This window comes from Pseudophryne corroboree, chromosome 7 (assembly GCF_028390025.1).
Source record: "Pseudophryne corroboree isolate aPseCor3 chromosome 7, aPseCor3.hap2, whole genome shotgun sequence".
NCBI lineage: Eukaryota > Metazoa > Chordata > Amphibia > Anura > Myobatrachidae > Pseudophryne > Pseudophryne corroboree.
In genome coordinates, this window is record NC_086450.1 from 413,787,044 (window position 1) to 413,931,222 (window position 144,179).

General features: G+C 47.2%; 1 protein-coding gene and 1 pseudogene across 2 annotated transcripts; one reads left to right on the forward strand and one right to left on the reverse strand.

Annotated features, from left to right (window-relative positions):
* Nucleotides 1–5,990: 5,990 nt before the first annotated feature.
* On the forward strand, nt 5,991–90,151 carry LCMT1 (leucine carboxyl methyltransferase 1). 2 transcript variants are annotated; one of them, XM_063934742.1, is made up of 11 exons: nt 6,127–6,315; nt 7,648–7,739; nt 9,759–9,880; nt 22,327–22,403; nt 36,126–36,187; nt 38,747–38,849; nt 47,364–47,484; nt 48,514–48,615; nt 67,365–67,456; nt 88,341–88,438; nt 89,927–90,151. In XM_063934742.1, exons 1-11 carry the CDS (start codon nt 6,161–6,163, stop codon nt 89,947–89,949), a joined length of 1,047 nt encoding a protein of 348 aa, XP_063790812.1. In that variant the 5' UTR covers nt 6,127–6,160; the 3' UTR covers nt 89,950–90,151. The 2 variants fall into 2 exon arrangements, 1 of the variants encoding a protein (XP_063790812.1); XR_010182121.1 differs by lacking the exon at nt 67,365–67,456 and having other exon boundaries at nt 5,991–6,315.
* On the reverse strand, nt 58,284–58,356 carry LOC134946717 (U2 spliceosomal RNA; annotated as a pseudogene).
* Nucleotides 90,152–144,179: the final 54,028 nt, after the last annotated feature.

The window sequence follows — 144,179 nt, forward strand, 5'->3', positions numbered from 1 at the left end:
CAATAATTACCCAGACGGTATTGTGACCCTTGGAGAGAGGCAATTCAGTGACAAAGTCCATAGAGATATGGGTCCAAGGCCTCTTAGGAATGGACAGTGGATGCAACAACCCCGCAGGAGGCAAATGAAGAATTTTGTGCTGAGCACACTGAGGACATGAGTTGACATAACTTTGAATATCCTTCTTCATAGTGTCCCACCAGTAAGATCTTCGTAGAAACTCCCACATCTTTTGAACTCCAGGATGACCGGAAAACTTGGAAATATGAGCCCACTGCAACAACCTTGGTTGGAATTTAGCTGGCACAGACATTCTCCCAGGAGGAGGACCCAGAGCGGTGGGAGCTGCTGAAATAGAAACTGGACTGAGAATCAAAGCCTTTCCAACGGGGTTCTCCTCATCTGAAGCCGTCAAGGAGCGAGATAAAGCACCAGCTTTGGTGTTAAGCATCCCGGACCGGTACTTAATGACAAACCAGAATCGAGTGAAGAAGAGCGCTCATCTAGCTTGACGGGGATTCAAGCACTGGGCTGTCTTGAGATACAGCAAGTTCTGGTGGTCGGGATAAATCGTAATTAGGTGTTTACCACCTTCCAATAGATATCGCCATTCTTCCAGGGCAGATTTTATTGCCAAGAGTTCCTGATCTCCGATGGTGTAGTTTCGTTCAGCAGGAGAGAACTTGCGAGAATGGAAACCACATGGATGCAACTTCCCGTCAGAGGAGTACTGTGAGAGCACGGCACCGATGCCGACCGAGGAAGCATCGACCTCCAAGAAGAATGATTTTGAAAAATTTGGTTGCTGGAGTACCGGAGCGGACATAAAGGCTGCTTTCAACTGGGCGAACGCTGCTACAGCTTCAGAAGACCAGTGACTTGGTTCAGACCCCTTTTTGGTTAGAGCAGTAATAGGTGCCACAATGGTAGAGAATCCCTTTATGAATTTCCGGTAGTAATTAGCAAAACCCAGAAATCTTTGTACCGCTTTCAAAGAAAGAGGCTGAGTCCAGTCCTGAATAGCAGTGAGTTTTTATGGGTCCATGCGAAGCTCCGTACCTGAGATGACGTAACCAAGAAATGGAATTGAAGGAACCTCAAAGGTACATTTGGAGATCTTACCGTAGAGATGATTCCTTCGTAGACGAAGAAGTACCTCCTTGACCTGAATTCTGTGCTCCGTGAGATTTTTAGATAATATCAGAATGTCATCCAAGTATACCACTACACTTAGGTATAACATATCTCAGAAGATTTCATTCACAAAACCTTGGAAGACGGCAGGGGCATTACTGAGCCCAAACGGCATTACCAGATATTCGTAATGCCCATCTCTGGTATTGAAGGCCATCTTCCATTCGTCCCCCTGTCGAATACGAATCAAATTATAAGCTCCCCTTAAGTCGAGCTTCGTGAAGACATGGGCTCCGCGAACCCTATCAAATAGTTCCGTGATGAGCGGCAAAGGATATTTGTTCTTAATGGTGATCTCATTTAAGCAGCGGTAGTCAATGCATGGCCTTAACCCTCCGTCCTTCTTCTTCACAAAGAAGAAGCCGGCTCCCGCCTGTGACGAAGAGGGGCGAATGAATCCTTTCTGCAGATTAGACTTGATATAGTCCGACATGGCTTGGGTCTCGGGCAATGACAAAGGATAAATGCGCACCCGGGGTGGCATCTTCCCTGGGATGAGCTCAATGGGACAGTCCCAGGGTCTATGGGGTGGTAACTGATCGGCCACCTGTTCCGAAAACACGTCTGCGAACTCCCGATAGGCCTCCGGAATGAGCTCCTCATCCGACTTGGAAGATACACGGAGCGGGTAGACAGGAGTAAGACAATTAGAATGACAGAATGAACTCCAAGATATTATTTGTGACGACTTCCAGTCGACATGAGGGTTGTGTACCTTAAGCCAAGGAAGACCAAGAACCAGATCGTGAGGCATCTCTCGAATCACTAGGAACTCCAGATGTTCTTGATGTAGAACTCCAACCTGCAGTTTGATTGGCACTGTGCGACTTGATATAAGACCATTAGAAATTTGGGTACCATTGATGGCAGTCAGCGTAATAGGTCGTTCGACGGATTGTAACTGTAAACCCAGTTTTTGAACGCAAGAAAGAGAAACAAAATTCCCTGCAGCCCCGGAGTCCAGCAGGGCCTTAACAGGTTTGGCTATAGACCCAGGAAACAAAGACACGGAGAGTAAACAGTCCACTGTCGGAGAAGGTTTAGATGTAACCCCTAACTCGACTCCTCCGGAACAAGCTAGGACTGCCCGTTTCCCGGACGGGACTTACAAAACTTGAGAAAGTGATCTGCAGCTCCACAGTAGAGGCAGAGTCTACCCTCACGACGGCGCTGTCGTTCTTCCGGGGACAGCCGAGATCGATTAATTTGCATAGGTTCGTCTGGACTTGGAGTGATCGTTTGCTTAGTCGGGAGAGACCGGAATCTGGATTGTTCAGTCCGACTACGTTCACCACCTCGTTCCTGCATACGAAGATCCACCTTTACACAGAGTGAGATCAACTCTTCTAAGGAATCTGGCAAGTCCCTAGTGATCAGTTTGTCCTTTAGACGGTCAGAGAGCCCATTCCAGAAAGCGGCCCGGAGAGCATCATTATTCCAGCACAGTTCCGAAGCTATGGTTTGGAAATTAATCACATACTGTCCCACTGAACGGGAGCCTTGTCGGACTCGGAGCAAATCTGAAGAAGCAGCGGTCGTTCTGCCGGGCTCATCGAAGATCCTACGGAATGACGTGATAAAGTTGGTGTAACTGGAAACCAACGGGTCAGATCGCTCCCATAATGGAGACACCCAATCCAACGCTGAACCTTCAAGCAAGGAAATAATGTATGCCACCTTGGACCGATCTGTGGGGAAGTTGTGTGAAAGAAGTTCAAAATGTACCTCGCATTGGTTGAGAAAACCACGGCAATTCTTTGGATTCCCGTTATAGCGAGAGGGAGTGGGGAGCTGGAGGCGTGACCTGGTTCCGGGCAAGGATTGAACATTACCAGGGACAACTACTGGAGCGGGTACTGGAGCTGGAGCCTGGACTACAGAAGCCAGAGAAGCCTGAATTTGATCCAGCCGACCAGATAACTCCTGGAGATACTGCATCACCTGGCTTTGTGCCGTCTCCTGACTTTGAACTCGGGAAACCAGATCCTGGATGGCGCTTGCCCCTGGGTTCCGATCACCCGGGTCCATGAGGCCTGAGTATACTGTCACTGACCTGGGTTGGGGATGTTGTGGACTCGGGGTGCTTCCGAAGGTCGGGAAAAGGAACCACAGGTAGGACGGAGCAGGGATGGTCGGATATAGGATTTCCTCATACAAGACTCTAACAGTTAGGTTTGGTAAAAGAATGCTGAGGAACTTTATTAAGGGAAGGGAGCAATACAGCGGCACATGAAAGAACGTGAACTTGTAGGCAATGTCAAAAAGTTACTGAAGAATTCATGAGCAATGATGAAGGACACTGAAGAATTTGTGAGCGATGTTTAAAGACACTGATGAATGAAGAACTTGTGAGCAATGGTAAATGACACTGAAGAATTGTGAGCAATGTTTAAAGACACTGATGAATGAAGAACTTGTGAGCGATGGTGAATGACACTGAAGAATTGGTGAGCGGTGTTTAAAGACACTGATGAATGAAGAACTTGTGAGCGATGGTAAATGACACTGAAGAATTGGTGAGCGGTGTTTAAGGACACTGATGAATGAAGAACTTGTGAGCGATGATAAATGACACTGAACGCTGGAAGCACTAAGGTTGGTTTGGCCCGCAGGCCTTGCTGAATCCAGGGAGCGCTGGCAACTGCACTGCAGAGGAACACACTGGTTGCTCGGATCACTGGAGACTGTGCTGCAGGAAGGCACCCTGAATGCTAAGTGCACAGGAGTATAGCTGCTGGAAAACACACTGCGTACGGGAGCTCTGGCATCCACTTCAGAAAAGAGACGATACTCAGGCACCGAGGCTCTGCCCGGCGTCTGACTTTGAATCTCCCGCCTCCGCTGGATTGGCGGAACAGTCTGATGACGTCACCTGCTCCCCGCCCACGTGATGCCGGGGGTCATGGCGGCGCCCCTGCCCCGGAGAACCGCCGGGAGCCGCGCCAGCCAGACGCCGGAGCCCGTGGACCACCGAAGGCGGAGGCTGCAACACAGACCAGCAAGCACGCAGCGGTAAGCGCGGCGAACACCGCCTCTGGCATGTGACACCTATTTGCCATCTAAGAGGTGTTATTATTGCTGCCCAGGGCGCCCCCCCCTGCGCCCTGCACCCATACAGTGACCGGAGTGTGTGAGGTGATGTGGAGCAATGACGCACAGCTGCAGTGCTGTGCGTTACCTCTGTGAAGCTGAAGGCTTCTGCCGCCTGAGACATCTTCTTGCTTCTGTTCTTCTGGCTCTGTGAGGAGAACGGCGGCGTGGCTCCGGGGGTGGACGCCCAGGACGAACCTGTGTTCACCCCCTCTGAAGCTAATGGTGTCCAGTAGCCGAGGAAGCAGATCCTATCAGTTAAGTAGGTCTGCCCCTCTCTCCTCAGTCCCTCGATGCAGGGAGCCTGTTGCCAGCAGTGCTCCCTGTGAAAAAAGAAAAATCCAAACAAAAATGCTTTCTGTAGCAAAGAACTCAAGAGAGCTCCCTGCAGTGCTCCCTTCATCCTCTGGGCACAGTGTAAAACTGAGGTCTGGAGGAGGGACATAGAGGGAGGAGCCAGTGCACACCCAGAATCCAAAGCTTTCTTAAAGTGCCCTATCTCCTGCGGAGCCCGTCTATTCCCCATAGTCCTTACGGAGTCCCCAGCATCCTCTAGGACGTTAGAGAAATATAGATGGCTGTGAACCATCGTGATGCGGGACAATAAACAGAGCACCTCCACTCACTGTACAATGTATGGATATCACGACGGTCAGGTGAATCGGACAGGTTTAATAGCCAATCCAAGCGGGCCAGACCTTTGCCTAGCTGGTTTCAGGCTGTGACCGATTACAGTTCTGGTCCAAACACTGAACACTAATCGCTCAACCAGTCAACTGGTTTGCTGAATTATTGTGCAGAGTATAGCAGCTTGCGGCAGCGTGGCTCAAATGTGGTAACAGAACTACAAGTGCCAGCAGTCCCTGCTACTTGCTGGGGATTGTAGCTCATCATGAACCACACCGCCTGCCCTGGTATGCTGTGGATATAATCATTGAAAACCACGCCCATGTCAAGTGAGAGTGTCAACCTGTCCTTCAAAAATCTGTTAATCCCATAATGTGTTGTTTCTGGGACGGCCTATTATTCCGCAGCACATTCTGTGGGTGAAATTCAATTGTTTGAAAAGTCGGTTGGGTCTCTGTTTTTTCCTATTAGACAGGAAAAAACAGACACCCAACTGACTTTTCAAACAATTGAAGACCGCCTTGTATGTCTGCTTTCAGTAGTTACAGCATATGGGGGGTCATTCCGACCCGATCGCTTGATGCAGTTTCTCGCAGCGCAGCGATCGGGTCGGAACTGCGCATGCGCCGCAGTGTGCCGGCGCATGCCAGCCGTTGTTGCCTAGCAATCGCCTCTGAGGCAGAGGCGGTCGCTAGGCGGGAGGGGGCTGGACGGCGGCGCGGTCCGGCCAACGCAGGCGTGGCCGGACCGTTGGGGGGGGGCGGGCCACGGCGTCTGCGCGACGTCACAGCTAAAGCTGCGCTGGTCGGGAGCTACTCTTGAAGTGCAAAACACCTCTGCATGGGGGGGGGCGGCACTGACATGTGGGGAGGGATAGCCCTGTGCTGGGGGTCCCCCCGCGTGTCAGTGTGGATGATCATAGCTGTGCTAAATTTAGCACAGCTACGATCAACTCGGAATGACCCCCATAACCTCTTCTTAGGTGCTGTAAGGGCGGAAGTTCTCTCCTGCCCTCTCGTTATGTCACTTCCAGATCCTGATCACGAAGGTAAGATAGACACAACCATAAATCTTCATCTCCACAGCTGTTTCCCAAATTAAATATGGCCGCCGCAGTCGCAGACCTCCAGTGGCTCACTTCCTGGCCGCTACTCCTCACACAACCAATAGGACTCTGTGCTCTGACGAGAAAGGCGTGAGGTCTGAGTGCCAGCCAATCACAGCGCCTGGAACCACCGTCAGGGAGCCAATGGAGTGTCAGCTTCGAAACGTCAGCAGGCTGCGGGGGTTCGATCGCGACAGGCAGCGGACTGGCAAAATGTCCCGTGCAAGCGGGCAGGAGGACTCCGACACGGCGGACGAGGCCGTGAGGGGGACCTGCGATGATGCCTCTATTTGTAAGAGGTGTGTTGAGGCCGTGGCCCGGATCTGGCCAACCATTGGGGGGTGGAGGTGTTGGTGTTTAATAATGCTATAGATAGATACGTCATACACACTTATTAATATTCACCCCTTTAGTCATAAGATGAAGGTAATATAAGTAAGCAATGATACATTGTTCCTATTAGATTGTTGTTAATATGAGTTTGGTGTATTAGGTCTACATTCACAATGACGATATTTAGAATGTCAACAATCAAAATGTTGACACTAAAATGCCGACGTGTTCTTAATACAGGCGTTCGGAATGTCGGCATGTTTGGAATCTCTGTACATGTAGTTAGAGTTGGATCAAGGACCGTGGTCAGACAGAGACACTGCACCTGCCATAGAGCTTGTATGCATTTAGATGGTGCGACTGATAGTGACTTCTGGGTATTGCAGGGTGAATGGACGGTAGATGCTAAATCCTAGTGGGCTAAGGGACCTGTGACGTCGTGGGGCGGAGCAAGGACGACAGGATACTACTTTCAGTATCCACGCCACCAACTATTACCTTTAGTAATCAGGTGGCAAGCGGAACGAGCCATCGTGCCCGAAGCGTGGTGAGCGTCCATTTCTGGACCCTTTGCCGAACTTGCTCCTCCCCTTCTCTTGCGTGTCACGTGGGTCAAATGTCCCTTAGCCCACTAGGAAATAGACACAACCGTTAACGGACGTTCAATGTGGGCTTCTTAGTCCTTAAAGATTCGTTCACATGCCAATACGCCGTACTGCGTTTGCCTGTACATGTGACTCAGAGTAAGCCCATGATGTCGACATGAGAATGTTGGCATGGGTGTTATCTTGACTCTGTGGGGTCTATTCATGAAGCAGTGAAAAGAGTGGAGAAGTGAGCCTGTGGAGAAGTTGCCCATGGCAACCAATCAGCTGCTCCGTACAATTGTATAGTATATAAATGTTACTTCAATGCTGATTGGTTGCCATGGGCAACTTCTCCACTGGATCATTTCTCCACACTTCATGAATAGACCCCTGGATCTTTAATGTGTGTATCCCTAGCCCAAAGTATAATGCAAATGTTGACACTTCATATGTTGGTATTCTGTCAGCGTTGATATTTTGAGCGTGTCGACTGCATCCCATGGTTATGTCACATGCTGTAATCCATGGGTCTTCAACCTGCGGCCCTCCAGCTGCTGTGAAACTACACATCCAAGCGGGCCCTGCCTCAGTTTTAGCGTGCCTTAACAGGAAAACTGTGGCAGAGCATGCTGGGATGTGTAGTTCCACAGCAGCTCTAATCACTCCCCCCCCCCCCCCCCCCCTCCCCCTCCCCCTTTTATTTACTTGCAGGTTTGCCGTGAGTGTTGGGTACTGGAAAGATCCCTACATCCAGTATTTTGTGAGACAGGCCAGGGAACGCAAAGCTCCCGAGATCAACAGAGGTGAGTTACCGGCAATGCAGACATACATTCTAATGCTTGTTGCTTATGCATGGTGACATGGTCACATCATGCTTGTTGTATGTTCTGTCTTTGTCTGAGAAATACGTTTCTTCTTGTATGTACATCTGACCTATCCCGACATTGCTGGATGTACACTCTTCTGCAATTGGCCTAGATTTCCTATGCCAGTAACTTCATCCATACCCCCACAGCTCTCACTGTCACTTCAGTTTGGTTGTGGCCTTCATCTCGGCCCTACGTCCAGTAACTGACAACCTTGGGTACCAGGAAAATGGGCAGGAACCTTGCACAGTTCCATGTACTTTATAATGAATACTATTTGATATGGACGATTAGGCCTAAGCATTGATATGAATAGACTATCCGGCGTTTCTGTGAGTGTCGGTGGACCCTGGGTTTGCATGGAAGATTTGCTTCAGATTTTCACAGCTTTTGAGCTAGTGACATCCAGTATAACCTGCAACCAATGGCGGCTGATAGATCCATGTTACACTGAATCCACCAGTGCTGGGACAGAACCCGGCTCCTGGGATAAAGAAAAAAAAAATGTAAGTTAATAAATCAACCAAGCAGTGAAAAAACTAATAATCTTGTTTCCATGCTCTATGATTGCACATTCAATAGAGAATAGACCCATATTATGTATGACAGTGTTGTGGTGAATTATCAAATTACTTTTTGGGGTTGTACCAGTTGGGTCAGAGTAAGTATGGGAAGGACAGTGTAAATATTGATGGGCTCCATTTTCCTTTGTGTGTCTGTGGTTTGCCGATGTGAATGGTGTATAGGAGGCCTGCAACATCAGATGTCGTCCATGTCATGCACCCTCCGCCAGTTTACCAAAAAACCGCCAGTGTGAATGAAAGGCTCGGGGGACCAGCAGTAGGAGACAGAAGCGTTCATTATCATATTTGGACTTTGTGATGCTTTAAAATGATTCCAGCGTCCAATCAGAAGCTCACTGAATATATATTTTGGGCAATCTATAGTGATGGTTCGCAGGCATTAAATACCTGGGTCATGAATGGTTACCTCTTCCTTGTGCCCTGCAGATCCTATCATGTCATTCTAATTGTACAAACTGTAGCTTATTTATATTACATCAGGACGAATTTATTGCCCGCCCTCCACATTTAGGGGGCAATTCATTTCCACGAGATAGCCATGATTTGCCATTCCGGAACTGCCCATCTTGTCATCCATTTTGACAGTTTAGCCTTGCATCCCACAGAGGTGCACAGAAAAACTTGCAGTGTCGTGGATACGGTAACTAGCTGATGGTGCACGGTGAGTTTCGCAGTGATACTCAGCGGTAAATTGGCGGCAACTGAATTCCCCCCCAAAGAACACACACTTTGGCAATCCCATCAGTTACATTTTGAAGCAGGAGGAAATAAGCTTTTTTGTATATTTGAGCTTTATAACGGTAATTAGTATAGAAAGTATTGCCACTGCTATTAATGCCATTATAAAGTAATGATACTCTACTGTCTTACATGTGGCAGTGCGTTACCTTTCTAAGCCAGTGTTTCCCAACTCCAGTTCTCAAGGTCCCCCAACAGGGCATGTTTTCCATATCTTCTTATTGGGGCACAGGTGTATTCATTACTCTCTTAAATATTTTAAAAGAGCAACGCATGGTGCAAATGATTTTCTCTTGTGATTCTGAGGAGATCTGGAAAAGATGCACTGTTAGGGGTTCCTGAGGACTGGAGTTGGGAAACACTGCTCTAAGCCTCAGTGATTCTCAGTGGTTGCTTATAATATAACATCCATTTATGCTTTATCATTTCCAATCCCATCTAAAATCACTGAGCCACCAAACTGTTGTGGCATGGGCAACAGAAGTTGTTGAAGTGCTTTTCATTATGTTTTATGTGGTTATTATAACTAGGGTGTAATTTGCCAGCAGCAGTGAGCATGACAGTGGTGTCGGGATCCTCTTTCCCGCTTACTAACCTTAGAGGTGTGTTCTCCCCCTTTTTCTCTGTGTGTTAGGTTACTACGCCCGGGTACAGGGAGTCAATCAGCTTCTCTATGCCTTCCTCAAGAGGACAGAGTGCAATTGTCAGATTATCAACCTCGGGGCTGGGCTGGACACTGCTTTCTGGAGATTAAAGGTATGTTCTTGAATACGTCTTAAATATTGTATTTACAGCTCAGTATTAAAAGAGAAAGCATGCTTTATCCAGGTAAATGCACCTGTCAGGGAGACTTCCTTATTAAGAGCTCATTTATCAGTGGAAGTCTAGGAGTTCCTGTAAGAGCAGGCTACAGTTGTCATATGTGTGTATACATACATATACTGGCAGTGTTCTTAGTGTATAGCTGCTAATGGGGTGGTCGTCGGGATCCCGGCGCACAGTATACCGGCGCCGGAATCCCGACAGCCGGCATACCGACAGTTTATTTCCCTTGTGGGGGTCCACGACCCCCCTGGAGGGAGAATAAATCGCGTGACACATGTAGCGAGCCCACAAGGGGCTCATTTGCGCTCGTCACGCTGTCGGTATGCCGGCGGTCGGGCTTCCGGCGCCGGTATGCTGGTTGCCGGGAGCCCGGCCGCCGGCATACCATACCACACCCCTGCTAATGACCTTCTAGGGAAACATGTCTTTGGTAGTTATGGGTCACATTTGGTAATTCTGTAAACCCTGCCGGGAGATGATCACACTTGTATACCCCTTTCACATCTGCAGTGCCGGATCCCACCCGGGAATTGGAAACGGGTCCTTCCCGGGTGGGATCCGACATTGGAGACTCTCCCTACCCCTTTCGCTGGCTGTCCGACCCGGCAATATGCCGGGTCGGTTCCCATAGCGGCGGGGTGGGAGGTGGAGGTGGCGCTGGGAGATGAGATCATCTCCTCCTCTCCTTATCTAGTAAACGGGTCCCGGGTAGCATCGACCCGGGAATCCGTTTATGCAGACACTGACCCGGTAGTCAACCCGTGAATAACACTGCTTATAACCCGGGTTGAATTACCGGGTCAGGCGATCCAGGAATTCGGAGTTGGCGCTTTCACACCGCACACTGACCCGGCAGTATGCCGGGACGATACCGGGTTATTTGTGCGGTGTGAAAGGGGTATTGTATTAATACACTCTTTATATGATTCTTAATCTCCTGCTGATTCATTTGTTCCCAACTTTGGTGTTGTAGTCGGTAGAGGAACCGCAGCCAATCAGTCAGAATGCTCACAGCAGCACAGATTATTTGAGGTTATGAGAGCTGCAGTATTCAGGCAGGGATTTGTCCATGTGTGATTGTGTTAGTGAGCACATGGAGGCATTATAGGATGTGAGTAGGAGAACGGAGGCAGCAGGAAGCCAGAGGCTGAGGGGTATATTTATTAAAGTGCCGGTTTATAGAAGTAGAGATGTTGCCCCTAGCAACCAGATTCCAGCTATTATTTTCTAGGTAAATAAGTAGAATCTGGTTGCTTGCTATGCGAAACATCTCCATCTCTATAGACCCGCACTATAGTAAATATACCCCTGAGAGTTATATAGTAGAAAGAACAGGGTATCTAGCAGTACAGAGTATATAAGGAGATGAGTGATGTGTTAATGAGACACAATGACATGTGATGGGCATTATATGGTATGATGAGGGGAATGGAAGCTACAGAGTATAACAAGAGAGGAGTACGGAAAGGACTGCACGTTGCAGTGACATGATGTGAAGGAGGGTAATGAGGCAGCAAGAAGCTACAGACTGAGCGTTATATAGTGGAAAGAGCAGGGTCCTCCAACAGCACAGCGTAGGGATGCAAGGCTCCAGGGGAATTTATAGCTTGCCCCACTGGTAGGGAGTTGTGAAGAGACATGCGCTCAAGACATCTGGATATGTGAGGGTATAACTTCTGATGTTTTTACCACCCAAAAAATTATTATGATTTTTTTTTCTTGCATTATCCTCTAATGTTCTCATTACATCACCCCTCCCCAATTTCTTTGGCCACTTGCATTGTGTTACTGGAGATTAACATTGATCGCCAGGAGGAAGAGAAACTGGGGAGTAGACAGTGGAGAGTTGCAGAAAACTCCTATCATTTCCCTATGTGGTTTATTGCATGAGAAGCGTTAGGGGAAGGCCTGCCTAACCAACATTAACGCCTGTGTCCTGTAATGGTCCCTGCTGTCTGCCACTTGTGTAGCCTATGTGTCTGATAGTAAAGGATACATCTTCAGTCAGCAGCAGTGTCATTTCACGGTGGAACATCTCTACCCTTATGTGTATATATGTATGTGTGTATGTATGTATATATATATATATATATATATATATATATATATATATATATATATATATATATATATATATATATATATATATATGTAGAGATGTTCCACCGTGAAATGACACTGCTGCTGACTGAAGATGTATCCTTTACTATCAGACACATAGGCTACACAAGTGGCAGACAGCAGGGACCATTACAGGACACAGGCGTTAATGTTGGTTAGGCAGGCCTTCCCCTAACGCTTCTCATGCAATAAACCACATAGGGAAATGATAGGAGTTTTCTGCAACTCTCCACTGTCTACTCCCCAGTTTCTCTACCTCCTGGCGAACACACACACACACACACACACACACACACACACACACACACACACACACACACACACACACACACACACACACACACACACACACACACACACACACACACACACATTAAAAGAAAAAAAAAAAAATACTCACCAGCCCCACTCCTGCTTCCGGACTGTTACCCTCCGCCTGGCCGTCCGCTCCTCAGAACTATGGGAGATAACATGACATCTCTCCCATAGCACCGCACAGCTGCACACACACTGCCAGAGCCGGAAGCCGGAGTTCAGGAGTGAGCTCCTGCATCCGGCTGTTGCCGAGGGGAAGAAGCCGGGCATCTGCTAGTAACAAAATCTCAGCGGGCGCCTTGCATCTCCCTTGGTTAGGTGAGCCTGGCCGGGCCGGATCAAGTGGCTCTGCGGGCCTTATACGGCCCGCTGGCCTGAGGTTCCCCACCCCTGTCCTAGTGGATGCTGGGGACTCCGTAAGGACCATGGGGAATAGACGGGCTCCGCAGGAGACATGGGCACTATAAAGAAACTTTACAATGGGTGTGCACTGGCTCCTCCCTCTATGCCCCTCCTCCAGACCTCAGTTTGATACTGTGCCCAGAGGAGACTGGGTGCACTACAGGGAGCTCTCCTGAGTTTCTCTGAAAGTAAGAATTTTGTTAGGTTTTTTATTTTCAGGGAGCCTTGCTGGCAACAGGCTCCCTGCATCGTGGGACTGAGGAGAGAGAAGCAGACCTACTTAAATGCTAGGCTCTGCTTCTTAGGCTACTGGACACCATTCGCTCCAGAGGGAGTCGGAACGCAGGTCTTCCCTCGCCGTTCGTCCCGACCCCGCGCCGCCGTCCTCCTCACAGAGCCGGAAGATAGAAGCCGGGTGAGTATAAGAAGATAGAAGACTTCAGAGGCGGCAGAAGACTTCAGATCTTCGCTGAGGTAACGCTGCGCGCCATTGCTCCCACACACAACACACAAGGCAGGCACTGATGGGTGCAGGGCGCAGGGGGGGCGCCCTGGGCATCAATTTTAAACCTCTAGGACTGGCCAGACATTATATATAGGCTCTGAGGGCTGTATATAGAAAACCCCCGCCAGTTTTTAAAGAAATCGAGCGGGACCAAAGCCCGCCGCTGAGGGGGCGGAGCTTGATCCCTTAGCACTAACCAGCGCCATTTTCTGCACAGCACACCGCTGAGAAGCTGGCTCCCCGGACTCTCCCCTGCTGAACACTGTGACAGAGGGTTTTAAAGAAGGGGGGGGCACATAATTTGGCGCAGTTGATATATCATAAAAAGCGCTCTATAGATCTGGGATTTTTTTTCCAGGGTCATTGGCGCTGGGTGTGTGCTGGAATACTCTCTCTCTGTCTCTCCAAAGGGCCTTGTTGGGGAACTGTCTCCAGATTAGAGATTTCCCTGAGTGTGTGGGGTGTCGGTACGCGTGTGTCGGCATGTCTGAAGCGGAAGGCTCTTCTAGGGAGGAGGTCGAGCAAAGGAGTGTGGTGTCTCCGTCGGCAACGCCGACACCTGACTGGTTGGATATGTGGAATGTTTTAAATGCAAATGTGAATTTATTACACAAAAGGCTGGAAAAAGCGGAGTCCAGGGAATGTACATGGAGTCAAGCCCTGACTTTCACTATGTCGCAAGGACCGTCTGGGTCTCAAAAGCGCCCACTATCCCAAGTAGTAGACACTGATACCGACACGGATTCTGACTCCAGTGTCGACTACGATGATGCGAAGTTGCAGCCAAGGTTGGCAAAAAGTATTCATTATATGATTATTGCAATAAAAGATGTGTTGCATATCACTGATAACCCCTCTGTACCTGACACGAGGGTCCACATGTTTAAAGAAAAGAAGCCGGAGGTTACTTTTCCCCCTTCACATGAGCTAAACGAGTTGTTTGAAAGGGCTTGGGAAACTCCAGACAAAAAACTGCAGATTCCCAAAAGGATTCTTATGGCGTATCCTTTCCCGGCTAAGGACAGGATACGGTGGGAATCCTCCCCGAGGGTGGACAAAGCGTTGACACGCTTATCCAAGAAGGTAGCGCTGCCGTCTCAAGATACCGCAACACTCAAGGATCCTGCTGATCGCAGGCAGGAAACTACCTTGAAGTCAATTTACACACATACTGGTACGTTACTCAGACCGGCGATAGCGTCGGCTTGGGTTTGTAGCGCTGTTGCAGCTTGGACAGATACCTTATCTGCTGATATTGATACGCTGGATAAGGAAACCATTTTATTGATCCTGGGTCATATTAAGGATGCTGTCCTATATATGAGATGCTCAGAGAGACATTGGCCTACTGGGTTCCAGAGCCAACGCTATGGCAATTTCTGCTAGGCGAGCCCTATGGACCCGACAATGGACGTGTGATGCCGACTCGAAGAGGCATATGGAGGTTTTGCCTTACAAGGGTGAGGACTTATTTGGGGATGGTCTCACAGACCTGGTTTCCACAGCTACGGTAGGTAAATCAACTTTTTTGCCTTATGTTTCCTCACAGCCTAAGAAAACGCCTCATTATCAGATGCAGTCCTTTCGGTCGCATAAATCCAAGAGAGTACAGGGATCTTCCTTTCTTGCCAGAGGTAAGGGCAGGGGGAAAAAGCTGCCAGCTACAGCTAGTTCCCAGGAGCAGAAGTCCTCCCCGGCTTCTACAAAATCCACCGCATGACGCTGGGGCTCCGCTGAGGGAGTCCGCCCCAGTGGGGGCACGTCTTCGACTTTTCAGCCACGTCTGGATTCAATCACAGGTGGATTCCTGGGCAATAGACATTGTTTCCCAGGGTTACAAGCTGGAATTCGAAGAGGTGCCTCCTCGCCGGTTTTTCAAATCGGCCCTACCAGCTTCTTCCCCAGAGAGGGAAGTAGTTTTAAATGCAATTCAAAAATTGTGTCTTCAACAAGTGGTGGTCAAAGTTCCCCTGCTTCAACAGAGGACGGGGTACTACTCAACCCTGTTTGTGGCCCGAAACCGGACGGTTCGGTCAGACCCATTCTGAATTTAAAATCCTTAAACCTATACTTGAAAAGGTTCAAATTCAAGATGGAATCGTTCAGAGCGGTCATCGCCAGCCTGGAGGGGGGGGGGGATTATATGGTGTCCCTGGACATAATGGATGCATACCTTCATGTCCCCATATATCCTCCTCATCAGGCGTTCATGAGATTTGCTGTACAGGATTGTCATTACCAATTTCAGACGTTGCCGTTTGGGCTTACCACGGTCCCGAGGATTTTCACCAAGGTAATTGCGGAAATTATGGTGCTCCTGCGCAAGCAGGGAGTCACAATTATCCCGTACTTGGACGATCTCCTAATATAAGCGAGATCGAGAGAACAGTTGCTGAACAGCGTATCACTCTCCCTGAGGGTGTTGCAGCAGCACGGCTGGATTCTCAATCTACCAAAGTCACAGTTGGTTCCAACGACCCGTTTGCCTTTCTTAGGCATGATTCTGGATACGGAACAAAAAAGGGTTTTTCTCCCGATGGAAAAGGCCCAGGAACTCCAGAACGTGGTCAGGGACCTGTTAAAGCCAAAAAGGGTGTCGGTCCATCAATGCGCTCGAGTTCTGGGAAAGATGATGGCGTCTTACGAGGCCATTCCATTCGGCAGGTTCCATGCGAGGACCTTTTAGTGGGACCTTCTGGACAAGTGGTCCGGGTCACATCTACATATTCATCAGATGATCAGCCTGTCCCCCAGGGCCAGGGTATCTCTCTTGTGGTGGCTGCAGAGTGCTCACCTTCTAGAAGGTCGCAGGTTTGGCATTCAGGACTGGGTTCTGGTGACCACGGACGCGAGCCTCCGATAATGGGGAGCAGTCACACAGGGAAGAAACTTCTAGGGTCTGTGGTCAAGCCAGGAGGCTTGTCTACACATCAACGTACTGGAATCGAGGGCCATACACAACGGCCTACGTCAAGCGGAGAATTTTCTTCGCGGCCTACCGGTTTTGATTCAGTCGGACAGCGTCACGGCAGTGGCTCATGTAAACCGCCAAGGCAGCACAAGGAGCAGAGTGGCAATGGCGGAAGCCACCAGAATTCTTCGCTGGGCGGAAAATCATGTAAACGCTCTGACAGCAGTCTTCATTCCGGGAGTGGACAACTGGGAAGCAGACTACCTCAGCAGACACGATCTCCATCCAGGAGAGTGGGGACTTCATCAAGAAGTCTTTGCAGAAATTGTAAGTCAGTGGGGACTGCCTCAAATAGACATGATGGCGTCACGCCTCAACAAAAAGCTCCCGAGGTATTGTGCCAGGTCAAGGGACCCTCAGGCGGTAGCAGTGGACGCCCTGGTGACTCCGTGGGTGTTTCAGTCGGTCTATGTGTTCCCTCCTCTTCCTCTCCTCTTCAAAATATTGAAAATCATAAGACGAAAAGGAGTACAGACAATTCTCATTGTTCCAGATTGGCCTCGAAGGGCCTGGTATCCGGAGCTACAGGAAATGCTCACAGAAGATCCGTGGCCTCTTCCTCTCAGAGAGGACCTGTTGCAACAGGGGCCCTGTCTGTTCCAAGGCTTACCGCGGCTGCGTTTGACGGCATGGCGGTTGAACGCCGGATCCTAGCTGAAAAGGGCATTCCGGATGAGGTCATTCCTACTCTGATAAGGGCTAGGAAGGAGGTGACAGCGAAACATTATCACCGTATCTGGAGGAAGAATGTGTCTTGGTGTGAGACCAAGAATGCTCCTTCGAAAGAATTCCATCTGGGACGTTTTCTCCACTTCCTACAGACTGGAGTACAGATTTCGGCCCTGTCCATTTTCTTTCAGAAGGAATTGGCTTCTCTACCAGAAGTCCAGACTTTTGTGATGGGAGTGCTGCATATCCAGCCTCCTTTTGTGCCCCCAGTGGCACCATGGGACCTTAACGTGGTATTACAGTTCTTTAAGTCTCACTGGTTTGAGCCTCTTCAAACCGTGGAATTAAAGTATCTCACTTGGAAAGTGGTTCTGTTGTTGGCCTTTGCATCTGCCAGGCGGGTGTCCGAATTGGCGGCCTTGTCTCACAAGAGCCCCTATTTGACCTTCCATGTGGATAGAGCGGAGTTGACGACTCGTCCTCAATTTTTGCCTAAGGTGGTTTCTTCATTTCATATGAACCAACCTATTGTGGTGCCTGTGGCTACGAGTGACTTGGAGGATTCCAAGTCCCTGGATGTAGTCAGGGCCTAAAAAATCTATGTAGCCAGGACGGCTCGAGTTAGGAAAACAGAGGCACTGTTTGTCCTGTATGCAGCCAACAAAGTTGGCGCTCCTGCTTCGAAGCAGACTATTGCTCGCTGGATCTGTAACACGATTCAGCAGGCTCATTCTACGGCAGGATTGCCGTTAACAAATTCGGTAAAGGCCCATTCCACTAGGAAGGTGGCCTCTTCTTGGGCGGCTGTCCGAGGCGTCTCGGCTTTACAGCTTTGCCGAGCAGCTACCTGGTCAGGTTCAAACACTTTTGCAAAGTTCTATAAGTTGATACCCTGGCTGATGAGGACCTTGCGTTTGCTCAGTCGGTGCTGCAGAGTTGTCCGCACTTTCCCGCCCGGTCTGGAGCTTTGGTATAATCCCCATGGTCCTTACGGAGTCCCAGCATCCTCTAGGACGTAAGAGAAAATAAGATTTTAAACCTACCGGTAAATCTTTTTCTCCTAGTCCGTAGAGGATGCTGGGCGCCCGTCCCAGTGCGGACAACATTCTGCAAGACTTGTATATAGTTATTGCTTGCATAAGGGTTATGTTACAGTTTTGTTCAGTCTTTGACTGATGCTGTTCTGTTTCATACTGTTGACTGGTTCGTATATTCCAGGTTATATGGTGTGGGCTGGTGTGAATCTTGCCCTTTGATTAACAAAATCCTCTCCTCTGGGCTCAGTTTCTCTAACTGAGGTATGGAGGAGGGGCATAGAGGGAGGAGCCAGTGCACACCCTTTCTAAAGTTTCTTTATAGTGCCCATGTCTCCTGCGGAGCCCGTCTATTCCCCATGGTCCTTACGGAGTCCCCAGCATCCTCTACGGACTAAGAGAAAAAGATTTACCGGTAGGTTTAAAATCTTATTATCATCCTTTATTTATATGGCGCCACAAGGGATCAGCAGTGCCATATTACAGAGTACATAAACAAATAATCAAACAGGAAAACAGCAACTTACAGTTGATGACAGTATAGGACAAGTACAGGGTGAATAAACATAGTTACATCAGCAGATGACACTGGAATAAGTATCAGGTGGCAGAAGACTGCTGGATTTGGTGCAGTTGAAGATTATTAAAGTAAGAAAAAGGATAAGCACATGAGGGAAGAGGGCCCTGCTCGTGAGAGCTTACATTCTAAAAGTTACAATGTTTATGCTGTTCCAGCTACAGTGCAGTTCTTGTATTCCCACTACTGGGAGTATCCATCCGGATGCTAGGTCTGTTGTTGGTATATTGGTGCCTTATAGTGATTACTGGTGTGATGTCAGCACAGGAATATCATCATGGTTAGTCTCTGTGGGTTATGAAGTAGCCTCCCATAGGCAGTGCCGTAACTAGGCATTTTAGCGCTGTGTGCAAGAAACTGCATTGGTGCCCCCCCCCCATGCAAGATAGGGGCGGCACGCAAAAAATATATAGGGGCGTGGCTTCATGGGAAGGGGCGTGGCCACAAAAATAATAGCAATTCATACTACGGTGCATAGTAGTCTCCATTATTCAAAATACGCTGCACAGTAGCACCACTACACCAGGTAGAGCCCCTTTTATACATTACAGCAGACAGTCCCTCTTTTTACACATTACAGCAGACAGCGTCCCTTTTTTACACATTACGGCAGAGAGCGTCCCCGTTTTTACACATTACGGCAGATGGTGTCCCCCTTTATACACATTGCAGCAGCTAGCGTCCCCCTTTTTACACATTGCGGCAGCCAGTCCCCCTTTTTACACATTACGGCAGACGGTGTCCCCCTGAGAGAGAGAGAGAGAGAGAGATACTTACCATCTCCCCGCTGACAGGCTCCTCGTGCTGGCAGCTCCCTCTGTGCAGGCATCGGACAAGGAGGAGGAGGGAGGGGGACTGGAGCCGCAGCAGCGCTATGTCATTGGTAGTTAGCGCTGCTGCAGCAGTCCCCTCTCCTTCCGTATAGGCTGCCCGGCGCCGCTGTGAATGGTGGGATGGAGGAACCGAGTCCTCCCACTCCTCCGCTGCCCGGCGCTGCTCTCTCCTCCACAGCGCGGCAGCGGCGGCATGTAATGAGTCAGTTTGACTCATTACATGCCGCTGGCCGTGCGCCCTCAGGGCAGCTGCGCTGTGTGCCAGGCACACCTGGCACACGCGTAGTTACGGCCCTGCCCATAGGCCACAGACAGCTTTCTGCTACACAGCAATTATTTAATACAACAGCACTAGGTATAACTTTCACCATGTGACCTATAATGCTTTACTCCTCTGTGGCTCACAGAAATACCACCATACTCTATGCCACATTGCCCGTGCTGGGGAACTAGCTGTGGCAATGAGAGTTGGTGGTGTGAGCAAGCCACATGCCTGAGATATGGATGGGGGGGGGGGGGGGGGGGTGTAATGGGTAATATCTGTCCATCTCCTGCACACATGACGCAATGCCACAATGCCTAGCACCTAATCTGCAGCAAGGGGCCTTTGGATAAAGGTATTTTAGTGACTACCATCAGTATAAAACTTTCATATGCTGTTTATAAGTCTAAACTCTCCTTAAGGTAAATGTAAGTGAGACACATCAGCATTTCCTCTAGTTTGTTCCACCTGCTGCTCTGGAACATCTGGCACATAATTCTTTGCTTTATTTAGCATTGAATGGAAGTGAAAGTAAAATGTATTACACTAATCACGTGTCCTGCAGACTGGGAACTGCTGGTGAGGCTGTGCCTTAGTGTGTCACCACCAGAGGGCAGCAAACTACCACATCCCAGTCATGGCAACACCAATATACTGTTAATCAGCATTATTCCGCTGTCATTTACTCCATACGTAGTGTGTCATTGAGAGTTTGGTTGGGCTGGGAAGGGGAATCCTCCCCTGTCCTGACAACGCAACACTCCCTACGTACCATAATAACACCAGCTGCAATAAAAGTCCCCAGGTTTATGTGGCAACCCCGGCTTAGAATACCCTTGTGATGCATACTGTGGCATTTGAATACTCAGTGATCTGGGACCCCAGGCCCGGCGCTATAAGTGGAGGCTGTCACTTATTTCAGGAGAAGACCCCTGACCCACGGCTATCTTCCCGTACCATTAATAAACAGCAGCTTGGGGTTAATTGAAATCTGAGCAGCTGCTTTCAAGCATTAGACGGTTTAAAAGTGCCCTTGGCCTAAAATGATGGTAACATTGATGTATGCAACATGCAGTGGCTTTGTCATGTGTCCTATCTGCCAGCTGTCCCCATTTTCCACGGATGCTAACAGGCTTTAAAGGATGTTTTTGTTGTTGTTTTTTGTGCACTTGTAAACTTTGCACAAGTGCACTTTTTATGGCCCTGTTTGCACTTGTAAACCAGTACAGTACAGTACAAATTGTTTTAAACAAATATTTCTCAACCCCAACCCTACAGTTTTCCCCACAAGTCATGCTGTGGTGATGCCTGTTTGTGGAAGCAGGTGGGATAATTACTGACCCAACAAATTAGAAGAACTCACCTGTGCATGATTACAGAGAGCCACAAAACATAAACCTGTTGGGGGTACTTGGGACTAGAGTTGAGATCCCCTGTATTTGTAGTTAGTAGGCAGAAGTGGTTAGGATCGATACTTCGGCAGTCGGAATGCCGGTGGTCAGAATACTGACCGCAGCATCCAAAGTGTGAGAAGCCCAACAGAGGGAAGGTAAGTATACTTACCTTTCTCCAATGCTCCCTTTCCGCAGCCTAAACCCAACCCCCGCCTCCTGGTCTAACCCTTACTCTCCCTGGTGGTGCGTAATAAAAGTTTTGGTTGAAAAAGTACGAAAGTCCGGGATTCGCTACCCAGTGCGGAGCCGTCGTGTCATACAGCGCAAAAAGGATAGGTGTCTGAGGACACATCTCTATATACAAATGAAGATCATAGTTGCAAAGTATTCTTGGGTTCTACTGCAGCAACCTAAAAACACATTGGAGGTCATTCCGAGTTGTTCGCTCGCTAGCAGATTTTAGCAGCATTGCACACGCTAGGCCGCCGCCCTCTGGGAGTGTGTCTTAGCTTAGCAGAATAGCGAACCAATTAGCAGAATTGCGAATAGAAAATTCTTAGCAGTTTCTGAGTAGCTCCAGACCTACTCACAGATTGCGATCAGCTCAGGCCATTTCGTTCCTGGTTTGACGTCACAAACACGCCCTGCGTTCGGCCAGCCACTCCCCCGTTTCTCCAGACACTCCCGCGTTTTTTTCCTGGCACGCCCGCGTTTTTCCCGCACACTCCCAGAAAACGGCCCGTTTCCACCCAGAAACACCCACTTCCTGTCAATCACACTCCGATCACTTCAACGATGAAAATTCTTTGTTCGGACGTGAGTAAATCTACTAAGTTTTGTGCTAAAATACTTACCGCATGCGCGCTGCGTACCATGCGCATTTTTGCCTTAATCGCTCCGTTGCGAAAATCGGCAACGAGCGAACAACTCGGAATGACCCCCGTTGCCCAGAGGAGGGTTTCACAGCTCCACCTTCTGGCCGCACACTGTAATACAACAATCGGCAATACTACAGACACTATGCTGCCCCCCCCCCCTTTTTTTTTTTCTTTCCTCCAAACGTCTCAGAACAAATGGTATGTGAACAATGTCTGTCCTCTGCATGACTTGTCCTAAATATCTGGTAGAAGTGGAGCACTAGGTATATACAACAAATGGCATCAATAATTAATTGCGGTCACTAATGGCAGGCAATAATAGATTAACACTATACATCTCAGATGCTCCTCTCCTTCCAGGGCAGGACATTTTACAATTCATGTAACAATGTTTGTCATTTTGCCATTGTTGTTAGGATGAAAATATCCTCCCCAAGAAATACTTTGAAGTGGATTTCACTGCAATAGTTGGAAGAAAACTGTACAACATAAAGTAAGTACAGTAGGACCTCATTGGGTTTAGTGTATTGTCCTGGTGGTGGAAATTGCTGAAGGAGCCTGATATTTATTTGTTTAAATGCTCTCTTATCATCGCTGAGTACCTGATATGGCAACGTGGTATTGTAATCTGTAGATGTTTGAATTGACTTTTTTTTTTTTTTTTTTTACATCAATAGTTTTTATTGGAACAAAAAGAAAATAAGGGAATACTTTTGTCAAAAGGTGTACAGAAAGAAGAAAGAGGAAGGAAAAAGAAAAGAGGGGGGGGGGGGTGCAAGCATTTGAAACAAATATATACATTATTCCATTAGTGTATACAGAGTTATTGTACATTCACATATGACTGTATATACAATAGTATCAAAATGCAAACAATACATACAAACAAAAGGGGGTCATTCAATTTGAGAAGAAACAAACACTCTCTTGTTAAGACTGAATGGCATAGGATCAGATTGGGAAAATGTAGGGAAGTACTGAGTTCCTTCTCCTTCCTTGACGAAGTCGTGCCAAGGTGACCAAAGCACTAAGGGAGATGAGGGCGAGTACGAGTAAGGTAGATATGTTGTCTCCATGGTAAAATGGAACCGAGTTTTATGTATAACTTTAAGTAGAGAAGGAGGAGTTGGTTGTTTCCATAATTGTGGTATTGTAGCTCTTGCAGCTATAAGAATTTGTCCAAGAACATATTGGTTACTCGGTAAAATATTGTCAGGGAACAAATTCAATAATGCCATGGAGGGGGAGGGAGAGAGTGTTAAGTTCAGCACTTTTATTAATTAATTTATAAACGTCAGACCAGAAGTGACCAAGAACATTGCATGACCAGAATACTTGAAAAATGTGGCCTATTTCACCACATTGGCGCCAGCAATATTTAGAACAAGTGGGCCAAATAGTATGTAGTCTATCCGATCAGATATAGCCTATGGCGGAATTTTACATGCATCTCAGTGTGATTCAAACATCTGGAGATTTTAAAGGAAGAGGTAAATATTTCTCTTACGTCCTAGAGGATGCTGGGGACTCCGTAAGGACCATGGGTATAGACGGGCTCCGCAGGAGACATTGGCACTTTAAGAAAGACTTTAGGATTTGGGTGTGCACTGGCTCCTCCCTCTATGCCCCTCCTCCAGACCTCAGTTGATTACTGTGCCCAGAGGAGACTGGGTGCTTTTCAGAGGCTCTCATGAGTTTCTGACAGAAAGTATTTTGTTAGGTTTTTTATTTTCAGGGAGCCTGCTGGCAACAGACTCCCTGCATCGTGGGACTGAGGGGAGAGAAGCAGACCTACTTCTGTGAGTTGAAAGGCTCTGCTTCTTAGGCTACTGGACACCATTAGCTCCAGAGGGATCGGTACGCAGGTCTCATCCTCGCCGTCCGTCCCGGAGCCGCGCCGCCGTCCTCCTCACAGAGCTGAAGGTAGAGCCACGTGAGTATGAGAAGTTAGAAGACATCAGAGGCGGCAGAAGACTTCAATGTTCTTCACTGAGGTAACGCGCAGCACTGCAGCTGTGCGCCATTGCTCCCATTCACCTCACATACTGTGTCACTATAAGGGTGCAGGGCGCGGGTGGGTGCCCTGGGCAGCAAATAAACCTCTCCTGGCAAAAGATGGGTATATACAGCCGGCCACTGTATATACCTACGAGCCCCCGCCAAAGTTTTGTATTTTAGAGTGGGACAGAAGCCCGCCGCCTAGGGGGGCGGGGCTTCTCCCTCAGCACTCACCAGCGCCATTTTTTCTCCACAGCACCGCTGAGAGGAAGCTCCCCGGACTCTCCCCTGCTTAGATCACGGTGACCAGAAGGTTTTAAAGTAGAGGGGGGGCACATATTTGGCGAATTGAGTATAAAAGCGCTATCTGGGTAAACATAAATATTGTGTTTTTGTCCTGGGTTATTATAGCGCTGGGTGTGTGCTGGCATACTCTCTCTCTGTCTCTTCTAAGGGCCTTGTGGGGGGAACTGTCCTCAGATAAGAGGGTTCCCTGAGTGTGTGGTGTGTCGGTACGTGTGTGTCGACATGTCTGAGGTAGAAGGCTTTTCGAGGGAGGAGGAGGAGCAAATGAATGTGGTGTCGCCGTCGACGGCGCCGACACCTGACTGGATGGATATGTGGAATGTTTTAAGTGCCAATGTAAATTTATTGCACAAAAGATTGGATAAAGCTGAAGCTAGGGAACAGTCAGGGAGTCAACCCATGCCTGTACCTATGTCGCAGGGATCTTCGGGGTCCCAAAAGCGCCCACTATCCCAAATAGTTGACACGGATTCTGACTCCAGTGTCGATTATGATGATGCAAAATTACAGCCAAAGGTGGCTAAATGTATTCGATATATGATTATTGCAATCAAAGATGTTTTGCATATCATAGAGGAACCCCCTGTCCCTGACACGCGGGTACACATGTATAAGGGAAAGAAAACTGAGATAAATTTTCCCCCCTCACATGAGCTGAACGAGTTATGTGAAAAAGCTTGGGAATCTCCAGACAAGAAACTGCAGATTCCCAAAAGGATTCTTATGGCGTATCCTTTCCCGCCAACGGACAGGATACGGTGGGAATCATCCCCTAGGGTGGACAAAGCTTTGACACGCTTATCCAAAAAGGTAGCGCTGCCTTCCCAAGATACGGCTACCCTCAGGGATCCTGCTGATCGCAAGCAGGAGGTCACCCTGAAGTCCATTTATACACATTCAGGTACCTTACTCAGACCGGCTATTGCGTTGGCATGGGTGTGTAGTGCTGTAGCAGCATGGACAGATACCTTATCAGCGGAATTTGATACCCTGGATAAGGATACCATCCTATTGACCCTGTCTTATATATGAGAGATGCACAAAGAGACATTGGTCTATTGGGTTCGAGAATCAACGCTATGTCGATCTCGGCTAGAAGAGTCCTTTGGACCCGACAATGGACAGGTGATGCCGACTCAAAAAAGGCATATGGAGGTTTTACCTTACAAGGGTGAGGAATTGTTTGGGGAAGGTCTCTCGGACCTGGTATCCACTGCTACGGCAGGCAAATCTAATTTTTTACCTTGTATTCCCTCACAACCTAAAAAAGCACCGCATTATCAAATGCAGTCCTTTCGATCAAATAGAAACAAGAAAGGCCGTGGATCGTTCTTTCTTGCTAGAGGTAAGGGCAGAGGGAAAAAGCTGCACAACACAGCTAGTTCCCAGGAACAGAAGTCCTCCCCGTCCTCTGCAAAATCCACCGCATGACGCTGGGGCTCCACTAAGGGAGTCCGCCCCAGTGGGGGCACGTCTTTGAATTTTCAGCCACATCTGGGCCCACTCACAGGTGGATCCCTGGGCAATAGAAATTGTTTCCCTAGGTTACAAACTGGAATTCGAAGAGGTGCCTCCTCGCCGGTTTTTCAAATCGGTTCTGCCAACGTCTCCTCAAGAACGGGAGATAGTGTTAAATGCAATCGACAAATTGTATCTTCAACAGGTGGTGGTCGAGGTTCCCCTGCTTCAACAGGGCAGGGGATATTACTCAACCCTGTTTGTGGTCCTGAAACCGGACGGTTCGCTCAGACCCATTTTAAATTTAAAATCCCTGAACCTATACTTGAAAAGGTTCAAATTCAAGATGGAATCGCTCAGGGCAGTCATCGCCAGCCTGGAAGGGGGAAATTTTATGGTATCTCTGGACATAAAGGATGCATACCTTCATGTTCCCATATATCCACCTCATCAGGCGTACCTGAGATCTGCGGTACAGGATTGTCATTACCAATTTCAGACGTTGCCGTTTGGGCTTTCCACGGCCCGAGAATTTTCACCAAGGTAATGGCGGAAATGATGGTGCTCCTGCGCAAACAAGGTGTCACAATTATCCCGTACTTGGACGATCTCCTCATAAAAGCGAGATCAAGAGAACAATTACTGAACAGCGTGTCGCTTTCACTGAAGGTGTTACAGCAACACGGCTGGATTCTCAATATCCGAAGTCGCAGCTGGTTCCTACGACTCGTCTACCCTTCTTTGGCATGATTCTGGATACGGACCAGAAAAGGGTGTATCTGCCGATAGAAAAGGCTCAAGAACTCGTGACTTTGGTCAGGAACCTATTGAAGCCAAAACAGGTGTCAGTGCATCACTGCACGCGAGTCCTGGGAAAGATGGTGGCATCTTACGAGGCCATTCCATTCGGCAGGTTCCATGCGAGGACCTACTGGACAAATGGTCCAGTTCGCATCTACAAATGCATCGGTTGATCACCCTGTCCCCCAGGGCTAGGGTTTCTCTTCTGTGGTGGCTGCAGAGTGCTCACCTTCTAGAGGGCTGCAGATTCGACATTCAGGACTGGGTCCTGGTGACCACGGACGCGAGCCTCCGAGGTTGGGGTGCAGTCACACAAGGAAGGAACTTCCAGGGTCTTTGGTCAAGTCAGGAGACTTGTCTTCACATCAACGTCCTGGAGCTAAGGGCCATATTCAACGCCCTTCGTCAAGCGGAGACTTTGCTTCGCGACTTACCAGTTCTGATCCAGTCAGACAACATCACCACAGTAGCTCATGTAAACCGCCAGGGCGGCACAAAGAGCAGAGTGGCAATGGCGGAATCCACAAAAATTCTACGCTGGGCGGAAAACCATGTAAGCGCCCTATCAGCAGTGTTAATTCCGGGAGTGGACAACTGGGAAGCAGACTTCCTCAGCAGGCACGACCTGCATCCGGGAGAGTGGGGACTTCATGAGGAAGTCTTCACACAGATTGCAAGCCAGTGGGGCCTGCCCCAGATAGACATGATGGCGTCCTGCCTAAACAAAAAACTGCAAAGGTATTGCGCCAGGTCAAGAGACCCTCAGGCGGTAGCGGTGGACGCACTAGTGACACCGTGGGTGTTCCACTCAGTATATGTTTTTCCTCCTCTTCCTCTCATCCCAAAGGTGTTTAGAATAATAAGAAAAGGAGGAGTTCGGACAATTCTCATTGTTCCAGATTGGCCACGAAGGGCCTGGTACCCGGAATTGCAGGAGATGCTCACAGAAGATCCGTGGCCTCTTCCTCTAAGACAGGACCTGTTGCAACAGGGGCCCTGTCTGTTCCAAGACTTACCGTTTGACGGCATGGCGGTTGAACGCCGAATCCTAGCGGAAAAGGGCATTCCGGATGAGGTCATTCCTACTCTGATAAAGGCTAGGAAGGATGTGACAGCTAAACATTATCACCGTATATGGCGTAAATATGTTGCTTGGTGTGAGGCCAGGAATGCTCCTACGGAAGTATTCCATCTGGGCCGTTTCCTTCACTTTTTACAAACTGTAGTGTATTTGGGCCTAAAATTAGGCTCCATTATGGTTCAGATTTCGGCATTGTCCATTTTCTTTCAAAAAGAATTGGCTTCACTTCCAGAAATACAAACTTTTGTAAAGGGAGTTCTTCATATTCAGCCTCCTTTTGTACCTCCGGTGGCGCCTTGGGACCTTAACGTGGTTTTGAGTTTCCTTAAGTCGCACTGGTTTGAAACACTTCAGACAGTAGAGTTAAAATATCTCACTTGGAAGGTGGTCATGTTGTTGCCTTAGCTTCGGCTAGGCGAGTGTCAGAATTGGCGGCTTTGTCTCACAAAAGCCCCTATCTAGTTTTCCATATGGATAGGGCGGAATTGCGGACCCGTCCTCAATTCTTGCCTAAGGTGGTGTGATCCTTTCATATGAACCATCCTATTGTGGTGCCGGTGGCTACACGAGACTTGGAGGATTCCGAGTATCTGGATGTAGTCAGGGCTTTGAAAATTTACGTGGCCAGGACGGCCAAAGTCAGGAAAACTGAAGCGCTGTTTATCCTGTATGCAGCCAACAAGGTTGGCGCTCCTGCGTCAAAGCAGACTATTGCTCGCTGGATCTGTACCACGATTCAGCAGGCGCATACGACGGCTAGATTGCCGTTACCTGAATCAGTCAAGGCCCATTCCACTAGGAAAGTGGGCTCTTCTTGGGCGGCTGTGCCGAGCGGCTACTTGGTCAGGGGCAAACACGTTTGCGAAATTCTACAAATTTGATACCCTGGCTGAGGAGGACCTCCTGTTTGCTCAATCGGTGCTGCAGAGTCATCCGCACTCTCCCGCCCGTTTGAGAGCTTTGGTATAATCCCCATGGTCCTTACGGAGTCCCCAGCATCCTCTAGGACGTAAGAGAAAATAAGATTTTAAACCTACCGGTAAATCTTTTTCTCGTAGTCCGTAGAGGATGCTGGGCGCCCGTCCCAAGTGTGGACTACTTCTGCAAGACTTGTATATAGTTTTGCTTACATAAGGGTTATGTTATGGTTGCTTTCAGTTTCCGACTGAAGCTACAGTATGTTTAGTTTCATACTGTTAACTGGTTAGTTTATCACAAGTTATACGGTGTGATTGGTGTGGGCTGGTATGAATCTTGCCCTTGGTTTAACAAAAATCCTTTCCTTGTACTGTCCGTCTCCTCTGGGCACAGTTTCTCTAACTGAGGTCTGGAGGAGGGGCATAGAGGGAGGAGCCAGTGCACACCCAAATACTAAAGTCTTTCTTAAAGTGCCCATGTCTCCTGCGGAGCCCATCTATCCCCATGGTCCTTACGGAGTCCCCAGCATCCTCTACGGACTACGAGAAAAAGATTTACCGGTAGGTTTAAAATCTTATTTTTACTCCATTGTGCCACAGACAATGTAATTCCCAAATCTTCTTCCCACTTTTTGAATTGACATTTTAAAGTTACTATGTGTAGTGACAATTTTATAGAAATAGAGAAGTAGTTTAAAAGGCCTGCACACATAGGCAGCCATTTTGTGTCAAGGTTGAATATTCCTCAGAAAGCCACCTGTCCGATTACTAAGAGCTAGTGACATTGATGAGGCACAGTGGAGACAGCCATTTTGTGTAACGGTTGAATAGTCCTCAGAAAGCCACCTGTCCGAGCTAGTGACATTGCTGAGGTACAGTGCAGGCAGCCATTTTGTGGGCAGTACCATTCTTCATGAGAATTCAGACTATTTTTTTTTCTGTCTAAACGTTGAATAACGGTTTATAGTAAATGGACAGGCTAATTACTGATAACTTCCCTACCACAGAATCGCTGCCTCCACATTGTGTTGGTGAGAGGTACTCGTAGGAATGAGCATTAATAACTCCAGCACAGCTAATGTTGCAGACTGTGACATAACCAAATCACTTCACCTTTGTGACGCAGTCCCCTCTTGTTCGGTCATAACCTTCTTTCTCTTTCATCCACTAGGGGACACTGGAGCATTCCATTAGACATTAGGGGTGTGAAGCTTGCAACCGGAGGTGTGGCACAATCTAAAATTAGCATTGTCTGCACAGCCGGCTCCTCCCCCTTCACATCCCTCCTCCCTCAGTTTGAAAAATTGTGCCTAGGAGGTAACAGGCACTGAAGGGAGCTCCTGCTCCCATGAAGATTTATTTCTTTTATTTATTTATTTATTTTTATTTTATGCTTTTACTAACCCAATCCCTCCTAACCAAAGGGAGGGTGCAGGTTTCAGAAGACAGGATGGTAAATGCCCGATCCCACCTAAATAAAAGGGGGTGCAGGCTTTACCAGATGAAAAGGCTGCGTCCCCCTAATAAAAGGGGTACAAAGTCCAGGAGTGGAGACAATGATTCCGCCTGAAGGAGTCTGCATCTCCTTACCAGCGCCAACTGTGAGTATGAGGGTTTTTAACAGAGAGGCCCCACAGGAGGTTAGTGTATCCCCCCCTCCCCTCTTTCTCCCCATGCGATCAATGGAGCTGTTGTGGCTCCCTAAGGATGCTTTAGACATAGATTCAGCACTCAGGAGAGGCGCCGCTACGGGAGGGGTGAGAGAAGTCCCGTAGCGTGCGTCACCACGGGATGACTGAAGCGCCGCTGGGGAAATTAGAAAGGCGCAGCTATGGGACTTAGTGAGAGGTTCCGTAGCGTGCATTACCGGGGGAGACAGTGGCACCGCTACGGGACTTGGTGAACGGTCCCGTGGCGTGCATTGCCATTGAAGAAAGGCCGCGTAGGAAGACCTGGAGTGGCGCCGCTACGGGACTTAGTGAGACGGACCCGTAGCGCGCGCACCATAGAGGCTGCAATGTTCCGCGTGGTTGAGGAGAGCCTTCAGCCGCGTGTGGGTAAATGTTTCAGGACTCTGCAGTAACATAAGGGGTAGGCGCTCAGCAGGCATCAGCGTGCATCCCTATATTGTTTTTTAAAATAGAGTTTATTGTAGTGAGTATTGCTGGCCAGTACTTAGAATTATGATGTGACATGAATATTTCAGTGTCGGCCATTTTAATTATCCCTCCCTGGCGCCAATTACGGGGAAGGGTAGCCCTCCCCCCTTGTATAGCTATCAGAAGGGGTCTGGGACTGAGGATCGACAACAAAAAGGTCGACGCCAATTGGTCGACACACCTTAGGTCGACAGGAACAAGGTCGACAGGAACAAGGTCGACATGAGTTTTTTTGGTGTTTTCTTCGTAGAGTGACCGGGAGCTCCAATTAGTGCACCGCGTCCCCTCGCATGGCTCTCTTCGCTCGCCATGCTTCGGGAATGGTGCCTTCGCTCCGCTTCGCTCAGCACAGATTACCGTTCCAATTGTAGTCCACATGGATCGTTAAGTATGAAAAACTTCCAGAAAAGAAAAAAATTGTGAAAAAGTCATGTCGACCTTTTTCCATGTCGACCTTGTCCATGTCGACCTTTTGTCCATGTCGACCTAAGGTGTGTTGACCAATTGGCGTCGACCTAAGGTGTCGACCTTTTTGTTGTCGACCTGGAGTCCGGATACCATCAGAAGAGAAAAAGTTTCAGGTGTAGCAATAGCTCCCTCTGCTGGTGGAAACATATGTTCAGTAATGTGAGATATCCTGGACAAAATAAATTTACCATACCGTTTATATTTTCAAAGGACTTCTCTTCTAAAGATCCTGACGAAAATACAACGAAGCAAGCGGATCCCAACTCTCCCATCGTAGCTGAGTTACAGTTGAGGTTTGGGGGTTGTATGTCGGCTGGTGTTTCATTTTGTTTATTTATTTTTTATTTATTTTTATAAATATAATTTTGGCCTGTTCTGGTTTCTATATAAAAAAGGAGAACAGTATTTCAAGCCCGATCCGATAACTTTGCTTCCGTAATTTCTAACAGCCTTTCTCTTCCTAGTTTAAAGGGTGAAAGCGCCACGAAAGACCCTGGTAGGGAGTTTCAATGACAGGTCTAAAGCACAGACCTCCAAGGGGGCAGAGACCTGTTATGTTTGTACGAACTGTAACAAACCGCGGGTTGGCCAACTCCTGCTTAGACAAGGAAGCTCCACCCGGGAGCAGTGCTCTGTCTCTATCACCTTGTACATAAAATCTCCAATGAGATGCCGGACTCCCGCACGCAACAATTAGTGCTGCGGGATTCTCCAAGACGATTAAAGGAATTTTTCATCAGGTTAACAATGTGCAAGGCGGTTAAAAGGCCTATTCCTGTTGTAACGGGAAGTGGATGAGGCTCATTAACACACAAGGGTTTGTTGTTTGCATCTAAGCTAGACGCCGATTGTCCACACAGGACGCGGCAATCTCAGGTCTTGATTATTTCATCACAACAAGCTGAGATCCTAAAACTTTAAGGTATAATAGGAGACGAAGCCAGTAGATTCGGATGGTTCTAATCCCAAGAGCGCGTTCCGCTGCATTTCCCATTCCTAAATCCCTCCAGTCTTTAATGGAAGAGTCCTGGAACCACCCTGACAACCGTGTTCAATTTCAAAACAGAGTTTTTAGTAACTGATCCCCTCCTAAGGGTATAATGGATAAGTGGGAGATTCCGCCGATAGTGGATGTTTTCCCAGGAAGGTTGTCAAGGAAAACAATCTTACCGTTACCTAATGAAAGTTCACCCACCTTTTAAAAGTAAATTTTTGTAGCAGACGCAGCACAAAGACCTACGGTCGTCTGCGCTTGGGGTTAACAAGGCCATGGGAGCATGGTCTGGAAAGAAATTACTCAACTGGCGGGACACAATTGAAATTCAGCTTCATACTTGTGTCAAACCTATAGACATTACGCATCTCTACATCAACCATATCGGCTAGAGACTGACAATAGAGGGAGCAAATAGCTCAGTGGTCTAATGCCCAGTGCTACTGCACAGACCGACTGGAGTTCAAATCCCAGTGGGGCTCACTATAATTTTACCAAGGGGCGGTAGACTTCATCCCCTTTGAGGAGGTGAGGTTTTTCAATCCAGTGTTAGCCAGGAGGATTTCGCAAGCTACAGCGCCCACTGGTCTGCCTACTCCTTATACATGAGCCACTCCACAGTTTAGGAGAGGTTCTTGAGGACCAGCATGTAATTCCTTTGGCTCTCAGTCCTTACACGCCCCAGGAAGAGGTTTCGGTACACAAGTACGTGGGGGCAGAGATAGAGACCGCTCACAGGCAGCAGCCAGAAGAGCGGGATGGACCTGCTGACAAGAGATTATAAACGCTACTGCCAACAATTGGAACTTAGCTACGTTCGGAGGTCATTATTCCGGTGGCCGCCCCTCAGAAAGGAACGGTTTTGTTATTCCAATCCTTTTGTCGTGAAAAATGTGATCCGGACAGGCGGGCCGAGACTCGATTTAACCGTTTTAAACCGGTCTCTCAGTGTCTTCTAATTCAAGGTGGAATCAATCCAGTTGGTTATTGCAGGCTTGGAACATGCATATGTGCTTATCCCAATCTGGGCTCTTCAACAAGCTTACTTGAGGTTCACACTGCGGATGGATCGCTACCATTCCAGGGCCTTGCCGTTCGGTCTATCATCGACCCACAGTTTCTTTACGAAGATCATGGCATTCATGGTTGCAGAATCGGGACTGTTGAGAGTCACGATTAGTCCTTATCTAGGCGACCTGCAAATCAAGGCATCCTCTCGGGACCAGTTGGTCAGGGATGTTCAGACGTCTCATCCATTTCTCATTCCACATGGGGGGATTGTGATTTTACAGAGATCCAACCTCATGCCAATTCAATTCAGTTCCTCAGCCTCATCTTGGACACGGTACTATTGAAAGTATTCCTACCAAGGAACAAGGTCCTGGACCTACAGAGATTAGTGACTCAGGTACTAAGGTCACAAAAGGTTTCTCTACACCTCTGTGTGAAATTTCTCAGGAAGTTGGTGGCATCGTTCGAAGATCCCCAGTAAGGCAGTTTCATTCCCGACCATTACTGATGAACCTCATTGCTCAGGGAGCAAGGTCACACTGGCTTCTGCACAAAGAATCCGACTTCCACCACGAATACGCACCTTCTTAATTTGGTGGGCGTTGCACAGGAATCTCGCAGCAGGCTAGAGATTAGGCATTTGGGATTGAAGGGATCCTGCAACAGACATCAGTCTCAGAGGTTGGGATGTCGTCTGGGAGGAGCATTCGTTTCAGAACAGATGGACGCTACTGGAAAGCAGCCTACCCTTACACATTCTCGAACTCAGAGCAGTTTACAGGGCCCTTTTTCTTAGCCAAAGGCCCTGTCATGGGTCAACACATAAAGATGCAGTCGGACAATGTCACGACGACGGCAGACGTAATCAGTCATGGAGAAACGGAATGGCGTTAAAGGAAACCACAAAATATTTTGTTGTGGACAGAAAGGCGAAACGTCATCCTCTCGGCAGGGTTCATTCCAGGTGTGGAGAACTGGGATGCGGATTATTTCAGTCGCCAGGTCGTGCATCCATGGGAGTGATACCTCGTCCACGGAATTTCGACTTGGTGGTAAGATGGGGCCTACCTCAGGTCGACCCAATGGCATCTCGACAATACCATCAGCTGCCCAGATAGATGTCCAGGACAAGTGATCCAGCAGCTGAATGAGTGGCCGCATTAACATTTTCTTGGTGTTATAAAAAGGTTTCCAGTTTTTTTCACCTTTCCAACTCATACCCATGGATCTGAGTAGGGTTGACACGAGAGCGACTGTCGGTGATTCTAATCGCACCGGATTGGTCCCGCAGGAGTTAGTACTCAGACCTGCGTGGGTTACTAACGGAAGATCCGTGAAGGTCTCTTCTGAGAGGGGACCTGCTATATCAGGGACCGTTCCAACTCCCAAAAACAGGCTGTGGTTCCCGGCAAGGCTATTAAAATCGCGGATTTTAAGGAACAGAAGTATACCACGATCGTCCATTCCTACGATGATTACCGCTGGGTAGCCGGTCACAGCCATGTACTGCTACAGGATTTGGAAGGGGTACATGGCTTGGTGTCAAGAACGTGGGTGGAATTCGAAGCACTTCCACTTATCCAGACTTCTACTCTTCCTTCAGGCCGGTCTCGATTTAGGACTGAGGCAGGGCTCTCTGCATTCGGTTCTCGCCGTCCGATTTCAACAGCGATTAGCATCCTTGCAGAAGTCAAACCTTTTTACAGGGGGTTCTGCGGATAGCAGCCCCTTTTCCCTCTCCTACTACACCATGGGACTTGCATTCGGTGTTGGAGTTTTTGACATCACCTACTTTTGAACCGCTAGCAAAACCAGACCTGAAATATCTTTCTTGGTAGGTCACATTTTTGCTTGCCTTGGCTTCGGCCAGGGTTTTTTTTATGTTGCGTGCCTTAGTGTAAGAGCCCCGTTTGGACTTTTCAGGAGGATAGGGCAGAATTCCGTACAGGAGCAGAACTCCTGCCTAGGGTTGTTTTGGGGTTTTCACGTAAAACCAGCCGATTATGGTCCCATCCTTCCGGGGTCTTGCAGATGGGGACGTGTCCTTGGATGTTGTCCGAGCTTTACGGGTATACGTACAGGTTACGTCATCCTTCGGCAGGTCAGACCATTCGTTTGTTCTTCAGGCTGGACCTAAGAAGGGTTGGCCAGCATCTCAGCGGTCTTTGTCTTGATGGCTTGGACTTGCCATTCGGCATGTTTATAATTCCTGTAAAAAACAGGTCCGGGTTCAGTCGGGTACTCCTACCACCCGATTGGTGGATGCCTCGTGGGCGGTGGCCAGGGTGCTTCCACTGCTCAACTTTGCGGAGCAGCAACGTGGTCTTCAGCCCACGTGTTCGCGTGCTTTTGCAAGTTTGATACCTTTGAGTCCGGCGACTCTATGTTCGGACATTTGGTTTTGCAGACAACCGACAGCACTCCCTCCCTGGGGGTTAACTTTGGGACGTCCCCTAATGTCTAATGGAATGCTCCAGTGTCCCCTAGTGGATGAAAGAGAAAAGAGGATTTTGGTACTTACCGATAAATCCATTTCCCTGAATCCTCTAGGGGACACTGGACGCCCGCCTCTGTGCTGTTGGCCTGCTCGATTCAAAGTTCTTGGTAAAACGGTTTGTTCAAACAGCGTTGGCTTCTCGGTTAAGTTACTTGGCTGCTGTTTGTTAGGTTGTACGGTTCGGTTCCTCTCCATGTGCTCTAGCATCATGTCCTATTCTCTCAGTCAAATTTTCCAAACTGAGGGAGGAGGGATGTGAAGTGGGAGGGGCCGGCTGTGCAGACAATGCTAATTTTAGATTGTGCCACACCTCCGGTTGCAAGCTTCACACCCCTAATGTCTAATGGAATGCTCCAGTGTCCCCTAGAGGATTCAGAGAAATGGATTTATCGGTAAGTACCAAAATCCTCTTTTTATGGCAGTAATACTGCTGATATAGTTTAACATCTGCTTCCATTTTTATTGTAAGCTACATGCTTGTATTTAGTTTTTCTAGTTTAAAATTCAGTTTCTCATGTTTACCAGGTCCAAGCCTCCGTTGTCAAAGCCGATAATGGAATGTCACACCGGTGCGTCGCTGCTTACAGGTGAGTCCCTTCATTATATAATTTACCTTTCCTTCTGCAGCTCATGTGTACTGAATGGTAAGAGACGACAGTGGATGACAAGCCTGGAAACGTGGCTAGGAACCTAGACTTCCACTGGATCCAGCACTACCCTGATGCCTATATATCGGTCTCCATTTTGAAAATACTCCTTAGCAGCAGAATAACCAGACTTGTCCCATTTTGACCTGGCCTTCCTAAAGTTGCCCATACAAGCCTTGGTATTGCCAAAAGATGATGACCAATAGCCAATTAGGTTGTTATGGCGCATACAATTAGATGCAATGTAAGTTGGCCACAATGTATCTCTGTGCAGTCACCTTTCCACTACAAAACCAAATCCCTATTTACTCTAGAAGCAACCTGGCCATTTGGTCTGAGTGCCACACGGCTCAATATCACCTAGTTTGGCTGCGTTTATGGCCATCTCTGCCTGCTGTTCCTCTTCGTAAACAGTCCATCTCCTGAGCATGCTCTCTAGAGTTTCCTGGTGCCCAGTGAGTGAGCATGTCAACGAAGGGGAAAAGAAAAGGCTGCAGTGCACCTCTAGTGTTCCTTAAATATTTTATTGAAATGAATCCAGTGAACTTGAACATTTTATCTTTTGATATAAAACAGTAGATAGTAGGCTCAAAGTTGGTAGGAACAGATTCTTTGAATATACAAAGTAAACAAGTGATAGGGGAGTGAAAATAAGGGAATATTATAACCCCCCCCCCCCCAAAAAAAAAAATTAAAAAATAAATAAATAATAATAATCTTTTGTGTTGACCTTTTGACACTGCCAACCCTATGTTTTCTTCCTAAAAACTGTCGACCTTGATGATGTCTATATTCTGTATCACAACCGGCCCTTCGATCAGTTACCTTTTGACAATGAGATCTCCCACCTCCATCTTGGAAGTGTGACCACAGCCATATTACAAGCCAGAAAGGGAGCAAGAGCTTCTATTAAAAAGCACTTGGGTTGGAGAAGACCCTTGTAATGCTCACTGTATGGAGACACTAGTGTATTCCATGTTTAGCTGAGCTCCAGCTTTGCTGTTAAATTCCATTCTTATATTACTTGTTGTCACTTACCATTTCATAACCAAGATGATTATTACAGCTCGTTAAACTGCAACAGTTACAATTTATTTATCTTCCTAAATAGACACATCGTAAAATGATAGATCAAGGGGAAAGGTCTGCATTGCTGTAGAAAGCCTGCACTTTGTTCCGTCCGCTTACCCGCCTGTTGCCATACTGGGCTGTAAGTGCAGAAAGCCAGATCATGCTCTGCGTACAGCTGGACAACTCCTGTCTGTCCGTCATGTGTTTACCCAATAATAATTATTGTCCTTTATTTATAAAGCACTGACCTATTCCATGGTGCTGTACATTAAGGGCATCGGGGCACAAACAAATAACATAATGACATGAAACGCATGATACATAAAGTAGCGGAGTAAGACGTGAATTCACTGGTGGGGAAAGTATATGTGGCTGTTCTAGGACAGCAGCATTCTCAGTGGCAGTAATGATAAAATATAAGTATACTACGTATAACACTAATTCACAGCACAGAACAAATATATAAGCTGTGGCTAAACTAGTGACGCACGCATTAATGGATGGATTGCGGTCAGCGGCTTACATTTACCAACTGACAGCACATGGGTGCATACCCTGATCCCGTACTTTGCCATGCCTCCAGCCTTGTACTGATGTACCAGATTACAGTTTATCATAGGAACACACAGCTCATCTCCACACATGTACTGCCCACCACCACCTACTACCTTGGGAAGAGACCACACGCTGTGTATGTGTAACGGGAGCACAGGAGTTCAAAGGAGCTGAACTGAATGTTCTATTCTGCTGTGTTGGATCGTACTGGAGGCAGCAAGCCTGTTTTAACCTAGATTGTGTATTACAGCACTTTGCTGCCCGTAACCATTAAGGATAGGGGTGTGTGTGTGTGTGGGGAGGGGGGGTGGGGGGAGGGGGGAGGGTCTTCATCATTTTGTACAATTTAATGACAACTTTACAAGCAACGTCCTGCAGCCAAATACTGCTGCTTAAGATGACTTGTAAAGATCATGTGAATTTTGGCAGACCACCACTACATCAGGGCCTACTCCCTAAAAATACAACCCCCCCACCCCCACCCCCCCGCATCATTAGAATACTTTGGACTCTAATTGTGCATATTCAATCAATAGTGCCAGTTGCATTCATAACCTCTTGTGTTTGTTTCCTTCTTACTAGACTGTAAGCTGTCATGAGCAAGACCCTCTTCTTATGCCATGTTAATTCATATATGCCTTGGGTCTGTCTGTATCTTCATGCTTTGTTCATAACACGTACACAAATAATTGCTGCTTATCTTAAACGTAAGAAAACACGAACCTCTGCTATCTCATTGTAGAACACATCTGATCTTTACACCCGGGCAGATTCTATACTCAGAGTACATTATGTTGGCACGATCAGTGTAGCCAGGCTGTGCCCGGTTTCTCAAACGCTTGTGAAGATGTCACTGTCTGTCTCTGTCCATAGACGCTCACAGTATGGACTCCTCGCGATACTCCATCATCGGCGCGGATCTGAGAAACGTGAAAGACGTGGAGGAGAAACTGAAGAAATTTGGCATGGACCCACAGTAAGGTGTCTATTTGACTTAATATGTGTTTCATTCAACATGGTTCATTTCTGGGCACTGACTTTTACAGAACCTTTCATTCACCCCTACAAAACCTGTCGCTGGTAAATGAACATGCATGTAACTGATCAGTAGCGCATCCCGACTTCTCTTCATACATCCATTAAATAAATATGAAATACATTTGTTTCCTCTTTCTCCAACTCTACCCACTAATAGTCTCAATTAATGTACTGTTCCATCATGGTATCCGGTCCGCTTGGAAGAGGAGCGACACCGTGACCGAATATGATGATGTAGTAGTAGGACTTGGACTCGCCAGTGCTACGAACACACAGTTGACCTAGACTGACCTCCTAAGAATATATATACACAAAGAAGAAAAGCGCTGGTATATGGTAAAAATGTATCTTACTTTCTCTAACGTCCTAGTGGATGCTGGGGACTCCGAAAGGACCATGGGGAATAGCGGCTCCGCAGGAGACTGGGCACAAAAGTGAAAAGCTTTAGGACTACCTGGTGTGCACTGGCTCCTCCCCCTATGACCCTCCTCCAAGCCTCAGTTAGATTTTTGTGCCCGAACGAGACGGGTGCAGGCTAAGGGGCTCTCCTGAGCTGCTTAGTGTAAAAGTTTAAAGTAGGTTTTTTATTTTCAGTGAGACCTGCTGGCAACAGGCTCACTGCACCGAGGGACTAAGGGGAGAAGAAGCGAACTCACCTGCGTGCAGAGTGGATTGGGCTTCTTAGGCTACTGGACATTAGCTCCAGAGGGACGATCACAGGCCCAGCCATGGATGGGTCCCGGAGCCGCGCCGCCGGCCCCCTTACAGAGCAAGAAGAGTGAAGAGGTCCGGAAAATTGGCGGCAGAAGACGTCCTGGTCTTCAATAAGGTAGCGCACAGCACCGCAGCTGTGCGCCATTGCTCTCAGCACACTTCACACTCCGGTCACTGAAGGTGCAGGGCGCTGGGGGGGGCGCCCTGAGACGCAATAAAAAACCTTTTTTTGGCAAAAAATACATCACATATAGCTCCTGGGCTATATGGATGCATTTAACCCCTGCCAATTTTTCCATTAAAAAGCGGGAGAAAGGCCGCCGAGAAGGGGGCGGAGCCTATCTCCTCAGCACACTGGCGCCATTTTTTCCTCACAGCTCCGTTGGAGGAAGGCTCCCTGACTCTCCCCTGCAGTCCTGCACTACAGAAACAGGGTAAAACAAGAGAGGGGGGGCACTAAATTGGCATATTAATATATACAGCAGCTATATTAGGGAAAAACACTTATATAAGGTTATCCCTGTATATATATATATAGCGCTCTGGTGTGTGCTGGCAAACTCTCCCTCTGTCTCCCCAAAGGGCTAGTGGGGTCCTGTCCTCTATCAGAGCATTCCCTGTGTGTGTGCTGTGTGTCGGTACGCTGTGTCGACATGTATGAGGAGGAAAATGGTGTGGAGGCGGAGCAATTGCCTGTGTTAGTGATGTCACCCCCTAGGGAGTCGACACCTGACTGGATGGTCTTATGGAAAGAATTACGTGATAGTGTCGGCACTTTACAAAAGACTGTTGACGACATGAGACAGCCGGCAAATCAGTTAATACCTGTACAGGCGTCTCAAACACCGTCAGGGGCTATAAAACGCCCGTTACCTCAGGTCGATACAGACACGGACACTGACTCCAGTGTCGACGGTGAGGAAACAAACGTATTTTCCAGTAGGGCCACACGTTACATGATCACGGCAATGAAGGAGGTTTTGAACATTTCTGATACTACAAGTACCACAAAAAAGGGTATTATGTGGGGTGTGAAAAAACTACCCGTAGTTTTTCCTGAATCAGATGAATTAAATGAGGTGTGTGATGAAGCGTGGGTTTCCCCCGATAAAAAACTGCTAATTTCTAAAAAATTATTGGCATTATACCCTTTCCCGCCAGAGGTTAGGGCGCGTTGGGAAACACCCCCTAGAGTGGATAAGGCGCTCACACGCTTATCAAAACAAGTGGCGTTACCGTCTCCTGATACGGCCGCCCTCAAGGAACCAGCTGATAGGAAGCTGGAAAATATCCTAAAAAGTATATACACACATACTGGTATTATACTGCGACCAGCAATCGCCTCAGCCTGGATGTGCAGTGCTGGGGTGGCTTGGTCGGATTCCCTGACTGAAAATATTGATACCCTGGACAGGGACAATATATTATTGACTATAGAGCATTTAAAGGATGCATTTCTATATATGCGTGATGCACAGAGGGATATTTGCACTCTGGCATCAAGAGTAAGTACGATGTCCATTTCTGCCAGAAGAGGGTTATGGACGCGACAGTGGTCAGGTGATGCGGATTCCAAACGGCATATGGAAGTATTGCCGTATAAAGGGGAGGAGTTATTTGGGGTCGGTCTATCGGACCTGGTGGCCACGGCAACGGCTGGGAAATCCACCTTTTTACCCCAAGTCACCTCACAGCAGAAAAAGATACCGTCTTTTCAGGCTCAGTCCTTTCGTCCCCATAAGGGCAAGCGGGCAAAAGGCCACTCATATCTGCCCCGGGACAGAGGAAGGGGAAAAAGACTGAAGCAGACAGCCTCTTCCCACGAACAGAAGCCCTCCCCCGCTTCTGCCAAGTCCTCAGCATGACGCTGGGGCCTTACAAGCGGACTCAGGCACGGTGGGGGCCCGTCTCAAGAATTTCAGCGCGCAGTGGGCTCACTCGCAAGTGGACCCCTGGATCCTGCAGGTAGTATCTCAGGGGTACAAATTGGAATTCGAGACGTCTCCCCCTCGCCGGTTCCTGAAGTCTGCTTTACCAACGTCTCCCCCCGACAGGGAGGCGGTATTGGAAGCCATTCACAAGCTGTATTCCCAGCAAGTGATAATCAAGGTACCCCTCCTACAACAGGGAAAGGGGTATTATTCCACGCTGTTTGTGGTACCGAAGCCGGACGGCTCGGTGAGACCCATTTTAAATCTGAAATCCTTGAACACTTACATAAAAAGGTTCAAGTTCAAGATGGAGTCACTCAGAGCAGTGATAGCGAACCTGGAAGAAGGGGACTATATGGTGTCTCTGGACATCAAGGATGCTTACCTCCATGTCCCAATTTGCCCTTCTCACCAAGGGTACCTCAGGTTTGTGGTACAGAACTGTCACTATCAGTTTCAGACGCTGCCGTTTGGATTGTCCACGGCACCCCGGGTCTTTACCAAGGTAATGGCCGAAATGATGATTCTTCTTCGAAGAAAAGGCGTCTTAATTATCCCTTACTTGGACGATCTCCTGATAAGGGCAAGGTCCAGAGAACAGTTAGAGGTCGGAGTAGCACTATCTCAAGTAGTACTACGACAGCACGGATGGATTCTAAATATTCCAAAATCGCAGCTGATTCCGACGACACGTCTGCTGTTCCTAGGAATGATTCTGGACACAGTACAGAAAAAGGTGTTTCTCCCGGAAGAGAAAGCCAGGGAGTTATCCGACCTAGTCAGGAACCTCCTAAGACCAGGCCAAGTGTCAGTACATCAATGCACAAGGGTCCTGGGAAAGATGGTGGCTTCTTACGAAGCGATTCCATTCGGCAGATTCCACGCAAGAACTTTTCAGTGGGATCTGCTGGACAAATGGTCCGGATCGCATCTTCAAATGCATCAGCGGATAACCCTGTCTCCAAGGACAAGGGTGTCTCTCCTGTGGTGGTTACAGAGTGCTCATCTCCTAGAGGGCCGCAGATTCGGCATTCAGGATTGGGTCCTGGTGACCACGGATGCCAGCCTGAGGGGCTGGGGAGCAGTCACACAGGGAAGAAATTTCCAGGGCTTGTGGTCAAGCATGGAAACGTCACTTCACATAAATATCCTGGAACTCAGGGCCATTTACAATGCCCTAAGTCAGGCAAGACCTCTGCTTCAGGGTCAGCCGGTGTTGATCCAGTCGGACAACATCACGGCAGTCGCCCACGTAAACAGACAGGGCGGCACAAGAAGCAGGAGGGCAATGACGGAAGTGGCAAGGATTCTTCGCTGGGCGGAAAATCATGTGATAGCACTGTCAGCAGTGTTCATTCCGGGAGTGGACAACTGGGAAGCAGACTTCCTCAGCAGACACGATCTTCACCCGGGGGAGTGGGGACTTCACCCAGAAGTCTTCCACATGATTGTGAACCGTTGGGAAAAACCAAAGGTGGACATGATGGCGTCCCGCCTCAACAAAAAACTGGACAGATATTGCGCCAGGTCAAGGGACCCTCAGGCAATAGCTGTGGACGGTCTGGTAACACCGTGGGTGTACCAGTCAGTGTATGTGTTCCCTCCTCTTCCTCTCATACCAAAAGTACTGAGAATCATAAGAAGGAGAGGAGTAAAGACTATACTCGTGGCTCCGGATTGGCCAAGAAGGACTTGGTACCCGGAAATTCAAGAGATGCTCACGGAAGACCCGTGGCCTCTACCTCTAAGAAAGGACCTGCTCCAGCAGGGACCATGTCTGTTCCAAGACTTACCGCGGCTGCGTTTGACGGCATGGCGGTTGAACGCCGGATCCTGAAGGAAAAAGGCATTCCGGATGAAGTCATCCCTACCCTGATCAAAGCCAGGAAGGATGTGACCGTACAACATTATCACCGTATTTGGCGTAAATATGTTGCGTGGTGCGAGGCCAGGAAGGCCCCTACAGAGGAATTTCAACTGGGTCGATTCCTGCATTTCCTGCAAACAGGACTGTCTATGGGCCTAAAATTAGGGTCCATTAAGGTTCAAATTTCGGCCCTGTCAATATTCTTCCAAAAAGAACTAGCTTCTATTCCTAAAGTTCAGACGTTTGTCAAGGGAGTACTGCATATACAGCCTCCTTTTGTGCCTCCAGTGGCACCTTGGGATCTCAATGTAGTTTTGGGATTCCTAAAATCACATTGGTTTGAACCACTCACCACTGTGGACTTAAAATATCTCACATGGAAAGTGGTAATGCTGTTAGCCCTGGCTTCAGCCAGGCGTGTTTCAGAATTGGCGGCTTTATCCTTTAAAAGCCCTTACCTAATTTTTCATACGGACAGGGCAGAATTGAGGACTCGTCCTCAATTTCTCCCTAAGGTGGTTTCAGCATTTCACTTAAACCAGCCTATTGTGGTGCCTGCGGCTACTAGGGACTTGGAGGATTCCAAGTTGCTGGACGTAAGTCAGGGCCCTGAAAATATGTTTCCAGGACGGCTGGAGTCAGAAAATCTGACTCGCTGTTTATCCTGTATGCACCCAACAATCTGGGTGCTCCTGCTTCTAAGCAGACGATTGCTCGTTGGATTTGTAGTACAATTCAGCTTGCACATTCTGTGGCAGGCCTGCCACAGCCAAAATCTGTAAAAGCCCATTCCACACGGAAAGTGGGCTCATCTTGGGCGGCTGCCCGAGGGGTCTCGGCTTTACAACTTTGCCGAGCTGCTACTTGGTCAGGGGCAAACACGTTTGCTAAATTCTACAAATTTGATACCCTGGCTGAGGAGGACCTGGAGTTCTCTCATTCGGTGCTGCAGAGTCATCCGCACTCTCCCGCCCGTTTGGGAGCTTTGGTATAATCCCCATGGTCCTTTCGGAGTCCCCAGCATCCACTAGGACGTTAGAGAAAATAAGAATTTACTTACCGATAATTCTATTTCTCATAGTCCGTAGTGGATGCTGGGCGCCCATCCCAAGTGCGGATTGTCTGCATTACTTGTACATAGTTATTGTTACAAAAATCGGGTTATTGTTGTTGTGAGCCATCTTTTCAGAGGCTCCTTCTGTTATCATGCTGTTAACTGGGTTCAGATCACAAGTTGTACGGTGTGATTGGTGTGGCTGGTAAGAGTCTTACCCGGGATTCAAAATCCTTCCTTATTGTGTACGCTCGTCCGGGCACAGTATCCTAACTGAGGCTTGGAGGAGGGTCATGGGGGAGGAGCCAGTGCACACCAGGTAGTCCTAAAGCTTTTTACTTTTGTGCCCAGTCTCCTGCGGAGCCGCTATTCCCCATGGTCCTTTCGGAGTCCCCAGCATCCACTACGGACTATGAGAAATAGAATTATCGGTAAGTAAATTCTTATTTTTATTTTTCTCAAAAAGACATATTAGGGGATATTCAATTGTTTGAAAAGTCAGTTGGGTGTCTGTTTTTTCCTATCTAATAGACAGACAACCAACCGACTTTTCAAACATTTGAATTCCCCCCATTGTCTACAAAATTTATACAATAAAATATATAGGGAAAAGCATCAGCCGGCCGGCATTCCCTGTAATTATGCTTATAACACAATTAAAAAGATAAAAAATATATGTGAAAAATTATTCAGCAGTATGGATAACAATGTGCTATTCTGTTGTCAGAATGAATTACTACCAGATGTGAATTCAGTCCTGAATTAGTATTGAATATAATATGTAGCAATAATAAGCACTATAGGTAGCAATTTGTTTCCCACAATTGAGTGATTGGCAACAGTTCACAGGGTAATGTGGAAGTTAGGAGAATCATATATGGAAACAAAAAAGTATTTACCACTTTCATGGAATAGATTGTCACTCACTTTCCTTGCGGCCACTGGTGCTAATGTCTTTTGAGAATGGCCGTATCCAGAGGAATATTCGTTGTAAATGTTAGTATTCCACTCTCCACTATATCCCTTTGCGGAACAATGTTCACCGTTGCCAATAAATGGCTACATGCAGTAACTTGATGATTATCTACAAGCACCACCTCCTCCTAAGCAGAGAACGGGTGCCGGGTAATTTTGACTCGGCATAACCGTTCACACTGCACTGCAAACCGGGACGATCCCGGATTCAACCCTGGTCGAGACCTGGGATGAAATGCCGGGAAGCTCGTCCCGTGATATTGTTCCTGTACCCTTTCACACTGAGCACATTCCCGGGTTGATGCGCGTTCATGTGCAATAACACGGGAATTTTTTTGTTAGTCTGAAAGGGGTATTATTGGCAACGGTGAACATTGTTCCACAAAGGGATATAGGGGGTCATTCCAAGTTGATCGTAGCTGTGCTAAATTTAGCACAGCTGCGATCATTCACACTGACATGCGGGTGGACGCCCAGCACAGGGCTAGTGTCAGTGCCGCCCCCCCCCCCTCCGCAGAAGTGCAAAGGCACCCCCAATGGTCCGGCCACGCCTGCGTTGGCCGGACCTCTCCCCCCTAAACGGCGGCTTAATGCCGCCGTTCAGCCCCCTCCCACCCAGCGACCGCCTCTGTCTCAGAGGCAATCGCTAGGCACTGACGGCTGACAAATGCGCCGGCGCACTGCGGCACCGGTGCGTGCGCAGTTCCGACCTAATCACTGCGCTGCGACAAACTGCAGTGAGCGATCGGGTAGGATGACCCCCTTAGTGGAGAGTGTAATACTAACATTTACAACGAATATTCCTCTGGATACGGCCATTCTCAAAAGACATTAGCACCAGTGGCCGCGAGGAAAGTGAGTGACAATCTATTCCATGAAAGTGGTAAATACTTCTTTGTTTCCATATACGATTCTCCTAACTTCCACATTACCCTGTGAACTGTTGCCAATCACTCAATTGTGGGAAACAAATTGCTACCTATAGTGCTTATTATTGCTACATATTATATTCAATACTAATTCAGGACTGAAATCACATCTGGTAGTAATTCATTCTGACAACAGAATAGCACATTGTTATCCATACTGCTGAATAATTTTTACATATATTTTTTACATTTTTAATTGTGTTATAAGCATAATTACAGGGAATGCCGGCCGGCTGATGCTTTTCTCTATATATTCATTGTATAAATTTTGTAGACAATATGTGTTTTTGAGAAGAGTAAAAGTAAGATACATTTTTACCATATACCAGCGCCTTACATCTTTTGTGTGTGTGTGTATGTATCTATATATGTTGCCTGTTTGGGGGTGAGGGGTTACCATGAAATGATGTAGTTAGTGTTGCCCTGTAGGCCACTTTTATACAGTAACTAGTTACCAGCACATCAAAATGACGGAACAACATTAACAGTAATGTCAGTGGCGGCAGCAGTGCATGCCCGATGGAGCAACACTTGAATTACTCCATCGGGTGCTGTCTAGTGGTCGCCAGCACGCTAAACACTTTAATTCCCCCCATAGAGGTGAAGAGCATTGTTAGCCTTTTATTATATAGGATAAGTTACTCTCATATCTCTGGAATTCTCAGCCTTGTAAAGAGATCTTGAGTAAGATGTGTCGGAACATTCCTATCCTATCCCGTATGAGAGAGGCCATGAGTTCAAGTGCAGTCTCCTACACTCTGAATATGTTGCATATATTGCAGCTCGTTCCCTGCACTGTGTGCACTGCACATTAAATAACACTTAAACTAGAGTGCTAACTCTTCCCTTCTATTACATTTACTGTCTCTGCTTCTCCGGTTGTATTCATTTTATGTCCAAGAATGTCCCTGACATTCTGGGCATAGCAACTCGCTTCTCCCAGCTCGAGTGCGGAACTCTAAAGTCCTGTTTTTGTTTTCAGTCTGCCGACGCTTCTGGTGGCGGAGTGCGTGTTAGTATATATGACCACGGAGCAGTCAGCCGGCCTGTTGAAGTGGGCTTCCAGCACGTTCCCTACAGCCATGTTTATAACCTACGAACAGGTAGAAATGGAATTCTGTTGTGACCAGTCTGATAGGCACCTGTTTTGTCTTTATGTCTTTACAATGTAACATTAGTAGTCGACGGATATGTCTGTTCTCCTCCCACTGCCTCACTTTGGAAAATCAGAGGAAAGGAAGGGAGGAAATCTCGGAGGAAAGGAAGGGAGGAAATCTCGGAGGAAAGGGGGGTCCGGAGCTGAGCTTTTGGGAATTGGTAACAGATAGGTATCATAGGAAATTATAAGACTGCAATAATATTCGCCTGGGGTGGCCTTGGCGGAATAGGCACAGCTGTGGTAGCGGAAGTCCGTAGCAGACATACGTTTTCTGTTTAGCTGGTATTACACTGGAACAAACATATGACCTGTGCAGTTACTAGGCTATCGTTCTGCTAACTAACATGGAGTCCTGCGGCAAAGCCAGTTATGGGCTTATTTTAGTTTCCCCACTGGGCGCGCGGCTGTAAGCACTACACAAATCTATAGAATCACATCATGGACTTTAGATAAGAACATCATGGACGGCAGATAAGAACCACTTGGCCCATCTAGTCTGCCCTAAACACACGTATACTCCCACAACAGAGTTCATTTTTTATTGGGAGCCAATTAACCTACCAGTATATTTTTAGATAGGGAGGAAACCGGAGCACTCGGAGGAAACCCACGCAAGCACGGGGAGAATATACAAACTCCACACAGTTAGGGCCATGGTGGAAATCGAACCCATGACCTCAGTGCTGTGAGGCAGTAATGCTAACCCTTATACCATTCTTACAGAAGATAATTATAAACTTGAAAGATGTTGGAAAGGAATCTGGAAAGTCATCAGGTAGCAATACTAGGTCAGGTCATATTTACTTTTCATAAACTCCAGCCAGGCCGGATTTAATTTATTTGGCCGGAATAAAAAAAAGCACTTTACAAGTTTTTAAAGTATTTGCTGGGAACTGTCTGAGTTTAATTAGTCATTTTAAGAGGCAGTGATACGATAAGGATATGTCTCAACCTCTGTTCTCCTTCCCACCAGGTGAACATGGCAGATCGCTTTGGACAGATTATGATCGAGAACCTGCACAGGAGACAGTGTAACCTGCTCGGAGTAGAGGCCTGTCAGTCACTCCAGTCTCAGGTCAGCAGCCTTTCCCTGTTATCGCCAATGTGCTGCAATTGGGTCTCCTATCTTCTCTGCAGTATTGAATTAACGTCAGACCTTTATTTGTATTGATCCGTAGCGACACCTTACTTTCAGCTCCTGTATACATTATATGTAGTAGGCACTTTCGTCCAAGAACTAACATGTCTGCAGCCTTTTCTTAGCTAGCTGCTGGTAATGTATGTGTGTGTGTCTTGTTGGGTTGTGGGAACGGTGTTGTTGCCCCCAGTTGTCTCCACCTCGGCTTTGCCTCTTGATCAAGCAGAATGTCCAGGAATGATATGATTGAGGGACTGTGCACCTGCAGCATTCATCATGACATGCAAGTCTTGTGTCACGTGTGGATGTATTAGGCCAGCAGAATCTGATCCAGGTCCCCTTATATATATATATATATATATATATATATATATATATATATATATATATATATATATAATATCTATATATACATACATACATACATACATACATACATACATACATACATACATACATACATACATACAGTTGTGCTCATAAGTTTACATACCCTAGCAGAATTTGTGATTTTCTGCCCATTTGTCAGAGAATATGAATGATCACTCACAAACTTTTCTTTCACTCATGGTTAGTGGTTGGGTGAAGCCATTTATTGTCAAACAACTGTGTTTACTCTTTTTAAAGCATAATGACAACAGAAACTACCCAAATGACCCTGATCAAAAGTTTACATACCCTGGAGATTTTGGCCTGATAACATGCACACAAGTTGACACAAACGGGTTTGAATGGCTACTAAAGGTAACCATCCTCACCTGTGATCTGTTTGCTTGTAATCAGTGTGTGTGTATAGAAGGTCAGTGAGTTTCTGGACTCCTGAAAGACCCTTGCATCTTTCATCCAGTGCTTCACTGACTTGTCTGGATTCTGAGTCATGGGGAAAGCAAAAGAATTGTCAAAGGATCTGCAGGAAAAGGTAATTGAACTGTATAAAACAGGAAAGGGATATAAAAAGATATCCAAGCAATTGAGAATGCCAATCAGCAGTGTTCAAACTGTAATTAAGAAGTGGAAAATGAGGGATTCTGTGGAAACCGAATCACGGTCAGGTAGACCAACAAAAATTTCAGCCACAACTGCCAGGAAAATTGTTCGGGGATGCAAAGAAAAATCCACAAATAACTTCAGCTGAAATACAGGACTCTCTGAAAATAAGTGGTGTGGTTGTTTCAAGATGCACAATAAGGAGGCATTTGAATAAAAATGGGCTGCATGGTCGAGTTGCCAGAAGAAAGCCATTACTATGCAAATGCCACAAAGCATCCCGCTTACAATACTCCAAACAGCACAGAGACAAGCCTCAAAACTTCTGGAACAAAGTCATTTGGAGTGATGAGACCAAAATTTTACTTTTTGGCCACAACCATAAACGTTACATTTGGAGAGGAGTCAACAAGGCCTATGAAGAAAGGTACACCATTCCTACTGTGAAACACGGAGGTGGATCGCTGATGTTTTGGGGATGTGTGAGCTACAAAGGCACTGGAAACTTGGTCAGAATTGATGGCAAGATGAATGCAGCATGTTATCAGAAAATACTGGAGGAAAATTTGCACTCATCAGCCCGGAAGCTGCGCATGGGGCGTACTTGGACGTTCCAACATGACAATGATCCAAAACACAAGGCCAAGTCGACCTGTCATTGGCTACAGCAGAATAAAGTGAAGGTTCTGGAGTGGCCATCTCAGTCTCCTGACCTCAATATCATTGAGCCACTCTGGGGAGATCTCAAACGTGCAGTTCATGCAAGACAGCCCAAGAATTTACAGGAACTGGAGGCTTTTTGCCAAGGAGAATGGGCAGCTTTACCATCTGAGAAAATAAAGAGCCTCATCCACAACTACCACAAAAGACTTTAAGCTGTCATTGATGTTAAAGGGGGCAATACACAGTTTTAAGAACTGGGGTATGTAAACTTTTGATCAGGGTCATTTGGGTAGTTTCTGTTGTCATTATGATTTAAAAAGAGTAAACACAGTTGTTTGACAATAAATGGCTTCACCCAACCACTAACCATGAGTGAAAGAAAAGTTTGTGAATTATCATTCATATTCTCTGACAAATGGCCAGAAAATCACAAACTCTGCTAGGGTATGTAAACTTATGAGCACAACTGTGTGTGTATATGTATGTATGTATGTATGTATGTGTGTGTGTGTATGTATGTGTATGTATATGTATGTGTATGTATGTGTGTGTGTGTGTATATATATATATATATATATATATATATATATATATATATATTATATATTATATTATATTATATATTATATTATATTATATTATATATTATATTATATTATATTATATTTTATACCTAAAGAGCCTGATCCAGGTCTCCTCACTCTTCAGATATTGGCTGGGATGTAATGAAGTCAGAGTTTAGCGGCCATGCGGGATGCCGACTGAACTCAGACTTTTTTTCCTTTTTTTTTTTTAAAGGGGCAATCATTTACATGGCACAGTTTAGTCTTGTAAATGATTGCCTCTTTAAAAAACGTCCCAGACTTCTTCACGCCCCAGTATTTAATTGTAACAGGCTCTTGCTGCTGTGTTAGACAGGGATCAGGTGCTGTAAGGAAATATATATTTCTGCTGCGGGGTACACTGGGCTCCACAAGGATGAACATCTGGGTGTAGAGTAGGATCTTGATCCGAGGCACCAACAGGCTCAAAGCTTTGACTGTGTTCCTAAGATGCACAGCGCCACCTCCTCTATAACCCCGCCTCCGTGCACCGGAGCTCAGTTTGTAAGTTGGTGCCATGCAGTAAGCAGGCACTTAACAGGGGGTTAGCTTTATTTGAAGAAAAGAAGAATACTTTTACATACTTCAAGGGCTGCAGCGTGTAAAGTCACATAGACTTTCTTTGCTGCAGCTTCATCACCCCCAGCGGCGCTGTATACTCCCGCGCCCTGGTTGCCGGGTCACTGCAGCGGAGGCTCCGGTGTTTTTCCAGCGTCGTTTACACACACGCCGCTGTCCTCCAGGATCGCGTGGCCGCAGGTACGGAGGAGGTATGGGTTCTCTTTGGCCGCTCTGTACCGCGATCCGGCACGGCCGTGGGAGGCGGGCCGCGCGCGTGCGCTGTCGTGGACACTGTTATTGGGCAGCCGCTCCACTAGCCACCAGGGACATTGGGCACAGGTATGGGGTTTTTACTCTCTAAAAGCCCCGTTTTCAGAGCCCGCAGTGGGGATGCCAGCAGGGGAGAAGGCCTAACCTATAGCCCCTCCCCCAGCCCCAGGGCGCCATTTCTGTGAATGCTTCCTCCCTGGAGCTGCATATGTCTACCTCACTCCCTGTCCACAGCCATTACAAACGGAGCTGAGCTGTTCCTGGGACTGTTGGGGCAAATCCTCCTCTGTAAAGCCACCTGATCGCCAGTGCGGTACATTTTACAGGACACTTAAGTATTCTACTTGTCACTGGGACAGTGTTAGTTAAGAAAGAGTGCATACATTCAGGGTTGTGTGGTACAAACGCCCTGTGATATACATCCAGTATCTACTGTGCTTTGTTATATCTATTGTTGACACATATAGCATTACTGAGTATTACTTTGTATTGCTAGTCCAGTGCAGTTTTATGGTGCATCATTTCTGCATGGTACGCTTGTGACTATATATATATGTGTGTGCATGTAGCTGCTGCGTGGCTGCCTTATTGGGTATTGCACTCAGCGTGCTATTCCTATATTCCATAACCTGTGGGGGCTAAGTGTATCAGGTTTTCTGTATAATATAGGATTTTTTTCACAAGATATACTTCCTGTGTATTTTTACTTGTGATTTATAGTCACCCTATATATCTCTTGGATTCACGGTAATTGTGCTGCCACAGTCGCACTTCACGGGGGGGTTATTGCCAGGTATATCGCTGCTATGAATTGTACCAGGTTGCCCAATATTGTTCTTTCTATTATGTCAGCTACAAGAGGTAACGGAGCTGGGGCTTCTCCCACACTGCATGGTGATGATGCTGCAGACGTATTGGAGGAAAATTTGGCAGCAGAGAGTTCAGGTTCAGGGGGTTCCTTACCCCACAGTGGGTCTGTAGCACCGGGGGCAACAAATTACCCACATTGGGCTACCTTTTCCACGCTATTAAACACGCTTGTAACTAAATTGGCGCCCCCTGTAGGACCGCCTGTGCCATTGCAGCAGTTTATGGTCCCTGCTATTACTCCGCCATAGGCAGATCAAATCTCCACTCAGTTTACAGCATTTGAACCGGGCACTGACTAAATCTAAGTGTCACTCTCGCCCGCCTAAGACTAATTCGTCTTCTAAACGGGCCATTACCTCCTCCCAATCCACTGTTATCCCGGACACGTCCTCTGAGGAGGATGGTGCTTATACTGATCCCACAGACACTGACTCATATGTTTCTGATGGGGAAGGGAAGTCATTGGTGGATGTCCCTGATCTGATTGAGACAATTAGGCTCATTCTTCAGGTGTCTGATGAGCCTGAGGCTGTCTCTAAAAAGCTGGATAGGTTTAAACGTAAGAAGGTGGTTAAACAGGTTTTACCTCATTCTGAACACCTGGTTGACAAATGTCAGGAATCCTGGGAATATCCGGGGCCAAAATTCACACCTAATAAGAGATTGTTGGCTCGCTATCCTCTCTCTGCGGATGTAAGAATTGGGAAACTCCTCCGCCTGTAGATTCTCATGTGGAGGGCATGGTAGTTTCTTCTGCTCTGCCAGTAACTACAGTCACCTCTCTGAAGGAACCGACGGATAGACGTGTGGAGGGTTGTTTGAAAGCGATTTACACCCTAACGGGGGCTGTGCGTAGGCCAACCATTGCAGCAACATGGGCTGCTGAAGCTGTTGAGGTTTGGGCTCAGGAGCTTGAGGCGGATCTGCCTTCCAACGCATCTGAACATGCTTGACAATGTCTCTCTTATATTACCACGGCTTCTCTGTACCTTAAGGAGGCAGCCTCCGATGCCGGGGTGCTGCCGGCCAAGGCTGCTACTACGTCCATCTTGGCCAGACGTATCCTTTGGTTGAGATCGTGGTCGGTGGATATGGATTCCAAGAAAACCCTGGAGGTGCTTACTTTCAAGGGAGACATTCTCTTTGGAGAAGACCTCAATAAGATTGTGGCTGATCTGGCTACTGCTAAAAGAGCTTGCCTACCTAGTACGGCTCCTTCCGTACAGAAGGCTAAAAGTACTTTCCCTCGGCCCTTTCGTCCTCCAGGTAAAGCAAAAGGTCAGACGTAGCCAAAGTAAGCTCGTGCTTCCAGACCTGCCCAGACCGAAACGAGCCTGGGTTGCCCATCAGCCTGCTTCCAAAACTGACCAGCCTGCCGCATGACGGGGTGGGCATCCCTCTGGGGGATCCCAGGGTGGGGGCCGACTTCTAGGTTTTGCCCAGGAATGGTTGAAGACCACTTCCGATGCCTGGGTAAGGTTAAGTCGTCACTCGAGGTTACGCCGTATTCTTCAAGAATCGTCCCCCTCATCAATTTTGCCTGACAGATGTGCCTCTGGACCCGACAAAGGCAAACACTCTGCATTCGGTGCCTCTGGCTCAGAGATGCAAGGGGTACTATTCACTGCTGTTTCTAGTCCCGAAACCGAACGGGTCCTCACGGCCCATTCTCAATCTGAAGTCCTTAAACAAGCATGTGCGGGTCTCCAAGGTTCGCATGGAAACTCTGCGCTCTATTGTTCTGGCCTTGGAGCCTGGGGACTTTATGGTCTCCCTGGGCATACAGGATGCCTACCTGCATATTCCTATTGCAGTGTCTCATCCACAGTACCTGAGGTTTACGGTGGGCAACATTCATTACCAATTTCGGGCGTTACCTTTTGGTTTGACAACGGCTCCCCGAGTTTTCACCAAAGTTATGGCGGTCATGACGGCCACACTCCGCCGTCAGGATCCTACCGTACTTGGACGATTTGTTGATCCTGGCAAATTCACCAGAACGTCTCCTGTGTCATCTTGATCTGACAGTCCAGTGCATGAAAGCCCACGGGTGGTTAATCAACTGGAAGAAATCCTCCCTGGTTCCTGCTCGAAGCATGTTACATCTCGGAGCGTTATTGGACACCCACAACCAACGGTTGTTCTTGTCTCAGGAGAAAGTCCTGAAGCTTCAGGACAGGATTCGATGCTTCCTATCTCGTCCGCAAGTGTCGATACATTCGGCAATGCAAGTACTAGGTCTCATGGTGTCTGCTTTTGACATGGTGGAGTATGCTCAATTCCATTCTCGCCCTCTGCAGAAGTTAATTCTGACCAAGTGGGACGGCCTGCCTCACCGGATCAGATCTCACATGATCTCCTTGTCTCCGGAGGTCCACCTGTCACTGAGCTGGTGGCTTCAGGACCAACAATTGAGCAGGGGCCGTCCCTTCTGGATATCCAACTGGGTTCTTCTGACGACGGATGCCAGTCTGAGACACATGAGGTGTTGGAAAACACTCTCCTCCTTGGTCCACCGACCCTGAAGAGTCTCTACTCCCGATAAATATTCTGGAACTGCGGGCAGTGTTCAATGCGTTGACAATGGCCCAGCATCTAATACAGAACAGGCCTATTCAAGTACAATCGGACAACGCCACCACGGTGGCGTACATCAATCATCAAGGCGGCACTTGAAGCCGCATGGCAATGAGGGAAGTATCAAGGATTCTTCAGTGGGCAGAACGCCATCTGCCGGCCATATCCGCAGTGTTCATTCCGGGGGTCCTAAACTGGGAAGCGGACTTTCTCAATCGTCAGGACATACATGCCGGAGAATGGAGCCTCCATCCAGAGGTGTTTCAACTTCTCGTGGACAAGTGGGGCCTTCCAGATGTGGACCTGATGGCGTCACGACACAATCACAAGGTTCCGGTCTTCGGAGCAAGGACAAGGGATCCTCAAGCAGCGTTTGTGGATGCACTGTAAATTCCATGGAACTTTCGGCTGCCGTACGTGTTCCCTCCGGTGTCACTCCTGCCCAGAGTAATACGGAAGTTCAAGCAAGAAGGAGGAAACCTACTTCTGATCGCTCCAGCATGGCCCAGACGGCACTGGTTCTCCGATCTTCAGGGCCTCTCGCTAGATCGTCCCCTTCTACTTCCACAATGACCAGACATCCTTGTTCAGGGCCCTTGTGTTTACTGGGATTTGGCCCGTCTGGCTTTGATGGCATGGCTCATGAGGCTTCCGTCCTGAGGGCCAAGGGTTTTTCTGAGGCGGTCGTTCAAACTATGTTGAAGGCCCGTAAGCCGGCTTCTGCTCGGATTTACCATAGGGTCTGGAATGCTTACTTTACTTGGTGTGCGTCTCACAATCATGACATTTTCATGTTTAGCATGGCCAAACTGTTGGCCTTCCTGCAACAGGGCCTGGACTTAGGCCTGCGTCTGGCCTCCCTCAAGGTTCACATTTCTGCCTTGTCGGTTTGGTTTCAGAGAAAGATTGCTACCCTTCCGGATGTTCATACATTCACTCTGGGCGTGTTGCAGATTCAACCTCCTTATGTACCTCCTGTGGCCCCTTTGGGATCTTTCGGTGGTACTGGAGGCCTTGCAAGAGTATCCATTTGAACCTCTTGCCTCTGCTGACCTTAAGTGGCTCTCACTTAAGGTGCTGTTTTTGCTGGCTATTGCTTCATCCAGGAGGGTCTCGGACTTGGGTGCCTTATCCTGTAAGTCCCCCCCATTTGATTTTTCACCGTGACCGGGCGGTTCTTCGAACGCGCCCAAGTTATTTACCCAAGGTGGTGTCTTCCTTCCACCTTAACCAGGAGATTGTGCTTCCTGCCTTTAATTCTCCTGAGTTGTCTCCCAAAGAACGGTCTTTGGATGTGGTACGGGCTCTCCGTATCTATGTGAAGAGAACATCCTCCATTAGGAAATCTGATTCTCTGTTTGTACTGTTTGGTTTTCCACAAACGTGGCTGGCCTGCTTCCAAGCAGACCCTGGCCAGATGGATTAGAATGGTGATTGTACATGCTTATGTACAGGCTGGTTGTCCAGCTCCTGCTACCATCAAAGCCCATTCTACTCGGTCAGTTGGACCTTCTTGGGTGGCCCACTGTGGTGCGACCCTTGAACAATTGTGCAAGGCGGCTACGTGGTCCTCTAGGAACACGTTTATAAGGTTCTATGCCTTTGATACTTCCGCCTCCCAGGATGCTTCCTTTGGACGCCAGGTTCTTGTGCCCGCTACAGTGCGTCCCCTTCCATAAGGAACTGCTTTAGGACATCTCCGATGTTAATCCTTATGGAGCCCAGTGTACCCCGCAGCAGAAAAGGAGATTTATGGTAAGAACTTACCGTTGTTAAATCTCTTTCTGCGAGGTACACTAGGCTCCACAAGGCGCCCACCCTGACACACTTAGCGGCTATGCCATACCAACCCAAAGAAGCTGACACCCTCTCCCGTGGTGAGTGTGTGGTGTAATTGGCTACGAGCGATTGTCGTCTCTGGTACCTGCTACTGCATTGGGCTGGTTAACGAAACTGAGCACGGAGGCGGGGTTATAGAGGAGGCGGAGCTGTGCATCTTGGAAACAGTCAAAGCTTTGAGCCTGTTGGTGCCTCGGATCAAGATCCTACTCTACACCCAGATGTTAATCTTTGTGGAGCCCAGTGTACCTCGCAGAAAGAGATTTAACAACGGTAAGTTCTTACCATAAATCTCGTTTTTTCTGATTAACCACTGTGCTGGCTCACATAGACAGTACAGATTTTTTTTTTTTTTTTTTACCCTTGAAGCCCGAGGTGCGTGGCTTCATCACCCAGTGAACAGTGCAAAACCGTGCTGGGGGCATAGAAATTTGGACCCTCTCCAAAAGGAGAAGGGTCCCGTTGCTCCCCGTCCCCTCAGAGCCAAAAGGCATACCGAGGGGAAAAAGGAACTTCGGGTCCCACCTTGCCGAAGCGCTGAGGGACCCCTTAAAGGGGGCAAGGGTCTTCAGACTTCCCTCCACCTCATGGCTCAGGGCCGTCCCTCTCTTCCCAAGGTTTGCTGAATCTTCCCCCTGGGGAACAAAAAACCTTCAGCCTTGCCCAAAAGGAGAGGGCCTCGGCAACAAGGGGAGAGGGTGACCCATAAGGGTCTCAACCAAACCCCACGAAAACTTGACACACTCACAAAAAACATAAAGGTGTGTAGTGCCAGCACACGTAAAAAATAAACAAATAAATAAGCCCCATCCAGAAGTCCGGGGAAAAAGTAAAAATTAACCCTGCCCTAGCCAAAACGCCGGGGGAAAGGAAAATGTGTGGCAGACAGAAGTGGGGAAGTGCAATAGTGCCATACTCGTGCATGGTGGGGTGTACACCAGTGCGTTTTTAGGCTCTGCTTGCACCAGGGGCACATAGCACCTCGGGCTTCAGACTGCTCCCGACCTCCACCCAGACCAAGCCTCGACCCTGCTCAATGCCAGGGTACAGGACCAACCCTCGGCACAAGAGTAGATACTGAACTAGGCTGTTCTCCACAAGGGTCCTATTTCACCCCTCTAAAAGGACACCGGATACTAAGCCCACTCTCAACTAGGGCCAGTTCCTCCCCAGCATGGTACTCCACAAGGTGGTTCTCCTTTCCACACCAGGGGCCTCTCACGACCCCCGTGTAAGAACAGGTACCACACCAAGTGTTTCTCTTGAGCAGGTACTACACTTGATCTTAGCCAAAAGGCAGAGAAGTGATATAGACAGTACTGATTGGATGGCGACAAGGTAAGCGTTGTTTGTTGCTAGCAGGGCATTGTTACTGCATAGTATTACTGGTGTACAAAGTTCTATTTTAAATAAATGGAGAAGACTTTTTTTTTTTTCTCCCAGTACAGCTGCTACAGATTACTTTTTAGATATTGGGTTAGTTTTTTTTTTTTTTGTTTTTTTTTTTTTATTTAATTTTGTTTTCATATAATTTTTGATAAAAACTAATGGCCAGTGTAGAGGGCTCACATTGCATCGCCTAACTATGTAAATACCTTTTTACTTAAATAGCTTTTCCAACCCTGGCGGCTATCGTGATCCTTACAGCTAGTTCGTCTCGGCTGCAAAACTGGTCCAGAAAGCTTCCAACTATTTATCTGGATGCCTGCATACCCAGTCAGTCATTCAGTAACGCTACATCAGGGTAACTCACAACCAGAGGCGTCACTGGGTGTGGTGACACCCGGTGTGTACCCTTGCTATGCCAGTGCGCCGGAGGCACGCTCGTGTCAAAAAAGGGGGCGTGGTCTCACAGATTGTAACTTCGGGGGCCTGTCCAGCATCTCCGGAGATACTGGGCTGCCCCCGGAGACTGTCTGCAGCGCTGTCGGCTCCTCTGCTATGACAGGAGCCAGGTGCTGTAGCAAAATTTCACACTGCAGCACCTGGCTTCTGTCACTGCGGAGGAGCCCACAGATTGGTGTCACCCCCTTCTAGGCGTCAGACCCGGGTGCGGGCCGCACCCGCCTTGTGACGCCATTGCCCACAACCTCAATTCCAGGCTATGGCGTGTGGATTTGTCAGGACAGCATTGAATTAGCACCTGCTTGGATAGAGAAGAGTGACAGTTGGACTCCTCAGTACTGTAGCTGCACTGCTCACCTCCACCACAGTAATGATCACCTAATAACACACCAATGCCTTTCCAAACCTGTAATTCTTAATCCTTTATAGTGAGTGTAAAATAATCAACGTATTAGTGATCTCCATAAAAGAACTCAGCAGAGAAAATGTTTTTGCTCTGTTCGTTGAGCCATAAACTTAAAAACATCCATCCAGTTTGTAGGTTCAAAAGAAAAGAAAAAAATACAATAAATGGAGGTTTTTATTCCAAAGTCACACAAGTTGTTTTTTTTTTTTTTTTTTTTTATTCAGGCATTAAATCAGGTTTCAAGTGAGAACATCTTGGATACTTTCCATAAAATTAATTTTATTCCGTATTCACAAAATATATCAGAAAAAAAAATTATTTCAAAATATAAACTTTATTTCTTTATTCTAAAAGATAAGTAAGGGTAGCTGTCTTCAGTTGCTACGCGCTTCGCCGGACAGGGTCCGCTTCCTTAGGCAGTAGAAGTGATAGTGAGGCGCAGGGCTCTTAAGTTAGCTGGTGTATATTTGATATGACAGACTTGGCCACGATAATGGATATGTGGCTACAAGAAGACTGATATGTAATGAATGTGTGGTCTTCCAGCCTGTGCGCAAGTGTCATTCAGTTAATTCATTAATAGTTTAGTAATTGTTTAGCTACTATTGATTTAGCTGGCCTCCATTCCTACATGGTTTAGTTATGCTGTGTACAAAGGGTGGATCAATTAGCCGATGTAAAAACCTGTTTTATTCACTCTAATGTGTTTTGTTTTGATAAGGTATCAGCTGCCTTGTGTAACCCAGTGTCATTTATACCACATGGCTAAGGTGATGTTTGTACACTACTGATCTTACTAGTAAGTCATCACATGATTAGGGATGTCAATCCCAGGATTGGGATCGGTGGATTCCTGGATTTTGACCCCAATTACTGGCATTTGAATCCCGAACTTGGACCTCCAATCCCGGGATCTGTGGAATTAGTTTGCACTTGCGTGGTTTTGTTTTTATGCAGGGCAGCGCTGATCACTCAGCCCAGACACTGTGACATCAGAGAGGTAGAACTGCGCAGCCCCGCTCCAGCCTGCCTCTTCAGCCATGCCCACTGCAGTGCTGAGCACGACGTTGCGCATCAGAGAGTGTGGCACTCGCAGACTAGTGTCACACATGTCAGTGGCGCCTGTCCTGTAGGTCACGGCCAGACAGGAGCACAATGCGGTCTCATCACTGCTGCAAGTCTTGAAGGGGAGGAGCTGTCTGGGATTGGGGGGCTGTGCTCGCTCTCTGATTCCTGCTGCTGCCTGCCAGACTAATAAATAATAATCTAGTTGCCCAAATCAATCCCAGGAATCCCAGAATTGAAAGTCATTAATAACTCCAATGGGTTAGTGGGGGTGGTGGGTTGAAATTAGGGGGAGATCAAATAAAGCAGAAAATGTCACTTTACCAGCGCGTCTCTGATTCAGTGTGTCCTGCTTGGTTGCTAAAGAAATAAAGAAATAAATACATTCTAAAGGTTTGTGCTTTATATTGTTTTAGATTATATTTTTGTATACTGTAACCGAGAATGACTAGGGGGATGGAGTTGTGGTTTTGGGTTCATACTGGGTATGAATATAATAGAGAAACAATAAGTAATGTTTCTCTAACGTCCTAAGTGGATGCTGGGGACTCCGTAAGGACCATGGGGAATAGCGGCTCCGCAGGAGACTGGGCACAAAAGTAAAAGCTTTAGGACTACCTGGTGTGCACTGGCCCCTCCCCCTATGACCCTCCTCCAAGCCTCAGTTAGATTTTTGTGCCCGAACGAGAAGGGTGCACACTAGGTGGCTCTCCTGAGCTGCTTAGTGAAAAGTTTAGTTTTAGGTTTTTTATTTTCAGTGAGACCTGCTGGCAACAGGCTCACTGCACCGAGGGACTAAGGGGAGAAGAAGCGAACTCACCTGCGTGCAGAGTGGATTGGGCTTCTTAGGCTACTGGACATTAGCTCCAGAGGGACGATCACAGGCCCAGCCATGGATGGGTCCCAGAGCCGCGCCGCCGGCCCCCTTACAGAGCCAGAAGACTGAAGAGGTCCGGGAAATCGGCGGCAGAAGACGTCCTGTCTTCAATAAGGTAGCGCACAGCACCGCAGCTGTGCGCCATTGCTCTCAGCACACTTCACACTCCGGTCACTGAGGGTGCAGGGCGCTGGGGGGGGGCGCCCTGAGACGCAATAAAAACACCTTAGATGGCTAAAAATACATCACATATAGCTCCTGGGCTATATGGATGCATTTAACCCCTGCCAGTTTTTCCGTAAAAAAGCGGGAGAAAGGCCGCCGAGAAGGGGGCGGAGCCCATCTCCTCAGCACACAAGCGCCATTTTCCCTCACAGCTCCGTTGGAGGGAAGCTCCCTGACTCTCCCCTGCAGTCCTGCACTACAGAAACAGGGTAAAACAAGAGAGGGGGGGCACTAAATTTGGCAGATTAATAATACAGCAGCTATATAAGGGAAAAACACTTATATAAGGTTATCCCTGTATATATATATATATATATATATATATATATAGCGCTCTGGTGTGTGCTGGCAAACTCTCCCTCTGTCTCCCCAAAGGGCTAGTGGGGTCCTGTCCTCTATCAGAGCATTCCCTGTGTGTGTGCTGTGTGTCGGTACGTTGTGTCGACATGTATGAGGAGGAAAATGGTATGGAGGCGGAGCAATTGCCGGTAATAGTGATGTCACCCCCTAGGGAGTCGACACCTGACTGGATGGTCGTATGGAAGGAATTACGTGATAGCGTCAGCACTTTACAAAAGACTGTTGACGACATGAGACAGCCGGAAAAACAGTTAATACCTGTCCAGGCGTCTCAAACACCGTCAGGGGCTCTAAAGCGCCCGTTACCTCACATGGTCGACACAGACCCAGACACGGACACTGACTCCAGTGTCGACGGTGAGGAAACAAACGTATTTTCCAGTAGGGCCACACGTTACATGATCACGGCAATGAAGGAGGTTTTGAACATTTCTGATACTACAAGTACCACAAAAAAGGGTATTATGTGGGGTGTGAAAAAACTACCCGTAGTTTTTCTTGAATCAGATGAATTAAATGAGGTGTGTGATGAAGCGTGGGTTTCCTCCGATAAAAAACTGCTAATTTCTAAAAAATTATTGGCATTATACCCTTTCCCGCCAGAGGTTAGGGCGCGTTGGGAAACACCCCCTAGGGTAGATAAGGCGCTCACACGCTTATCAAAACAAGTGGCGTTACCGTCTCCGGATACGGCCGCCCTCAAGGAGCCAGCTGATAGAAAGCTGGAAAATATCCTAAAAAGTATATACACACATACTGGTGTTATACTGAGACCAGCAATCGCCTCAGCCTGGATGTGCAGTGCTGGGGTGGCTTGGTCGGATTCCCTGACTGAAAATATTGATACCCTGGACAGGGACAGTATATTATTGACTATAGAGCATTTAAAGGATGCATTTCTATATATGCGAGATGCACAGAGGGATATTTGCACTCTGGCATCAAGAGTAAGTGCGCTGTCCATTTCTGCCAGAAGAGGGTTATGGACGCGACAGTGGTCAGGTGATGCGGATTCCAAACGGCATATGGAAGTATTGCCGTATAAAGGGGAGGAGTTATTTGGGGTCGGTCTATCGGACCTGGTGGCCACGGCAACGGCTGGGAAATCCACCTTTTTACCCCAGGTCACCTCTCAGCAGAAAAAGACACCGTCTTTTCAGGCTCAATCCTTTCGTCCCCATAAGGGCAAGCGGGCAAAAGGCCACTCATATCTGCCCCGGGGCAGAGGAAGGGGAAAAAGACTGCAGCAGGCAGCCTCTTCCCAGGAACAGAAGCCCTCCCCCGCTTCTGCCAAGTCCTCAGCATGACGCTGGGGCCTTACAAGCGGACTCAGGTACGGTGGGGGGTCGTCTGAAGAATTTCAGCGCGCAGTGGGCTCACTCGCAAGTGGACCCCTGGATCCTGCAGGTAGTATCTCAGGGGTACAAATTGGAATTCGAGACGTCTCCCCCTCGCCGGTTCCTGAAGTCTGCTTTACCAACGTCTCCCTCCGACAGGGAGGCGGTATTGGAAGCCATTCACAAGCTGTATTCCCAGCAGGTGATAATCAAGGTACCCCTCCTACAACAGGGAAAGGGGTATTATTCCACGCTGTTTGTGGTACCGAAGCCGGACGGCTCGGTGAGACCTATTTTAAATCTGAAATCCTTGAACACTTACATACAAAGGTTCAAATTCAAGATGGAGTCACTCAGAGCAGTGATAGCGAACCTGGAAGAAGGGGACTATATGGTGTCTCTGGACATCAAGGATGCTTACCTCCATGTCCCAATTTGCCCTTCTCACCAAGGGTACCTCAGGTTTGTGGTACAGAACTGTCACTATCAGTTTCAGACGCTGCCGTTTGGATTGTCCACGGCACCCCGGGTCTTTACCAAGGTAATGGCCGAAATGATGATTCTTCTTCGAAGAAAAGGCGTCTTAATTTTCCCTTACTTGGACGATCTCCTGATAAGGGCAAGGTCCAGGGAACAGTTAGAGGTCGGAGTAGCACTATCTCAAGTCGTGCTACGACAGCACGGGTGGATTCTAAATATTCCAAAATCGCAGCTGATTCCGACGACGCGTCTGCTGTTCCTAGGGATGATTCTGGACACAGTCCAGAAAAAGGTGTTTCTCCCGGAGGAGAAAGCCAGGGAGTTATCCGAGCTAGTCAGGAACCTCCTAAAACCAGGCCAAGTGTCAGTGCATCAATGCACAAGGGTCCTGGGAAAAATGGTGGCTTCTTACGAAGCGATTCCATTCGGCAGATTCCACGCAAGAACTTTTCAGTGGGATCTGCTGGACAAATGGTCCGGATCGCATCTTCAGATGCATCAGCGGATAACCCTGTCTCCAAGGACAAGGGTGTCTCTCCTGTGGTGGTTGCAGAGTGCTCATCTTCTAGAGGGCCGCAGATTCGGCATTCAGGACTGGGTCCTGGTGACCACGGATGCCAGCCTGAGAGGCTGGGGAGCAGTCACACAGGGAAGAAATTTCCAGGGAGTGTGGTCAAGCCTGGAGACATCACTTCACGTAAATATCCTGGAGCTAAGAGCCATCTACAATGCTCTGAGCCTAGCAAGACCTCTGCTTCAAGGTCAGCCGGTGCTGATCCAGTCGGACAACATCACGGCAGTCGCCCACGTAAACAGACAGGGCGGCACAAGAAGCAGGAGGGCAATGACAGACGTTGCAAGGATTCTTCGCTGGGCAGAAAATCATGTGATAGCACTGTCAGCAGTGTTCATTCCGGGTGTGGACAACTGGGAGGCAGACTTCCTCAGCAGACACGACCTCCACCCGGGGGAGTGGGTACTTCACCCAGAAGTCTTCCACATGATTGTGAACCGTTGGGAAAAACCAAAGGTGGACATGATGGCGTCCCGCCTCAACAAAAAACTAGACAGATATTGCGCCAGGTCAAGGGACCCTCAGGCAATAGCTGTGGACGCTCTGGTAACACCATGGGTGTACCAGTCAGTGTATGTGTTCCCTCCTCTGCCTCTCATACCCAAGGTACTGAGGATCATAAGAAGGAGAGGAGTAAGGACTATACTCGTGGCTCCGGATTGGCCAAGAAGGACTTGGTACCCGGAACTTCAAGAGATGCTCACAGAGGACCCGTGGCCTCTACCTCTAAGAAAGGACCTGCTCCAGCAGGGACCCTGTCTCTTCCAAGACTTACCGCGGCTGCGTTTGACGGCATGGCGGTTGAACGCCGGATCCTGAAGGAAAAAGGCATTCCGGATGAAGTCATCCCTACCCTGATCAAAGCCAGGAAGGATGTAACCGTACAACATTATCACCGTATTTGGCGTAAATATGTTGCGTGGTGCGAGGCCAGGAAGGCCCCTACAGAGGAATTTCAACTGGGTCGTTTCCTGCATTTCCTACAAACAGGACTGTCTATGGGCCTAAAATTAGGGTCCATTAAGGTTCAGATTTCGGCCCTGTCGATTTTCTTCCAAAAAGAACTGGCTTCAGTTCCTGAAGTACAGACGTTTGTCAAGGGGGTACTGCATATACAACCTCCTTTTGTGCCTCCAGTGGCACCTTGGGATCTCAATGTAGTTTTGGGATTCCTAAAATCACATTGGTTTGAACCACTTTCCACTGTGGACTTAAAATATCTCACATGGAAGGTGGTAATGCTGTTAGCCCTGGCTTCAGCCAGGCGTGTCTCAGAATTGGCGGCTTTATCCTATAAAAGCCCTTACCTAATTTTTCATACGGACAGGGCAGAATTGAGAACTCGTCCTCAATTTCTCCCTAAGGTGGTTTCAGCATTTCACTTGAACCAGCCTATTGTGGTGCCTGCGGCTACTAGGGACTTGGAGGACTCCAAGTTGCTGGACGTAGTCAGGGCCCTGAAAATATGTTTCCAGGACGGCTGGAGTCAGAAAATCTGACTCGCTATTTATCCTGTATGCACCCAACAAGCTGGGTGCTCCTGCTTCTAAGCAGACTATTGCTCGCTGGATTTGTAGTACAATTCAGTTTGCACATTCTGTGGCAGGCCTGCCACAGCCAAAATCTGTAAATGCCCATTCCACAAGGAAGGTGGGCTCATCTTGGGCGGCTGCCCGAGGGGGTCTCGGCTTTACAACTTTGCCGAGCAGCTACTTGGTCAGGGGCAAACACGTTTGCTAAATTCTACAAATTTGATACCCTGGCTGAGGAGGACCTGGAGTTCTCTCATTCGGTGCTGCAGAGTCATCCGCACTCTCCCGCCCGTTTGGGAGCTTTGGTATAATCCACATGGTCCTTACGGAGTCCCCAGCATCCACTTAGGACGTTAGAGAAAATAAGAATTTACTTACCGATAATTCTATTTCTCATAGTCCGTAGTGGATGCTGGGCGCCCATCCCAAGTGCGGATTGTCTGCATTACTTGTACATAGTTATTGTTACAAAAATCGGGTTATTATTGATGTGAGCCATCTTTTCAGAGGCTCCTCTGTTATCATGCTGTTAACTGGGTTCAGATCACAGGTTGTACGGTGTGATTGGTGTGGCTGGTATGAGTCTTACCCGGGATTCAATATCCTTCCTTATTGTGTACGCTCGTCCGGGCACAGTATCCTAACTGAGGCTTGGAGGAGGGTCATAGGGGGAGGGGCCAGTGCACACCAGGTAGTCCTAAAGCTTTCACTTTTGTGCCCAGTCTCCTGCGGAGCCGCTATTCCCCATGGTCCTTACGGAGTCCCCAGCATCCACTACGGACTATGAGAAATAGAATTATCGGTAAGTAAATTCTTATTTTGTTGCTCAAATCAATGTATTGGTCCATTTAGGGTGCATGTATGAGAGAGGTAAATCTAGACTAGAACAAACACAAACATTGTAGGACCACCAGAGCAGAGAAGCCTTGCTGCGTTGGTGGCTTACCATATGTTTGCAAATGTATGTAATTGAAATCTCTGCATTACTGTTGTCATGTAGAATGTATGTCTCTGTTGCTGGTCCATTATGGTATGCTGGGGGGAATTTTTTTTTGTTTTTAATGGGAAATGTAAATATGTGCACATCATTTTTCCTATATTGCATATTTAGAGAACTGTACCTCTGTGTAACTGTAATGGTGGGTACACACTGATAGATATATCTGCAGATCAATTGATCTGCAGATATATATCTATGGACGGAACAGGCAGTGTGCTGTGCATACACACTGCCCGATCCGTCGGGGACCGACGTCATGAACTGGGCTGGCGTGTACACCCGCCCGCCCAGTTCAGCTGTCAATCACCACCGGCTGCCGCATCATGTGTACCGGCAGTCAGCCGGTCGCCGTACACACACAGCGATGCGCCAATATATCGGTAGATATATTGGCTGTCGGCTGTGCTGCAGGGCCGACGCGATTTGTCTGTTCATAGACATATCGCCCGTACACACTGGCCGACGGACCCACGATAGATCGGACGTTCAATAGCCAATATATCCGCCAGTGTTTATGGGCCTTAAATCACTGTGGCCAGCTGAGCACAACAATTAACATTTTGTAACGGAACGTCATTGCTGTGTTCTGTGTATTCACTGGGAGCTCTGGTTACAGAGGGAGCGGTTACTGTGTAACGGATGGGAGGCAGCGGACGCCTGGGACATGATGAAGGTGTACAGTAGTCTCCCCCAGGATGACGTGTCGCGGTGAGTAACACTGTGCTACCACTATCATTTCTGCAGTCCGCAATTTGTTAACAATTTCTGTGCACTTATTTCTGGGTAACTTCAATTGGGCAGTAAATTGCTGTCGGATTCCCAAATGTTACATAAAGAAAAGAAGACCATACTGCCAACCTTAACGTCCTTCTCTGGTGTTGAAGTCTACTCCCTCTTTCCCATCCTTCACTTGACCCCACCCCTTCCTCGTCCAGTCCCTCCCCACTGCTGTCTGCTCCCACCTTGCCACCATGGTCAACCTTTTTTCTCCAATAGTACTTTTTCCTCCTCTTTGAAACATGCCCTAGTCCATTCTTATGAAACCCTGCCTCGACCACTCCTGCCGCTCTGATTACCATCTCATTTCCCTCATCCATTAGTCCTCCAAGCTCCTTGAGCAGGCAGTATACAACCACCTCACGTCTTCTGACTCCACCTAAACCCACTCCAAACTGATGCCATCGAACTGCTCTCACCAAGGTCAATGAGGACCTCCTCCCACCAAGGTCAATGAGGACCTCCTCCCAGCTGAATTCAAAGGCCATCTCTCTACTCTTCTACTTTTTATGCACTGTTCAATACTACTGCCCACAAACTGTGCTTCCACCGCCTCTTACCTTTCCTGTTGGGATCCCTCAAAGTCCTGTTCCTGTCCCCTTCTCTTCTTCTTTTGGTTTCGAATACCACCTGTGTTGACCATACCCTAATTCACCTCTTCTCTACATCCATCCCCTCTGTCCTCTTCCTAGCCACCTCCTGTCGTTTTATCTCCTCCTAAATGTCATAGTGCTTCTTTAAACTTAGTATTTACGAAACTGGCCATTTCTTTTCCCATATCCAAGGTCCCCCTCTGCCTTGCTCTGATGTCTCCCTCTCCTCTGTTTGCCCTGAGATGTCTGGGTGTCATCCCTGACTCTGCCCTTTCCTTCTCCTCCCACATTGTCTATCTTCCAAACCTGCTGCTTTTAGCTCAACAAAATGTCCAGAATCTGTTGGTTTCTCACCCTTTAAAGCTATTAAAACTGTTAGTAACACACTAATAGGCTTTAGATTGTCATAATTTACTCCTTTCTCTGACGTCCTAGTGGATGCTGGGAACTCCGTAAGGACCATGGGGAATAGACGGGCTCCGCAGGAGACTGGGCACTCTAAAAGAAAGATTAGGTACTATCTGGTGTGCTGGCTCCTCCCTCTATGCCCCTCCTCCAGACCCCAGTTAGAATCTGTGCCCGGCCAGAGCTGGGTGCTCCTAGTGGGCTCTCCTGAGCTTGCTAGAAAGAAAGTATTTGTTAGGTTTTTTATTTTCAGTGAGATCTGCTGGCAACAGACTCACTGCTACGTGGGACTGAGGGGAGAGAAGCAAACCTACCTGCTTGCAGCTAGCTTGTGCTTCTTAGGCTACTGGAAACCATTAGCTCCAGAGGGTTCGAACACAGGGCCTGACCTCGATCGTCCGTTCCCGGAGCCGCGCCGCCGTCCCCCTTGCAGAGCCAGAAGACAGAAGAGAAGCGATGAAATCGGCGGCAGAAGACTCCTGTCTTCATTAAGGTAGCGCACAGCAGCGCAGCTGTGCGCCATTGCTCCCACAGCACACCACACACTCCGGTCACTGTAGGGTGCAGGGCGCTGGGGGGCGCCCTGGGCAGCAATAAAAATACCTTTGACATAAAAATACACATAATACAGTCTGTGACTGTATATGTGTAAAACCCTCGCCATTTTTAGTCAGAAACAGGACAGAAGCCCGCCGCTGAGGGTGCCGGGCCTTCTTCCTCAGCACACCAGCGCCATTTTCTCTTCACAGCTGCGCTGGAAGGAAGCTCCCCAGGCTCTCCCCTGCAGTATCCTGGTACACAAAGGGTGAAAAGAGAGGGGGGGGACACACACACATAAATTTAGGTGCAAAAATTGTATATACAGCAGCTACTGGGTAAACACTGAGTTGTAGTGTAATCCCTGGGTTATATAGCGCTGGGGTGTGTGCTGGCATACTCTCTCTCTGTCTCTCCAAAGGGCCTTGTGGGGGAACTGTCCTCAAATAGAGCATCCCCTGTGTGTGTGTGGTGTGTCGGTACGCGTGTGTCGACATGTCTGAGGTAAAAGGCTCCTCTAAGGAGATGATAGAGCGGATATGTGTGCGAGAGGGTGTCTCCGTCGACTGTTTGGATATGTGTCTCCGTCGACTGTTTGGATATGTGTAAGTGCTAAGGTGAATTTATTGCACAAATGGTTAGGGAACAGACAGGAAATCTACCCATGTCTGTCCCTATGTCACAGAGACCTTCAGAGTCTCACAATGCTCACTATCCAAAATAACAAACACTGGTATCGACACGGAGTTTAACTCCACTGTCGACTACGATAATACAAAGTTACAGCCAAGATGGCTAGAAGGTATTCAATATATTATTATTGAAATAAAAGATGATTTGCATATCACTGATGACTCATCTGTCCCTGACACGAGAGTACACATGTTTAAGGGGAAGAATGCTGAGGTAAATTTCCCTCCTCTCATGAGGAAAAAGAGCGGGAATCTCCAGACAAGAGACGGCAGCTTCCCACAAGAGAATTCTCAGGCTGTATCCTTTCCCCACTAGGGCCAGGATGTGTTGAGAATCTTCCCCTAGGGTGTCCTGTTTGCACAGACGGTAGCACTTGCTATTCTCAGGGATCCTGCAGATAGCGTGCACATTCTAGTATACTACCCAGACCGGCGATTGTGTCGGCATGGGTTTATAGCGCTGTGGCAGCGTGGACAGGTACCTTATCAGCAGAGATTGAGACCCTAGTAAATATATTAAAGATGCTGTCTTAAGTGATAGATATATAGTTATAAAGCATGCCCAAAGAGACATGAGTATACTGGGTCCTAGAGTCAAAGCTATGTCGATCTCTGCTTGACGTGTCCTGTAGAATATGCATTGGACAGATGATGCCGACTTAAGAGGCATTTGGAAGGCTGAGGATTGTGTGGAGAAGGGTTCTCGGGCCTGGTCTCCACAGCTATAGCTGGTAATTCTGCTAGTTTGCCTTATATTCCTGCACAGCCTAAGAAAGCACGACATTATTAAATGCAGCCTTTCGAATAAAGTAACAAGAAAGTCTGAGGTGCGTCCTTTCTTGTCAGAGCCGGGATCAACACAGCTAGTTCCCAGGAACAGAAGTCCTCCCCGGCCCCTACAAAAATCCACCTATGCCGCTGGGGCTCCACAGGCAGAGCTAGGCCCGGTGGGGACACGCCTTCGTAAGTTCAGCCACAAGTGGGTTCACTCCCTGTTAGGTCCCTGGGCAATAGATATTGTGTCTCAGGGATACAAGCTGGACTGTGAGAAGATGCCCCCTCACCGACGGCCCTGCGGGCTTCCCCCCAAGAGATGGAGCCAGTGTTAACTGCAATTCACAAATTGTATCTTTAACAGGTGGTGGTCAAGGGTCCCCTCCTTCAACAAGAGGGTGTTATTATTTGACCATGTTGTAATCCCGAAACCAGACGGTTCGGTCAGACCCATATTGAATTAAAAATCCCTGAACATATACCTGAGAAGGTTCAAGTTCAAGATGGAATCGCTAAGAGCGGTCAGGGCAAGCCTAAAAAGAGGGAGACTTTATCGTGAATCGGGTCATAAGGGATGCATACCTTCATGTCCCCATTTATCCACCTCATTAGGCGTACCTCAGAATTGCGGTACGGGATTGTCATAACCAAGGTAATGGCGGATATGATTGTGCTCCTGCGGAAGCAAGGTGTCACTATTATCACGTACTTGGACGATCTCCTCATACAAGCGAGATCAAGAGAGCAGTTGCTGAACAGCGTATCACTTTCTCTGGAAGTGTAACGGCAACACGGCTGAATTCTATATATTCCAAAGTCGCAGTTGGTTCCTACAGCTCATCTGCCTCTCCTAGGCACGATCCTAGACACAGACCAGAAAAGGGTTTATCTCCCGATAGAGAGAGCTCAGGAGCTCATGACACTGGTCAGGAATCTATTAAAACCAAAACAGGTGTCAGTGCATCACTGCACTCGAGTCCTGGGAAGGATGGTGGCATCATACGAGGCCATCCCCTTAGGCAGGTTCCATGCGAGGACCTTCCAATGGGACTTACTGGACAAGTGGTCCGGATCACCTCTTCAGATGCATCGGTTAATCACCCTATCCCCCAGGACCAGGGTGTCTCTCCTGTGGTGGCTGCAGAGTGCTCACCTTCTCGAGGGCCGCAGATTCGGCATTCAGGACTGGATCCTGGTGACCACGGATGCAAGCCTCCGAGGGTGGAGGGCAGTTACACAGGGAAGAAATTTCCAAGGTCTGTGGTCAAGTCAACAGACTTGCCTCCACATCAATATCCTGGAACTAAGGGCCATATACAACGCCCTAAGTCAAGCGGAGATCCTGCTTTGCGACCAACCGGTTCTGATCCAGTCAGACCGCAGGGGTTCATGTAAACCGCCAAGGCGGCACAAGGAGCAGGGTGGCGAGGGTAGAAGCCACCAGAATTCTTCGCTGGGCGGAGAATCAAGTAAGCGCACTGTCAGCAGTGTTCATTCCGGGAGTGGACAACTGGGAAGCAGACTTCCTCAGCAGGCACGACCTCCACCCGGGAAAGTGGGGACTTCATCAGGAAGTCTTCACGCAGTTTGCAAATTGATGGGAACTGCCTCAGGTGGACTAGATGGCGTCCCACCTCAATAAAAAGCTAACAAAGGTTTTACGCCGGGTCAAGGGACCCTCAGGTGATAGCTGTGGTCGCACTAGTAACACCGTGGGTGTTCCAGTTGGTCTATGTATTCCCTCCTCTTTCTCTCATACCCAAGGGCTGAGAATTGTAATAAAAGGAGGAGTGAGAACAATATTCTTTGCTCCGAATTGGCCAAGAAGGACTCGGTACCCGGAGCTGCAAGAAATGCTCTCAGAGGACTCAGGGCTTCTGCCTCTCAGACAGGACATGTTCCAAGACTTACCGCGGCTGCATTTGACGGCATGGCGGTTGAACGCCGGATCATAGCGGAAAAGGCCATTCCGGATGCAGTTATTCCTACGCTGATAAAGGCTAGGAAAGACGTGACAGCAAGACTTTTTCACTGCATATAGCGAAAATAGGTTGCTTGGTGTGAGGCCGGGAAGGCCCTACAGAGGAATTCCAGCGGGGTCGATTCCTGCACTTCCTACAGTCAGGAGTGACTATGGGCCTAAAATTAGGATCCATAAAGGTCAAGATTTCGGCCCTATCCATTTTCTCTCAAAAAGAACTGGCTTCACTGCCTGCAGTTCAGACGTTGTTCCGGGGGTGCTGCATATTCAGCCTCCTTTTGGGCCACCGGTGGCACCTTGGGATCTTAACGTTGTGTTGGATTTCCTGAAATCCCACTGGTTTGAGCCACTTAAGACCGTGGAGCTAAAATATCTCACGTGGAAAGTGGTCATGCTATTGGCCTTAGCTTCGGCTAGGCGTGTGTCAGAATTGGCGGTTTTGTCATGTAAAAGCCCTTATCTGATCTTCCATATGGACAGGGCAGAATTGAGGACTCGTCCCCTATTTCTCCCTAGGGTGGTATCATCGTTTCATTTGAACCAGCCTATTGTGGTGCCTGCGGCTACTAGGGACTTGGAGGATTCCAAGTTGCTGGACGTAGTCCGGGCTTTGAAAATTTATGTTTCCGGAACGGCGGGAGTCAGAAAGTCTGACTCGCTGTTTATTCTGTATGCAGCCAACAAGGTTGGCGCTACTGCTTCGAAGCAGACTATTGCTCGCTGGTTCACTCTGCGGCTGGATTGCCGCATCCAAAATGGTGAAAGCCCATTCCACAAGGAAGGTGGGGCTCTTCTTGGGCGGCTGCCCGAGGGGTCTCGGCTTTACAGCTTTGCCGAGCTGCTACTTGGTCGGGGTCAAACAAGTTTGCTAAGTTCTACAAGTTTGATACCGTGGCTGAGGAGGACCTTGAGTTTGCTCATGCGGTGCTGCAGAGTCATCCGCACTCTCCCGCCCGTTTGGGAGCTTTGGTATAATCCCCATGGTCCTTACGGAGTTCCCAGCATCCACTAGAACGTCAGAGAAAATAAGAATTTACTCACCGGTAATTCTATTTCTCGTAGTCCGTAGTGGATGCTGGGCGCCCGTCCCAAGTGCGGACTCTCTGCAATACATGTATATAGTTATTGCTTAACTAAAGGGTTATTGTTATGAGCCATCCGTTAAATGAGGCTCAGTTGTTGTTCATACTGTTAACTGGGTATAGTTATCACGAGTTGTACGGTGTGCTTGGTGTGGCTGGTATGAGTCTTACCCTGGATTCCAAATCCTTTCCTTGTAATGTCAGCTCTTCCGGGCACAGTTTCTCTAACTGCGGTCTGGAGGAGGAGCATAGAGGGTGGAGCCAGTGCACACCAGATATAGTACCTAATCTTTCTTTTAGAGTGCCCAGTCTCCTGCGGAGCCCGTCTATTCCCCATGGTCCTTACGGAGTTCCCAGCATCCACTACGGACTAAGAGAAATAGAATTACCGGTGAGTAAAATCTTATTTTCTGATCTATTTCTTCTCTTGTTGCTCTGCTGCCCCCCTCTGTCACTCACTCCACTGATTCAGAATCAAAAACAGATTACACACACTCACCTTTGTAGCCCTCAGTCTCACCACTCCTGTCTACATCTCCAGCCTCCATTTCCCTACATACTTCCTTCCTCTTCACTGTGCCATTAACTGCTGCCTCACCTCTTTTTCTGCTCACTGCTTGTCATTCTCACCATCTGGATTTCTCCCATGCCATCCTTAACCTCTGGATTGCCCTCCCACACTCAAACTTTCATCCGTTGTCCCAGCCTTCAAATGTGCCCTAAAGTTATTTTTTTTCTGTTTAACATACCACCCCTCCTCCTATGTCTCCATCCTCTTCTCCCTATTGTGTCCACCCATAACCTCTTTAGATTATAAGATCTTGAAGCAGGACCCTCTTCCCATTGTCTTCTCTACAAAATTGTCGTCGGACACTGTCATTATGCTTTTAAGTCCTGAAATTGTTTTAGTTTGTACTTGTGTAATTTGTCCTGTTACAATTGTGTGACACGTCAGAACCCTTATGGTGCCTTATAAGTAAAATATGAGAGGACTAGTTGATTACATTTTTGGGGTGAACATTTGGGTTTGTTGTAATTGTGTAAAATAATCTTGTTAACGTTTTGAAAGGTGTTTCATTTTCTATATGATATTCCAAATTTTAAAACTATGCACTTACAAGGGAAGACGTTAGTTTCCCGCTTCTCGGGATACCGACTCTGGAATCCTGGCGGTCGGAATCCCGACTGGGGCCCAGAATCCCCAGGGGGGTATGCTCCACCTCCAAGGAGGAATCGATTAGTGTGGCGAGTGAAGCTAGTCACCGTGCCCACGAGGTGACACGCTGTGGAATTCCGGCGTCGGTCTTATGACCGCCGGGATCCCGACCGTCTGAATCCCATACTGAATCCACTTACGTGGATGAAGGATTACTCAAAGCTATGTACATTTTTTTTTTCTTTTTTCAAATATATATTTTACTGAGGTTCAGAAAACACAACATTCAATATCAGGAGTATACATGGCCACCAACCTAATACAGGTTGAGTATCCCATATCCAAATATTCCGAAATACGGACTTTTTTGAGTGAGATAGTGAAACCTTTGTTTTTTGATGGTTCAATGTACACAAACTTTGTTTAATACACAAAGTAATTAAAAATATTGTATTAAATGACCTTCAGGCTGTGTGTATTAAGTGTATATGAAACATAAATGAATTGTGTGACTGTAGACACACTTTGTTTAATGCACAAAGTTATAAAAAATATTGGCTAAAATGACCTTCAGGCTGTGTGTATAAGGTGTATGTGTAACATAAATGCATTCTGTGCTTAGACTTATGTCCCATTACCATGATATCTCATTATGGTATGCAATTATTCCAAAATATGGAAAAATCCGATATCCAAAATACCTCTGGTCCCAAGCATTTTGGATAAGGGATACTCAACCTGTACAAAGATCTATAATGCGACAGGAACCTTCCAGACACGCAGGTGTCGAGGCCTAAAGTGAAACCTCACTTTTCCCACTTTCTAGTATACAAAAACAAAACTGTAGAAGACACAGGTTCCAAAAATGTGACAAAGTAATTCCAGAAAAATACTGTTCGTCATTTAAATGCAAAAACTAAAATATAAACAGTAGAAATAGAGTAACACACCAATACGCTCTCCCCAGTGGAAAGCGAAAAACTAATATCTAATAAACAAATCAAAAAAGAAAAAGAAGAACAATATATAAAAAACAATAAAGAAACATAGAAAAAATATAGTACCTGCCAGGGCAAAGGGACCGCCAACCCATCCATGGAGACATCATCAGAGCGAGAAAAAGCATGTAGACAACGGAGATGCGAAGAAGAGATGTGGAGGGGGAGAGGCGGAAAGGACAAAGGGGAGCTGCAGCAAGTGGTGTATCAGTCAGGAGAGGGAAGCAGGAAAGGTAGAGAGATTGGGAGAATTGTGTTGTCACGGGAGAGAGATGGGAGGGTCATCCGCCAGAAGTTGGTGGACGTACCATGTGGTATATTGAAAACTCTGCTTAATAGCCAATTTCGTCAGAGTGGGCAATTAGTTGATAAATCGACCCCAGCATTGAAATAAGGTAGGGGTCAGCGTCTCCTTATTTAGGGTCGTTTCTAGCCAGTCCATCGTGAATAGGAAGAGTAGTCTAGAGGTCGCTAGTGGCAGCGTAGGGGGGTGTCAGAAATCCACTGTTGAAGTATAGCCTTCCTGCCTACCGCCGAAAGAATCACAATCAACTTCGTGTCCTGAGAAGGAAGTTTGGGCTGATCCCGAGTATGGCCAAAAAGAGCCCAAGAAGCAGTGCATTGAAAGTGTAGACCCAACTCGGACGCGCCATATATTTGTAGCTCCGTCCAAAACCTTTGAATAAGGGGACAATGCCAAAAGCAATGCATAAGGTCAGCCACTGGCGCAGAGCATTTCGCCGAGTTAGATAGACCCATCAAATGGCTCCTCTTTGGGGAGATATAGGCTCTGTGTAGAATTTTATAGGACATTTCTTGATATAAACTAGCCGGGATGAGTTTAAGGGAAGTTGCAAAGCTGTACATCACGGTGTCTGGGGACATGGAGGGAATTTGAGAGGACCATGTTAGTACTTGGTTCAGGTCAGTTGCGGGGATGTGTTCTGTACGAATACGGGTATAGAGAGATGAGATGGAACATGTCCCGGAGCGCAGGAGGGTGTCCAGGCTATTAACAAAGTCGGACAAATGGAGATAAGAAAGGACCGAGTGTATGTAATGGGAGGCCTGAAAAAAATAGAACCCATGGCTAGGATCTATGTTCTATTTATTCAGTGCTTCCGCAAAAGTGAGTGGCTTTTTGCTAGGGCTAAGAAGATCACCGATACTTGTAATTCCTACAGCTTGCCAAATAGTAAAGGGATAAGAGGCCTGCCCACGTTGAAAACGCGGGTTCCCGACTAGGGGAAGAAATAAGGAGTAAGTGTATTGTAATTTTATGGATTTCCTAGATAGCCTCCACGCCAATGCCGTAGAGGTAAGGAGAATATTGTCCAGAGAGAGATGACAAGTCAGATTTGGACGTGTGCAGAACAGAGCTGAGAGAGAGGGGGGTACAGAGTCGGGAGTCAATCAGTGAGTCAGTGAAGACCGATGTATCATTGAGCCAGTCCATGGCGAAGCGAAGGAGGCAGGCCCTATTGTATTGCTCTATATCCGGTAGATTCAGCCCACCATTCTGTACCGTCTGAGACAATTTGAAGAAACTAATTCTGGGTCTCTCATTGGACCAGATAAATTTAGATATAGATGAGTTAAGGAGGGAAAGGTCAGATTTAGTTAGCATGATAGGCACCATCTGAAGGACATAGAGCAATTTGGGGAAGCTAGCCATCTTCACGAGATTACAGCAACCCATAAGGTTTAGAGGTAGATTTTGCCACAACGCTAATTCTGTCTGGAGTTTAGTGAGAATAGGGTGAACGTTGTCAGGGTAGAGACGAGTGGGGACTGAGGAAAGAAGGACCCCAAGATATGTGATGTGGGTAGTAGCCCACCGAAGCGGAAAAGGAGTGTCCCACCCTGTAGTAATATGGGGGAAAATAGCCAGAGCCTCCGATTTGTCAAAGTTAATTGAGAATCCAGCAAAAGAGGAAAAACGAGAAATAGCGTGTTGCAGTGCTGTAATGGATTGTTTTGGGTTGGAGGTGAAAAGAAGGTCATCCGCGAAAGCTATCAACTTGACCTCCCTATTACCAATCCTAATACCCCGAAAATCAGAAAGGTTGAGAATGTGACGTATGAACGGTTCTAGGGCCAGGTTAAAAAGGAGAGCGGAGAGAGGACATCCCTGTCTGGTCCCTCTTTCAAGGGTAAAGGGAGATGAGGAGGTGTTGTTTACCATCACCTGTGCAGTAGGGTCAGCGTAAATGGATTCTACCAAGCCACGGAATTTATCGCCAAACTGTTGATAAGACAAAACTCTAGCAAGATGGGGCCAGGCAATCTTATCAAAAGCCTTTTCCGCCTCCCCTAGAAAAGAGAGGTTGGCAGCCGGGTCATCAGGGCCTTTAGAGTACAGAGATCGATAAAAAGTCTCTAAATTCGGTGCAAATAACGGCAGGGTCAGTGCTCAGCGAGCCCGAGCTATTAATTGCGTTTACCCATGTATGGGATTTAGGGCCTTTGATCAGGTTGGCGAATAATTTGCCCGATTTGTTGCCCCATCTATGGAATTTGTTACGTTGATAATCATAAGACAGTTGGGCTCTTTCCGTGAGGAATGTATCGTAAATGAGTTTGGCTGAAAGATATGCCTCCTTGTGGGCGGGGGTGTCATGTTGGGTATATCTCCTGTATGCTGAGGTGAGTGTTGTGCTCAAGGACTGCAGTTGAGACGAGAACACCTTCCGTTTAGAATGAGTGTATGACCTCGGAGAACGGCTTTGGCCGCACCCCAGAAGATTTGCGAGTCCGAACTCTGATCTCCGTTATCTAAATTATAGTTGAGCCAAGACTGCTTCATATGGAGAAGGAAGTCATCGGAATGACGCAAGTAGGCGGGAAACCGCCATCGGGGTGAGCCACGGGGGGCAAATTTAGTTGAATATGGAGGGATACAGGGGCATGATCGGATATGACGATGTTGTCAATGGAGGTGTGGGTGACTTTGGGGAGGAGGTGAGTGGCAGTAAAGATATAGTCAATTCGAGAGTGAGAAGAATGGGGGTGAGAATAGAAAGAATAGTCTTTTTGAGTGGGGTGGAGTATCCGCCAGGGGTCTAAGAGATCCAACTGGGAACAGAAAGAGGATAAGAGTTGTGCAAGAATCGTAGTAGTGGAGGCACTTACCCTGGATCTGTCCATGGATGGGTCGACCACTAAATTGAAGTCTCCGCTAGCAATTAAGTTCTGGCTGCCCCAGGAAAGGAGGGTTGTTAGAAGATCTGCAAAGAAAGAATCGGGTGAGTTATTAGGTGCATATACATTGAGAAGGGTATAAACTGTATTATCAATACACACGTCTAACAATAGAAATCTACCCTCAGGGTCACAGAGTTTTCTGAGTAGAGTATATTGGAGATTGGAATGAAAAAGAATCGCTACCCCCCGAGACTTAGAGTGATATGGAGACTAGATGCATTCTCCTATCCAGGAGGCTCGCAGGGTATTTCTAGGATCGTCTAGCCAGTGGGTCTCTTGTAATAGTACTATGTGGGGGGACATGCGTTTTAGATGAGAAATCACTTTCTTCCTCTTAACCGGGTGATTAAGGCCCTCCACATTCCATGATACAATACGGAGTAACGTAGCATTCGAATCTCCGTCTACATAAGAGTGTGGGTGGGTGTCAGTAGACATGTCAACCCACCCCTACTGGGAAAAAGAACAGAAAAGGAGCGTGGAAAATAAAATAGGATCCCACCCTGTCCCAGCGAGCAAGGGGAGAACCCCCAATGGGGGGAAAGGGTCCCAGCCTAGGCAGATAAAACTAACAAAATAAACATACAATGAGGAAAACATCTATAAACAGCAAAAAGAACAGTTACGAGATCAGAGGTGTGAATCAATCACACTTCACTGAAACATTAGAACATTATGTGAGACCCGAATGCAGATTCGGGCAGCGGTGGGCTACTAACAGTCATATACAAACAGCAATCAGGTGTCGGGTATAACGAAGTGTAAATTGGCTTCCTCAGGATCCTCAAAGAAACGCGGTTTGCCATCTTCAAAAACCCTGAGGCGGGCGGGATAAAGCAGGGAGAACCTGATCTTCGCCTCAAAGAGGTGTGTGCATATGGGAGCAAACTCTCTGCGCTTCGTGGCTACCGATGCAGAAAAGTCCTGAAAGATGAGGAGGCGATCACCATTGATGGAGAGGCTGGAAGCTTTGCGGTAGTGGTCAAGGAGTCTCGCTTTATCTGCATAATTCAGGATACGCATGATGACCGGGCAAGGGCGTCCCGAGGAATTCTTCCTTTCAGGCCCTACTCTAGGGGCTCTTTCAATGACAAGAGGGACTCCTTTTAGATCCATGGATAGTTGCTTCGGAATATCCCCCGAGAGGAGGTCCGAGAGTTCACGACCTCTCACCGACTCTGGGATGCCTATAACCTGTAGATTATTACGTCTGCCGCGATTTTCGAGGTCATCTAGTTTCTCCGAAAGGTCAGCGATTTCCAGCTGTTTGGCGTGTAGAGAACGTTGGGCTTCCTCCAGATTATCTTCTAGGGTCGATATCCTCTGTTCCGCTTCATCAAGGCGAGTAGAATGTTGACTCAGCAAGGTCGAGGAAGACTCAATGGCTTCTTTAATGCCCGCCAACTTCTCATCCAGCAGTGGCCCTAGTACCGCTAGCAGGTCTTTATGTTTCATCTTCGGCTGCTTAAGAAGCGGTCGTGATTTATGGGAGCGTTGGGAGAGTGAGCGTGTGGTCGAGTGGTCAGATTCGGAGGAATCGCCACATGGAGTGTCTTCCCGAGATTGCTGAGTAGTGCCTGTGGACATCACGGGCAAAGGAATCAGGAACTTTTCCATGCAAGGAGGTTTGAGTAAAAATAAAGCAGCAAGGCACAGAGTCCGAGTAGTAAAGGGTGTAGCGGGTCTCGCATATTAAGTAGTGATCTTCAGTGGTATCTCATCTTGAGCATGATGTACAAGAGGTGGGGTGAAGTGGGGGGCGGAGGGGGGGCGTGTGAGCCTTGCGGTTTAGATGACTCCCAGGAGCCGGTGAGAAAGAGGGCCAGGTCCCAGTAGAAATGCAAGAAGAGGGTGGCAGCTAAGGGGGGCGGAGGTCCGGACAGAACCCTTCGCCCAGATGGCAGTGGGCCTTTAAGTGCTTAGCTACAGTGAGGTTAGAGTCAGGGTGCCAGGCACAATAGGAGGTTTGTAGCTTCCACCATATCACAGATAGCCGCGGAGGTCTGCGCGTGGGGGGGGAGTAATGATCCAGTCAGCAGAAGGCAGGGGAGAGTTCTTCACCGCACTGTGTTGCAGCTGTCGGGTCAGTGCAGCTCCCGTCTCCCTCTGTCCTAGTAGCTAGGTCCCCTGTAGCTGGGGTAATGCCAAAGTGGCCACCGGATGTCCAGGACCACCCTATGTGGGTCCAATATCAGGGCGCAGCGGGGTGGGTTGAGCAGGTCCGTTTGGTAGCAGCGTGGGGCGACCAGGGTTTTGGCGGGCCGGGAAGGCTCCCCTCTCTGTCGTGGTATAGGAGAAAGGGACAGGGTAGGGAGGAAGTAATGAGTCGGCTCCCACTGAGCAAGCGGGGGGGGGGGGGGGAAGGGGGTGCCGTAGGAGAGATGGCGGGGTAGATGCGTCTGGTCCGGTGTGGGGGTGTCCGCCTGGCTCCTCAGCCGGGTTATAGCTGTTCTAGGAGGGAGGCGTCTGCAATCTCCGCTCTGGAGGATGTCCCCCCAAAACGGCAGCGGTGAGGAGGGCGAGCAGGCCGTGGTTCCTCAGCAGCAGTGTGGTAAGTTTTTCAGCGGGCAGTAGGCAGCTCTGGTGTGCTGGCGTCAGCAAGGCAGCCTATCCCCAGCAGCGTCCTCCAGCAGCCAGCACTGTCTCTCCTCGGAGGGCCCGAGCCGCTGCAGCGATGACGGGCAGATCCGGGTGTAAGTCAGGTGGCGGCAGGGAGAGACGGCAGAGGTGGGGGGATGCGTGGTGTAGCTGTACCTCCCGTCCGGGTCCTCGGCGATCTGCACAGACATATGCCGCAGCAGGAGCAAGATAGAATATGGCCGCCGGGCTCCGTTGCAGGGAGCGAGGAGATGGTCCTTCCACCGGATCCCCCTGCGGGTGTGAGTGTTCGCGGGACTTGTGGGGCCGGCCGCAGGTCGCAGACAAGCCTATGAATGCCGGGGGAAGAGAGCAGGGTCTGAGCTCTGTTTCCTCCTCACTTCCGGAATCCTGACAGGTCCTCAGATAAATCGAGGCCCCGGCGTGAGGACGAGCAGCGGGCCGCAATCCGCGGGAGCCTCCACGGCGGTCCCCGATTCCGCGGCCACGGGTAATCAGCAGCAGGGGGGTTGGGAGGGTATGGGCAGTAGGGATATGGAGCAGGGAAAGCGGGATTGAGCAGGCTAGGAGGGTAAAAGGGTGGTGTAAAAGCAGGAGCTACTCAGAGCTGCGACTGCTCTCCTCCAGCGTTAGGCCACGCCCCAGCTATGTACATTTTAACTAGGGCATTGCAATATGAGAAATCTGATTCGGTCATGATGGATGTAAATCCCTACAGTCTTGAAGCGGTTAATTTCTGTAATCTCTCTGTGTGTGGTATACAAGATCTACATGCATTAGATCTACAGTTACGTAATGGACGAAAGTCGACGTTAAAAAAGGTTGATAGGTTCTAAAGGTTGACATGACAATGATGGACACAAAATGTTCAACATTATTATTTTTATTTTTGTAATTTTTTTTTCCGGTTAGTGTGGATAGTTTTTTTTCATCTGGTACCACCATGTGTTGAAACGCGTTCACCCCACACAGGCTCGCTTCTCTCGCCACGTTTCTGCCGCAGTGTCTCTCTCTGCTTCACTTGCCGCAAAGTTACCAAAGGCTATGATTTGTGACGTGGATAGTCAAGGATGGGAAAAGTCCAAAAATATGAAGAAAAGCCTCAAAAAACGTGTCAGCCATATGTGTGTTGACATTTGTCTTGTCAACCATACAATCCTATCAACCTTGTGTCCGTGTCGACCATATGGATTGACCTAATATGTGTCAACGTATAGTCTGGATCCCAATCTCTCCCTTGCTCCCCCCCCCCCCCCTCCCCTCAAAACACGCAAGAGCTCCTTTAGATGGAGATGGTAGTAAATCACAAAAGAAACACTTGAACGCTAGTTCCTAATATAACATATTAAAATTAGAACTTCACTTAAGGTGTGTACACGGTGAGATTCGGGATGTGCCCGATTCTCACTATGCGACAGGGACTGGGTTGGTATTACAAGAATTAGATGACTGCGCTTGCGATACTGGCTTTGTACGATTTTGGCTAAGTGTCAATTTTGACTATCTTTTCTACTAGATAGACTGTGCAGGCAAGTCAATTTTGACTATCTGGGCTTGCAATACCAACATCGCGGGACCGCGCATCGGGATCACAAGGTGACTTTCACCTTGTGATCTGCACTAACTTTCTTTGCGATTTTGACTACATAGAAAAATCTCGTCGTGCGTACACTCCTTTAGGCAGCTGCACTAAAAGCAAGACCTTCAATCTTGCTAGCAAAATACAAATGTTGATAAAGAAAATAGAGCACGTCCAGTGAGTCTAATATTAGTAAATATCAATATAGTTTATAAAATAGAAAGGGGATACCTAGATTGCGCTACAATTACAGGATTTTTTAAATTATTATTGTTAATTTGGCTTTTTACTATATTTATCGATAGGCTGCTACCCCCAAAATGGTACTTTTGCCAGCACGGACCATGGATTTTTTTTTTGTAGATAGGTTTTTATTTGGGAAACACTTTTATCTTTATAGGGGTTATAGTTTCCCTTTAAATACACTTTGGATATTTCTTATTTAATTTTTGTTTGATGTGAGTGTGACTGTTATTCCTTATCAAAACTGACCTGAGCGCACCCTATGGATCTGCTCTCAAAATAATACTTCTAAAAACATATAAAATGTGAACAATTTAATATCCAATAAAAATTTTTTTTAAAATGTTTTCACATATAATGCATGTGGCATCTCCATTACATATCCTAAATTTTACTCTTGTATATGCCCATAACCAGGTGGATTTGATACTAGCCTTATCACCCACCACGTTTCGTTGATCACAACTTCCTCAGAGGTGTCTTTGGGAGTAGAAAAAGGGTGTCTCGGTAACATCAAAAGCTAATTACATCAAGACCAGTTAAGAGACCTACAGTTTGAATGTTTTCAATAACTCCTCTTGATAGCATTGGTTTACACAAAGGTCTCCAATATACATAGAATGTTGACATAATTTGACATAATATATTGGTTTTACATTAGAACCCAAACAACATTCAGTTTATGATAAACTTGTTTTTTATACCTCGTATAGCCACATCTTTTACATGTTGCATATGAATACAGGTTTCTTACAGATGTAGGGGGTATCCTATTAGCATCAATGCAGCGGAATCCCCCTCTTCCTCCCCCCTCCCTGATGCTGGTATTTATTGCGGATTATGGTTCAGGCACCCAAAGCCTAATCCGCAATAAGCAGGCTGCTGGAGCCTCGATAACTCATGGGATCGGGGACTTAACCCCCGACCCCTTGTGTTTTTGCGTGATCGTGGGTCCGTTTTCCGTTTTCGGACGATACAAAAAAATGGATCCTAATTGGATACCGCGATAATAAACATCGGTCATTAATCGCAATATCCGCAGCCGAAAATGGATCGCGATTAATAGGATACCCCCTGTAATCTTTTATATCTAAATACAAAACCATAACTTTTTAGTGTTGGTTAATTATAGGGCTCACAATTCCCAGTGCCTTCAATTGGCAAACTAATTAATTAACAGATCACATAGAGTACTTACTTTTTCTTTCATTTGATTTACATTAAGTGGTTTTTATTCCCATGGTGACAAATATATTCTATTAAATAATAGTAACGTAGGATCACTATATAAATTGATATTAGACCCATACGTTTTACCTTACTATTAAGGTGTGGTGTTCTTTGTCTTTTATGGTTCCCCAAGTCAGAGAACGTTTTAAGGGATTTCCAAATAATTAACGTGATGTTTATTCAGATGATCAAAATTCCCTAGTGGGTAATAACTTCTATTATATTACCATAAAACAGTAATAGGTCTATGATTAACCTTCTTATCAACTTACTTACTGTTAGTGAAACTAGTCTTTAAAAGTCCCTTATGATTAGATCTATAGGCTGTACTCGGGTTAGTTTTGATAAGGAATAAATGTCAAAGTGTATTTAAAAGGAGACTACAACCCCTATAAAGATAAAGGCGCCTCCCAAAAAAATATATATGTATGTGTGTGTGTAATGTATGTATGTATGTATGTATGTATGTATGTATGTATATAAATAGGAATGTCCCACACTCTCACCCAACCTAAAGACAGCCGCTGGGGTGCCAGTCAAAGCCCCATCCCACTAGGGGATGGACCCATAGTACAGTGCAGAGTTTTCAATAGCCGTGGAAATGATAGCACTCTCCAGACAAAAAATGATGAAGTCAAAGTAATATCTTTACTCAAAAAAAGGGGCAAAACAAGTCAAAACACTTCCACAAATAATAGTAATCTCTCACCAACGTTTCGGTCCCAATTCAGGACCTTTCTCAAGGTGTCCAACAATCCAGCTGTGTCACAGAGTCAGAAATGTGCAATATACATGAAGTGGAATATATATATAAATAATATAATATAATATGGATGCAGCAGATAAATCTGCGCACTCTGAGGTAATTTGCTCCGTTGCCTTCCCAAATCAATGTGTAAACGTGCAAATGTCCAAAAGGAGCAGGCGGCACTCGGAGGCTTGCAAATAGAAGAAATTTATTCTATTTGCAAGTCTCCGAGTGCCGCCAGCTCCTTTTGGACATTTGCACATTATATATATATATATATATATATGCATGCATGTTGAGTATCTCTTGTACAAAATTCGAAATCACACATTTTTGGGGTCCCCTACTGACATAATGACACATATATATAGATATTATATTATATATCTACATAATATATCTATATATATATATATATATATATATATATATATATATATATATATATATATATATATATATATATACACATAATATATAACATATATGTTATTACCTCAGTTGGGGACCCATAAATGTGGGATTTTGGGTAAGGGATACTCAACGTGTGTGTGTGTGTGTGTGTGTGTGTGTGTGTGTGTGTGTGTGTGTGTATATATATATATATATATATATATATATATATATATATATATATATATATAGGCGTGAGAGTAATCCGCAGCACACGGTAATAAATGCAAACGAGAGATAGCAGAATAACTGCAACGTTTCGATATTTATTATATCGTCTTCAGGCACAACAACAATACAAACATACAACTAACCTTATATCCCGTCTCACCCACATGGCAGGGATCGCGTCCAGAAACAGGGGGGGGACGCACAGAAGTGACGTCATCACCACCCGTCCGTTGCTATGAATCCGAGCCAAACAATAACATTAAAAACAAGATAAAATCGGCTGATAGTTACAAACAGAAACATTCTATGGGAGTATAATAAGTAACATATCAAAATGAGATATACACAATGGCATATAACAAAATCCAATGAGCATTTTAAATACACGCAGATATGCCTGAAAACTCCTTCAAACCCTTGGGAGATAAGGTTTGTAAACGGTGAATCCACCGAGCCTCACATTTCAACAATTTAGAGGCACGATCGCCCCGTCTTAAATCTATTGGTATATGATCAATGATCATGTACCGTAATGTAGCCAAACTGTGCCCCGCCTGCATAAAATGACGGGCCACTGGTTGGTCACTATGGTTAGTAGTAATAGCTTGTCTAATCACATATCTATGAGTAGCCATACGTTCTCGTAGGGTGCGCTCAGTCTTCCCTACATAACTGAGTCCGCAAGGGCATGTGATAAGATACACAATAAAACGTGTAGTGCAAGATAACCGGTGTCTGATATAAAATTTCATATAGGTATGTATGTAGTATGGAGAGCGCTCAAATAAATGTCTCTTTACAGTATCTCTAGGATGTTCCTTCAATTTTGGTTTAGCCATGGAGAGATGTATATGTCTGAAAAAAACCCTCTCACCAAAAATCACCCAGACAACCGCGTCACTTGTTAGTCTGTAATTTCCAGATATTTATTAAAAATCTTTAAAAGTGTTGTTATATGTCTTATATGTTGTTATATGTCTCTTACATTAGTCTTAACAGTCGTGGGGATGCCTGTTTACCCACTGTGTTTAAGACCATCATCCAACGCGTTTCGTCTATCCAGACTTCCTCAGAAGTGTTTTGACATGTAAGAGCGATGTCCTAACTGTAGATTTGTAAAATTGGAAAAAATGTCCATAAAAGCACACCTAAAAATCTAAATATTAGTGTCCTAAACTTGATGAAAGGTCCATACATAGGATTTCCAGTTACCTTGTAGTTAACGTGCAGAAAACTCCAGAAAGTTCTTAAAAGACTTTTCTTATTTTGTTAGCTGTGTGCACACAGCAAAAAAATAAGCTGCAAAAATAAGAAAAGTTATACACAATAGACCGTGCATATTGATAGGTGGGAAAGGCGAGCTACTGTAGATATCCCTGATAACACCTTTTTGTGAAGCTGGTAAGACTTTAATTTAATTATTGCTGCACTAACATCACTGATAAGTGTCTGGCATCACTAAATGACTTCTTTTATATTGGCTGTGGATGCAACAACAAATAGTTGTGATCTATTATCACAGATGTAACAGTGATTACGAACTGGCTATTTGCACTCTGGCTGTAAACTATCAGATAATCATCCTCAACTCTGGACTATTTTTAGATTATCATCAGGTGGGAACCGCACTTTTATCCAGTTTTATGCAGGCATAGTTAGATACATTAATTACTGTGGCCACAGACATACAGTATAGACACTGTATTTGACGTACCACCTGTGAGTTTATCTATTGTACTGTACATCTATACCATAATTATTTGTTTTAATATGAAGTAAGATTATATATATATATTTATGATTGATATTTACTAAGGTCAGACTCGCTGGCAGCGCTTTATGGGGCAGATGTGTTAAGCCTGGAGAAGGGATAAAGAAGTGATAAGTGCAAGGTGATAATGCACCAGCTAATCAGCTCCTAACTGTCATTTTTTAAATCTGTAATGATTGGCTGGTGCGTTGTCACCTTGCACTTATCACTGCTTTATCACTTCTCCAGGTTAATACATCTGCCCCTATGTTCTTAATTTACGTTGAAATGGGAAACTTTGAAATCAATTTAAAACAAAACCTCAAGTTTTAAAAGAATATTTAGCAAGTAAATGTTCATTTAATACTCTGTCGATTCAGCCTTTAAACCATTATTTTCTATTACTTTTTCTAATTGTTCAACACAGGAGAATATGTAGGTGCTATACAATTGAATGATTGGTATAAGTAATACTATCTGGGCTATTTATGTGTGTGTTTTCATGTGGAAATGAGTTAGGTGACTATGAAATGACATGAGACAGTACTGTCCGCTAGTGATATTACTTTTATTGTTCCAGCACAGACTGTAGCGCTTTAATAATTGTTTCTGGCCCCACAGGATGGAAAAACTGGAATTCTTAGATGAGAAGGAGTTACTGGAGCAATTGCTTCTTCATTACTGTATCAGCTGGGGAAGTAAAGATGCACAGAAATTGGGTAAGAGCTTTGTGTGAGAGCGTCTTGGCTAATTGCCACTAACATTTCTTTGTGGGAACTTTGCATTAGGACTGTGAAGATGGTAACTCTTTAATCCATGGTCTCGCTCACTAATATAAAAGATACAAAAACAAATCTGTGTATCACTTTGTGTGTAGCCGTATAACTATACTTGTACTACACCTAGAGTAGAATGCCTTAAATATGACCACCAGTCACACAGAGGGAGGAGATGTATCAAATCTTGAAGAGAGATAAAGAGAAGACGTTGCCCATAGCAATTATCAGCTTCTGTCATTTAGCTAGACTTTGAAATGTGAAATGACAGTTATTGACGGGGAGTTGTCTCCTTCCCACGGGAGGAACCCAGATAAGGAGGCCATACACTGATATATCTCACTGGGGAGGTATGGGCAAATGTCTCCTCTCCATGAAGGAACTCGGATACCGTGAAAATACACTGTGATATATCTCACTGATGAGGACCTGGGAATTGTCTCCTCTCCAGGGGAGGAACACAGACATCGTGGCCATACACTGATATATCTCACTGGGGAGAAATGGACAAATGTCTCCTCCCATGGTGAGGAATTCAGATACAGTGGCTACACATTGTTCAGTATCTTACTGGGGAGGAACGGGAAATTGTCTTCTCCCCAGCAGAGGAACCCAGATACTGTGGGCATACACTGTTATATATTTCACTGATGAGAAACTGGGAATTTTCTCCTCTTCAGAGGTGGAACCCAGACATTGTGGCCACAGGTGAGATATGAGAATTGTCTCCTCCCCAAGGGAGGAACCCAGCTATAGTGGCCATACACTGATGTATCTCACTGGGGTGGAATGGGGAATTGTCTCTTCCCCACGGGAAGAACCCAGGTATCATGGCCATATACTGTGATAAATGTCATTGGGCAGGAATGGGAATGGTCTTTTCCCCAGGGGAGGAACCCAGATATCATGGCCATACACTGATGTATCTCACTGGGGAAGAATGGGGAATTGTCTCTTCCTCACGGTAAGAACCCAGATATCATGTGGCCATCACTGTGCGATATCTCTCTGCATGGCCATGATATCTGATTGTTCTTAGGCTGTCAGATAAATTGTCGGTTTGACAGTGTATGCCAAGCATTTGACCTTGATTGGTTTCTTGGGGGTAACTATTCCACTTTATCTTTTTCCAATGCTGGATATATCTCCCATAGAACAGAATATGTTTCTGAAGTGCGCATATACAGTATTAGCACAGAAAGATCTAGTTTGTTTGAAATGTCTTTGAGCCCCTATTAAACATCCGTGCTCCTGCTGCTGGCATTGCAAGGTGCTGCTGACCTACTAAGATAGGAAGGTGGATATTTAGGAGAAATGTCACCTCATCTGCCGCACTCATCTTACATAGACTCGGCAGTGTCGCCTGTACCCCGTTGTTTCATGCATGGTCAGGATGAAGGTGTTACCACAGTCTCGTTCTTTCCTTCCCAGGTCTGGCAGAAATAAAATTTTGACGACACTGAAAAGGGGGCACCAGTTGTGGTTCTTGCTGGAACAGCTCTGTTTATGACGTTGACTGATGAAGGGGAGAGACGTTTGGTTTCTTCCTATTTTGGGGACAAGAGAACAAGACGGTCTGACGTGATTGCACTGATGCCATCGGCCATGTGGGACACTCTGTTTGTACTGTTTTAAATAAATTTCAGTTCTTTGGGACGTTTTGTGCTCCTACATTAACGGGTTACATTTATTGTAACACACACACACACACACACAAACTCATGACTGCCTGTAAAGTGCAAATTAATTCACAGCTTCTTTGTGTCTGTATTACATTTTCTTTTTCGTCCACTAGGGGGCTCAGGAGAAGCTCAATGCTGTGTATAGGCTGGGCTGTGAGCGGGCTGGCACCAAAAGGGTTACTTTAAAGTACCCAGCAGGCCTTGCCGCCATTGTCCTCTATACCCTGCCCCTGTCCCCGAGCCCGCCAGTATTTTTTTGGTGCCAAGGCAGGAGCACGGCACCTCTCAACTAGGAGCTGTTTCTAAACAGCTAGATTACTTTTTTTTTTTCTTTTGATTAGTTAGCGCCGCAGCGCAAGAGAGCGGGATGCTGGCGCACTTAGCTCCCAGCATGCCCGCTCCAACACCCAGCGTCCATGGGCGGCAGCGTCGGTAACTGGGCCTGGGTCCTCTGCCGCGGGACAGCTAGGCAGCGCTACGCCTCCTCCCGCAGCCGTGTTCGGACTTGGAGGGTGAGTTGACCGGCACCCTGCGATCCCCTCCCGCTGAGCGGAGACAGTGGGAGGGCAGATGAGTGGGGGCCCAGGTGCACTGCGTCTTATTCCACTAGACCACCAGGGCAATAGCCGCAGGGCAGGTGGGCAAGGTCCCTGGGGTCCATCACCTGAGGGGGAGGGTGTCCAGCCTGTCACCCCTGCCCCACCTCTGGTGCTCACTGGTAGCTTTTCTCAGGGTCTGCTCCAGGGCTGTTCCTCCTCCCTCCTCTCTCAGTCCCTCCCAGAAAATGCTGAGAAGCCATTTTAACTCACATGCTGGCTGGAAGTTGCTGAGAGAGGAAGGTCTGGCCACATTCTCCCCTGTACCCCGCTCCAGTGGCCGGGTTCAGCCTTTTTCTCCTGCCTACTGGTATACCATAGGACAGTTGAGTATCTTGGCCCACTTTTTCCTGTTTTATTTCAAGCATTGTGTGGTTTAGTGTGTGTGGGTGTGCTACTATAGTACATGTGGTTGGCTTCACGTCCCTTACACGGAGCCTAGGTCTGCAGGGGTGCCCCACTGACCGGCCTAGCTTACTTACTGTGTAATTTACCTGTGTTTGTGTGCTTACTCATTGTCACCCTTGAATTGTATACAAGTGTGTCTCTGTTTCGTTTAAGAATGTCATCCAGAGGCAAAAAGCTTGCTACACCTGAGCCTCCCACTTGTCGTGTTGTGTGTTGCAATGTTCTCTCTTCACAGGAGTCTGAGGACCTGTGCACTGCATGAGCAGGAGCTCCACCATGCGCTGAACCTGCAACTGTCCTACAGGAACCGGCTTGGGCGACCGCCCTCACACAGGTTATGTCGCAACTGGTGGATCGTTTAGTTACGCCACAAGTTTCGCCACTGGATCCAGCACCTCCTGGTTCCTCTACAACAGGTCAGTCCTATCCGCTTCCTCCTCCCCAGGTTGAACCACCTTGGGTTCACACATTTGCTCAGTCGGTTCAGGGCCTTTCTCAGTCCTCAACCTCCATGCAACAACTTATGGATAGGTACAGACATCCCAGACAGGCTCATGCCTCTAGCGACACCGCTACACCTCTCTGACTGGGATTCAGAGTTAGAGTCCCCTCATTGAGATCAGGAGAGCGGGTCAGGGGGTTCTGATCTGGACACCTCTTCCGGTCTAGAAGACTCCCTTTCGGTGGCAGAGGAGGAAGCCCTGATCAAGCAAGTACATCTGGTCCTGGATATTGGACACGAGGATCCGGGTCCCACGTCCAAGACACCGGTTTTCAAAAAAACGTAGAAAGATTCCACACAATTTCCCTCCTCAGCACAATTGGAGGATATGGTGGAAGGAGCTTGGGCCAAATCAGATAAAGGGTACAGCTCTCCAAACAATATCAGTTATTCTACCCGTTTCCGTCTAAGGACAGGTCCAAGTGGGAGAGCCCCCACCCCCCCCCCCCCCCCACCCCACCAGTGGACGCACATGTGGCACGCCTGGTACGTTCATCAGTTCTGCCAATTCCAGATACCTCTTCTCTCAAAGATCCCATGGATCGTAAGTTAGACATGTTCCTCAAAACAGCTTGCACACATGCAGTTGCAATTACCAGGCCGGCGTTGGCCTCGACTTGGATAACTAAGGCTATAGCTTGTTGGACGGAACAACTGCACCAGGGTCTGGCGACTACTGTTAGTAGAAAACAGTTGTTGGTCCTGGTGGGGAATATTCAAAAGGCAAATCCCTAACTTGGTGAGGCAGCTCTGGATACAGCTATCCTTACGTCTTAAGGTTTCAGCTTCAGCGGTTGCGGTCAGACACTCCTTATGGCTCCGTACTTGGTGTTCCGGCGCATCCTCCAAGTCAGTTCTGGAAACTTTACCTTTTGCAGGAGATACCTTGTTCGGCAAGGAATTATATGACATTGTAACCTCACTAGCGATCACTAAAACTGCCTTCCTTCCGTCGGCAGCAGCCCCTAAACCAAAACCTTCCTTTCGCCCCTTTCATTTTAAAGCAAGGGCTAAGGGCCAGGCCTCCTCCCGTTAGCAGGCCCTGGCAAAAGGTTCCAAGTCTCGCACAAAACAGCCTTGGGCTACCAGACACCCAACCACCAAACCCGCCGACAATCCTGCGGCATGATGGGACGGGCCTCCCCCTTGAGGATCCCAGGGTGGGGGGCCTACTGCTGTCCTTTGCCCCACGATGGTTGGACATCACGATGGAAGCCTGGGTCAGGAAACTTGTCACTCATGGCTATGCCCTGACGTTTTGGCGCCGCCCTTCAAGGAGATTCTTCATGACTGGTCTCCCGGGGGATCCCGGAGAGGCAGCAGCGCTACAACAATCAGTTGGCTACCGTCTCGCCGCCAAGGTCATCGTTCCAGTACCAACGGAACATCAGGGACGAGGTTTTTACACTTCGCTCTTTTTGGTTCAGAAGCCGGACGCTTCGTATCGACCCACTCTCAACCACTAGAAGTTGAATATTTACCTACAGGTCCCCAAATTCTGCGTGTAATCTCTCAGAACTATAATCTTGGCTCTGGAACCTGGGGATTATATGGCATTCCTGGATATGCAGGATGCATATTTGCGTATTCCAATTCGTCCATGCCATCAGCGGTATCACCAGTTTGCAATCAAGGACAGTCATTACCAATTTCAAGCCTTGCCTTTTGGCCTATCCGCAGCTCCACGAGTCTTCACAAAAGCTATGGCAGTGATTGCTGCCCATCTCGGACGCACCGGAATACGGATACTACCCTACTTAGATGACCTGCTTCTGGGACAGTCCAGGAGACGCTCTCGGAACACATACACTCAGCAGTGGAGATTCTACAATCTCACGGCTGGAAATTAACTGGAAAAAATCATCCTTGATGCTCTTGCAGACGATCCTTCATTTAGGGGCGTTGTTAAATTCCAAAGTCCAGCGAGGGTTCCTGCCTCTGGACAAGATCCAGGTCATTCAGACCAGAATCCGAACACTTCTCCATCTGTGCACCGTATCGGTTCATGCTTGTATGTGAATTTTGGGTTCAATGGTGGCGGCGTTCTACATGGAGGAGCACACTCTGTTCCTCTCTCGCCTTCTGCAATTGGAGGTCCTTCGCAAATGAGACTGTTCTCCTCTCCACATTCGCTCACAGACCGTTGTCCTCACCCCAGAGGTTCGGCTATCATTGATGTGGTGGTTCCTACAAGCCAATCTCGACAAGGGATGACCCTTTTGGATTCAAGACTGGACCGTGATCACCACCGACGCCAGTCTTCAAGGGTGGGGAGGAGTTTCGGAGACTCACACGTTCCAAGGTCGCTGGACTACCTGAGAAAGCGAGCTCCCCATCAGTGTCTTGGAATTAAGAGCAATACTAAACACGTTACTTTCAGCTCAATCTCTCCTCTGCGGCTGGCCAGTCGGACAACACAACGGCAGTGGCATACATCAACCGCCAGGGCGGCACTCGAAGTCGAGGGGCCATGCAAGAGGTAACCAAGATTTTCCTGTGGGCCGGGCACAATCTTCCGGCACTGTCAGCGGTGTTCATTCCAGGGGTACTCCAACTGGGAAGCGGACTTCCTAAGTCGACAAGACGTTCACTAGGGAAAGTGGAAACTCCACCCGGCAGTGTTCGACCAGTTGGTGTCTCGGTTGGGAATGCCGTACATAGACCTCATGGCATCCCACCACAGCAGGCAGGTCCGCCGGTTCGTCTCTTGCACGAGAGATCCTCAAGCATTCCTGGTGGATGCCCTAACAGCCCATTGGTTGTTTCCCCTGGTGTATGCCTTTTCTCCGGTTTCCATGATTCTCAGACTCCTCTGGAAATTCAAGCAACAGGGAGGCATGCTGATCCTAGTGGTTCCAGATTGCCCACTTCGCCCATGGTATGCGGATCTTCTCAATCTGTCCATAGACACCCCGTGGCGTCTCCCAGTATGCCGGACCTTCTGTCACAGGGACCCTGTGTACATCCAGACCCCAGCCGCCTCGCTTTGACGGCGTGGCTATTGAGTCATCCATCCTAAGACAGAAGGGGTTTTCCAGGACGGTCATCAAAACAATGCTTAATGCCAGGAAAGCATTGTCTGCAGGCTCTATCACCGCATCTGTAAAGCATACTTTTCCTGCTGCACAACCCGTCACTTCAGCCAGTGGTCTTTTCGATTGCCTCGACTTTTGGCCTTTCTCCAGTCAGGTATAGATCTGGGACTCTGGTTGTCGTCCTTGAAGGTTCAGATCTCGGCACTCTCAAAAACAATTTGCGAGCATTCCAGACGTCAAAACTTTCCTTCAGGGAGTGCTTCATGTGCAGCCGCCATTTGTACTTCCAGTAGCTCCGTGGGACCTTTCCCTGGTCCTCAGGGCATTGCGTACGGCTCCCTTTAAACCCATGGACTCTGCTGATCTATGTTGGATCACGTGGAAGACCTTGTTCCTTTTGGCTATCTCTTCCGCACGCAGAGTTTCTGATCTCAGTGCCTTATCCTCGCGCTCGCCCTACCTAGTGTTTCACTCAGACATGGCAGTCCTTCTTACTCGGCCAGGTTTCCTTCCTAAAGTAGTGTCTCGATTCCATCTGAATCAAGAAATCGTGGTGCCGGCCTTAACAGCGGCTCCTCCTGAGGAGGCTTCCTTAGATGTAGTCTGCGCTCTTCACATCTATGTAGACAAAATCAAAGATGTATGACGCTCGGACTCTCTGTTTATGTTACTGGGTTCCCACAAACGTGGGGTGGCCGGCGTCCAAACAGACCTTGGCCAGATGGCTTCGGTTGACTATTCAACACGCCTATACGGCAGCGAACCTTCCCCCACCTCTGGGGGTCAAAGCTCATTCCACACGTGCTGTGGGTCCTTCCTGGGCGGCCTCTCGTGAGGCTTCGGCTGAGCAGCTTTGTAAAGCTGCTATGTTGTCCTCTGCCCAGACCTTCATTAAGTTCTGTGCATTCGACAACATTGCGTCACATGACACTGCCTTCAGGCGTAGGGTCCTGAGCACAGTCCAGGAGCGTCCCCTCCCTTTGGGGGGACAGCTTTGGGGCGTCCCAGCATTGAGCTTCTCCTGTGCCCCCTAGTGGACGAAAATTTAAAAAAAGTATTTGTCTTACCTTGGTAAATCCTTTTTTTTGAGTCTATAGGGGGCACAGGATGCCCACCCTGACGCACCTGTCCTGCGGACCTGAGTTCCTGTGTGGGCGGTGTGTGGCCAACCATCTTTGCAGTGTCTCTGTGTGTGTGTGGTGTTCTTTCTTCCTCTCCTTAAGCTCTTGCCTTGGGCTTGCTGCTAAAACTTACGAGGGTGGGGTATAGAGGCAAGGCCTGCTGGGTACTTTTAAGTAACCCTTTTGGTGCCAGCCTGTTCCCAGCCCAACCTATACCTAGCATTGAGCTTCTCCTGTGTCCCCTATGGACTCAAAGAAAAGGATTTACCAAGGTAAGACATAAATCCTCTTTTACCAGGATGGAGCAGTATTGCACCGTACAAGGCTGTAATTTCTGCAGTGTTTTTACACTTGGTGGATAAAGCTCCTGCCAAGAAAAAGGCCTTTAAAACTGACCATTCAAATTCCATTATTTTAACTAGTGTAATAAGTCTGGTCTGGTGCTGGCTTGAGGTGATATTTAAAGTGGAGCAGACATTTAAGACTCTTCTATTAAAGGGAAGGTGTACGTACAGGAGCTATACACAGTATTCACTCATTTGGCCTTTATATATTTTAATTCCAGTTTGATTGTATGAAAATATTCAATCTCCATTTTGACTTGGCAATGTAGGATATTGTTTTTTTTTTTTTTTGTATTTAACCTTTACTTTGCTGAGGTTTCACTCCTGTGCTGAGCCTGTTGTGGCAGTGTTTGGTCGTTTACTTTCAAGTATTGGTATCTGTCATTTGTTTGTGCCGTAACCACACAAACGATACCTTGTTTATTTTTAGGAGACTGGGTTTTTAAAAAAACACCACTGTGTGTACGTGTAATAGGGTCAGAGTTTGCAGGACGTGCGGGATGTCAGACGAGTATGGTTGTATTTTGAAAGCAGCAGTCCTTTACAAGGCAAAACTTGTAAATGTTTGCCACTTTAAAAATATGGCTATTCTTAATTGTCATCCCCCACACTGACATGGGAAAGATCAATTACCCAACTTCAACTTTCATTGAAATTGCGGGAAAGTGAATTTAAAAGTAAAATAAATATTTTGTGGTTCTTGTGTTGGCATCCGTTACCTTTCCAATATGCCAAAAAGACGGGTAAGTCATTTAGGTTTTTATAATAAGTTTTTTTATTTTATTTTTTGCTCTTTCTTCTTTTACTGTTTAGCGCTACTGTATGTTGAATGAAGTGCACAATTTGTGTAGTCAAACAAAAATAGGCAAGCTACTGCACTATTTAAAGGGTCCCCTGAGTTTAATCGAGCTAATATATAGGATACATCTGGGCATTATAACCTCAATCTCTATCGCTTTCTGTAAGGTAGGCTGCTGTTGTCTTGTGATCACCAAATAATAGGTTCTAAGGGGCACCATAATTTGAAAAAGATGACTCCCCTCTTTCAAATAAGGCTACCATTGAGTTAGTTGTAGCCAGGAATGGGGAGAGCCATGCCTCATTCCTGAACTTCTTGAATGCCTTATGTTTATGGGATAGGGTATTATTGCTTGGTGACAGGGCCAGACTAAGGCTGGTGGGGGCCTCCATTACTATAATTTCTGGCAAATACCCCTGAGCAACCTCCCCCCCCCCCCCCTTCCCCGCAGCACAGATACCCCCCCTCACCCTTACACGGACCTCCACAGAACAGCAACCTAGCCAGGGACAGCGTGCCAGAGCAGCAGACGTGGGCAGCTCAGAGTCTGTGTCTCGCAGGATTTTACTTCACTAGACTGACTGTAGACTGAGGAGCTCCTCGGCAGCTGCTGTTACTGAACAGCTGAGCCTTCAGAGGGAGACTACTCCACTTCAAACAGCAGTGTGTAGGGGCCCCTGGATGACTTCCCCTGTCGCCCCTCCCTTAATCCGGCCCTGCCTTCTGATCACCAGACAATAACCTGTAAGAGGCCACATTGTTTGAAAGAAGGGACTCTGCCATTTCAAGTAGAGTCCCACTATGGGGCATATTCATTTAGTGCCAGTTCTTTCGTTCAGGCGAAAAACTGCACTTTTCGGCTGTTTATAGGTAGAATTTACATTCGACTGGAGGAAAAAACCTTCACGAACGAAAACCACATGGATTGGCGATTTTGCCACAGATCTACGTGTTTTGGCAAATTTGCGGGTGTTTTCACTCCATTTTTGGGTCCATTTTTGCCCATGCCGATTCGTCCCAAAACCCCCCCCGAAAAAGGCATGGGCGAAAAGTGACTCCAAAATGGGTGAAAACGCCCGCAATTGAATACACTAATGTCAAATTAGTGCCGTTTTTTTCGGCTAGCTGAAGAAACCGGCACTAAATGAATACGCCCCCACAGTATGTCTGTGAGTGCCAGAATAGGGAGTGTCTCATTACCCTTAAGTATTTTTACAATACAGTTGAAGGGCACCAGCAAGCAATGTGATGACTTCTTACAACAATGCTATGATGTCATTTATGTGTCACGTCTTCCGCTGACCCCCAAACACCCCCATGTGCTTGGTTAAGTATTCATTTTACTTAGTTGCCCCTCTCCTCCAGTTGTGCCATATTTTATCCATTTCATTTTGATGCAATTGACAATTTGCTTTGAATATTCTTTGAAATTTATAATGAAACTTTTGCTTGGGAATACACTAACCAATTATGGACCTCTGGTTTATATAATTTTCTCTGACGTCCTAGTGGATGCTGGGAACTCCGTAAGGACCATGGGGAATAGACGGGCTCCGAAGGAGACTGGGCACTCTAAAAGAAAGATTAGGTACTATCTGGTGTGCACTGGCTCCTCCCTCTATGCCCCTCCACCAGACCTCAGTTAGATTTCTGTGCCCGGCCGAGCTGGATGCACACTAGGGGCTCTCCTGAGCTCCTAGAAAGAAAGTATATGTTAGGTTTTTTATTTTACAGTGAGACCTGCTGGCAACAGGCTCACTGCAACGAGGGACTAAGGGGAGAAGAAGCGAACCTACCTGCTTGCAGCTAGCTTGGGCTTCTTAGGCTACTGGACACCATTAGCTCCAGAGGGATCGACCGCAGGACCCGTCCTTGGTGTTCATTCCCGGAGCCGCGCTGCTGTCCCCCTTACAGAGCCAGAAGCATGAAGATGGTCCGGAAAATCGGCGGCAGAAGACTTCAGTCTTCACCAAGGTAGCGCACAGCACTGAAGCTGTGCGCCATTGCTCCTCATACACACTTCACACTCCGGTCACTGAGGGTGCAGGGCGCTGGGGGGGGGGCGCCCTGAGCAGCAATAAAAACACCTTGGCTGGCAAAATAATCACAATATATAGCCCCAGAGGCTATATATGTGATAATTACCCCTGCCAGAATCCATAAAAAAGCGGGAGAAAAGTCAGCGAAAAAGGGGCGGAGCTATCTCCCTCGGCACACTGGCGCCATTTTCTCTTCACAGTGTAGCTGGAAGACAGCTCCCCAGGCTCTCCCCTGTAGGTCTCAGGCTCAAAGGGTTAAAAAGAGAGGGGGGGCACTAAATTTAGGTGCAATATTGTTTATACAAGCAGCTATTGGGGAAAATTCACTCAGTGATAGTGTTTATCCCTACATTATATAGCGCTCTGGTGTGTGCTGGCATACTCTCTCTCTGTCTCCCCAAAGGGCTGTGTGGGGTCCTGTCCTCAGTCAGAGCATTCCCTGTGTGTGCGCGGTGTGTCGGTACGGCTGTGTCGACATGTTTGATGAGGAGGCTTATGTGGAGGCGGAGCAGATGCCGATAAATGGGATGTCGCCCCCTGGGGGCCGACACCAGAGTGGATGGATAGGTGGAAGGTATTAACCGACAGTGTCAACTCCTTACATAAAAGGCTGGATGACGTAACAGCTATGGGACAGCCGGCTTCTCAGCCCGCACCTGCCCAGGCGTCTCAAAGGCCATCAGGGGCTCAAAAACGCCCGCTCCCTCAGATGGCAGACACAGATGTCGACACGGAGTCTGACTCCAGTGTCGACGAGGTTGAGACATATACACAATCCACTAGGAACATCCGTTACATGATCCCGGCAAAAAAAAAAAAAAAAAATGTGTTACACATTTCTGACATTAACCCAAGTACCACTAAAAAAGGGTTTTATGTTTGGGGAGAAAAAGCAGGCAGTGTTTTGTTCCCCCATCAAATGAGTGAATGAAGTGTGAAAAAGCGTGGGTTCCCCCGATAAGAAACTGGTAATTTCTAAAAAGTTACTGATGGCGTATCTTTTCCCGCCAGAGGATAAGTTACGCTGGGAGATATCCCCTAGGGTGGATAAGGGGCTCACACGTTTGTCAAAAAAGGTGGCACTGCCGTCTTAGGATACGGCCACTTTGAAGGTACCTGCTGATAAAAAGCAGGAGGCTATCCTGAAGTCTGTATTTACACACTCAGGTACTAGACTGAGACCTGCAGATAGTGCTGCTGCAGCGTGGTCTGTAACCCTGTCAAACAGGGATACTATTTTGCGAACATAAGTCGTCGTCGCATATAGGAGGGATGCACAGAGGGATATTTTGCCGGCTGGCATCCAGAATTAATGCAATGGCCATTCTGTCTGGAGGGTATTAGAGACCCGACACTGGACAGGTGATGCTGACTTTAAAAGGCACATAGAGCCTTATAAGGGTGAGGAATTGTTTGGGGATGGTCTCTGGGACCTCGTATCCACAGCAACAGCTGGGAAGAAAAATTTTTACCTCAGGTTTCCTCACAGCCTAAGAAAGCACTGTATTATCAGGTACAGTCCTTTCGGCTTCAGAAAAGCAAGCGGATCAAAGGCGCTTCCTTTCTGCACAGTGACGAGGGAAGAGGGAAAAAGCTGCACCAGTCAGCCAGTTCCCAGAATCAAAATTCTTCCCCCGCTTCCTCTGAGTCCACCGCATGACGCGGGGGCTCCACAGGCGTAGCCAGGTACGGTGGGGGGCCGCCGCAAAAATTTCAGCGATCAGTGGGCTTGCTCACAGGTGGGATCCCTGGATCCTTCAAGTAGTATCTCAGGGGTACAGGCTGGAATTCGAGGCGTCTCCCCCCCGCCGTTTCCTCAAATCTGCCTTGCCGACAACTCCCTCAGGCAGGGAGGCTGTGCTAGAGGCAATTCACAAGCTGTATTCCCAGCAGGTGATAGTCAAGGTGCCCCTACTTCAACAAGGACGGGGTTACTATTCCACACTGTTTGTGGTACCGAAACCGGACGGTTCGGTGAGACCCATTTTAAATTTGAAGTCCTTGAACACATACATAAAAAAATTCAAGTTCAAGATGGAATCGCTCAGGGCGGTTATTGCAAGCCTGGAGGAGGGGGATTACATGGTATCCCTGGACATCAAGGATGCTTACCTACATGTCCCCATTTACCATCCTCACCAGGAGTACCTCAGATTTGTGGTACAGGATTGCCATTACCAATTCCAAACACTGCCGTTTGGACTGTCCACGGCACCGAGGGTCTTTACCAAGGTAATGGCAGAAATGATGATACTCCTTCGAAAAAAGGGAGTTTTTAATTATCCCGTATTTGGACGATCTCCTTATAAAGGCGAGGTCCATGGAGCAGTTGTTGGTCGGAGTAGCACTATCTCGGGAAGTGCTACAACAGCACGGATGGATTCTATACATTCCAAAGTCACAGCTGGTTCCTACCACACGCCTGCTGTTCCTGGGGATGGTTCTGGACACAGAACAGAAAAAAAAGTGTTTGTCCCGCAGGAGAAAGCCAAGGAGCTGTCATCTCTAGTCAGAGACCTCCTGAAACCAAAACAGGTATCGGTGCATCACTGCACATGAGTCCTGGGAAAAATGGTAGCTTCTTACGAAGCAAAATTCCATTCGGCAGGTTCCATGCAAGAACCTTTCAGTGGGACCTCTTGGACAAGTGGTCGGAATCGCATCTTCAGATGCATCGGCTGATAACCCTGTCTCCAAGGACCAGGGTATATGTACTGTGGTGGCTGCAGAGTGCTCATCTTCAAGAGGGCCGCAGATTCGGCATACAGGACTGGGTCCTGGTAACCACGGATGCCAGCCTTCGAGGCTGGGGGGCAGTCACACAGGGAAGAAATTTCCAAGGACTTTGGTCAAGTCAGGAGTCGTCCCTACACATAAATATTCTGGAACTGAGGGCCATTTACAATGCCCTAAGTCTGGCAAGGCCTCTGCTTCAAAACCAGCCGGTACTGATCCAATCAGACAACATCACGGCAGTCGCCCATGTAAACCGACAGGGCGGCACAAGAAGCAGGATGGTGATGGCAGAAGCCACAAGGATTCTCCGATGGGCGGAAAATCACGTCTTAGCACTGTCAGCAGTGTTCATTCCGGGAGTGGACAACTGGGAAGCAGACTTCCTCAGCAGACACGACCGACACCCGGGAGAGTGGGGACTTCATCCAGAAGTCTAACAACTGTTGGTAAACCGTTGGGAAAGGCCACAGGTGGACATGATGGCGTCCCGCCTAAACAAAAAACTAGATATTGCGCCAGGTCAAGGGACCCTCAGGCAATAGCTGTGGACGCTCTAGTGACACTGTGGGTGTACCAGTCGGTTTATGTATTCCCTCCTCTGCCTCTCATACCAAAGGTACTGAGAATAATAAGAATACGAGGAGTAAGAACGATACTCGTGGTTCCGGATGGGCCAAGAAGAGCTTGGTACCCAGAACTTCAAGAAATAATATCAGAGGACCCATGGCCTCTACCGCTCAGACAGGATCTGCTACAGCAGGGGCCCTGTCTGTTCCAAGACTTACCGCGGCTGCGTTGGACGGCATGGCGGTTGAATTCCGGATCCTAAAGCAAAAGGGCATTCCGGAGGAAGTCATTCCTACGCTGATAAAAGCCAGGAAAGAAGTAACCGCAAACCATTATCACCGTATTTGGCGAAAATATGTTGCGTGGTGTGAGGCCAGGAAGGCCCCAACAGAGGAATTTCAGCTGGGTCGTTTTCTGCACTTCCTACAGTCAGGAGTGACTATGGGCCTAAAATTGGGTTCCATTAAGGTCCAGATTTCGGCTCTGTCGATTTTCTTCCAGAAAGAACTGGCTTCACTGCCTGGAGTTCAGACATTTTGTAAAGGGAGTGCTACATATTCAGCCCCTTTTTTGTGCCTTCTGTGGCACCTTGGGATCTCAACGTGGTGTTGAGTTTCTTAAAATCACATTGGTTTGCGCCACTTAAAACTGTGGATTTGAAATATCTCACGTGGAAAGTGGTCATGTTATTGGCCTTGGCTTCGGCCAGGCGTGTGTCAGAATTGGCGGCTTTGTCATGTAAAAGCCCTTATCTGATTTTCCATATGGATAGGGCAGAATTGAGGACTCGTCCCCAGTTTCTCCCTAAGATGGTATCAGCTTTTCACTTGAACCAACCTATTGTAGTGCCTGCAGCTACTAGGGACTTGGAAGATTCCAAGTTACTGGACGTAGTCAGGGCCTTAAAAATTTATATTTCCAGGACGGCTGGAGTCAGGAAAACTGACTCGTTTTTTATCCTGTAGGCACCCAACAAAATAGGTGCTCCTGCTTCTAAGCAGACTATTGCTCGCTGAATTTGTAGCACAATTCAGCTGGAGCATTCTGCGGCTGGATTGCCGCATCCTAAATCAGTAACAGCCCATTCCACGAGGAAAGTGGGCTCATCTTGGGCGGCTGCCCGAGGGGTCTCGGCTTTACAACTTTGCCGAGCTGCAACTTGGTCAGGGGCAAACACGTTTGCTAAATTCTACAAATTTGATACCCTGGCTGAGGAGGACCTTGAGTTCTCTCATTCGGTGCTGCAGAGTCTTCCGCACTCTCCCGCCCGTTTGGGAGCTTTGGTATAATCCCCATGGTCCTTACGGCGTTCCCAGCATCCACTAGGACGTCAGAGAAAATAAGATTTTACTCACCGGTAAATCTATTTCTCGTAGTCCGTAGTGGATGCTGGGCGCCCATCCCAAGTGCGGATTGTCTGCAATACTTGTATATAGTTATTGCCTAACTAAAGGGTTATTGTTGAGCCATCTGTTGAGAGGCTCAGTTATATTTCATACTGTTAACTGGGTATAGTATCACGAGTTATACGGTGTGATTGGTGTGGCTGGTATGAGTCTTACCCGGGATTCAAAATCCTTCCTTATTGTGTCAGCTCTTCCGGGCACAGTATCCTAACTGAGGTCTGGAGGAGGGGCATAGAGGGAGGAGCCAGTGCACACCAGATAGTACCTAATCTTTCTTTTAGAGTGCCCAGTCTCCTGCGGAGCCCGTCTATTCCCCATGGTCCTTACGGAGTTCCCAGCATCCACTACGGACTACGAGAAATAGATTTACCGGTGAGTAAAATCTTATTTTTTTTTCTATTTGTGTCGAACAAACAGACTTTAACATACAATGTATATAATATGAACATTTGTGATATAACATAGGACAACATAAAATAACTTGAATCCGTAAACTACATAATGTCTGTTTAGCCAATATAGTAGAAATAAACAGTAATGATTAAACTATTGTTCCAGGCAATGTATTTTGAAGCCTTTAACCATAGTCCTTATATGAAATGTTAGACTTATTTTATTTATACCAGATGGTGGTATTTTAAAATACTTTTTAATGTAAGTAAATTGAGTGAGTAGTGACTTCAGGGCTCTTGTTATAACGAATGAAGGAAAGTGTGAATCCACAGACAGGGTATGGTAAAAATAGGTCCTACTAATAGCAAAAATTAGTGCTGTCGGGATATATCACAATCAGTGGAGGCAAGCGGGCTCATAGGGACCACAGACAACAAAGAGTAGTTTGTTTGGGACTGTGCTGTAATGAATACAGGCATACTGGAATCCTTAGAAAGCATGTAGGTAAAATAGGGATCACTGACAGTATATAGTAGTGCGGTCAGGACTGGAAAGCAGGAATACACATACTAGGGATAGCTTGGGAAAAATTGGGACCACTGACTGCAAAGAGAAGTGCAGTCAGGACTGCGCCATAATGAATGGAGACAAGAGGCACTCCATAGACAGAATATGAGAAATGTAGGGATCAGTGACGGTAAAGAGTAGCGAGATGAGGTTCCCATCAAACTGGATGGCAGCAGCACCGTTCTGTGGCCCATATACTCTCAGTAGCCCGAGTCGGACCAACTTTCTTTAAAGCCAAGCATATTCTACTGCCCCATGAGCCGCTGGTAAATGTTAAATATCAAATATGATTTATTGATTACATTGAGTTATCATAATGCTGTGCATTTACCATACGTTACAGTGGTCACTATTTTCTTCAGATGCAAATCCTCTGTTATGTTTGCTTAAGATGGAAACTCAGCTACAAGTAAGAGGAAGCTCAGCTGGGGCATTATGGAATGTGGCCAGTGTGGGACGAGTTCTGCGATTCAGCTAATCTGTGGACTCACAACAGACTTGTGAAAAGCAAGATGGGATCACATGCTAATTGAGCATGCAGTAAAGATCAGTTTCCAAAGTTCAATCAATTTATAACCAGCCAAAGGTGCAACTAAGGGGATGAACAGTTCCCCAGAAGTGCACAATTCACAGGTGCTCTGCCAAGTGCCAAGAAAGCCCTAGTCTAAAAGTTGCAAGTCAGAAATAAAAAAAGAAAACAGTATTTGATGGCATAAATTTGCAAATCTAAAAGCCCCCGTGCATCTGCACAATTTCCTGATCTCCCGACGCTGGGTGCAAAATCAGGAATGTTCAGCAAGTTTAAAGATCTCATTTCCCCAATCCTGGCCTGAAAATGTTTGGGATCGTCAAATCAGGGATCTTAAAGATGCAGAATTTCCCTATTTCCCAGATTGATCGCCAATTCCAATAGTGGGGACTTTAAGTAAGCCAACCAAAGCTGTCTAGGTGGTCATGTCAACTGAATAGTCCTAACCGCTCATAAGTAGGACAGAACCTGCGCGTGTGCACTGGCTCCGGCAGCAGGGAATTAATGTTGCTGCGACCTGAATAACCCCCATAGTGTACACTTCATTTTCCTGTAGGTGCACCACCATATAAAAAACTGTAACAGACCCTTTTCTCCATTCTTGATGAAAAGGGCTCACACAATGTATAGTATGTATGTGTGTGTATGTATATATATATATATATATATATATATATATATATATATATATATATATATATATATTTATTTATATGTGTATATAAACTGTGTGTAAATATAAATAATATGTGACAGAATGGACTGTCCAAGGTCCATCCTGACAACGTTGTAGTACAGAATTGAACCGTACGCTATTGTTCTTAAACAGGGCCAGGTGTGATGTTTTATTCTGGACCAGTCACTAGACACTAATAACAGCATGCTGGGAGCAGCTGGAGTCCCTCTGAGGTCACAAAGGACTATTAGGGGTTAAACCACTGAGTGACTGGCTATCTTCCCCCATCACCAAGGGATTATCTGCATCAAGATCCCATTGTTCTCTCCTAGGACTGAGTCAGACACTGGGGCATGAGAATAGCAGGGGGTATCTCTTTTACAGACCATCATTGAGCTCTACCAAGCAGGGAGTACCTTTCCCTAAAACCACACTTTGCAAGAGGGACTTTGGTGGTGGGAATTGGAACCTTTTTTAAAAAAAGGAATGCAAGAGAGCTCCTGGGTGTGTGTGATTTTGGCTTGTAAAAGCTACTAGTCTTGGAGTCTCGGCTCCTGCCAGTGTGCTGTGGATTTTGCCTGGGAGCACTGTGGCGACTGGATTACAAACTTTTCTCCGGAATTGCAAACTTGTTGGCTCTGCTGTACGAACACTCCTTCAAACTCCTGTGACCCTGCACAATTATACTGCGTCTAGACAAGAGCATGTGAGAAAGTGCTGGGAAGTCTGACGGTAAACTGGTGTTTATTGGGATCTGTTGTTCTGGGGTTAATTTCAAATGTGTTTTATCTTATAGCTGATTTAGAGAGCTTGTACTAAGTAAATCTCTAATAAATACATTGTTTTATCTTTACCTGTCTCCTGTCTGTGTCACCTGACCCAGAAGTCCCGGAGTACACTGAGTTTATGCTCTAAAACTCCAGGTCTTCACAATTGGTGGCAAGCAGTGGGGTCATGCAGTCCCGTCTAGGAGGAAGAGCAAATCCCAGTAGTGGGGACAAGAATAGGGAGAATGCAGAGACCAGAGGCAACTCATGAACCATTGGAGCGGTGAATGAAAGCACTAGTGGACAGAGCTACCTCTAGGGAGAGGGCAGGAGTAATACAAACCGTGCTGGGGGGTAAATATCTACCCGGGAAGACCAGCTAGACAGGCAGTTCAAGAAGAAGAAAGCCACAGCTAAGATACGGGGATGTGCCCAGATTTAAGGAAGGAGAGACTGACATTGATACTCATCTGCAGGTTTTTGAGAAACTGATGACAGTGCACTAGATTGAGGAGGAGTGGGTTTGTTATGTGGGACCCAACTTAACGGGCAAAGCTCAGCAAGCCTATCAAGCTTTAGCAAATGAGGATGTGGGAAACTACCAACTGGTAAAGAAAGCCCTGCTAGCAAAATTCCAAGTCACCCCCGAATCTTATCAAACAAAATTCCGAACTCTAAATCGTGGTGGGGATGACTCCCATGCTGAATTTGCCAGACAACTGAAGAGAGCATGTCCGCAGTGATGGGATGGATGACGTGTATCCTGAATGAAGTGGTGCTGGAACAATTATTAAATAAAATGGCACCAGAGGTTCGAGAGTGAATGGCTGATCGTAAACCTCCAAACCCAGAGTCAGCAGCCTGAAAGGATACATCACCTAGGCACTCACTAGTGCAACAGGCCTATCCCCGCAGATGTTACAGATGTGATCAGGACCTTATGTGGAAGCTCGTCCTGCCCCAGTTAATGTGGTCTACCAACCAGTGGGGGATTTGAAAGGGAATATACTCATCCTCATGCACCAGAGGTGATGGATGGTGTATATGTGGTGGACCTGGTAGTGGGGGAGGGATGCCAAACTCTTAGAAACATGAAAGGTCATTTGCAGTCTGGGTGGAAGACTAGGAGGTCCAGGATTTGAGAGATTCAGGAGCCTCCCTTACCCTCATAGAACCTAACCTTGTGTCGGTAGACAAGATCTTGGAGGACCAAAGGGTTAGAATCGCCACAGCAGGGAATCAAGTTTAGGATATCCCAGTAGCTTGAGTGCATCTGGACTGGGGGACAGACCATGGCCCTGTGGATGTAGGAGATCTTATTGACCTGCCAGCAAAAGTCATTCTGGGAAATGATCTAGGACAGGGACTTGTCACACATTTTGTTCAAGTGGGGACCAGGAGCCAAGCCCGGAGAATGACCCCCTCAACTGAGACACTCTGCATCTTCTTCCACCCTGGGACCCGCTCTCACTGAGACCCAACACACTACTGCTTCCGAACCCAATCCACAGGTGGTGAGTATTATGTTTATGAATAGGGGTACAGCAGTTGACCTGGGGGAGGTAGATAGGATGGAATTCAGAAAGCTACAGAAAACTGACCCCACCTTAGCCAAACTTCGAAGTGCAGCGAATTGTGGGTTATCTGACTCGGAGGGGTAGAATGGGTGAACGGGTTGTTGTATAGAATTTCCCCTCATAGTGATGATCTGGACCACAGCAGTGCCTTAAAGCAATTGGTGGTTCCCCAAAAGTATCGAGCAGTTGTTGACCTTAGCCCATGACATCCCAGCAGTCGGACACTTTGGGGTCAGGAAAACTCTTGCTCGAGTTTTGAGAAGTTTTTTTTGGCCCAAGGTATCCCATGACATGAATCATTATTGAGCCTCTTGTGATATCTGTCAGAGGTTAGGAGATCTACCACAAAGTGCCCCTCTACATCCTTTACCTATAATCGGGGAACCCTTTCCGCGGGTGGCCGTAGATATAATCGGCCCTCTTAAGATTCCTAGTCATACAGGAAAAAGATATATTCTGTCTCTCATAGACTTTGCAACTCGATATCCCGAGGCTGCAGCATTCTCATCTATAGATGCTGAGCATGTAGCTCAGGCCGTGAGTGACATATTTAGTAGAATGGGCTATCCCCAAGAGATTGTAACGGATCAGGGGGCCTAATTTTAGGGGGAATTGTTAGACATTATGGGAGAAATGGGGAATACATCCCTTAAGGAGTACCCCCTATCACACACAGACTAATGGATTAGGTGAGAGGTTTAATAGAACCCTCAAACACCTGTGGCCGGCTTATGTGCAATCAGAGGGGAGGGACTGGGAAAATGCACTGCAGCAGCTCCTGGTTGCATATAGGGAAGTGCTACAAGACACTACTGGGTTTTCCCCCTTTCAATTGTTGTATGGCCGCAGGGTCGGGACCACTGGATCTAGTCCGTGAAAGCTGGGAAAGCGGTTTTATTGATCATGGTCAACCCATCCTGCAGTATGTAGCACAGATGCTGGAAAGGATGGCGAGGTTAATTGCCTTAACACAAACAAATCTCCAAGGGGCACAGGCCCGCCAATCTGAATGCCAGACTTGGGGAATTACACGAGGGTCAGAAAGTAATGGTGCTTATTCGTGTACATAAGAAAAAATTGCAGGCTACCTGGGATGGCCCTTACACTGTGGTAAAACAGTCAGGTCCAGTGAATTACATTGTTGCCCTGGATAAGGTTGGCCGACAAGTCAGGACTTTCCATAGTAATCATCTCAAAGCTTATGTGAAAAGAAATGTAGCAGAAATGGTAGTATGTTGTCCCCACATAGAGGCCTCTGAGTTAGACCCCTTACCTGATTTGTTAGAGGAATGCAAGAAGGGGCAAAGGATTGAAGGCAGTCCAGTATGAGGAAAAACTTAGTGTTGCTAAACGTCAGGACGTGGGGGAGGTGTTAATGGCCCAGGCTTTGCAATTTACATGTATTCCAGGGACCTCCACCCTCACTCAGCATGTGGTAGATACAGGGAAGGTCAAGCCCATCCGGCAAAAACCATACCAAGTCACGCCTGAGGTAGCAGACAGCCTCAAAAGGAAGATTGATGAGATGCTGGAGTTAGGGGTTATTGTGAAGTCCAATAGTCCATAGGCAGCCGGGGTAGTCTTAGTACCCAAGAAGGATGGGACCACCAGGTTCTGCATGAATTACTGATGTTTGAATGAGGTGACTGTCACAGATGCTTATTCCATGCCCTGGGTGGAAGGGTTGTTGGAGAGATTAGGGGGAGTCACCTATGTAACCACTCTAGATCTTAGCAAAGTATACTGGCAGGTCCCCTTAAATCCCGAGGCCAAAGAAAAATCTGTGTTTACCACTCCATTTGGGCTTTATCATTTTTTGGCTATGGCCTTTGGCATGACGAATGCCCCGGCCACTTTTCAAAGAGCTATAGATGTAATGCTGGAAGGGTGTCAGGATTTTGCACAAGCATACCTAGATGACATAGCTATATTTAGTTCTTGCTGGGAAGACCATCTTCTACATGTGGCAGAGGTCCTCAGGCGTATTCAGCAGGGTGGGTTAACCACCTGTCCTGATAAATGCCAAATATGAATGGCTGAGGTGCAATATCTGGGTCACCGAGTGGGAGGGGGTCAGATTCAACTAGAGCCAGCTAAAGTGGAAGCCATTATAAACTGGCCAAGACCTTCCTCTCAAACAAGTAAGAGCATTTTTTGGACTAGCTGGCTACTATAGGAGGTTCGTTCCCCAATACAGCACATTTGCCAAACCTTTGACCTGACCAAAAAGAAATATGCTAGGCAGGTTGCATGGTCCCCTAAGTGTGAGAGTGCATTTGTGGTCCTGAAAGGTGCCCTCTCCAGTGCCCCAATACTAGCTGCACCTGACTTCTCCAAGAAGTTAATTGTTCAAACTGATGCCTCTGGTTGTGGTTTGGGAGCTGTGTTAAGCCAAGTGGGAGAGGATGGCCGTGACCACCCTGTGGTATATTTGTCCTGTAAACTGGTGGATCGGGAAGTGGCTTATGCCACCATTGAAAAAGAATGCCCTGCCATTGTGTGGGCTTTGAAAAAGTTACAACCGTACCTTTTACGGACGAGAATTTACGTTCTCACAAAAAAGGGCGTGAGCACACCAACGCCGATGGCTTATCTAGGAGAGAAGAAGGAAACAGCATCACACCTGGTAAAGGTCACACGGCTGGTCCCGGAAAAGGACCCAACCCTGCTCCCTTGATTTAAGAAGAGGGAGGTATGTGACAGAATGGACTATCCAAGGTCCATTCTGACAACGTTGTAGTACAGAATTGAACCGTCCGCTATTGTTCTTAAACAGGGCCAGGTGTGATGTTTTATTCTGGACCAGTCACTAGACACTAATAACAGGAAGCTGGGAGCAGCTGGAGCCCCTCTGAGGTCACAAATGTCTATAAGGGGTTAAAACAGGGAGTGACTGGCTATCTTCCACCATCACCAAGGGATTTATTGCATCAAGATCCCATTGTTCTCCCCCAGGACTGCGTCAGACACTGGGGCATGAGAACAGCAGGGGGTATCTCTGCATGACTCATCTCTTTTACAGACCGTCATTTAGCTCTACCAAGCAGGGAGTACCTTTCCCTAAAACCACACTTTGCAGGAGGGACTTTGGTGGTGGGAATTGGAACCTTTTTTAAAAATAGGAATGCAAGAGAGCTCCAGGGTGTGTGTGGTTTTTGCTTCTAAAAGCTACTAGTCTTGGAGTCTCAGCTCCTGCCAGTATGCTGAGGATTTTGCCTGGGAGCAGTGTGGCTACTGGATTACAAACTTTTCTCCGGATTTGCAGACTTCTTGGCTCTGCTGTACGAACACTCCTTCAAACTCCCATGACCATGCACAATTATATTGCATGTGAGAAAGTGCTGGGAAGTCTGATGGTAAACTGGTGTTTATTGGGACCTGTTGTTCTGGTGTTAATTACAAATGTGTTTATCTTATAGCCGATTTAGAGCGCTTGTACTAAGTAAATCTGTAATAAATACATTGTTTTATCTTTATCTGTCTCCTGTCTGTGTGACCTGACCCAGAAGTCCTGGAGTACACTCTGACTTTATGCTCTAAAACTCCAGATCTTCACAATATCATACCTCCCAACTGTCCCGATTTTCGCGGGACAGTCCCGTTTTTTTTTCTGGACTGTACCGCTGTCCCACCCGTGTGCCACAGTGTCCCGCGGTGGGGGGGGGGGGGGGCAGTCGGGAGGCACCTATAGTTGCAGTGAATAGACAATGTGCGCATGCGCACAGCGTCTATTCAGTGCAGGCAGGAGGAGAGGGGGCATGCCAGCGGCTCACAGAGCGCTGGGCATGCCCCCTCAGTGATGAAAACGGGCGTGGCTCGCGACCGCGGTCCTCCTGTGAAGCCACGCCCATTTTCATAGGCCACCCCCCTTTTTGGGAGAGCGCGCGTGTGTCCCTCTTTGCCAAAGGATAAAGTTGGGAAGTATGCAATATATATAGCAAACAAATACATAAGGTGTTGGAGATGCACCATGGGACTGTAGGAAAATACATTTTTTTATTAAATTGTTGCTTTTAATAAAATTATTTTAAATACAAAAATAATAATAAAAATTTGAAGCACTCCTGTTTTCCCAATGCCAACACTGGATGGCAGACTTGGCAGAAGTCATTTACTGACCAGTGCTAACAATAGAACAGCTACAGTAGGAAAGGCAAGGGACTTTGCTCTCCTCTCCCTTATTAGGTACAATTAACACAGAAATATTAAGGAAACTATATTTGAATAAGGACATAGAGAAAGGAGGGAACATTTCTGCACTTTGTTGGGTTTATATACCGAATCCTTAAGTGAAAAATGTGCAATTCAATATTATGAAAGCGTTTGAAACAACTGAATGTTTTCAAAACAGACAACTATAATGACAGCCAATAGGATGGCAAGATCTGACATGACCTGAACACATTAGCACCTCCTTCCCCCGGCCGCCTCTCCTCCCCCCTTCCCCACCACCCTCCCTCACCACCACAAGTATGCATGTCTGAACTTAATCTAGCAGAGAATACACGGCTCTATACCTAAATTGATAATGTAATTATTGTCCCATAATTGTCTCATTCAAAATTAAAGACATGAAACAAGGATCACTTTATTTTGATTGCTTATGAAGAGTTCTTCTATAAGAATGTAATCCTCATACTATAAGGAAGTGGATGAATTCTCTTAACACTTTATTTAATTAAAATGATGTACTCCTGTGTCGTCTTTTTGCCATCTATGTCATTTAACAATATATATTATTTATATGCATGCAGAGAGGACAGTAAAACAGGGCAAATGTATTTGTACAAAATTACTATACAAAAATATGTCTGAATGAATGTCTCAAAAATGACATAAGCTTATAAAGGAAACCATTTTGTGTATAGGTGTGCACACATACAAGTGCAGCCATTTTTTATATAAGTGTACTCATACACGTGATAAAAGCAGCCATTTTCTGTTTAAGTGTATACATACAAAAAATACACAAGATAAAGGCAGCCATTTTGTGTATAGGTGTATACATATACACACACGATGAAGGCAGCCATTTTGTTATAGTGTACATGTAGGTAAGACAAAAGCAGCCATTTTGTTGGCAGAATCTGTTTTCATGAGACTGCAGCCTATACATTGACTTTATCAGCATAGATGTAACATTTATAATTTGCATACTATAAAAGTATACAGAGCAGCTGATTGGTTGCCATGGGCAACTTCTCCACTGGCTGACTTCTCCACTCTTATCACTGCTTAGTACATCTCCCCCTAAACCTTTTAGATTGTGTTGAAAATTCCCATCTAACATATGTCCAACCAGCAGCCTAATTACAGTATTATGCTCCCTAGAATGTTTTACATTTTACTGCACGTCCTATAGGCTGGGATATTATCATTTTTGTAGTTTTAATTTGAGCTCTCACTGATTGTCAGAGTTCTTATTGGAGAGCAGAAGGCGGCTGCACCTTTTAGTCCTGCCGAAATTCTCAGGCATTCACAATGATCTTGCGTCAACATTGGATGTTGTAACGTTCAATTTCCCTGAGAGGGGAGATCTCGTGCCACACTTGACTTGTGTTTGTTGTTCATATCACAGCAGGACTTCTCCATTCCAGCCGTGACCTTGGATTGAAGGAGCTGGCACCATACAGCCGGCAAACATCTAAAGTGCCTCTTTTCCAAAATAAAACAGAGATGACAAGTAGTAACTGGTAGAATGTAATTGCCTAATCGCATATTGGCAGCACTTACTAATGCAGAAAGGGCAGCATTTAAACTACTTGAATGAGTTAGTTTGCAAATAACCACCTTCCTTTTTCTGCGAAAGCACTTAGCCCGTGAGTAAAGATTGAAGTCAATTTCATCAGCTCTCCTGTGGATTGCTGATGTAATGTAGATATGTGACCTGGTGGCAGCAACTGTGACACTAGTACGTGCAAAACATAGTTATGGAGAACTGTCTGCTCCTCTGGTCTCTTACACCCTGAGCTCGCACTGGTACTCAAGCCACTGTTCTCTCTCTCTCTCTGGGGCCCATTTATCAAAAAATATTTCCCCGAAACACATCTTTGAGGGCTAGTCTCAAATACACCTGAGTGTATACCTGCTGCGATCCCTCCATTCCCACTGGGTTTCTATGGGGGATGCGATGCTGCCAGATTTATCAATTTCTGAAATGCAGAGCATCCAGGAGATTGACCTCCCAGAGCCAGATTAAGGCCCGGGACACTTCAAACAATGCGGCCCCTAATAAAGAGGCAGGCAGGCGAATTAGATAGATGATATATGCACAATTGGCCGCACGCCATTAAAACAAGATACCGCTGCCCAGGTGCCTTCTACATCCACTCAGCGATGGACAAAATACACGCAAACTCGGAATGGCAGCACTCACGGGACTTGTACTGTGGTAATAATCAGGCGACTGGCATCTTCTAGCTGGAAGGTGCCAGTCGCCTGATTATTATTACCACAGTACAAGTCCCGTGAGTGCTGCCTTTCCGAGTTTGCATATATTTGGATATATATATATATATATATATATATATAATAGTATATCTACACACACACATATAATATATCTATGTATATGTGCTTTTTTTTGGCACTTTATACAGGCACTTTTTGCACAAGGCATTATGGCACTTTAGATGACTGTTCCCCTGATGATGGATTAGACCGAAAATGGCTGTTTGGGAGGTCAACTGTGTTTCTCTGTGCTTCTTCACGATGAGTATATGCTGAGCCTTGTATCTTTGTTTATTCATGCATAAGGAGTAAATACTAAATTTGGATAAATCTACAGTGTGCTGGTCCTGTCTATGCTAGTGACTTTATATATAATATATATTCCCATGGGTCCCACACTCTCATAAATCTTCTTGAACAGCCCTCTGGGTACTCCCAATGGATCCACTAGGATGGTCCACTGAATATACACAATTCAACCGTTAGGTCAGAGGGTGCACTCTCCAGAAATGGTCAATTACAGTAGATTCAAATCCGCATCAGTTTATTCATAGTAGCCTCATAATATCTCAATGTTTCGAGTCAGAATATGAATCTTCATCAGGAAAAGTCTTATACCATTTCAACATTCGTAGTAAATCAAATACAAATCATTGGAATAAAATACAGCCTCTAAACACAGAAAAAAAACACATGAGTGAATATGACTAAGCCTGCCAGGCCACCATAGAGCATAAAATCAGAGCAACAAAACACCTCCACCAATCCAGTGCACTACAATAGCATCACCTCAATATGTGGTAAATACCAACATATACAAATCACACAGTCTCGTGTCCAATAGATGTACAGACTAATATTAGAATAAAACGGGACACGAACCGGTCTGCCAGCATGCTGCTAGAGAAAACATGCAAGCAACTGCTTTTCAATATAGTACTGCAATAGAGAAACCTGTGATACAAACAACCTTTAAAGAAGGAATTACTCACTGTAATAGGTATATCCAAAGGCAACGTGACATATGTTATACCCAGGGCTTAAAGTGGTCCTGGAGAGATGGTGGAACTCATTTACCCAGCATCCCCCTTCACATTAAGCGGAGCCAGGGCCAGTGCTAGGGTTTTTGGCACCCCTCCTGCAAACTATAAATTAGTGTCCTACTTCCCATACTTTATAAAGGGACATTGATCTCACAAAGAAGCAACTTGGTCACATAATAGTACTTTCAATTCAAATTACACAACACAGTAGCACAATCTTATTTGCATTACACCACATAGTAATGCCCCTTATTCAGGTTACATCACTCAGTAGTGCCCTTTATGCACATTGCACTACACAGTGGTACCCTCTATACATGTTATGCCACACAGTAGTGTACCTTATATACAGTACCCACAGTAGTGCCCCTTATACACAATTCCCACAGTAGTAGTGCCCCTTACACATAATGACCACAGTAGTGCCACTTATACACATAATGGCCACTTATACACAAAATGCCCACAGAAGTTGTGCCACTTATATACAGAATGCCCACAGTAGTAGTGCCGCTTATATACAGAATTCCCACAGGAGTAGTGCCTCTTATACATCATGCCCACAATAATAGTGCTTATACCTATTTCTGCCTCTGTCACTCCAGCAGCTCACCGCCTGTGTCCCTCCAGCAGCTCCATGCCCTGCATTCCTCCAGCAGTTTCTCCACTTCTATTTTCGCTTCAGCCCCCTCTCATCTTGTATTCAAGATGCACAGAGCCTGCTCCTCCTCATGGCTTCTCTTCACTTAAGCAGCAGTGATAGCATGACATCACATACGCCAGGACGGAAAAGGAAGCTACTGGGCCGTGAGGAAGGGATGAATGCTGTCCAACAGACACAAGGTGTCTGAGTACCAGGAGGGGTGGCTGTAGATGGAAGAGGACCATGGAGCCACCAGGACCTGAGGAAGGAGGAGGTGACTGCAGCTCATCAGCAACACATCTATTGATGTAGGTGATGGGGCAGGTTTTTCTGTTGGAATTACTGTGCAGGGAAATGGAGGTGGTGGAACTAGTTCCCCCTACCATTAGAGGTGGTGGAACTCCGTTCCCCCTCGTACCCCCTCACTTTAACCCCTGGTTATACCCAGTGTAGCATCAGATACTCAAGGGCACACTGTAAATAGCCAAAAGGTCTAGTGAGTATTACTTACATCCAACATAGATGATCACACAGCCCAATGAAGTCATACTCAACGCAACACTATGTGACACGAGCCATTCTGGCAGCATGGGTGAAACAAACGACCTGCTATTTATAAGGCAGAGGACAGGAAGTGCTGGTTGCCCCGGAAGTACAACCAAACCACACCAGTATTAGTGATAAACAACTCCATATGATCAATAAGTTTCTCTTATTCACACTGGGTAACAAGGACAGACCACCCCAGATACACATCCTACAGCATACTGCAAGCAGGCATCTATTACCGGCAGCACACATACCTAGCGATGCGACCGGGAAAGGTCCTGCGTTCCACGGGTCCCTGTACAGGAAGTGGCCGCCATGTGCGGCCTGACGGGATCCTAAGCGGAGGTCCATGCGTGTCACCCATATCCAATCACCCTCTGGGTGCGTTCCAATTCGGATTATTCACTATAGAAACTATGTGTACTGCACTTCCGTGCGTTCCACCTGAGCCCACCAGGACGCATACTGCGTACCAACATAAGTCAAAAACATGTTACAACCACACTGTGCCACAAGGTGCGCAACAATGTACTGATATGCTCCAGGTGACCTAGCAGGAGAAAAACAAACCCACCTCACAAAGTAGTGGTACCAATAGGCACCGTGTACATTAAAACACATACATGATCATACATACAGAAAATACAAATATATACATACACATATACTCATAGGTATAAAATCTCGGTGTACATATAACAAACCACTTCATTTTTAAATTAAATATACATGATACTCACACTAGCAAGTTACCCCCGGTGCACATACCTCTCACGGCATTATAATAGATAAATGCCAGTGTTAACCAGGCTTTATACTCAATTAGAGAAAAATATTTAGACTATTGTACTCATTCATTCCCCTCGGGGAAACTGTGTCCTATTTGTGGATCCAGAAGCTCTCCCTCTGTTTCGACATGATTGTATCCTCGCCCCCTAATGCAGAAGATGGAACCCAATCGATGAGTTTACATTTCAATGAAGCAACCTGGTGCTTAGAATTCAAGAAATGGCGTGCCACTGGTTTGTCCATTTCCCCAGTAAGTAAGGCTGAGTGTATAGACGTTCTGTGGTTAGCCATACGATCTCAGAATGGGCGTGTGGTGAACCCTACATAGTATAAACCACATGGGCATACCAATATATACACTACAAAGTCTAAACGACAGTGTAGATGATAGGAGATCTTCATTTTTTTACCCGTGTGGGGATGTGCAAAGTAAGGACCGGTAATCATTGCTCGACATGTGGTGCAGCCTCCACACGAGAAACTACCCGGGTTGGACTTCATTAATTGTATATGGTCCATGCTCGTACCAGGTTTTAATGTGGGTCGTATAAGGAGCTGCTTTAAATTAGGTCCCCTCCTGTACTCCATCATTGGTGGGCCCATCTTTGTGAAAGGTAACCCTGGGTTGGATGCTAAAATGGGCCAATGCCTATTGATAGTTTTGCGGACAATACTAGAACAGTTGTCAAATTTAGTGGTAAACAACATACGGTTTGCAGCTTTATTGACCTCGATGTTTCCTCCCGGGAATATCTTTTTTGCCTTAATGAGGCAGCGATCCAGGGTACTGGTAGTATACCCTCATTGGAGGAACCTCTCCTGGATCTCTTTCAATTGACTATCTCTCATGTGGTCATCCGAGTTAATTCTCATAACCCGTAGATATTGAGTTACCGGAAGGTTTTCCTTCAAGGAAGGTGTAAAATAACATTCCTATCTGTAGGTTTACGAAAGAGAGCAGTCACCAGTTGATTAGCTTGAATCAAAATGAATACATCAAGGAAACTTATTTCTGATGCAGATACAGTGTATGTAAACCTAATCGGACTGTACAAATTGTTGAGTTCAGTTACCATGGACTTAAACTCGTCTTCTAACACATTCCATAGGAGGATTACATCGTCAATGAATTGTCTAAAAAAACCAATGTGATGCCCATATTTCGGAAAAATGAATGAGTTCTCATACTGTGTCATATACAGATTTGCATAAGCAGGGGCCAAATTTGACCCCATCGCCGTCCCTGATGACTGCATATAGAACGTATCCTTATATTTGAAATGGTTACATTTAAGGTCTAATTCTGCTAATTCCAAAATATATTCAGTGGGCACAGGTAAGGTAGTGGATTGTTGAAGAACTTCACGTAAGACCTCCAAACCTTCAAAATGGGGAATTACGGTATATAGCGAGCATGCATCCATTGTTGCCAACAATGTACACCCGTCAAGACCAGTAACCCACCCAGTTGCTTAAAAAAAATTGCCCGTATCACTAATGTAACTACCACTTCGCACCACAAATGGTTGAAGAATGCTATCGAGGAAGACAGCTAATGGCTGCAACAGGGATCCTTCGGCATCGATGATCGGCCTGCCTGGCAGATTATATAAAGTTTTATGGACTTTCGGAAACGTGTACATTATAGGGCAACGTGGATGCTCAACCGTTAAGTATGCTAGGAGATCTTCGTTCATTCACCCTCCATCCAATCCTACCTTCAAACATCGGTCAATTTTGATCTTTAATTTAGGTATGGCATTAGTACTCAACTGCATATAGGTACATGTATCAGACAACTGTCGTGTCACTTCATGGTCATAATCATGCCAATTTTGCACGACCACTGCCCCACCCTTATCGGCAGGGCGTATAACAAGTTGGGAATTATCTTTCAACTGTTTTAAAGCTTCTCTCTCTGCAGGAGATAAGTTGTCATATATTTTGGGTGCAGGCATCCGACTAGTGTCATTTTTTATTAGACGTAAAAAGGTCTTCAGACTAGCGTTACCAGAGACCGGATCAAAAGAAGAAGGTCTTTTAAATTTAGAGGGAGTTCCACCTTGACTGGGTGTATTCATAAAAAACTCCTTCAGCCGCAAACTATGGCCGAATTTATATTGATCAACGGTACCTTGGAACTTATTATGCCTAGATGTAGGAACAAAAGAAAGACCACGTGCTAACAGACTCATTTCGGATTCACTCAATTGCGCATCAGATAACTTGAACACAGTGGTTATACCCGTCTCGGTCTTCCCCTTCTCCTTATACCTCCACGCCTCGGGTGTGGCCTGCATTTTTTTTTTAATTTCCAACTGTACCTACGGGGTTCTCAAAACCCGGTTCTAAAAAACGGGGATTCTCACCAGTTCACTCATTGTGATCTGTGTCAGATGTCGATTGGGAAGAACCAAAATCATTATTACGAACACATGCTCGTCGATGTCTATAGGAACTGGCTCCTCGGCCAGTGGACCTAGTATTGTTGTTACCCAAAAGCCACCTATATACAGAGTGATTTTGATAATCGGTATTGACCGTAGTTAATTTCCTCCATTTTGTTGCTCTGATTTTATGCTCTATGGTGGCCTGGCAGGCTTAGTCATATTCACTCATGTGTTTTTTTCTTTGTTTAGATGCTGTATTTTATTCAAATGACTTGTATTTGATTTACTACTAATGTTGGAATGGTATAAGCCTTTTCCTGATGAAGATTCATATTCTGAATCGAAACGTCGATATATTATGAGGCTACTATGAATATACTGATGCTGATTTGAAGCTACTGTATTTGACCATTTCTGGAGAGTGCACCCTCCGACCTAATTTGAATTGCATGTATATATATATATAAATATATATATATATCTATGTGTGTGTGACCCAGAGCATACAGTCAGTGTAAATTTATGCCAGCAGAAATGGGTAAAACAATACAGGCAGCCTTACTTGTTACTTATTAGGCTGCTGTGATAGAGGCACAGGAGAGCGAGAGCCTCTGCCTCCACGCTGCCAGGGATGTCTTCCATCTTCCCTTCACTCACTGTGCAGCCTGCGCACTCAGCCAATGACTGAGCCACAGGCTGCTGCTTCAGACACTATTGGACAGCTGAGCCGTCGCTCAGCTGCCCTGTACTAATGCCTGCTATGTGGCGCCGGCTGCTGGTGGCTGCTAGTTTGCCTGCCAGTGCTGCGGGGAGCTGGGAGCGCTGCAGATCGGATAGGTAAGAAAGATCCGATCTGTGGCGGATGGCAGGGGCCCTTTTAGAAAGGGGGGCCCGTGGTACGTACCCCCAGGGCCCCCCCCCCCTTAATCCGGCTCTCTCCACAGCTACCGCCTGCTGTAGCCATCTGCAGAGGGTGGTAGCCTGTGGGCTACTCACCGCACATGTAGTTACCCCGGAACCCTCTATGGAAATGGCCACTTTGCATGTGTGGTCGGCGGACAACGGATTTGCAGCAGCCCCGGCAGCTCACAGTACATTGCAGGGACGGCTTTCCCTGCGGGTGCTTCTTGCTACATCCTGTTGATGTAACCGCATATTGCAATGCGATCCTGGGCGCTAATATCACGATAAATGGGCCCGTAAAAAAATTACTTTTCTCCCGAAAACACACCGGTTCAGCGAAACCTGTGTGGTTTCGAGATAAACAGCCCAGAGAAACAAAATCCCTGATAAGCCACGTCTCGTGTCAGCTGATCAGGGGTTATTGGATAGCCTCCGTCTACATACTGTATATATCTATATTCTGTATCTTTACCATATATACAACATGGTAGTAGATGGCACTCCCAGCGACTGTACACAAACCAACTTAAAGCCTATAAGTTGTCTTTTGATCAGTTTGTGTACAGTCCCTGGGACTCCCATCTACTACCTTGTTGCATATGAATCAACTTCTACATTGAGAGGGCACCAGGACAAGCTATTTAGAAAGTGAAGTGCCGGCCCTTGGACTGTATATACTGTATATAAATATATATATATATAAACAAAATAGTCTTTCCCAGCAAAAAAAATATGGTCTCCAGGTGCCAGAATGAAAGGATGATATAATCCTGGGAATAGACGGCACTCCAGGTGATTGCAACTAAACCAATTATTTATATTTGCAGTCTCCTGGAGTGTGCCATCTATCCCTTCCATTATATATGTGAGTGTAGCAAACCAGAAAAAAGGACCTCCAAGCCAGCGTGGGACTTCTGGGTTATCATGTCACAGTGATAGCATCCTGGAACCAGCCTAAATCTAATGTGATATGTGCTTTTCTTTTTTATTCATGTACTGTACAATGTTTTTCATCTCATTATTTTTACGTTAAACCTGAAATAGTTCACTATGGTATTTTCTGGTGTTTTGGTGCCTGGGTCTGATTTCAGCTTTTTCATAATCAGCGGCGACTCGTTACCTGCCTGGCTGGGGGGTCTTTAGTTCTCTCCTCCCTGCCCTCCCATTGATTGATGGCTGACGTCACTGGGAGGTGGGGCTTATGTCTGTCCGCAGTTGGGATGGCGCTGCTAAATAGACTGGCTTCTGGGGACTGCAGCTGCAGCTCATAGAAGACAGATAGGGCTGACGTTATACCAAGGGTGTAGCTTCCCATCGGAAGCGCTCTCTCTGCTATCGCAGGTGGACTGGCAGTCCCAGGGGTAGGAAACAAATCCCCTTGGGTCTGGCTGTGATTTGCATGGAACGCTACCTATGTGGAGTCACTTTCCACTGCTAGGCAGTCTCTGCGGGTGGCAGATTTTGCTAGGTGGTCTACCACTGATCATAATCATACAAGGTCCATTTATCATTTAGCTCATCTTCTGAGTGACAGTGACGGAGACCATGAAAACAGAGCAGGAACACATCAGGCCAATATCTGCACGATTTGCCGTTTTGGAATGACAAATCGTTCATATAGTCTGACGTGTACACTCTGTTACGCGCTTCTGCCGGTTACATGCAATATTTTCCAGTCAGCAGTACTGCACGGCCAACGGGACAATGGTGGTCATTCCGAGTTGTTCGCTCGCTAGCTGTTTTTAGCAGCCGTGCAAACGCTATGCCGCCTCCCACTGGGAGTGTATTTTAGCTTAGCAGAAGTGCGTACGAAAGGATCGTAGAGCGGTGGCAACTTTTTTTTGTGCAGTTTCAGAGTAGCTCAATACCTACTCAGCGCTTGCGATGACTTCAGACTGTTATTTCCTGTTTTGACGTCACAACCACGCCCTGCGTTCGCCCAGCCATGCCTACGTTTTTCCTGGCACGCCTGCGTTTTTTCGAACACTCCCTTAAAACGGTCAGTTGACACCCAGAAATGCCCACTTCCTGTCAATCACTCTGCGGCCACCAGTGCGACTGAAAAGCTACGCTAGACCCTGTGTGAAACTACGGGGGTCATTCCGAGTTGTTCGCTCGTTGCCGTTTTTCGCAACGGAGCGAATAAGGCATGGTACGCAGTGCGCATGCGCTAAGTATTTTAGCACAAAACTTAGTAGATTTACTCACGTCCGAACGAAGAATTTTCATCGTTGAAGTGATCGGAGTGTGATTGACAGGAAGTGGGTGTTTCTGGGCGGAAACTGACCGTTTTCTGGGAGTGTGCAGAAAAAATGCAAGCGTGCCAGGATAAAACGCGGGAGTGTCTGGAGAAACGGGGGAGTGGCTGACCTAACGCAGGGCGTGTTTGTGACGAACGAAACGGGCTGAGCTGATCGCAGTGTAGGAGTAAGTCTCGAGCTACTCAGGAACTGCTAAGAAATTTCTATTCGCAATTCTGCTAATCTTTCGTTCGCAATTCTGCTATGCTAAGATACACTCCCAGAGGGCGGCGGCCTAGCGTGTGCAATGCTGCTAAAATCTGCTAGCGAGCGAACAACTCTGAATGAGGGCCTACATCGGCCGTTATAAAAGTACGTCGTATGTGCGCATTGCGCCGCATGCGTAGAAGTGACGTTTTTTTGCCTTATCGCTGCACAGCGAATGAATCGGAATGACCCCCAATATCGCATTATTATTATTATTACATTTTATTTATAGGGCGCCACAAGTGTTTCGCAGCGCCGTACAAAGGACAGTACAGGGAGACAAAACTTAGCATAACAGTAAATAAATAACAAAAATGGGGTGCAGGTAACAAAGAGCAACACAGTTCTCAAAACATAATACAGCTTAGATGTAAGTAGCGAAGGAGTAATCATTGTACTACTTGGGGCTGGCGACCATAGATAGAGATGAGCCTGTACCAGCAGGAGAGAAAGCAGGTAAAAAATACAGCAACTAAACATGCCGAAACCCAGGATCGAACCAGGGACCTTTAGATCTTCAGTGTAATGCTCTCCCAACTGAGCTATTGCTGCGCGTATTAATAAAGGACTGAACAACATATCCTTCCATCGTTCGTTAAATTGATAATGATGTGTCCCGACCATTGGCCCGATTGGCCATCGTTGGAATGTGTACCCAGCCTTAAGCTTTATTTATTCATTTCAAAGTACACTCATTACTTACTTTTGCACAAGTTTTGAATCATTCAAATTACTAGGCTATGGGCCTGACTCAAATCCCGTAGCAATCCTGGCATCCGATGCAAAATAGTGATGGCCGGACCCATTGTCAGAGGCAGGGCAGCTGCAGATGTCTTGTGATTGACAGTCTGCAGCCAGTTGGGGGAGGGGGCGGCGACTGCACGCTGCCTCCATTTTGTGAGCATACCTAGGCCAGGTTCTCCATCTTCTGACAGAGATTTCCTGGCCTCTTTGAAGGGGCCGCGGCAGCCGGCCTGCATGACCTCATGGGTCACTCAGCCAGCAGATGGTGTCGCAAGTGAGTCCTAGGGCGCAGCACTAGATCACACATGCGCTTATACCAGATGCCTCCTGCTGCATTAACATATGCTAGCATTGCTGCTGCTTCCAAGAAAGCAGCAGCGATACTAAATCCAGCCACATCTGAGTCAGGCCCCATGAGCACGTGCGTGTGTGTGTTTATATATATATATATATATATATATATACATATATATTCATATATAAAAGAGAGAGAGGTTCAATAAATAAGGTAACAAGACCTCGCAAATGTAATATTCTCCATTTGATTCTAATTTCCTGCCAGGGAAACTGCCTGTGTATTGTGCTGCCTGAGGTGGACATGCTTGGCCAGCCGGATCGCTGCTCATCTTGAACGTCTGTCCTACTGTTATCGAAGGCACCGCACCAGGGGGGTCATTCCGAGTTGTTCGCTCATTATTTTTTTTCGCTACGGAGCGATTCGTCGCAAACTGCGCATGCGCAATGTACGCAGCGCGCCTGCGCCAAATAAATTAGCACAAAAGTTTGGTATTTTACTCACGTCGTAACACAGTTTTTTCATCGTTCTGCTGATCGTAGTGTGATTGACAGGAAGTGGGTGTTTCTGGGCGGAAACTGACCATTTTCTGGGAGTGTGCGGAAAAACGCAGGCGTTTCAGGGAAAAATGCGGGAGTGTCTGGAGAAACGGGGGAGTGTCTGGGCGTACGCTGGGCGTGTGTGTGACGTCAAACCAGGAACTAAACTGACTGAACTGATCGTTATTTGTGAGTAAGTGTGGAGCTACTCAGAAACTGCTAAGAAATTTCTATTCGCAATTCTGCTAATCTTTCGTTCGCAATTCTGCTAAGCTAAGATACACTCCCAGAGGGCGGCGGCTTAGCGTGTGCAATGCTAAAAGCAGCTAGCGAGCGAACAACTCGGAATCACCCCCCAAATCTGTATCTGTGACATGACGTTATCAGCGCACACCTTGAAAAGTTGGTAATGAATTTCTGCTGCTGATGTTTCCTTTAGACGTATGTATGTGTGTGTGTGTGTGTGTGTGTGTGTGTATATATATATATATATATATATATATATATATATACATACATACACACACATATGTATATATATATATATATATATATATCCACGAAGATCCTGCACTCTCATCTCATAGCATCCAACGTGGCGGGTGCTCCCAATAGACCCAGTCGGTCTACTCGAATAGCAGTGTTTCCACGAAGTGGAGGGTGCACTCACGCTTGTATATAAATAGTCCATACATAAAAAAAAGACTTTTTATTGAGGTTGTCAAAAGCCTTATTGTCGACGTTTCGGTCCATTTACCGAACCTTTCTCAAGACCAGTAACACATCGTAGTTAAATTGACATCATTCATCAAAGATTAATAGTGTGTCTAGAACAAAAACAGAAACAGATACACATATTAGAGGACTCGGCCTCCCAGGCCATATGACATCCAGCTAACTCTTAAGGGCCCTACTCATTTGACGATGCGCCGCCAAGGTGCCCGACGGCCGAAACGGCCGACGAGCGACCCGGCGGCGGGGGGGCAGTGACGGGGGGAGTGAAGTTTCTTCACTCCCCCCGTCACGCGGCTGCATTGAAGTGCAGGCAAATATGGACGAGATCGTCCATATTGGCCTGCATGCACAGCCGACGGGAGACCAGCGATGAACGAGCGCGGGGCCGCGCATCGTTCATCGCTGGAGTCTCCACACTGAAAGATATGAACGAGTTCTTGTTCATTTATGAACGAGATCGTTCATATCTTTCAGAAAATCGGCCAGTGTGTAGGGCCTATTAGAATGAACACAGGCAATCTAAATATAACCATAATGGCAGCTCAGCCCATCACCAAAGAAAGACATGTGTGACGGGGACCACTGCTATGGGTAAACGCACCACCTCCACCTATAGTGTCACCACCTATACATCATACAGTATGAAAAGCTCACCTAAAATCAATTCCATCATCATGTATAATGGACAAAGGGAGTAGCAGGTATGGACACCAAAATGAGAGTCATGAATACAGACAGTGATTGTCACGTCTCTATGAGATCAAATAAAGCAAGAAGTCATAAACACCAGACCACATGAACAGCCCACCAGAGGTCATAGAGGGGTCACACTGAACATACCTGATCACACAGACGCTGCTACTTGGATGCAGGTACAGGGCAGTAGAAAGACATAAGGAGCTGTATAACCAATAACAAGGAGAAAATAAACATCTAAATACATCACCTGTAGGTCACTATGTCAAACTCAGAAATTCAAACATAACTTACAATTATCAGAGGAGGAGAAGTTCGTCCCTGTGCTGCATCGCCACTGACAGCACGAGGACTGCTATTTAAGTGTCCTGGACCGGAAGTAACCGGAAGTCCCGGGCGCACCAAAGAAACCCATCCTGCTATAGGTAAAAAGCGCTACATGAAGTCCGCGACCTGCACCAGGCACACTCCGCCGGGCGGTGCGTCCACAATCCCCTCAAGCCAGAATGACAGGTGCCGCGCATGCCGCAGCAGTCAAACGGGTCACTGGTGCCGTACCCCCCCGGGCATGAACTACTTGCGTTCCACCTGCCGGATATGCATTCCACCCGGCCGGAAGGGACGCAAAAATACAACAAAAGCCACACAGATGTCTATACATAAACACGGGGCATTCGGCCTAAGTGTGGGGGAGACTTAATTCTCCCACCACACGGGCTCAACAGTGAAGGTGCACAAGGGGGACAGTCTAATGTTACTAAATGATCTTAAAAGTAGACGAGACTACAAAGTGGGGTGTGCGTTACACAAGTACCAAAAAAAGGGGCGTGGCATGCGTTCCATGCCTAAAGCCACAACGAAACAACTTTCCATTACACAAAATGTACAACTATAAATGGTCAAAAAATAACTAAAATCGGATGCCTAGGCCTGGGAGGGAGTCTACACGGGTAAAAGTCACAATAATGGGGACAGTATATGATATACCTATCAGGACAGTTGATGCTTTTACTACTGGGCCACTGGTGTGAACACCTAATTCGTATATACGTAACAACATAGGAATAAACATAGATAACAATGTGTTTCATCATGCAAAAAATGACATTATGTGTTATTGCAATACATAAATTAAACTGCCAAACACATACAATGCATTATAGGTGCTAACCCAGGGTAAAACGTTACTGTTAGAGCAACATATGCTATCCCAGATAGGTATTAAAGAAAAACATTGAACCTATTCCAGACCCTCCCGATATTTATTCCTCCATCTGTTTTCAAATTCTTACAATTCCACACGTCACAATTCAAATGGGCAAATAAGCGTCCCCGAGTCCGATTGAAACTTCTACAGTGCCCCACACACAGTGGCGGCCTAGGCATTCCAGACTTTAAAAGATATTACTTAGCCTCACAGCTTTCACACTGTGTACAATGGTGCAATCCTGAATCTCGAAGGATCTGGGTATCTATAGAAGCTGCCGAACTGGGTCTCTCTACTCTCTCTTCTCTTCTCTGGCTTCCGAAACCCTGCCGTCTTAGAAATGTGGCATTCCACCCCATAGTTTCCCGCTCACTGACGGTTTGGGACTTTGCCAATAGGAAATACGGCTTGGCCCCATCCCCTATCATCCCAATATTACACAACCCTGCATTCCCTCCTGGTACAAATAAATCATTGTTTGCTCCTTGGCAGGATAGAGGTATCTTATATCTGAATGATATCACCAGGGACACTAGCTTTTCACAGTTTTCTCAGATTCAAGAAAGTACTGCTATTCCCTCCAGGTATTTTTACCAATTTTTACAACTCCGACACTTTCATTCCACACTGAGCCACGTCCTCTCTAGCAGACCCCTGACCATGCTCGAGACTATATGTTTCAGACGTCATTCAACCAAGGGCCTAATCTCCCTTTTATATATTACTCTCATTGGGGAAACTTCCTCTCAGCGTGATCCTCATGAGAAAGCATGGGAACTGGACCTAGGCTCGGCCTTAGATGACGAGGAATGGTCTGAAGCCTGGGGTAACGCGGTATCTAGCTCCATCTGCGTTAGAGTCAAGGAGAATGTTTATAAATTACTATATAGATGGTATTATGTACCGTCTCGCTTGAGCAAAATGTACCCGGATACATCGGATAGGTGTTGGAGAGGATGTGGAGCAGAGGGCTCTTTTCTACACATATGGTGGTCCTGCCCTAAAATAGTAAACATATGGAGGGAGGTGATTAATTTTATTTCCAGCTTATTGCAGACTCCTATTCCTTTTGACCCTAAATACATTCTTCTCCCCTTGAACCTGCCAACGCTGACAACATTTCAAAATAAACTGTTGCGTCATATAGTCTCTGCAATGACATGTCAATTGGCTGCAGATTGGAAAAACCCTATCCCGCCTTCCATGCACTCTATAATTGCCCGCAATTTGGTGCGTTTACCGAATGGACTACATGACTAGCATCATAAATTGCTCCTCTTAATCATTCGATAAAATATGGAGCCCATGGCTGACTACCCAACATGCCCCCTCACCTTTTAATTAGTGATGCCTCGCACTATATTTGCTGGGACCCCCCCCCCCCCCCCGGGGACTCTATCCTACCTTATTTTGTCTCTCTCTCTCTTTCTCTCTCCTTTTCTCTGTCTTTCTTTCTTCTTGACCTCTTTCTACTTTTACTTTTCAGTCTCAGCCGGCTAGCTTCTCTGCTGACTGCCATTCTTTCTATTTTATACTACCCGCAATATGGGTCAAAAATGGATCACTGGTTTTTGTTTGTTCTTTTTTTGGTCATCTTTATAGTAACCAACTATTAAGCTGTATTTGCAATGTACTATGCTATAACCACTATTTGTTGGTTTCTGTTCGCTTTTGTGATCCACGAATAAAAATTATGTTAAAAAAAACAAAACAAAAAAAACATTGAATGGATTGGACTCATTAAGCCCTCTGGGAGCGACCGTGTCCAGCTGATGTATCCAATAACTTTCCCGTCTCTTCAACATTAGGGACCGATCGCCACCAGTCGGGCGGTTCCGGTATGAATGGTCGACCATGTTATGGTCGACAGTCATTAGGTCGACCACTATTGGTCGACATTGACATGGTCGACACATGAAAATGGTCGAGACATGAAAGGTCGACATATGAAAAGGTCGACATTAGTTTTTTTACTTTTTTTGGTGTCGTTTTTTGCGTAAAGTGACTGGGAACCCCAATTAGTGCACCGCGTCCCCTCGCATGGCTCGCTTCGCTCGCCATGCTTCGGGCATGGTGCCTTCGCTCCGCTACCGATTCGCTCGGCACACTTTACCGTTCCAATCGTAGTCCATGTGGATCGTAAAGTATGGAAAAGTTCCCCAAAAGAAAAAAAAGTTAAAAAACTCTTGTCGACCTTTTCATATGTCGACCTTTCACGTGTCGACCATGTGTCCATGTCGACCATGTCAATGTCGACCAATAGTGGTCGACCTAATGACTGTCGACCATAACATGGTCGACCATGTGAACGGATACCCAGTCGGGCATGGAGGGATCCAATCTATTAATTTGCATTTCAAACTGGCAACTTGATGTTTCGCTGCAAAGAAATGACTAGCAACCGGTTTATCAGTTTTGCCTGTGGTTAATGCAGTGTGTATAGAGGATCGATGGTTTGCCATCCGTTCCCGGAATGGCCGTGTCGTCAAACCAACATAGATGAGTCCACAAGGACACTATATATATAGGGCCTAATTCAGACCTGATTGTAGATGTGATAAATTTAGCACAACTACGATCATTTTCTCAGACATGCGGGGGACGCTCAGCACAGGGTTATTCCGCCCCGCATGTCTGGCTCTGCCCCCCTCCCCTCCTGCACGGGCATAAAAGCATTGCACGGCGGCAATGCCTTCGCACCCGGCAAGTAGCTCCCTGCCTGCGCAGCTAGTGCACATCCTAGCTGTGCTGGCAGGCGGCTACCCGCCGCGTCCCGGGTCGCAAAGTGGTTGCATGTGACGTCTCGCAGCCTCCGTGGCCCGCCCCCACAACAGTCCGGACACGCCTGCGTTGTCTGGGCCGCGCCCCGCCAGTGGCATTCTAACGCCATTGGCACGTCCCCTCCCGCGACCACCTCTGCCTGTCAATCAGGCAGAGGCGATCGCAGCCCTGAGATGCTTTTAGCATCTCACTGGGCTCCCGAGGTGCGCACGCTGCGCAAGCGCACTTCCCAAGGGACTTCAGACTGCGATCACTGCAGCGATCCAGTCTGAATTAGCCCCATAATGCTGATAAATAAATGTTTCTCCGTGCCCGTTATATCAATGACCTGAGTGTCTCACTTGACACTTAGCTGAACTGTTAAGTATTGTGCAAGGGATTATCTGCAAATGAGCTTGTGTTTTCACCTTGCGCAGGATCTCAGCCTACTAATATATCCTGGTGTGAGGTTGTACTACACAGTCAGGACTCAAAGCCTTGGATGTTCTGCCCTTAAGGTAAACCGAATGGATTGCGTCATTTTTGCGGCCCTCTAGAACTGGTCGTCGATGCAAGGGGCGGGATTAATACACAGGTAGAGGATACAATGTTGTAATCAAATGTATTTTTTTACACAAAAAGTTTTGGGAAGTTGAGTTTGTGTATGACTTTGCTTGAAATGTTGAACAATATATTTACTGTACCTTCACAGATATTTGTTGCTATTAATTGAAATTCAACACCAGCCATTGTGATAATGTGTGATAACCTACTTAATTGCTGCGAAGTGAGATAAATGCTATATATAGTGATGAGCGTTTTACCTGATTGTTTGTTTTGTAACTAATGAAAGTCAATATCTAGTTGCATGTTCTATATTTTATTAAGGTCAGTCAGTTGTATTTTCAGCACATTCCAATTCAGTTGTTAATTTAATTTCTTTATCTGAAATTGAATCATTTGTGTTTGTCAGTAGCTTCAGGCGATCGGAAAACCGCAGCGCCCGATTATAAAAAGTGGTTCCTTGTTTACACATTACTTTGAATGGAGAATTATGTTGATGTGGTAAATGCGCCCTGTGTACTTCTCATTCCGACATCCTGGTAGACCCGTATCTTCGGACAGCTCATAATTTGTGACTTGGAGTTTTGTTCATTTTTTTGTAAATGGTGTTTGCCAATCAGCACTTGCCCCAATTCTCCCTGCCTATTCCTCATTCCCCATCTGCAGTCGCTGCTGGAGCAGGAGGCTTATTTTTGGAAGTGCCATCTGCCTTTCCCTGGTAAACTCAACTGACCCTGTCATACCTTGTTTGTTTGTAATGTTTGCTCTTGGGTGCAACTCTATTTAACCATTTATTGTGGTGATATTCATTTGGATGGATCTAATCTCAATTGATTATTGCTGATACTGAAAGGTGTAGCAATGTATACTATGGAGACACCTCCACCCCCTTCCCCCTCCTACATCTTTCCATTTTAGTAATCACCCTCGGTGGTGGCTATGGCTCTGTATAGGTTTAATTTGTACTAAGAATGTGACGTTAGGCATAACCATTCAACTGTCATTTATTAAATGGCATATAAAATTACCCCATTTCTCTGACGTCCTAGTGGATGCTGGGAACTCCGTAAGGACCATGGGGAATAGCGGGCTCCGAAGGAGGCTGGGCACTCTAGAAAGATTTATGACTACCTGGTGTGCACTGGCTCCTCCCACTATGACCCTCCTCCAAGCCTCAGTTAGATCTTGTGCCCGGCCGAGGTTGGATGCACACTAGGGGCTCTCCTGAGCCCTTAGAAAGAAAGTATAGATTTAGGTTTTTTATTTTCAGTGAGACCTGCTGGCAACAGGCTCACTGCAGCGAGGGACTAAGGAGAGAAGAAGCGAACTCGCCTGCTTGCAGCCGGATTGGGCTTCTTAGGCTACTGGACACCATTAGCTCCAGAGGGATCGACCGCAGGCCCAGTCCTTGGTGTTCGGTCCCGGAGCCGCGCCGCCGTCCCCCTTACAGAGCCAGAAGCAAGAAGAGGTCCGGAAAATCGGCGGCAGAAGACATCAGTCTTCACCAAGGTAGCGCACAGCACTGCAGCTGTGCGCCATTGCTCCTCATACACACTTCACACTCCGGTCACTGAGGGTGCAGGGCGCTGGGGGGGGGCGCCCTGAGAAGCAATAATAACACCTTGGCTGGCAAAAATACCACAATATATAGCCCCAGAGGCTATATATGTGGAAAATACCCCTGCCAGAATCCAGAAAAAAGCGGGTGAATAGTCCACGGAAAAGGGGCGGAGCTATCTCCCACAGCACACTGGCGACATTTCTCCTTCACAGATCCGCTGGAAAGAAGCTCCCTGGCTCTCCCCTGCAGTCTACACTACAGAACAGGGTAAAAACAGAGAGGGGGGGCACTAAATTTAGGCGCAGTATAAATTATATAAAAGCAGCTATAGGGGACATAACTCAGTTAGTCCCTGCATTATATAGCGCTCTGGTGTGTGCTGGCATACTCTCACTCTGTCCCCCCAAAGGGCTTTTGTGGGTCCTGTCCTCATTGGAGCATTCCTTGTGTGTGTGCGGTGTGTCGGTACGGCTGTGTCGACATGTTTGATGAGGAGACTTATGTGGAGGCGGAGCAGATGCCGATAAATGAGATGTCGCCCCTGTGGTCCGACACCAGAGTGGATGGATAGGTGGAAGGTATTAACCGACAGTGTCAACTCCTTACATAAAAGGCTGGATGACGTAACAGCTATGGGACAGCCGGCTTCTCAGCCCGCGCCTGCCCAGACGTCTCAAAGGCCATCAACGCTCCCTCAGATGGCAGACACAGATGTCGACACGGAGTCTGACTCCAGTGTCGACGAGGTTGAGACATATACACAATCCACTAGGAACATCCGTTACATGATCCCGGCAATATAAAATGTGTTACACATTTCTGACATTAACCCAAGTACCACTAAAAACAAAGGGTTTTATGTGTGGGGAGAAAAAGCAGGCAGTGTTTTGTTCCCCCATCAAATGAGTGAATGAAGTGTGAAAAAGCGTGGGTTTCCCCGATAAGAAACTGGTAATTTCTAACAAGTTACTGATGGCGTACCCTTTCCCGCCAGAGGATAAGTTACGCTGGGAGATATCCCCTAGGGTGGATAAGGCGCTCACACGTTTGTCAAGGTGGCACTGCCGTCTTAGGATACGGCCACTTTGAAGGTACCTGCTGATAAATAGCAGGAGGCTATCCTGAAGTCTGTATTTACACACTCAGGTACTAGACTGAGACCTGCAGACTGCTGCAGCGTGGTCTGTACCCCTTTCAAACAGGGATACTATTTTGCGAACATAAGACGTCGTCTTATATATGAGGGATGCACAGAGGAATATTTTGCCGGCTGGCATCCTGAATTATTGCAATGTCCATTCTGTCAGGAGGGTATTGGAGACCCGACACTGGACAGGTGATGCTGACTTTAAAAGGCACATAGAGCCTTATAAGGGTGAGGAATTGGTTGGGGATGGTCTCTGGGACCTCGTATCCACAGCAACAGCTGGGATGAAAATATTTTACCTCAGGTTTCCTCACAGCCTAAGAAAAGCACTGTATTATCAGGTACAGTCCTTTCGGCTTCAAAAAAGCAGGCGGGTCAAACGAGGGAAGAGGGAAAAAGCTGCACCAGCAGCCAGTTCCCAGAATCAAAATTCTTCCCCTGCTTCCTCTGAGTCCACCGCATGACGCGGGGGCTCCACAGGCGTAGCCAGGTACGGTGGGGGGCCGCCTCAAAAATTTCAGCGATCAGTGGGCTCGCTCACAGGTGGATCCCTGGATCCTTCAAGTAGTATCTCAGGGGTACAAGCTGGAAGTCGAGGCGTCTCCCCCCCGCCGTTTACTCAAATCTGCCTTGCCGACAACTCCCTCAGGCAGGGAGGCTGTGCTAGAGGCAATTCACAAGCTGTATTCCCAGCAGGTGATAGTCAAGGTGCCCCTACTTCAACAAGGGCGGGGTTACTATTCCACACTGTTTGTGGTACCGAAACCAGCCGGTTCGGTGAGACCCATTTTAAAATGGAAATCCTTGAACACTTACATAACAAAGTTCAAGATGGAATCGCTCAGGGCGGTTATTGCAAGCCTGGACGAGGGGGATTACATGGTATCCCTGGATATCAAGGATGCTTACCTGCATGTCCCTATTTACCTTCCTCACCAGGAGTACCTCAGATTGTGGTACAGGATTGCCATTACCAATTCCAGACACTACCGTTTGGACTGTCCACGGCACCGAGGGTGTTTACCAAGGTAATGGCAGAAATGATGATACTCCTTCAAAAAAAGGGAGTTTTTAGTTATCCCATACTTGGACGATCTCCTTATAAAGGCAAGGTCCAGGGAGCAGTTACTGGTCGGAGTAGCACTATCTCAGGAGGTGCTACAACAGCATGGCTGGATTCTGAACATTCCAAAGTCACAGCTGGTTCCTTCCACTCGCTTACTGTTCCTGGGGATGATTTTGGACACAGAACAGAAAAAAGTGTTTCTCCCGCAGGAGAAAGCCAAGGAGCTGTCATCTCTAGTCAGAGACCTCCTAAAACCAAAAAGGGTATCGGTGCATCGTTGCACACGAGTCCTGGGAAAAATGGTGGGTTCATACGAAGCAATTCCATTCGGCAGGTTCCATGCGAGGACCTTCCAGTGGGACCTCTTAGATAAGTGGTCGGGATCGCATCTTCAAATGCATCAAATGATAACCCTGTCTCCAAGGACCAGGGTGTCTCTACTGTGGTGGCTGCAGGGTGCTCATCTTCTAGAGGGCCGCAGTTTCGGCATACAGGACTGGGTCCTGGTGACCACGGATGCCAGCCTTCGAGGCTGGGGAGCAGTCACACAGGGAAGAAACTTCCAGGGCCTATGGTCAAGTCAGGAGACTTCCCTACATATAAATTCTGGAACTGAGGGCCATTTACAATGCCCTAAGTCAGGCAAGACCCCTGCTTCAAAACCAGCCGGTACTGATACAGTCAGACAACATCACGGCAGTCGCCCATGTGACCCGACAGGGCGGCACAAGAAGCAGGATGGCAATGGCAGAAGCCACAAGGATTCTCCGATGGGCGAAAAATCACGTACTAGCACTGTCAGCAGTGTTCGTTCCGGGAGTGGACAACTGGGAAGCAGACTTCCTCAGCAGACACGACCTACACCCGGGAGAGTGGGGACTTCATCCAGAAGTCTTCCTGCTGTTGGTAAACCGTTGGGAAAGGCCACAGGTGGACATGATGGCGTCCCGCCTCAACAAAAAGCTAAAGAGATATTGCGCCAGGTCAAGGGACCCTCAGGCGATAGCTGTGGACGCTCTAGTGACACCGTGGGTGTACCAGTCGGTTTATGTGTTCCCTCCTCTGCCTCTCATACCAAAGGTACTGAGAATAATAAGATGGCGAGGAGTAAGAACGATACTCGTGGTTCCGGATTGGCCAAGAAGGGCTTGGTACCCGGAACTTCAGGAAATGATATCAGAGGACCCATGGCCTCTGCTGCTCAGACAGGACCTGCTTCAGCAGGGGCCCTGTCTGTTCCAAGACTTACCGCGGCTGCGTTTGACGGCATGGCGATTGAACGCCGGATCCTGAAGGAAGAGGGTATTCCGGAAGAAGTCATTCCTACGCTTATTAAAGCCAGGAAAGATGTTACGGCAAAGCATTATCACCGCATATGGCGGAAATATGTTGCATGGTGCGAGGCCAAAAAGGCCCCAACAGAGGAATTTCCACTAGGTCGATTTCTACATTTCCTGCAAGCAGGAGTGAATATGGGCCTAAATCTAGGCTCCATTAAAGTACAGATCTCGGCTCTGTCGATTTTCTTTCAAAAAGAACTAGCTTCAGTACCTGAAGTTCAGACATTGTGAAAGGAGTGCTGCATATTCAGCCCCCGTTTGTGCCCCCTGTGGCACCTTGGGATCTCAACGTGGTGTTGAGTTTTCTTAAAATCACATTGGTTTGAGCCACTAAAAACCGTGGATCTAAAATATCTCACGTGGAAAGTGGTCATGTTATTGGCCTTGGCTTCAGCCAGGCGAGTGTCAGAATTGGCGGCTTTATCATGTAAAAGCCCTTATCTGATTTTCCATATGGATAGGGCAGAATTGAGGACTCGTCCCCAATTTCTCCCTAAGGTGGTGTCAGCGTTTCACCTGAACAAGCCTATTGTGGTGCCGGCGGCTACTAGTGAATTGGAGGACTCCAAGTTGCTAGACGTTGTCAGGGCCCTGAAAATATATGTTTCCAGGACGGCTGGAGTCAGAAACTCTGACTCGCTGTTTATCCTGTATGCACCCAACAAGCTGGGTGCTCCTGCTTCTAAGCAGTCTATTGCTCGCTGGATTTGTAGTACAATTCAGCTTGCACATTCTGTGGCAGGCATACCACAGCCAAAATCTGTAAATGCCCATTCCACAAGGAAGGTGGGCTCATCTTGGGCGGCTGCCCGAGGGGTCTCGGCTTTACAACTTTGCCGAGCAGCTACTTGGTCAGGGGCAAACACGTTTGCAAAATTCTACAAATTTGATACCCTGGCTGAGGAGGACCTGGAGTTCTCTCATTCGGTGCTACAGAGTCATCCGCACTCTCCCGCCCGTTTGGGAGCTTTGGTATAATCCCCATGGTCCTTACGGAGTTCCCAGCATCCACTAGGACGTCAGAGAAAATAAGAATTTACTCACCAGTAATTCTATTTCTCGTAGTCCGTAGTGGATGCTGGGCGCCCATCCCAAGTGCGGATTGTCTGCAATACTTGTAAATAGTTATTGTTAACTAAAGGGTTATTGTTGAGCCATCTGTTGAGAGGCTCAGTTGTTTTCATACTGTCAAACTGGATATAGTATCACGAGTTGTACGGTGTGATTGGTGTGGCTGGTAAGAGTCTTACCCGGGATTCTAAATCCTTCCTTATTATGTCAGCTCGTCCGGGCACAGTGTCCTAACTGAGGCTTGGAGGAGGGTCATAGTGGGAGGAGCCAGTGCACACCAGGTAGTCATAAATCTTTCTAGAGTGCCCAGCCTCCTTCGGAGCCCGCTATTCCCCATGGTCCTTACGGAGTTCCCAGCATCCACTACGGACTACGAGAAATAGAATTACCGGTGAGTAAATTCTTATTTTTTTACACACTAATTCCCCTCACTCACCACCACACCCTGACCCCATAACTCACACATTTTAATTCCCCTCACTCCCCCACTACACACAAACATGCCTCCCTGCAAACAAACATGCTCCCCCCTGTTCACCACCACTCTTCCCCTGTTCACCACCATGCTCTCCCCCTTTCATCAACATGCTCCCCCTGTGTACCAACATACTCATCATGTACACCAGCATGCTCCCTGTGTACACCAGCATACTCACCTTGCACACCAGCATACTCACCTTGCACACCAGCATGCTCCCCCTGCACGCCATCATGCTCCCCCTGCACGCCAGCGTGCTCCCCCTGCACGCCAGCGTGCTCCCCCTGCACGCCAGCATGCTCCCCCTGCACGCCAGCATGCTCCCCCTGCACGCCAGCATTCTCCCCCTGCACGCCAGCATTCTCCCCCTGCACGCCAGCATGCTCCCCTGCACGCCAGCATGCTCCCCCTGCACGCCAGCATGCTCCCCTTGCATGCCAGCATTCTCCCCCTGCACGCCAGCATGCTCCCCTGCACGCCAGCATGCTACCCTGCACACCAGCATGCATACTCCCCCTGCACACCAGCATACATACTCCCCTTGCACACCAGCATGCCCCCCTGCACACCAGCATGCCCCCCTACACACCTGCCTGCACACCAGCATGCTCCCCCTGCACACCAGCATGCTCCCCCTGCACACCAGCCTGCTCCTCCTGCACACCAGCATGCTCCTCCTACACACCAGCATGCCCCCCCTGCACACCAGCCTGCTCCCCCTGCACACCAGCATGCTCCCCCTACACACCAGCATGCCCCCCCCCTGCACACCAGCATGCTCCCCCTGCACACCAGCATGCATATTCCTCCTGCACACCAGCATGCTCCCCCTACACACCAGCATGCTCCCCCTGCACACCAGCATGCTCCCCTTGCACACCAACATGCCCCCCTGCACACCAGTATGCTCCCCCTACACACCAGCATGCATTTTCCCCCTGCACACCAGCATGCTCCAACTGCACGCCAGCATGCTCCCCCTACACACCAGCATGCTCCCCCTACACACCAGCATGCTCCCCCTGCACACCAGCATGCTCCCCCTACACACCAGCATACTCTCCTGCACACCAGCATGCTCCCCCTGCACACCAGCATGCTCCCCCTGCACACCAGCATGCTCCCCTGCACACCAGATTGTTCCCCACATTACACTTCTTACTTACATTGCATACCTCCCAACATGAGCCTCTCCAGGAGGGACAGAATGCTCTGCTCCTGGACTTCCCTCTTAATTTCTGATTGCCATCACCTGTGGTGAAACACCTTTCTTATCCATTAACCTGTTCAAAACAGGTGCCGGCAATCATCAATTAAGAGAAAAGTCCAGAAGCAGAGCATTATGTCCCTCCTGGAGAGGGTCATGTTGGGAGGTATGACATTGTTTCCTGTAGTGCTTTCTGCCTCCGTGCAATGTGTGTACCATGTGAATGCAGCAGTCACATGGCATAATCTTATCAGCAGCAGTAATCTGATTGGGAGCTACCAGACTGGTTCCTTCCTGGTAGTATAGAAACCAAAAAAATGCACCACAGATGACGCCCCCTACTGGCCCTGGCCCTGGCCCCCGGAGCACCAGCTCTGCCCAGACTAAGCCCCAGCTAACACTATTGTACTTATAGTACAATAGTGGAGACCAGTGGTTCCCAAACTTTTTTGAATCACGGCGCCCTGGAGTATCAAAAAAAAATTTCGGCCACCCCTAGGGCAAAAGAAAGAGACATTAAAAAACAAAAAAATAATGTAAAATCACTTTATAGATCATTCTTTTAAGAGGGGGGGGGGGGGGTACACACAGTCAGATTGCTTTGAAATTAAGCACGGATCTCTCCGTGTGTACCCCCCTTACATCTGACTGGATTGCTTAGAAGTTAAGCACGGATCTCTCCGTGTGTATGACCCACAGCGATAGCGATGCGCGGTCCTGTGTGTCGCTATCACCAGTACTAGATTGGCCTGCATGCAGGCACAATCTAGCACATCACTCATTTCTCCGCTGGGTGAAATCAGCGCCCCCCCCCATCCCGTCCCTCGCTCAGCACACATCGCGCTGTGTGCTGAGCGGGGGGAGAGATGTGTGATGAGCGGTCTGTGATAGATCGCTCAGCACACATCTCTGGGGATGTGTACGGGGCTTTAAGGTCAGTTATGTGGTGATAGATAGCATTCGCTCCTGTTTGTCCACATATATTATGATTCATAATGACTAACGCTGGTTTTACTTTTCTCTATCGTCCTAGTGGATGCTGGGGTTCCTGAAAGGACCATGGGGAATAGCGGCTCCGCAGGAGACAGGGCACAAAAAGTAAAGCTTTAGGATCAGGTGGTGTGCACTGGCTCCTCCCCCCATGACCCTCCTCCAAGCCAGTTAGATTTTTGTGCCCGGCCGAGAAGGGTGCAATCTAGGTGGCTCTCCTAAAGAGCTGCTTAGGAAAGTTTAGCTTAGGTTTTTTATTTTACAGTGAGTCCTGCTGGCAACAGGATCACTGCAACGAGGGACTTAGGGGAGAAGAAGTGAACTCACCTGCGTGCAGGATGGATTGGCTTCTTGGCTACTGGACATCAGCTCCAGAGGGACGATCACAGGTACAGCCTGGATGGTCACCGGAGCCTTGCCGCCGGCCCCCTTGCAGATGCTGAAGTAAGAAGAGGTCCAGAATCGGCGGCAGAAGACTCCTCAGTCTTCTAAAGGTAGCGCACAGCACTGCAGCTGTGCGCCATTTTCCTCTCAGCACACTTCACACGGCAGTCACTGAGGGTGCAGGGCGCTGGGAGGGGGGCGCCCTGGGAGGCAAATGAATACCTATTTTGGCTAAAAATACCTCACATATAGCCTCCGGAGGCTATATGGAGATATTTAACCCCTGCCAGAATCCGTTAAGAGCGGGAGACGAGGCCGCCGAAAAAGGGGCGGGGCCTATCTCCTCAGCACACAGCGCCATTTTCCCTCACAGAAAGGCTGGAGGGAAGGCTCCCAGGCTCTCCCCTGCACTGCACTACAGAAACAGGGTTAAAACAGAGAGGGGGGGCACTAATTTGGCGATATGCTTATATATATATTAAGATGCTATAAGGGAAAACACTTATATAAGGTTATATAAGGTTATATAAGGTTAACTAACCCAGGGCACCTCTGCAAGTGTCCTGATGCACCCCAGGGTGCTATGTCATACAGTTTGGGAACCACTGGTGTAGACACTACTGCATTTAGGCCCTGTGCCAGCGGTTCTCAAACTTTCTGGAATCAGCATTTTTTACACTAGGCGTAGGCCAAAAGTTTATTGTTGAGAAATTTGCAAACATGATTACATTAATTGTGCCAACTGCCTGCCTTCTGTTCAGTTATGTGGTGATAGCCAGGGCTGCGCTCCTTTTTGTCCACATACATATGATTGGCAGCCACCAGCATTGGCCATAATTAATTTGATTTGGTCCTAGACCATGAACTTGTGGGCACCCTGCAAGTGCCGCACGGCACCCATTTTGGGAACCACAGCCTGGTGCGAAAGCCCCACTCCCAATCCCCTGTTTCTCTCGCTGTATTCCTTTGTCGTACCTCCCAACCATCCTGACTCATTGGCACAGTCCCAATTTGCGGACCATAGAGAGAGCGGAGTTCCATGGGTGTCTTGGGTGTATGGGGGGTTGTATTTGGACATATTAGGGTTGGTGTTTACTTTGTAACAATGCCTATGGTAAGTGACACTACCTTTCACAGTATAATCATGTTTGTGGGGAGGTGAGGGAATTGCCCTTCTCAGGTGCCGTTAGGAGGCATCCAGCTTTTGTTATCTTTATGACATTTGCAGCTGGTCCTTCTTCATCACTTCTTGTATTGCACACTGCTGACAAATGTTTGTCGCCCATTAGATATTTTTATACTTCTAAATGAGCAAGATGATGATTAATCAGCACAGTTTTTCTTTGCTTAATTACCATTGACTCTTCCCCCCCCCTTGTACATGGGTGGCCTGGTGGCACAGTAGTTAGCATTGCTGCTTCACAGCTTGGGTCCATGGGTTAAATTCCAACCAGAATCCTGTCTGTGTGGAGCTTGTGTGTTCTCTCCTTGTTTGTGTGTGTTTTCTGCATGGTTCACCAGTTTAGGCCTAGAATCAAAAAGAGTACTACAGGTTGAGTATCCCATATCCAAATATTCCGAAATACGGACTTTTTTGAGTGAGAGTGAGATAGTGAAACATTTGTTTTCTGATGGCTCAGGGTACACAAACTTTGTTTAATACACAAAGTTATTAAAAATATTGTATTAAATGACCTTCAGGCTGTGTGTATAAGGTGTATGTGAAACATAAATGAATTGTGTGAATGTAGACACACTTTGTTTAATGCACAAAGTTATAAAAAAATATTGGCTAAAATGACCTTCAGGCTGTGGCCCTCATTCCGAGTTGTTCGCTCGTTTTTTTTTCATTGCATCGCAGCGATTTTCCGCAAACTGCGCATGTGCAATGTTCGCACTGCGACTGCGCCAAGTAAATTTGCTAAGAAGTTTGGTATTTTACTCATGGCATTACGAGGTTTTTTCTTCGTTCTGGTGATCGTTGTGTGATTGACAGGAAGTGGGTGTTTCTGGGCGGAAACTGGCCGTTTTATGGGAGTGTGTGAAAAAACGCTGCCGTTTCTGGGAAAAACGCGGGAGTGGCTGGAGAAACGGGGGAGTGTCTGGGCGAACGCTGGGTGTGTTTGTGACGTCAAACCAGGAACGAAACTGACTGAACTGATCGTTATTTGTGAGTAAGTCTGGAGCTACTCAGAAACTGCTTAGAAATTTCTATTCGCAATTTTGAGAATCTTTCGTTCGCAATTTTGATAAGTTAAGATTCACTCCCAGTAGGCGGCGGCTTAGCGTGTGCAATGCTGCTAAAAGCAGCTTGCGAGCGAACAACTCGGAATGAGGGCCTGTGTATAAGGAGTATTCTGTGCTTAGATTTAGGTCCCATCACCATGATATCTCATTATGGTATGCAATTATTCCAAAATACGGAAAAATCCTATATCCAAAATACCTCTGGTCTCAAGCATTTTGGATAAGGGATACTCAACCTGTAGTACTGTAGGTTACTTGGAATGTGTGTTTGTGTGGTAGGGGATATCATTTGTATAATCCACTGAAATAGTTGCTATAAATTGCTACATAGTATGTTGTTGCTTTATAAATAGTAATACATGTTAATGAAATGGGCTGGATTCTGATCTGGAAGTAAAGCAAAAAGAGCAAGTAACTTGTGCACTTGGGCAAAACCATGTTGCACTGCAGGTGGGGCAGATGTAACTGCATAAATAGAGATTAGATGTGATGTGAGAGGACAGTGTCCTAACTGAAATCTAGATTGCAGTGTAAGAGTAAAGCTGCCCAGTGTTTGTAGGCTACATGCAAAAGCAGCCAGTATTTACTCTGCACAGAAAAAATTTAAATGTGTTTGCTCCCATTGTTTTTTTTTCCAGATACAAAGTTACTTGCTTTCTCTAACGTCCTAAGTGGATGCTGGGGACTCCGTCAGGACCATGGGGAATAGCGGCTCCGCAGGAGACAGGGCACAAAAATAAAGCTTTAGGATTAGGTGGTGTGTACTGGCTCCTCCCCCTATGACCCTCCTCCAAGCCTCAGTTAGGTTTTTGTGCCCGTCCGAGCAGGGTGCAATCTAGGTGGCTCTCCTAAAGAGCTGCTTAGAAAAAGTTTTTAGGTTTTTTATTTTCAGTGAGTCCTGCTGGCAACAGGCTCACTGCATCGAGGGACTTAGGGGAGAGAATTTCAACTCACTTGCGTGCAGGATGGATTGGATTCTTAGGCTACTGGACACCATTAGCTCCAGAGGGAGTCGGAACACAGGTCTCACCCTGGGGTTCGTCCCGGAGCCGCGCCGCCGACCCCCCTTACAGATGCTGAAGATTGAAGGTCCGGAAACAGGCGGCAGAAGGCTCTTCAGTCTTCATGAAGGTAGCGCACAGCACTGCAGCTGTGCGCCATTGTTGTCACACACTTCACACCAAGCGGTCACGGAGGGTGCAGGGCGCTGCTGGGGGCGCCCTGGGCAGCAATATTTAATACCTTTATGGCAAAAGAATACATCACATATAGCCATTGAGGCTATATGTATATATTTAACCCATGCCAGATATCTAAAACTCCGGGAGAAAAGCCCGCCGAAATAGGGGGCGGGGCTTATTCTCCTCAGCACACAGCGCCATTTTCCTGCTCAGCTCCGCTGTGAGGAAGGCTCCCAGGACTCCCCCCCCGCACTGCACTACAGAAACAGGGTAAAACAGAGAGGGGGGGCATTTTTTGGCGATATTTTGATATATTTAAGCTGCTATAAGGAACAACACTTATATAAGGTTGTTCCCATATATATTATAGCGCTTGGGTGTGTGCTGGCAAACTCTCCCTCTGTCTCCCCAAAGGGCTAGTGGGGTCCTGTCTTCGATAAGAGCATTCCCTGTG

Excerpts from the sequence above, each read along its gene's own strand:
- LCMT1 (XM_063934742.1), top strand. The coding sequence starts at position 6,161 with ATGGAGTGTCAGCTTCGAAACGTCAGCAGGCTGCGGGGGTTCGATCGC. Across the intron at positions 47,485-48,513 it reads TGTTTATAACCTACGAACAG|GTGAACATGGCAGATCGCTT; the intron begins GTAGAAATGGAA and ends CCTTCCCACCAG. Across the intron at positions 48,616-67,364 it reads GTCAGTCACTCCAGTCTCAG|AGGGAGCGGTTACTGTGTAA; the intron begins GTCAGCAGCCTT and ends CTCTGGTTACAG.